Raw genomic sequence first — 116,790 nt, forward strand, 5'->3', positions numbered from 1 at the left:
ATGTCCAAGGGTTGTAACAGACCACATGGAAATGTATGAGGTTGTTTAGTCTTGGCACAAGTCTCACAAGCTGCGACGAACTCCTCAATATCCTTTCGTAGTGAAGGCCACCAGAAATCCTTGGATATCAGAGAGTATGTCTTGCGAATGCCAGGATGGCCAGCTACTTTACTTTCGTGAAAACATTGGAAGAGCTCCAGTTGGAGTTCAGGAGGAACAAAGTTTCTTCCCTCAGGAGTGTGTCTGGGTGCCAGATGTTGTGACTTCAAGATCTGGTCAAGTAGCGGTGAATGGATTTTGAGACTGGTATTAGCAATAATATTGCATTTGGGTACAATGGAGGACAGAAGTGGTTCAACTGAAGCAGAAGGCTCATATTGGCGAGATAGCGCATCGGCTTTAGAATTTTTCGACCCAGGTCTGTAAGTGAGAACGTAATTGAAATGGGTAAGAAATAATGACCAACGAGCCTGCCTGGAGGACAATCGCTTGGCCTCTCCAATATAAGATAAATTTTTGTGGTCTGTTAAAATGGTAACAGGATGTAATGTACCTTCCAATAAATGTCTCCATTCTTTTAAAGCCTTGATAACCGCTAGTAATTCTCTGTCACCAATGTCATATCTGCTCTCAGCACCAGACAATTTTTTAGAGAAAAATCCACATGGATGTAATGGTTTATCAACACCTAACCTTTGAGATAGGACAGCACCTAAACCAGTCTCTGATGCGTCTACCTCAAGTAGGAAAGGCAGAGAGGTGTCAGGGTGTACTAAAATTGGAGCGGAAGCGAAAAGCTCCTTGAGGGTTTTGAAAGCAAGGAGAGCTTCAGTAGTCCAATTCTTAGTATCAGCCCCTTGTTTGGTCATATTGGTGATAGGCGCGATAATTGAAGAATAACCCTTAATAAAGCGCCTATAGTAATTAGAAAAACCAATAAATCTCTGGACAGCCTTAAGACCCTTAGGTAAAGGCCACTCTAGAATGGACTGGAGCTTATCCGGATCCATCTTAAATCCCTCCCCAGAAATCACATAGCCGAGAAAGGTTACTTGGGTTTGATCAAAGCTACATTTCTCCAACTTGCAGTACAAGCCATGTTGGAGAAGTTTGTGCAAAACCTTCCTGACTTGTTTGTGGTGAATCTCGATCTCACTAGAATGTATGAGTATATCATCTAGGTATACAATGACGCAATCTTGCTGAAATTCCCTAAGAACCTCGTTTATTAAATCCTGGAATACAGCTGGTGCATTGCATAACCCAAAAGGCATTACCGTATATTCATAGTGGCCATATCGAGTATTAAACGCCGTCATCCACTCGTGTCCCTGCTGTATTCTCACCAAGTTATATGCCCCTCTAAGATCTAACTTGGTGAAAATCTTAGAACCCTTCAAACGATCAAAGAGTTCGGTAATCAAGGGGATCGGGTAGGCGTTTCTAATGGTTATCTTATTCAGACCTCGATAATCAATACAAGGTCTTAAAGAACCATCCTTCTTTTTAACAAAAAAAAATCCAGCCCCGGCAGGGGAGGAGGATCTCCTAATGAACCCCTTCTCTAAATTTTCGTGAATATACTCCTCTAGCACAGCGTTCTCTTTAGTAGATAACGGGTATACATGTCCCCTGGGTGGCATGGTACCCGGGAGTAGGTTAATTTTGCAATCGAAGGACCTGTGTGGAGGTAAGGTATCGGCTTTCTTTTTATCAAATACTGCCTTTAAATCCAGGAACTGAGGTGGTATTTGAGTCTCTGTAGGGTTGACAGAATTAGCCGACATGTTAGCTAAGCAAAGGGGCGAGACCTTCCGCAAACATTTCTCTTGACAGTTCTGTCCCCATGAGACTATCTCCCCTGTCTCCCAATTAATGATAGGGTTATGTCTCTTCAACCAGGAGTACCCCAGGACTATGGGAATAGATGGGGAAGAAATGAGCAGTAAAGAAATCTCCTCACTATGTAAGATGCCAACAGTTAAGTTAACCGGTATGGTTTCACGGAAAATGACAGGCTCAAGTAAGGGTCTACCATCGATGGCTTCAACGGCCAGTGGTGTCTCCCTTAACTGAAATGGAATAGCATGCTTGGTAACAAAAACCTTATCAATAAAGCTCTCAGCAGCTCCAGAATCGATTAGTGCCATAGTCTCTACTACCCCTCTCTCCCAAGTTAAAGAAATGGGTAACAGAAGCCTGTGCTCTTTGTAATTGTGAATAGAGGACAAAATAGAAACACCCAAGGCCTGTCCTCTAGAGAAACTTAGGTGCGGGCGTTTCCCGAACGATTAGGACAATTTAGGCGTAAATGACCTCTGACTCCAGAATACATACATAAACCCTCTCTTCTGCTGTACTGTCTTTCCTCCTCTGTGAGCTGAGTATTGCCTATCTGCATAGGTTCTGGAAAACGTAAGGTCTCGAACTCAGAATTTACAAAGTTAGGAGCTAGTTTAAAGGAGGGTCTACGGGTCCTATCTCGAGTGTTCTGCCTCTCTCTTAGGCGTTCATCAATGCGAGATATAAAAGAAATTAAATCCTCCAAATTCTCAGGGAGTTCTCTAGTAGCGACCTCGTCGAGAATTATATCTGATAATCCATTCAGAAACACCTCCATATAAGCCTGTTCGTTCCACTTAACCTCTGCTGCCAAGGATCTGAACTCTAGTGCATAATCCACAAGGGTTCGACTCTCCTGTCTAAGGCGTAATAGTGATCTAGCTGTATTGACCTTCCTGCCAGGAGGGTCAAAAGTTCTTCTAAAAGCAGCTACAAAGGCATTATAGTTGTATACTAATGGATTATCATTCTCCCATAGAGGATTGGCCCATCTCAAAGCTTTCTCGATGAGTAAAGTAATAATAAATCCAACCTTCGCTCTATCTGTAGGATAAGAGCGGGGTTGTAATTCGAAATGAATGCTAATCTGGTTCAGAAAGCCACGACACTTCTCCGGTGACCCGCCATAACGTACTGGTGGGGTAATATGGGAAGAAGCACCTACAGTGGCTACCTCTAGACCTGAGACTGCAGGAGAAATAGAAGGAGTATGTGTCTCCTCAGGTGGGTTACTAGCACGAGACAAAAGTGCCTGTAGTGCTAGGGCCATCTGATCCATCCTATGCTCCATGGCGTCAAACCTGGGATCAGAAGAACCAAGCTGACTGTTTGTACCTGCAGGATCCATTGGCCCTGTCGTAATGTCAGGATCGGGACAGGGATCCAACACGCAGAGTACAAAGAGTGGAAAGGTACGTATACCGGACCTTAGAATGGCCGGACTAACGTACCGAGAATAATATAGAATGGTCAGAGACAAGCCGAGGTCAAGGGATAACAGAAGACAGATAAGCGAGAGACAAGCCGGGGTCAAGGGATAACAGAGATAAGCAGGGTAGTACAACAAGCCGAGTCAAAACCAAAGCGAAAACTAGAATACCAGAGCACTGAGTGACTAGACAGGCTAGAACCACGACAGGGCAATGAGCTGAAGGTAGAAGTAAGCTTAAATACCCTGGCTCTGGATAGCAGACACGCCTCCAACCAGTACCGATAGGATATCGGACACTTGAGTGACAGGTCGCTCGTGATTAGCGTCATGACGTCACGTGCCGAGCGTCCCGTTAGAAAAGGACGTGGATTCCTCGCGGCCGGTGTTTAAGTGACTGGATGGACCGCGAGGAACGGAGGAAACTGTTCGTCTGGACGGATAAACTTCTAAGTCTCTACCTCTTTTAGAGGTAGAGACCTCAGGTACCCTGACAGGAGCTCTGCTTGCACACGTCTGCTCGTTATGGCTGCTGGCTCCGCCCCCCCATTATTATTGTGTTTTAATCACTGCAACCCAACAATCCATCTGTTATTATTATTATAGTGTTGTTATCACTGGAACCCAACACACCATCCCTTATTATTATTAGTATTATTATAGTGTTCTAGCCACTGGAACCTAATACACCAACCCTTATTATTATTATTATTATTATTATTATTGTGTTCTAATCACTGGAACCAAACACACCATCCATTATTATTATTATTATCATTATTATTATTATTATTATAGTGTTGTTATCATTGGAACCCAACACACCATCCCTTATTATTATTATTATTATTATTATTATTATTATTAATATAGTGTTCTAATCACTGGAACCCAACACACCATCCCTTAATAATAATAATAATAATAATAATAATAATAATAATAAGGGATGGTGTGTTGGGTTCCAGTTATTAGAACACAATAACAATAATAATAATAATATAATATTATAGTGTCCTAATCACCGGAATCCAACACACCATCCCTTATGGTGTGGGGCTATGTAATACATATGGGCTGTGGAAATGAGACACATAGGGGGTGAGACACATGGAGGGGCTTTGGGGGACACAAGGTGACATAGAGGGCTTGAGAGTGAAAGACACACACAAATGGGGCTGTGGAAAGAAAGAGACACATAAAGGGTTTGGTGTAGAAAGACACACACAAAGGGGCAAAATGCATCTTCGACTGTGTAGCCAAAAATCATTGCACTGGTTCTGCTCACAGGCTGTGACTTAACTTCGTGAGTTTGAAAACATACAACACGATATTTGAAAACCTCTAGCTGCCGCTGGTTGTGATATTCTCACTGCAATGAAATAATGCATAAGCATTGAAGACTGGATAATTCTACCTAGGAAGAACCCTGCCAGCAATTTCATTGAGTTCAAAATTACCCAAGCAACTTTGAACTCAATGAAATCTGCAGTGTACAGCAAGATGAAGTTCTAAAAAACAACAGTCCTCCACTCTCTCAAGTTTGTGGACAGTGATCCTCTAGCCCTTGCAGTGACACAAAGTGGAGTCAGAAATAGCAATCTTTCTGTCCGTTCAGGAGGGTGAGCCTGTCTAGGATCAGAATTTTGGACAGCAAGAGGGAGACATTCCAGCCAACCACTCCTGAGAGCAATCCAACGTCAGGTGTCTCAAACACTCCAAGCCGATGTGTCATGGCAGTTGAGATACACAAGTAGCAATGTAAATATTGCTGTTTTTTTGTGACTGGATTAAATGAAAAACATCCACACTTCAAAAATGTCAAAAAACAAGCCAACTGGACCAACAAGATGACCTTGGATGATGGCATGGGGAATGGAACATTTGTGGCAGATATCATTGCCAGCATGAGAGAGTGCCTAAGATTTGTCATAGACTCTAACTTTCACGTCTACACGATTTTCACTAATAATCATGTTTCCTACAAATCCTGGTTTTTGAATGCCTTTAAAAGAACACTATAGGGTCAGCAACACAAACATGTATCCCTGACCCTATAGTGTTAAAACCACCATTTTGGTGGCATGCCCCTCTTCAGTCCCCTTAGAAGGGGTTAAGACATACCTTAATTCCAGCTCCGCACGGGTCTGCCAGCGCTGGCCCATCCCCAATCCGCATTGGGCCACAGGAGGTATCCCTAGGGGGCAATGTAAACACTGCCTTTTCTTTAAAAAGACAGTGTTTGCATGAAAATGCCTAAAAGTAACGCTTATACTCACCAGAACAACTACAATAAGAGGTAGTTGTTCTGGTGACTATAGTGTTCCTTTAATTATGTCATCCTGAAGCAGATTGATGTGTTAAATCTTAGCATTGGGGGACCAGACATTAGTGATCATCATTTTGTTGATAAGGTTTGGGAGCAGACCGCTAGCAGTGTGATAATGGTGTCTGCCATAGGGATTGATGAACCACTTTATTGGACCCTCAGTAATCCAGGTCACCAGATGGATGTCATCAGAGTTGGTGGCATTGAATTTGAGGATAACATAGCTCAACTCACAGCTCAACTCTCTTCACAAGGGATGACAATTTGGGAGCTCCCTGGTTGATATGCGAGTATAAAATTTGACATTGTCACCTGGAAAAAGAGGATCTGGCATGAAAGAAGGACATTGTCACCTGTTCTGGAAATAGAGGATCTGGCATGAACGAGGGATGTCGCTCCTTGTCGGGCACCACCCATAATTATATCGATACACACAAATTGATTTAATCATTTATTTATTTTCACACTGAGGTCCACCAAGCCTTCCTTTTCATATGGGCGTATCTCCCAACTAACAGTAATGAACCACAGATCCTTGTATATTCCAATTCGGATGCACTTAAAGGATCACTCTAGGCACCCAGACCACTTCAGCTTAATGAAGTGGTCTGGGTGCCAGGTCCAGCTAGGGTTAACCCAATTTTTTATAAACACAGCAGTTTCAGAGAAACTGCTATGTTTATAAATTGGTTACGTCTTCCCCCTAATCCTCTAGTGGCTGTCTCATTGACAGCCGCTAGAGGCGCTTGCGTGATTCTCACTGTGAAAATCACAGTGAGAGCACGCAAGCGTCCATAGGAAAGCATTGTAAATGCTTTCCTATGCGACCGGCTGAATGCGCGCGCAGCTCTTGCCGCGCGTGCGCATTCAGCCGACGGGGCGGAGAGGAGGCGGAGAGGAGGAGGAGAGCTCCCCGCCCAGCGCTGGAAAAAGGTACGTTTTACCCCTTTTCCCCTTTCCAGAGCCGGGCGGGAGGGGGACCCTGAGGGTGGGGGCACCCTCAGGGCACTCTAGTGCCAGGAAAACGAGTATGTTTTCCTGACACTAGAGTGGTCCTTTAAATATGGAGAGAGAAACTCAACATACTAAAACATAATATATTTAGTCATAATTGCACCTTATAAAAATTTATACTTTCAAGTAGCATATCTCCATATAAAATAGGGACCTAGGAACAGGAGTTAATTCCTGGAATCAGGACAAACTTGATATAAAATCTAAAATGAAACATAAGAATATGAACAATAACACCATAAACAGCACTGTATCTATATGTACTTATAAACAGGACTATATCTAATGTTAATTGGGCGATATGGTAGCATCTGCTTCAGACCAACCTCAATAAAATGACCTTAGCACTCACCACCTCTTCATATCAGTCAGCCTTGCAAAGACTCTCTATCTCCCTATTTTAGTTTTCCTCCTTAAATGCTTTTACCCTTCCTTTTTATTAATACCATCTTCTACCTCACACATTTCCATCCTGGACCCCCTTCTCTCACACTGCTTCTTCTCCAAATATAATAATCAAGTTGAGGCACCCCCTTCTTCCAAGCATTCCCTTCATCTTAAGATCTCCTCTTTCCTGTCACCCACCATTTTCTTATTTTTTGTTTGGGGTGATGAGCTCACAGCAGCCCAGTTTACAATGTTGTCAAATTAATTTTCTAATAACATTTTTAAAAGTTGAATATTTAGAAATCACTAGTGCATTATTATATTATTTACCCACACATTCGGCAATAATGACACTGACGAAAAGGAAGTGAGATAAGATTGAAAATAGGTCATGTTGTCTGGGCATTATCTTGGTAAATTTTGTGGTTTGAGGTTTGAGATATATAGATTACCAGAGTTAACTATTTCTTGTGTATTAGATGAATGCAACATTTCCTCTAGAGAGAACTAAAATTATACTTGTAACATCACCAAATTCTTACCTTCCAGGTGTAAACCATCTTGACCTGGTTTGTATTATTGTTTTCCCAAATAAATATATTGTACACCGTTGGTGAAAGTGGATATATTGTTGCACCTTTGGAATGAGTAGAAGTGAACCAGAAGAATAACTAGAGGCACTATTAATTAACCTGGTTAAATTTTACTTTTGGGGTGAGAGAATACATAGTACCCCGTACCGTTTTGGGTTGGCACTGTTACGGTGCGGTAGATATCCTTATGATATATTTTACTAGATAATAAGTAAATAATGCATTAATTGAAAAAAAAAAATCACATTCTAGTAATTCAATCATATGGAGAAACTGATCATGGTACTGAATATATTTGCAAGGAAAATAAATATATATATCTCTAGTACATAAATGAGAATCTTGTTTTATGGGGCCTCAACAACCCTCTGATATCATTATTTATCTAAAATAAAAAAAAGATATCAAGGGGTTGTTGAGGCCTCATAATAAACTACACGACTGAAGGCCTTGAGATGGCATCATTTTCCCCATATGTTGTCTTCAATGTTGCGTATGTCTTATATTACATGAATTGTGAAAATTAGGTTTATAGCTAGGGTCCTTTTGCATGCAGACTAGCCAAAATGTGTGCTCTATCGGATTCATCTTGCTTGCGATGTGGACATCCCAAAGCAAATTATTTACATATATGGTTTAGTTGTCCTGTGATAAAGAAGTTTTGGGATATAAAGTTAATAGACAATTCTGACTTTTTTTTCCCAGATGCCTTTTTGTTACTTATCACATGGCCATTGATGCCTAGAGAGGATAGAGTTTGGGCTACTCATATCTTATCTGCTTCCAAATTGAAAAAATACCTATAACACCAGATTGGAAGGATGTTGAGTCCTAACTTCGTTATCAGTGGAAGATGGAATTTAATATAAGCAGAGGGTCCCAAAATACAGTTTATAACTATAATATTTGGAGAGATATTTTAAAGAAGGTTGATCCATATTTTCCTAATGCTTTGATTTAGAGTTGACACCTTTGATTTAAAGGTAAATTTGAAAGAGTTACCCTGCTCCCATGCAGGGCCGGTGCTAGGATTTTTAGTTACACAGGCGAAGATGCATTTTGGCGCCCCCAACCCTCATTAAAAAAAAAAAATGCATCTTCACCTGTGTGTCTTTCCTCCCAAGCCACAGGCACACAGGCATCATTTTTCAGTCACACAGTCAAAGTCATACAGGTACACTGTCATACAAAGACAGAAATAATCATACAGAGACATACAGACACATACAGTCAGAGACATACAAGCAGAGATAGACATGCAGGCATATAAAGACATACATGCATACAGAGGCATACCGTCATACAGACACATACATACAGACAGGCATACAGAAACATACATACAAAGACATTCAGGCACATACATACAGACATACAGGCATAAAGAAACATACATACAGAGACATACAGGCATGCAGACACATACATACATACATACATACATACAGAGGCATACCGTCATACCGACACATACAGAGGCATACCGTCATACAGACACATACATACATACAGAAACATGCATACAAAGACATACAGGCATACAGAGACACACACATACGTACATACAGAGACATAAAGGCATACAGTTACATACATGCATACAGAGACATATATACAGACATTCAGAGACAAACATACATCCAGTTACATACATACATGCATACAGAGACATACAGAAACATACGTACAAGACATACAGACACATACATACATACAGAGGCATACCGTCATACAGATACATACATACAGACAGGCTTACAGAAAAATACATACTCACACACACACACAAACTCACAGACACATACTCGAACACACACACACACTGACAGACACACATACACACACACACACTGACAGACACACACACACACACACTGACAGACACACACACACACTCACTGACAGACAGACATACAGACACACACACACACTGACAGACAGACACACACACACACTGACAGACACACACACACACACACTGACAGACACACACACTCACTGACAGACACACACACTCACTGACAGACACACACACACACACTCACTGACAGACACACACAATCACTCACACACACTGACAGACACACTCACACTCACATGCACACACACATACACACACAGTAATTAATTATCTAAATTAAAATAAAAAATTCCCACCCAGCCTCCCTACCTGGAGTGCTGGCGTGGGTCTTTCATTGGTGGTCCAGTGGGGCTGCTGGGAGGCGTGCGGCTGCAGTTGATTAGGAGGAGGCGGCGAGGGAGCTCTCTGATCTCTCTGACCGGCTCCCTCGCAGGCTGTTTTCTGATGCCGCGGGAGCCGGAATATGACGTCATATTCCGGCTCCCGCGGCATCAGCAAAAGGCGCGCGAGGGAGCCGGTCAGAGAGATCAGAGAGCTCCCTCGCCGCCTCCTCCTAATCAACTGCAGCCGCACGCCTCCCAGCAGCTCCAGGGATCCAGGAGGTGACCAGGCAGGAGGGAGCACTTCCCTCCTGCCGGTCACTGGAATTTTGCGCCCCCAGAGCCGGTGCGCCCTAAGGCGGCCGCCTGTGCCGCCTTATGGACGCGCCGGCCCTGCTCCCATGACTCATTTACATGTATGTCTGTTTATTTCTATGGCCTAGATCCATGGGCGTAGGAACCCCAAAAAATCTGGGGGGGGGATAGGCTTTTTTACTCGCCGGGTATATTCTTATTCCGTAAACTAGGAGTTGTTTATCCCATTGTACAGCGCTACGGAATTTGCAGTCGCTATATAAATGATTAAATAATAACATTAAAGGGTCACTACAGGGAAGGGGTTTTACTTACCCGGATACAGCGTTGGGATCCTCCTGATGCCGCGCCCCCTATTTCGTAAAAATGACGAAATAAGAGGGTGCGAGCAGGGAGCAATAAAACACTTCTATTCCGAAGCGTCATTGCTCCCTGGTGCGCATGCGCAGCTTTGCCGCACATGCGCAGATACTTCATAGGGCGGCATTCATGTCTCGACTAGGAAGCACCTCTAGTGGCCATCTGAGTGTCCACTAGAGGTATTCCTCAGCAGTAATGTAAATACTGTCTTTTCACGAAATGGCAGTGCTTACATTAAAAAGCCTGCAAAGACATGCTATAGACACCAGAACTACTACGTTTAGCTGTTGTGGTTCTGGTGACTATAGTGTCCCTTGAATATACAGGGAGTGCAGAATTATTAGGCAAATTAGTATTTTGACCACATCATCCTCTTTATGCATGTTGTCTTACTCCAAGCTGTATAGGCTCGAAAGCCTACTACCAATTAAGCATATTAGGTGATGTGCATCTCTGTAATGAGAAGGGGTGTGGTCTAATGACATCAACACCCTATATCAGGTGTGCATAATTATTAGGCAACTTCCTTTCCTTTGGCAAAATGGGTCAAAAGAAGGACTTGACAGGCTCAGAAAAGTCAAAAAATAGTGAGAAATCTTGCAGAGGGATGCAGCACTCTTAAAATGGCAAAGCTTCTGAAGCGTGATCATCGAACAATCAAGCGTTTCATTCAAAATAGTCAACAGGGTCGCAAGAAGCGTGTGGAAAAACCAAGGCGCAAAATAACTGCCCATGAACTGAGAAAAGTCAAGCGTGCAGCTGCCAAGATGCCACTTGCCACCAGTTTGGCCATATTTCAGAGCTGCAACATCACTGGAGTGCCCAAAAGCACAAGGTGTGCAATACTCAGAGACATGGCCAAGGTAAGAAAGGCTGAAAGACGACCACCACTGAACAAGACACACAAGCTGAAACGTCAAGACTGGGCCAAGAAATATCTCAAGACTGATTTTTCTAAGGTTTTATGGACTGATGAAATGAGAGTGAGTCTTGATGGGCCAGATGGATGGGCCCGTGGCTGGATTGGTAAAGGGCAGAGAGCTCCAGTCCGACTCAGACGCCAGCAAGGTGGAGGTGGAGTACGGGTTTGGGCTGGTATCATCAAAGAGGAGCTTGTGGGGCCTTTTCGGGTTGAGGATGGAGTCAAGCTCAACTCCCAGTCCTACTGCCAGTTTCTGGAAGACACCTTCTTCAAGCAGTGGTACAGGAAGAAGTCTGCATCCTTCAAGAAAAACATGATTTTCATGCAGGACAATGCTCCATCACACGCGTCCAAGTACTCCACAACGTGGCTGGCAAGAAAGGGTATAAAAGAAGAAAATCTAATGACATGGCCTCCTTGTTCACCTGATCTGAACCCCATTGAGAACCTGTGGTCCATCATCAAATGTGAGATTTACAAGGAGGGAAAACAGTACACCTCTCTGAACAGTGTCTGGGAGGCTGTGGTTGCTGCTGCACGCAATGTTGATGGTGAACAGATCAAAACACTGACAGAATCCATGGATGGCAGGCTTTTGAGTGTCCTTGCAAAGAAAGGTGGCTATATTGGTCACTGATTTGTTTTTGTTTTGTTTTTGAATGTCAGAAATGTATAATTGTGAATGTTGAGATGTTATATTGGTTTCACTGGTAAAAATAAATAATTGAAATGGGTATATATTTGTTTTTTGTTAAGTTGCCTAATAATTATGCACAGTAATAGTCACCTGCACACACAGATATCCCCCTAAAATAGCTATAACTAAAAACAAACTAAAAACTACTTCCAAAAATATTCAGCTTTGATATTAATGAGTTTTTTGGGTTCATTGAGAACATGGTTGTTGTTCAATAATAAAATTAATCCTCAAAAATACAACTTGCCTAATAATTCTGCACTCCCTGTAGAGAGGAAAAAAGAATCATCACAAATGTAAGAAATAAAATGTCTGTATCATTATTCTAAAAATTATTTTAAAAAAATAAAAAAAATATGCACATTCTTAGCTTAATTTTTAGCACGACATATGACACAAACATTTTGTAATTTGCAGATTACTTTTTATATTGTTTTATACATATACAGATTGTGTAATACTGCCCCTGACTTAGGGTGACCACATTTCCTAACTGCCATTCAGTGACACTGTCAGAAATGCATTCCATACATTTTACTACCCGTCTCTACCCCTTCCATTTATATTAGAACCCCACCTACCCCTTCCATTTATATTAGAACCCCACCTACCCCTTCCATGAGTATTAGAACCACCCCTACCCTTTCCATGCACAAAATAACCCCAACTACCCCTTCCACGCATATTAACCCCCCTAACCCCTTCCATTCATATTAGATCCCACCCTACCCCTTCCATTCATATTAGTACTCCCCTAACCCTTTCCAATTATTTTTCTACCTCCTCCCATCCATATTAGTAGCCCCCCTAAACCCTTCCAATTATTTATCTACCTTCCCCTCTCCCCCATCCTTATTAGTAGCCCCCCTAACCCTTTCCAATTATTTTTCTACCTACCCCTCCCCCATCCATATTAGTAGCCCCCCTAAACCCTTCCAATTATTTTTCTACCTTTGTCCTCCCTTTTACCTGACATAGCAGGAGGACCTCTGGTTGTCCGGCAGGCGCAGTGTCAGACTGAGCGCCGGGTAGTCACGTGACACCCGGCCAGGGCCGGTGCAAGGATTTTTGCCGACCCATATGATCTGCCATGTTAACTAACGCCAGTGCTTTACATTAAAAGGCCTGCAGGGACAGGCTATAGACACCAGAACCACTACATTAAGCTGCAGTGGTTCTGGGGACTATAGTGTTTCTTTAATGTGAGGTAAACTAGAGATTAGGGTCACTAGTAATATACTAGATTGCCTACTTACAACCAGATGAGGATGATGATGGGCTCTAGCTGCAGTCTGGCTCCACTGGTCTGGTGTAGAACAGGGTCTCTGGAGGCTGTTTGTAACTGTGGTCACAAAAATCAATGTTCTGGGAGAACGGGAAGCAGCTCCATTTTTTAGGGGCCCTTTACACAGCTCAAGGTCTGGGTTCCAGGGTCCACCTTCATGTTCCACCAATTGTTCACAGGGGGTGGAGTGTGTAGGGGATGTCCTGATATGTGTGTAAGGAATGCATTGTGTAAATCTGTGTTTGTATGTGTAAGGGCTGCAAGGTGTGTGTCACGATTCTGGGAACCAAACACGCTAACACACACACACAGAAAAGGTGCTGTACCGGACCTTAGAGTGGCCGGGCTAAGCACACAAAGAATAGTCAGGAGACAAGCCGAGTAAGGGGAACCAGAAGACAGAATAACGAGAAACAAGCCGAGGTCAAAGGATAGGAGAAAGACACAAAGTCAGATAAACAAGCCAGAGAGTACGTAACCAGAAGCACAAGTTTCAGTAGCAATACTAGCAAGCAAAGACCACAACAGGGCAGGGAGGAACAGGAAAGGTAAGTATTTAAATGATAAGGTTAATTCTGATTGGATAATTTCCAATCAGAATTAACAATCAGACGTGGGAGATATCTAGACCTCCCACTGTAATTGAGGCCTTTAACGCCAGGTCAGGTGGCTGACCCCGGCGTTTAAGAAATTGGGTCGGTCTCCCAGCGTGCAGCGTCATGCATGCTGCCGCTGGGGGACGTAGAGGAACACGCGGGCGGCATCCAAGGCTGGGAGGGTGCCGCTCGCCGAGCGCACGAGGAGAAGGGGACCGCGGACGGCTGGAGGGTGAGTGCCGCGAGCGGATTGCAGCCTCCCCTCGCAGCCGCCCGCGGGATCCTGACAGTGTGTTTCTGTGTATGTACGGGATGCAGTGTGTGCGTGTGTAAGGGGTGCATTGAGTGTGTGTAAGGGGTGCATTGAGTGTGTGTAAGGAATGCATTGTGTGTTTCTGTGTGTGTAAGGGATGCATTGTGTGTAAGGGTTGCATTGCTTGTGTGCGTGTGTCTAATTCATTGCGTGTGTAATGCATTGTGTGTTTTTCTGTGTGCAAGGGGTGCATTGTCTTTGTGTGTAAGGGGTGCATTGTGTGTGATTGTGTGTACCTCCCTTGTCACTCTCTTCTCCCCCCCTCCCTCCCTTGTCACATTCTTCTCCCCCCTCCCTTGTCACTCTCTTCTCCCCCTCCCTTGTCACTCTCTTCTCCCCCCTCCCTTGTCACTCTCTTCTACCCCCCCTTGTCACTCTCTTCTACCCCCCTCCCTTGTCACTCTCTTCTCCCCTCCCCACTCTCATTCCCCCTCCCTCCCCCGTCAATTCCCCTCCCTGTCAATTTCTTTCTCTCCCCCTGCATGTCAATTTCTTTCTCTCCCCCTGCATGTCAATTTCTTTCTCTCCCCCCGTCAATTTATTTCTCCCTCCCTCCCTGTCAATTTATTTCTCCCTCCCTCCCTGTCAATTTCTTCCTCCCCCCATCCCTTTCAATTTCTTCCTCCCCCCATCCCTTTCAATTTCTTCCTCCCCCCATCCCTTTCAATTTCTTCCTCCCTCCCTCCCTGTCAATTTCTTCCTCCCCCCATCCCTTTCCATTTCTTCCTCCCCGCATCCCTTTCAATTTCTTCCTCCCCCCATCCCTGTCAATTTCTTCCTCCCCCCATCCCTGTCAATTTCTTCCTCCCCCCCATCCCTGTCAATTTCTTCCTCCCCCCATCCCTGTCAATTTCTTCCTCCTCCCCCATCCCTGTCAATTTCTTCCTCCACCCCCATCCCTGTCAATTTCTTCCTCCACCCCCATCCCTGTCAATTTCTTCCTCCACCCCCATCCCTGTCAATTTCTTTCTCCCACCCCCATCCCTGTCAATTTCTTTCTCCCACCCCCTGTCAATTTCTTCCTCCCCGTCAATTTCTTCCTCCCCCTTCAATTTCTTCCTCCCCCTTCAATTTCTTCCTCCCCCTTCAATTTCTTTCTCCCCCCTTCAATTTCTTCCGCCCCTTCCCTCCCCCATCAATTTCTTCCTCCCCCCGTCAATTTCTTCCTCCCCCCGTCAATTTCTTACTCCCCCCGTCAATTTCTTCCTCCCCCCTTTAATTTCTTCCTCCCCCCTTCAATTTCTCCCCCCCTCCCCCCTGTCAATTTCTTCCTCCCTCCCGTCAATTTCTTCCTCCCCCCCTCCCCTACCTCTGTTGTAGCGTGGCCAAGCCCTGTATGGTCCGCGGGTACAGGGAGCTTTTGTTTCCTGTACCCGGCCGGACTGAAATGAAGTGCACACTGAGTGTGCACTTCCCGTCAGTCCGACCGGGTACAGGAGACAGATGCTCCCTGTACCCGCAGACCATACAGGGCTCGGCCACGCTACAGTGAGGGAGTGACAGGAGGGAGCGCTGAGCATTTCCCTCCCGTCAGCCCCTCTCCTCATGCTGCGCCCGGACGGTGCGCCATCATGGACACACCAGCCCGGGCAAAGCTGCAGCCGCCTGACTGAGGCTCTCTACAGAGCGCTCGGGCGGCTGCAGCATGAAGGGGGCCGGCGCTCCTGCGTGGAGGGGGAGGTGCTCCTCTTCCCAGTCTGCAATGCGTGCGGTTTCCTGATGGAGCCGCACGCAGCCGGAGGGCACCCGTGGCCGGCGGAGCTGGGGGGGGATTTCTCTATAACCTGTCCCCCCCGCATGATTTGCTGGGGGGATGCGTCCACTCCATCCCCCCCGGTTCCTACACCCATGCCTAGATCAGCGGTTCCCAAACTGTGTGCGCGGTGCCCTGGGGCGCCTCGACAGGCACACAGGGGAGCTGCAAGATATTTTCCCGGTGCTATGATCATAGCACTGGGAAATGTGCCTTCCTCTCCCCTGCCGGCTATGCAGGACCGGAGGGGAGATCTCAGATCTCCCTCTCCGGCCCGCTAGCAGGTTGATGCTGACAGCCAGCAGGGGAAGGAGGGAGAGAGGACCCGGGGGAGCTCTGACCTCCAGCTCTGTCGGGTTCTCATCTCCTCTTGCGAGTTTGGAGCATTGCTGTGGTTACCACGGCAACGCTCCGAATTTTGCAAGTGTGAACTCTAGCAGCTCCTGAGGCTGCTAGAGTTCACTCTCACCACTGGGACCACTGGGGACTGCAGGAAATGTCCTCCCCTCCCAGGCAAAGGTAAGCAGGGAGGCGGGATATTAAAATAATAAAAAAATGTTTTTATTAAAATGTAAAAACTTTGTATTAATTAAAATAAAAAATAAATAAAAGTATATATTTATCTGCCCTTCCTATAGAAGCAGTAAGGTTGTACTTAGTATGTCACATATGGCTTCTCCATTTTGCCTTTAATTTTATTAAATAAATAATTGTGTAATATGTCATGTGTTGTTGTTCATGTGAGGTTGTATTTAAGACCTGCTAAGGAACAGATGATTGTTATTAAGTCCTGATATGTAAAGCCATAGAGTTCAAAGAGGGTTTACTTTCTTTTTCCCATGACTGTATAATATATATGGGTGCACTTAAACAGAAAGGGTTAAATTGTGGTAGAATGATCGCATGGCAAAAAATGCCAAAAAGGCCTTGGTCACAAATGCTTTGCATCTCAAATGCCTTGAATTATTGCTGTTATACACACAGACACACAAACAATATGGAGCTCATAGAAAAGAGGGACATAAAGATTTGGGCCCAAAATAGGGACTGCCCCCCCCTAACTACAGTTGGGAGGTATGCCATTACAATCTCTGACCAGCAGGATAGATTCCTTGTGTTCCATGCCCTATAGTGCATGCAGTTACCACTTGTCCCATTTTCTCTCCCAGTGGGTTAAGATTTATATTTTATCCTTGAAATTTCAGTTTATAAAAGTACATGGACAGGCCCGGACTGACCATCGGGCATACCGGGCAAATGCCCGGTGGGCCGCGATGGCCGTGGGGCCGAGGCCGGCAGGGAGATCACAGGACCTCCCCGGCCGGCTCCTGCTGTGTGCCTCCATGGGCCGGTGGGGAGATCAAAGATCTCCCTCACCGGCCCAGAGACAATTCTAAGCGGCCGCCGGCTGAGGAGTGTGGGAGGGAGGAGAGGACCGGTGGAGCTCTAGCCTCTCGCGAGGTCTGAGCGTTGCCGCGTTTACCACACAGTTCACTCTCACCACTGGACCACCAGGGAAGGAAGCATGGCAGCACGACACCCCCCATGGCAGCACGGCACCCCCCCTCCCAGGCTAAAGGTAAGAAGGGAGGGGATATAACTTTTTTTTTAAATAATAAAAAAATATATTTAAATTTAAATAAATACATTCACACTCACACACACAGCACCCCCAGACACACACAGCACCCAGACACACACAGCACCCCCAGACACACACAGCACCCAGACACACACAGCACCCCCAGACACACAGCACCCAGACACACACAGCACCCAGACACACACAGCACCCCCAGACAAACACAGCACCCACACACACAGCACCCCCAGACACACACACAGCACCCTCAGACACACACAGCACCCCTAGACACACACAGCATCCAGACACACACAGCACCCCAGACACACACAGCACCCAGACACACACAGCACCCAGACACACACAGCACCCCCAGACACACACAGCACCCAGACACACACAGCACCCAGACACACACAGCACCCCCAGACACACAGCACCTAGACACACACAGCACCCCCAGACAAACACAGCACCCTCAGACACAGTACCCTCAGACACACACAGCACCCTCAGACACAGCACCCTCAGACACACACAGCACCCTCAGACAAACACAGCACCCCCAGACAAACACAGCACCCAGACACACACAGCACCTTCACACACAGCACCCCCAGACACACACAGCATCCTCAGACACACACAGCACCCCCAGACAAACACAGCACCCTCAGACACAACACCCCCAGACACACACAGCACCCTCACACACAGCACCCTCAGACACACACAGCACCCTCAGACACACACAGCACCACCAGACAAGCACAGCACCCCCAGACACACACAGCACCCCAGACACACACAGCACCCTCAGACACACACAGCACCCTCAGACACACACAGTCCCCCCAGACACACACACAGCACCCAGACACGCACAGCACCCCCAAACACGCACACAGCACCCAGACACGCACAGCACCAAGACACGCACAGCACCCTCAGACACACACAGCACCCCCAGACACGCACAGCACCCTCATACACACACAGCACCCCCAGACACGCACAGCACCCAGACACACACTGCACCCCCAGACACACACAGCACTCCCAGACACACACAGCACCCCCAGACACACACAGCACCCTCACACACAGCACCCAGACACACACAGCACCCTCAGACACACAGCGCACCCTCACTCACACACAGAGCAACCTCACTCACACACAGCACCCTCAGACAGACAGCACCCTCGCTCACACACACAGCACCCCTCACACAGCACCACTACACACATTACACTCCAGATACACGCTAGATCCCTTACCCTATATGCACTCTTAATCCTCTACACACACACACACACACAATCTCCTAGACACACTCTGGGTACTTTACACACTAGATCTCCTACACACACACACTGCACCACCCACACACACACTACATTCCTTGTCAGCAAACACATACAACATTCTCTAAACACACCCTCTCTACAACCCCTACACACACTACGTCACCTATACACACACACTACAGCCCGTATGCACACACTCGCTACATCCCCTATAACACTATGCCCCATATACACACACTCTGTACAGCCCCTAGCCACACATATTACACCACAAACACAAATGAAATTGACCTATTTACACAATACCACACCACACTCTACACACACGCAATCCCACAAGCAGGCTCCAAACACATGCATCATACACTTTCCTGACCCTTTTGTCCTCTGGTATCCCACTTGTGGAGACACCAGAGACAATTTAAAAGCAAACACAGTGCAAGCATGTTATTAAATTTGCTTGCGCTGCGCAGAACAAATTCAGGGTCTTTTTCTAATGCTAGAGCTCTTCAGCGGGGCTCTGAGCATTGAACGAACATGCTCACTTTGAGAGGGGGCGTGCTTGTCATTTGTTATGTATTGGGGTTTATGCAGTCCACCTTCCAGTAGATGGCAGCATAGTGAAGTTTTGCACTTGTTCTGTTGTGTTTAGTCTCTTTTGTGTTATGTCATTATGTGTGTGTACTGAAGTAAAGAGAAGTTCTATTTTACTACAATGTCTGAGAGCCATCTGTGAATATATAACATACACTAAACTGGCGACGAGGATGGGATTGCAATAAATGGACACTGCAGAATATATATAAAGGAAATGAAATCAGCCTGAGTGAGGAAGTAAAACTTTTTTTTGGAATTCTTTTATCTACAAATATTTCCAGCATGGCTTCTCTGGGACACATGGAGGAATTTGATCTGGCTAATCCAGCCTCATGGGACTCATATGCTGACAGGTTAGTGTTTTTCCTGGAAGCTAATAAGGTGGTGGATGCTATTCAGAAGAGAGCTGTGTTACTGAGTGTTATTGGATCCAAGACATTTGATATTGTCCGCTCACTGATATCTCCTGCTAAACCACAAGACTACTCATTTGAAGAAATACTGGCACTGTTAAAACATCATTTAGCACTTGTACCCATAACACACTCAAAGTGGTGTACACCCATAGTTCCGGTCATGAAACCAAATGGGGATGTCAGAATCTGTGCTGACTACAAATGTACAATAAATAAAGCGTTGCAAGAGCATCCCTATCAAATTCCAGCTGTTAATCAAATTCTTACTACTTTGGCAAAAGGAAAATTATTTGCCAAGTTGGATATGGCTCAAGCCTACCAGCAGTTACCTGTGGATGATGAGGCTGCTGATGCACAAACGATAATAACACACAAAGGAGCTTTCCGAGCAAGATGTTTGCAGTTTGGAGTTTCCATTGCTCCTGGCATATTCCAGAATTTAATGGAGGACCTCTTATCTGGACTTCCAGGTGTAGTGCCTTATTTTGATGACGTTCTTATTGGAGCAGATTCTATACAGTCATTGGCTGCACAGCTACAACTTGTTTTACAACATTTTCTTGATGCTGGTCTAAAACTTAAAAAAGAAAAGTGTGTTTTTGGTGTAAGCAGCGTGGATTTCCTTGGTTACCGAGTTGACGCACAGGGCATTCATCCAACTGATTCTAAGGTTGAAGCTATCCATAGAGCTCCGGTTCCAACAAACAAACAAGAAGTGCAAGCTTTCCTAGGGTTGCTTAATTTGTACCATTCTTTTCTGCCTGATAAAGCCACTGTTGCTGAACCTCTGCATCGTCTACTAGATAAAAATTCTCCATGGAAGTGGACTGACGTTCATACTACCGCTTTCAGCGCTGCTAAAAAACTGTTGTCTTCTGACAGTTTGCTTGTACACTATGATTTGGAGAAACCGCTCAACCTCCCTGCGATGCTTCTCCATATGGCATAGGGGCTGTATTGAGCCACAGTTTGAGAAATGGGTTGAGGCTCCTATTGCGTTTTATTCACAGACTTTATCTACTACAGAGAGGAATTACGCCCAAATTGACAAGGAGGCTTTAGCTATTGTGTCCGGTGTAAAAAAGTTTCATGACTATTTGTATGGGCGGAGGTTTACTATTATAACAGATCATAAACCTTTACTGGGTCTGTTCACCAGCAATACTCCCACTCCTCAAATAATTTCACCACGCATGCTCAGGTGGTCCCTTCTGCTGAATGCCTATGATTGTGAGTTCAAGTATCATCCTGGCAAGGATATCACACATGCTGATGGATTAAGCCGATTACCTTTGCCTTCTCCTGACTTCCTTGTTCCTCCTATGTCTGAGGTCCTCATGTTGGAATCCATTCCAAACTCTCCGTTACATGCAAGTAACATTGCTTGTATGTCTGCCAAGGATACTTTGCTGTCCCGTGTGCTCAACTGGGTTTGGAGGGGGTCGCCAAAATCAAAAGTGGAAGACAAGTTCAAACCATTTGTAGTGCGCCAACATGAACTATCTGCCTATAAAGGGTGCCTTTATGGGGAAACAGAGTGGTAATTCCAAATGCAGGACAAGCTCAAGTATTGCATGCTCTTCATGAAGGACATCCTGGAATAGTTCGCATGAAAGCTTTAGCCAGAAGTTATGTGTGGTGGCCTAAAATGGATGAAGTTATTGAAAAGTGGGCGAAGAACTGTGTACCATGCCAATCTACTCGTCATGCTCCACCTAAAGCCTCAGTACATCCTTGGGAAGTGACTAGGTCACCTTGGTCCCGTTTACATATAGATTTTGCTGGCCCTTTTCACGGACAGATGTTTTTTTTTAGTTGTTGACTCCTTTTCAAAATAGTTAGAAGTTGTTCCAGTTACATCTGCTACCTCAGTCACAGTCATAAAGATTCTAAGGAGGCTGTTTGCTACACATGGGTTGCCAGATACAATTGTGTCTGATAATGGAACACAATTTACCTCATCAGAATTCAAAATGTTCATGGCAAGTAATCTTATTCAACATGTTACTGTTGCACCATTTCACCCATCATCAAATGGTCAAGCTGAGCGTATGGTTCAGACTACCAAAGACTCATTAAAGAGAATTATTGAAGGAGATTGGAATCGTAGACTTGCAAATTTCCTTCTGCAACAACATGTGACACCTTGCTGAAGCACCGGTAGTAGTCCAGCAGAGCTCCTTATGAACCGGCGTCTTAAAACTTGTTTGGATCGTTTACATCCTGATTTGACAACTGAGTTACAAGAGAAGCAAGTATTGCAATTCAATAAGAACTATAATGCTTCTACTGTCAGAGTATTTGCACCTGACAGTGATGTCTATGTCAGGAACTATGTTTCTGGGCCTAAATGGATACCTGCAAAAGTACTTATGGCCACAGGACCTTTGTCATACAAGGCATGTCGATCAGATTCGGGAACGGAGTGATGAGATTGTGCCTGCTGCCGGTCCCAGTCATACTGGGTTTTCTGTGATACCAGATGATGTGGAACCACTGGATGATACAGGTCTCAGTTCTCCAGGAGTTGTTATGGAAGAACCAGTTCTGTGTGGTCCATCTGACAGAGCACAGGAAGAAGGGATGGACACAACTGAAGGTCCAGGTGAAGCAGTTCCAAACATGGTTTTGGGGCGCCCAAGACGAAATATTAAACCTCCCAGTTATCTCAAAGACTTTGAGGTCTAGGGGGAGGAGTGTTATGTATTGAGGTTTATGCAGTCCACCTTCCAGTAGATGGCAGCATAGTGAAGTTTTGCACTTGTTCTGTTGTGTTTAGTCTCTTTTGTGTTATGTCATTATGTGTGTGTACTGAAGTAAAGAGAAGTTCTATTTTACTACAATGTCTGAGAGCCATTTGTGAATATATACCATGCTAATACACTAAACATTAGTGATGACAAAACACACCCTCTCTGCCCCCCCCCCCCCTTCTTAGGGCGCCGCTCTGATTGAAAAATGCCCGGGCCTAATTTTTTTCCCAGTCCGGCCCTGTACATGGAGAAGGTTTTATGTATGGATGCAAAGCCTAGTCGCAGATAAAGGTAAGACATGCTTTTCTAACCTCTAGAAACAAATAAATTCAAATTTAAATTTCCTAATTAGGCCCCGCATTATTTTCAGTTCCACGTTCCCCTTAATCCAGAATTGCCAGCAGTGCTATACATGTGTATGACACTGCAAGAGTTAACTAATTTACATCCCAGCAGAGCATGTAAATCAAAATAAAAGAACATGCAGAGATTTTTCTAAGTAGCACAACCAATAGCTAACTTGTAAAGAAAGTGAAAGTTCCTCTATTTTGTTCTGTTGCAGTAACAGTGTTACAGTCAGGGCCGGCCTTAGGTGATCAGACGCCCTGTGCGAGCCCAACATATGGCGCCCCCCCCCTTCAGCAAAACCCCTGCCCCTTCTACAATAGCCCTGTTCCGCCTACTACAAAACCCTTCCACAAAACCCCCGCCTCCCTTTCTACAAAAACTCTGCCCTCCTTTTTACAAAACACCTGCCCCGTCTACAAAACCCCTGCTCTCCCTTTAATACAACCCCTGCCCACCCTTCTACAAAGTTTTTTCTCCCCCTTTAACAAAACACATGCTATCATTATATATATCAACTATATAGCAATGTACACATAATATCACTAAAACCTTCCCCCTCCACCAAAACCACTGCCACCCTCTACAAAAGCCCTGTACTCATTCTACATAAACCTCTGCTCCCATTCTACATAAACCTCTGCTCCCATTCTACATAAACCTCTGCTCCCATTCTACATAAACCTCTGCTCCCATTCTACATAAACCTCTGCTCCCATTCTACATAAACCTCTGCTCCCATTCTACATAAACCTCTGCTCCCATTCTACATAAACCTCTGCTCCCATTCTACATAAACCTCTGCTCCCATTCTACATAAACCCCTGCTCCCCTTATACTAAACCCCTGCTCCCCTTATACTAAACCCCTGCTCCCCTTATACTAAACCCCTGCTCCCCTTATACTAAACCCCTGCTCCCCTTATACTAAACCCCTGCTCCCCTTATACTAAACCCCTGCTCCCCTTATACTAAACCCCTGCCCCCTTATACTAAACCCCTGCCCCCTTATACTAAGCCCCTGCCCCCTTATACTAAGCCCCTGCCACCCTTATACTAAACCCCTGCCACCTTATACTAAACTCATGTCCCCTTATACTAAGCCCCTGCCACCCTTATACTAAACCCCTTCCCCCTTATACTAAACTCCTGCCCCCTTATACTAAACTCCTGCCCCCTTATACTAAGCCCCTGCCACCCTTATACTAAACCCCTGCCCCCTTATACTAAACTCATGTCCCCTTATACTAAGCCCCTGCCACCCTTATACTAAACCCCTTCCCCCTTATACTAAACTCCTGCCCCCTTATACTAAGCCCCTGCCCCCTTATACTAAGCCCCTGCCACCCTTATACTAAACCCCTTCCCCCTTATACTAAGCCCCTGCCCCCCTTATACTAAGCCCCTGCCCCCCTTATACTAAGCCCCTGCCCCCCTTATACTAAGCCCCTGCCACTTCACCAGAAATGCCACCCCCCTCTTCTACAAAACCTTTTTCCTACACCAAAACCCTAACCTCTTGTATAAAACCTTTGCTCCTCCCTAAACCAAAACCTCTCCCCTTCTACAAAACCCCTTCCCCAACAATCTATTTAATAAAAGAAAAACACTAGTTATAACAAGATTAAACAGACTCACATTAAATCTTGCTGCTCCCTGGACCCTCCTGACAGTGTCCCAGTCTGCCGACCTTGATACCAGCACTGACCTCCTCCCTCACACTCACTGTGCGGATCCTTCCGCGAATGACTGTGGAGGCGGAGCATGCTCTTCCTCTGTGCTCCAGGACCTCCTCTCTCACCCGGCCGCTGCTCTCTTCATAATGTGCAAGTCAAGTGCACAGCACAATGCACTTGACTTGCTCTGCACATAACTCGGACCGGCCTGTGAGTGACTGAGTGCGAGCTGTGTCGGCCGCCCGGCGCCCCTGTTGCCATGGCGCCCTGTGCGGCCGCACAGGTCGCACACCCCTAAGGCCGGCCCTGGTTACAGTCAACGCTTCATTCAATCTAAAATCTAAAGAGCTCTATGGCAATATACCTCAATACAGAATGCCCCTGCCATGGCTGACTATCTTTATCACCTATTATGTGTTAAATATATATGTGTGTGTGTATATTATATATATATTATAATATTATATTGTATTATTATTTAATATTATATTGTACCCTATTGTAAAATGCAGTGTTTGTGGGCCCAGGACATACTTTGAAACAAGAGAAATCTCAATGTATCTTTCCTGTAAAATATTTTAAAAAAATAAATACACTTCGATCTGAAGTGATTGTGACATCCTGTCCCCAATGTGCTTATCAATCACGTAATCGTACCAATTAAAAAGTATTGATATTTCTACCACTCTCTCAGAATGCTAACATAATGCAGGTAAAAACACAATGTGACATAAAGCAAGTTAGTACTTGGTGTAAATTGGAGACATTTTTGTCACTCTATTGTCCTCCATCAAAGGGGATATTAGGTTATATTTAGAGGAGAGTGTGGATACTCAGGCACTCAGGGGGTTAAAGGGAAACTCACTTCTCAATATTTAAAAAATAATCTGTGTGTATATCCCCTATATTTAGCAAATATCTTGTTTGAAGGTTTGAAAAATAAATGTAAATGTAGAAAACCACAAATTCAGCCTGGAACTTAGTGCCTCCATCTTGAACCCTGTTAATCATCTTCATAATGTTTGCTCTTTTCTGTAACAGAACATTGAGGAAGAATAGAAACCAAAACAATAAAAGTTATTCACTGAAGTAGAATTGTTAGAAATTCAATGTGAATTAAAAGTGAAATTCAAACCGTGGCTAATCTCAAAGCACAGTTTGCCTGGAATTTTTTTTACATCTTGAGTATTTTTACCTTTTATTTTAATTTTAATTTAGTGGGATAACCCTGATTTATCTCCTCATTTGCATTGTGTGCCATGGCTGTGCCTCTACTGAAGTTGATTGTGATGTCAAATTCCAACTTTCAAGTTATAGAAGATTTTCAATATTTTATTCTATGGTGTAATTTCAAGAAAAGAGATAATTCCACTTTAAGACATTGCAGGCAATATGAGATTTCAATAGACATTGACTCCTCAGTCGCAGTCAGTTACATAACTTTGACCTAATGAAATATAATATTTTAAATAACAGGAATATCCAGTAAGTTGCCATTCTTTGTGAGATGTTCTGTGTGCAAATATTTAAATTTTGCCTAAGGGCAGTTTACTCTTTTGCTGTGTAGGTAGAAAAAATATTTACTTTATTGTTCCCTTAATATAGACATGCAGTCGCTTGCTCACATTCCCACCAAGCAGTTGTCGTTGTGGATTTTTAAAAATTCCATTTGAATTGTTCTAGGCTTACCTTATTGTTTCAGTTTTAGGGGTTGAAGCAGATCTGTCACTTTCAGGGGTCTTTACGGTTAACCGTGGGGTGGCCATGGGGTGCAGACAAAATTTAGTTCACCGTCCCTTGCTGCTGACGCCATCTTCTTCCCGTAGAGTGGAGACCTTCCTTATCTGCCAGGAGCTTTGTTAGTGCTATACTCTTGCACATGCACGATAGTATAACACTGAGGCCTACAGGGCATCCCACAAGATTATGGAACCTTCATTGATCATGTCTCACCATGAGTAAGTCAATGTCGGAATCCCAGCTCCTTCCTTTGTTAGGGCTGGTGGGATTGGACACAAGTCGATAGCAAAGCTTAGCTTTTTGTCAACCTTAGGATTGATTGCCTATGATATTTTTAAATTGTGTTGGAATATCAATGTCAGCATGTATATTTCATAAAGTTTATATCTTTATGAAATACTCAGAAGCATTTAGTCACTAAATCCTCATAAAGGGACAGTATATAGTAATGAAACAAATAGCAGTAGTTCAGCTCTTGAATTATTACATGCCAGATAGAATTAATTAATGCAAGAAGTGTTATAGCAAGAGGAAAGGAAGGCTATGGAAACATTTGAAAGGCAACTTTCTTTATTTTTTTTGGCATCTATGTCTCTATAGAGATGAACAGCTACTATCTTAACCCCTTAAGGACACATGACATGTCTGACACGTCATGATTCCCTTTTATTCCAGAAGTTTGGTCCTTAAGGGGTTAATCAGGCATGTAACCGTTCTAATCAACTTGTGGATAAATACAGTTTTATGCCCGTCACCTGAAATCTTAATTTCATTGGAGGGATTTCAAATAACATCCAACTGTCCGTAATGAAAGAAGACTGTAATAAAGAATACTCTACTGTCAGAACGTGAAAATAGAATTGAGTTAGGAACACCCAACTGTCAGAACTAGAAGAAGAATGTAGTATGGACACACTAACTGGCAGAACAAGAAGAAGAATCTAGTAAGGCTGAACCAACTGGTAGAAGAGGAAGAAGACTGTTGGATTGACAGGCTAGTTGAGAGCTTGTATGGCCTTCACAATCTGAAAATGAGGGAATGACTGGTGCTCCTGTATGCTGTGCCTGGAGTATGTCATGATGCCCACAGAACAGCAAAGCTAGATGGAATGGGCCTTGACATAGCTAGGAGGCAGGCATATGGAAATTGTAATCTTGTCAGTTAGTTAGTCTAAGGAAGCGGGCTTAGGGGATATATATATATATATTTCAGACATTTTAGGTGATAAGCCATTTTAATTGAAAATTTTCACCTACTTGCTTCTGGCCCACCCCTATATAGCCCACCCAAGTCGGCTCAGCAGGTGGGATATATTTTAAGTTCAGGATCAATATAATTTTTTTGATTGGTTTTGGTAGGTTCCAGCCTGTCGGTGTGTAGGAGTATCTCAGTATAACCCTACATGTAAAAAAAGGATGCCCTTGGGGGCTGTATTAACTGTTTTTATTATATTGATGTTATATGGTTAGAATGATGTATTGATGTTATTTATGGTGGGGTCATTGTCTGTGGATAAAGTTAGATGTAAAAGTTATGGTGCTGTGATGTCATTAAGTGTTGTTGACAATGACCTTGACCTTTATTTAATTATTAAATAAAATTTTCAAAAGAATTCTAATAAAGCTGTTATAATTTTAACTCAACTTTAAGTGTGTCTGTGTTTTATGGGAATAGGGTTTTTTAATGCTATTTATATGCTGAGGGAACCAGGGGACGACTATGCGAATGTCAAGTACCTTGTACGGATCCCAGGAATTAGGAATTATTCAGCTGCTTCCTGTATCAGGTCATCTAATAAACATACCTTTTAGATCACAGGTGGTCCTCACTCCCATGCACGTATCATCTTATAGCCCACTAGACACACCTCATCTCTCAATCTATACTAAATCTTCATGAACTTTACTGCAAGAAATGCCTTTGTCTTTAAAACCTGTGTGACTTGGACACTAGAATTATCTTGGAGCTTGGAAAGTACTCTTACACGTGATACCTAATATGGGGTATCTGAGCAATGCTGTGAGGATGAACCAGAAAACACAGCACAGCTCCCTATCATACATTTCATTGTACAGGCGTATTATATTTCTAATTGCAAGAGAAGTGGGGGTCTGAATGAGTAATAACACTTTCTTGATGATTTCCAAATGCTTAATAGTGTCTAGAACGTGTATCATTGAAAACATTTTTTTTTAGCTAAACAAAAATTTTATCAAAATTCTTTCTTTTGAAGAATAAGCTTAGTGACATATAGTGAGTTTTCTTTTACAAGGAAATGTATTATGCTACCCTGCCCCCCCCCCCCAAAAAAAAAAAGAACCAAACAAACAACAAAACCCCAACAAGCGACAACAGAACAATCTGATGTAAAAGCCTGATGCGTATGCTCAGATTACACATAGAATTACTGTAAAATGCTATTAATAACATAATTGTATTATGCCTGTTCCGGATGACCGTCCCTTGCATGATGCTTTGGGTATACAGAAGAGCACTTGAGAATTATTTCAGTATATGTGAACATGTGATGTGCATACAGCATTGCACGGGTTAATTAACATGCAATGACAGTCAGGTACTGGCATAAACATTACAAAATGTAATTAGAATTTAAAAAAAAAATCACAACCCAATAAATAGCTCTTGCATGATTACTGGAGACAGTTCTGCTGTAAAATGCAACTATATTACAAACCTTTTTTCTACTTAGAATCCTTGAATCATGTTAGAATTGAGACTTTACCAAGATTAAAAGGTTCTCCAAGGGTGGGAAGGTCGGTCTGTGGTTTTAACCATTAGGAGCCATGCAGTCTGGAAAATCTTTGTAGAAGGCCGCACTTTGATAACGGTTAATGGAAGCGATGATTTAAATATGATCGGTCACTACCTAGTAAATTATGTTTACTAAGCCTCAATGTCTAGGAAATATGTTTTTGTGAGGAATGAAAAATAAAATTAAATGTAGAAATACACACTTCTATCCTGGAGCTGGGCGTCTGTGGTGTCTCCACTACCTAACATTTTTATTTATTAAGTGAATGCCGTGGATTGAGTGACTGAGGTGAGCAGGAGAACCCTTCTACAGATGGTTCTCCTGCTCTCTGTCATAATGGTATTTCCCCAATAGGCCACATTTGCATTTGCTGAGGTAACATAGGAGGCAGGAGCAGAGCGACTGATGTAACTCCATTCTGACGTCAATTTGCTGACAGTAAAGCCAGGGTGTCAGTGTCATTAGCGAGGATTGTCCTGCATACAAAGTGTCTCCAATCACAATACATTAGCAGTAACTGTAGAAATACTGTATAGTGTATCTTCCATTATACCAAATGCCTATTTAAACTGTAAAATAAGTTTTAACATGTTTGACGTTTTGGACAAAATGTTTTAATCATGGAGACAAAAACTTAAGCTCATTTAACAGGGTTATTTACAAAAGTGAGAATTCCAAGGAAATTTCAAATTTAAAGGAACATGATAGGGTCAGAAACACGATAGGGTCAGGAACACAAACATGTATTCCTGACCCTATAGTGTAAAAACTACCATTTAGGTGGCTTGGCTTGCCCCCCCCCTCGCCCTTAACTTCCTTAAAAGGTAAAAAAAAAAAAAACATACCTTGTTTCCAGCGCCACGCAGGTCTGCTGGCGCAGGCCACGCACCTGACCCACATCCTTGCTGGCATCATCAGAATTTATGATTTTTAGCCAATCCAATGCTTTCCCATATGGAAAGCATTGGATTATAGACTGTAAGCCCGTTTGAGCAGGGTCCTCTTCAACCTATTGTTCCTGTACGTTTTCTCGTAATTGTCCTATTTATAGTTAAATCAACCCTCTCATAATATTGTAAAGCACTACTCAGATCAGATCAGCTACGCTGGCCTTCAATTTGATATTCATTTTGATTTCACTTAGAATCTTTACTTTAGTGAATAAACCGTAAGTTGTGAAGGGGGACAACAGTGTCTAAACACCTTGTTACCCCACCCAAGGGTTAAACCATTCCCCTCTGCGATGCAGTTTATGAAGGGTTAGCAGGTAAGTTGTTGATAGGCAGAGGACATCAGTGGCCACCCGCTCAACACAGCAAACAGCAATTTTCATAACAATGCACTCATTAAAATAAAAATAAAAAACATTTAATTTATGCATGTTTTCTGCATAGTGGTATTTTTGTTTATTTGTACTGCATCACTTTAAATGCATCCAATCATACATCGAAAATTGCAGGATCTACTTAAAATATATATATATATATATATATATATATATATATATATATATATATATAAAGACTAAATTTTAACAGAGCCTTATGTTTCAGTTACCTTTTTATGTAGAAAATACTCTGTGTAACTCCAAATTATGTGGGTGAATGTATTCTGAATTAAGAACCATAAAGCTTTTTATGCAACGTTTAGTAAAAAGCCAGTCACATGTTGTTGACCACAATGTTCTTTATTAGAAATTCAAGCAAAAAACACACTTTTTTAAAATGTAATTTGTTAAGCAATTTTCTTGTTATGGCACTAGTTATCCACAAACAAAATGCACTTCATGTTCTGCTAAAAAATAAACCGTGTGGGCACTGGTGATGTAAGGACTGCGGTGGTAGGGTAAAAGAGGAAGCAGCATGCATTTTTTTTAAAGGGATACTGTACGCATCATAAGTATTATAGGTCATTGTAGATCACCGGTAGATCACTACAGTACTTTGTAGTGTTTCTAGTGTTAAAGGGACACCTTAGTCACCAGGCTGGTGTCTATAGCCTATTCCTATAGGCTGAGCACTGTAAATGCTACATTTTCACATATCAGGCTGTATTTACATTGTTGTTTAGTAACACCTCTAGTGGCAGTCACTTGACGGCCACTAGAGGTGCTTCCTATCTCAGTACTGCGCAGGGCAGGGCAGGTCAAGGTTGCAGCATCCATGCGCTGCTGCCCCCGCTCTGTTCTACATATAGGAGTAGGAAACCCTCCTGAGACACAGAGGAGCTACCACACTGATTGAAACTGGCTGATTATAGTGCACCCAGCCCCCACCTGAGTGTGTAAGGGATGAGGGAAGGCTGCTGTCAGGGTGGCGGTCCGGAGACCAGGACCCCTGAGTCTGTCCAGGCAGCAAAGCGAGGACCGAGACCCAGTATGCCTGATGTTCAGAGGAGGAGTCACAGTGTGGAGGTGGTCCAGCAGGGTCTGGTGCAGGGTAACCACATGCCCCCTGGTGTTGAGCACCAGCGTTTGTGCAGCTACAGCCAGAACCCTGATTCAGCTTCTGCGGATCCCAGGAACTAGGAGCTAGGAAATAAGCAGACCTCCCAGGAGCTGAATAGGGAGGCTCTGCAGCAAGATTGTATCCAGTACTAGAAATAAGACAAGGATAGAACAGGCACCAAACATGAAAACAAGACATAACTAGCAGAACCCAGAACTGGAGCAGGACAGAAAGCAGAACTGGAACAGGACAGAAAGCAGAACCCAGAACTGGAGCAGGACAGAAAGCAGAACCTAGAACATGTACACAAGACATAAGGGAAACATGAACATAACATGGGCATGACTGGACAGGACTGTACATGGACTGGGTATACAAACTAAAACAAGACAAGATATAATAAGCAAAACAAGAGGAGACATAACTAAGTACTATATATGTAAATAATGGGGATTTAGTCACATTATATGATCATACATTGCATAAGCCTGCCAACAACGCCAATGTACCCCATAGCTGGCAGGTCCTACACTGCCTAAAAAGCCTTAAGCAACTGCCTGCAGGAACTCTGAAACTAAATGAAGGATGAAAAACAAACGGGTGTGGCAACATAAAACAAACATTTAAATGAATCCAAGAGACTGGGAAATCCAGGGGTAGATTACAGGAGTGAACCCAGAAAAACCCAGCATAAAGAAAACCAGACATAGAATAGAAAACCAAAAACCAAGAAAAACTAAACAAGAATAGTAAAAGGAGTACTGGATACCAGAAGCCATTACCAGAATGATCCGCAGCTAGGAACAGAGCGTGACAGCTGCTTGCTGTGTATGTGTGTATGTATTTAGAAGTGTGTGTATGTATTTATCATTGTGCGTCTATGCATTAAGCAGTCTGTCACAGGTTCAAATCCCAGCAGGGTTGACTCAGTCCTTCATCCTTCCGAGGTAGATAAAATGAGTACCATTAAATTGGGTAATAGTAACAACCCCTGGATGTTGGGCGATGGTAACATCCCCAGGAAGTACTTGAAAACCAGAGTAATCTGAATGTGCCTTTCCTGGTTAAATACTTTATTATTATTGGCAGTATTTATGTGTGTGTGCATTAGATATTTTGTGTATGTGTTAGGCAGTGTGTGTTTGTGCATTAGATATTTTGTGTATGTGTTAGGCAGTGTGTGTGTGTGTGTATTAGATGGCTTGTGTATGTTTTAGGCAGTGTGTGTGTATTAGATGGTTTGTGTATGTGTTAGGCAGTGTGTGTGTGTATTAGATGGTTTGTGTATGTGTTAGGCAGTGTGTGTGTATGCATTAGATTGTTTGTGTATGTGTTAGGCAGTGTGTGTGCATGCATTAGATGGTTTATGTATGTGTTAGGCAGTGTGTGTGTGTATGCATTAGATGGTTTGTGTATGTGTTAGGCAGTGTGTGTGGGTATTAGATGGTTTTTGTATGTGTTAGGCAGTGTGTGTGTGTATTAGATGGTTTGTGTATGTGTTAGGCAGTGTGTGTGTATGCATTAGATGGTTTGTGTATGTGTTAGGCAGTGTGTGCATTAGATGGTTTGTGTATGTGTTAGGCAGTGTGTGTGTGTATGCATTAGATGGTTTGTGTATGTGTTAGGCAGTGTGTGTGTATGCATTAGATGGTTTGTGTATGTGTTAGGCAGTGTGTGTGTCTTAGATGGTTTGTGTATGTGTTAGGCAGTGTGTGTATAATATGGCTTGTGTATGTGTTAGGCAGTGTGTGTGTATGCATTAGATGGTTTGTGTATGTGTTAGGCAGTGTGTGTGTATTAGATGGCTTGTGTATGTGTTAGGCAGTGTGTGTATGCATCAGATGGTTTGTGTATGTGTTAGGCAGTGTGTGTGTATGCATTAGATGGTTTGTGTATGTGTTAGGCAGTGTGTGTGTCTTAGATGGTTTGTGTATGTGTTAGGCAGTGTGTGTATAATATGGCTTGTGTATGTGTTAGGCAGTGTGTGTGTATGCATTAGATGGTTTGTGTATGTGTTAGGCAGTGTGTGTGTATTAGATGGCTTGTGTATGTGTTAGGCAGTGTGTGTGTATGCATCAGATGGTTTGTGTATGTGTTAGGCAGTGTGTGTGTATTAGATGGTTTGTGTATGTGTTAGGCAATGTGTGTGTATGTATTAGATGGTTTGTGTATGTGTTAGGCAATGTGTGTGTATGTATGAGATGTTTTGTGTATGTGTTAAGCAGTGTTTGTGTATGCATTAGATGGTTTGTGTATGTGTTAGGCAATGTGTGTGCATGCATTAGATGGTTTGTGTATGTTAGGCAATGTGTGTGTATTAGATGGTTTGTTTATGTGTCAGGCAGTGTGTGTGTGTATTAGATGGTTTGTGTATGTGTTAGGCAGTGTGTGTGTGTGTGTGTGTGTATTAGATGGTTTGTGTATGTGTTAGGCAGTGTGTGTGTGTATGCATTAGATGGTTTGTGTATGAGTTAGGCAATGTGTGTGTATGCATTAGATGGTTTGTGTATGTTAGGCAATGTGTGTGTATTAGATGGTTTGTGTATGTGTCAGGCAGTGTGTGTGTGTGTATTAGATGGTTTGTGTATGTGTTAGGCAATGTGTGTGTATGTATTAGATGTTTTGTGTATGTGTTAAGCAGTGTTTGTTTATGTGTTAGGCAGTGTGTGTGTGTGTGTGTATTAGATGGTATGTGTATGTGTTAGGCAGTGTGTATGTGTGTGTGTGTATTAGATGGTTTGTGTATGTGTTAGGCAGTGTGTGTATGCATTAGATGGTTTGTGCATGTGTTAGGCAATGTGTGTGTATGTATTAGATGTTTTTTGTATGTGTTAGGCAGTGTGTGTGTATGCATAAGATATTTGTGTATGTGTTAGGCAGTGTGTGTGTGTGTATTAGATGGTTTGTGTATGTGTTAGGCAGTGTGTGTGTATGCATTAGATGGTTTGTGTATGTGTTAGGCAATGTGTGTGTATGCATTAGATGGTTTGTGTATGTTAGGCAATGTGTGTGTATTAGATGGTTTGTGTATGTGTCAGGCAGTGTGTGTGTATTAGATGGTTTGTGTATGTGTTAGGCAATGTGTGTGCATGCATTAGATGGTTTGTGTATGTGTTAGGCAATGTGTGTGCATGCATTAGATGGTTTGTGTATGTGTTAGGCAATGTGTGTGTATGTATTAGATGGTTTGTGTATGTGTTAGGCAGTGTGTGTGTGTGTGTGTATTAGATGGTTTGTGTATGTGTTAGGCAATGTGTGTGTATGCATTAGATGGTTTGTGTATGTTAGGCAATGTGTGTGTATTAGATGGTTTGTGTATGTGTCAGGCAGTGTGTGTGTGTGTATTAGATGGTTTGTGTATGTGTTAGGCAATGTCTGTGTATGTATTAGATGGTTTGTGTATGTGTTAGGCAATGTGTGTGTATGTATTAGATGTTTTGTGTATGTGTTAAGCAGTGTTTGTTTATGTGTTAGGCAGTGTGTGTGTGTGTGTATTAGATGGTATGTGTATGTGTTAGGCAGTGTGTATGTGTGTGTGTGTATTAGATGGTTTGTGTATGTGTTAGGCAGTGTGTGTATGCATTAGATGGTTTGTGCATGTGTTAGGCAATGTGTGTGTATGCATAAGATATTTGTTTATGTGTTAGGCAGTGTGTGTGTGTGTGTGTATTAGATGGTATGTGTATGTGTTAGGCAGTGTGTATGTGTGTGTGTGTATTAGATGGTTTGTGTATGTGTTAGGCAGTGTGTGTATGTATTAGATGTTTTTTGTATGTGTTAGGCAGTGTGTGTGTATGCATAAGATATTTGTGTATGTGTTAGGCAGTGTGTGTGTGTGTATTAGATGGTTTGTGTATGTGTTAGGCAGTGTGTGTGTATGCATTAGATGGTTTGTGTATGTGTTAGGCAATGTGTGTGTATGCATTAGATGGTTTGTGTATGTTAGGCAATGTGTGTGTATTAGATGGTTTGTGTATGTGTCAGGCAGTGTGTGTGTATTAGATGGTTTGTGTATGTGTTAGGCAGTGTGTGTGCATGCATTAGATGGTTTGTGTATGTGTTAGGCAATGTGTGTGGATGTATTAGATGGTTTGTGTATGTGTTAGGCAGTGTGTGTGTATGCATAAGATGTTTGTGTATGTGTTAGGCAGTGTGTGTGTGTGTGTGTATTAGATGGTTTGTGTATGTGTTAGGCAATGTGTGTGTATGCATTAGATGGTTTGTGTATGTTAGGCAATGTGTGTGTATTAGATGGTTTGTGTATGTGTCAGGCAGTGTGTGTGTATTAGATGGTTTGTGTATGTGTTAGGCAGTGTGTGTGTATGTATTAGATGGTTTGTGTATGTGTTAGGCAGTGTGTGTGTATGCATAAGATGTTTGTTTATGTGTTAGGCAGTGTGTGTGTGTGTGTATTAGATGGTTTGTGTATGTGTTAGGCAGTGTGTGTGTATGCATTAGATGGTTTGTGTATGTGTTAGGCAATGTGTGTGTATGCATTAGATGGTTTGTGTATGTTAGGCAATGTGTGTGTATTAGATGGTTTGTGTATGTGTTAGGCAGTGTGTGTGTATGCATTAGATGGTTTGTGTATGTGTTAGGCAGTGTGTGTGTATGCATAAGATGTTTGTGTATGTGTTAGGCAGTGTGTGTGTGTATGTATTGGGCAGTACAGTTGAAATCAAAATTATTTAAACCCCATTCAAAATCAGGGTTATTGTCAAACTTTTAGCTGTTTGCAGTGAACAAATAAAACAAAAGCAACTGAAATAGCTCAACATAATGAATGCTTCAAAAATGTATCAGTACTACCTCCTTGTGGCAAGTATCTGCTCTGCCAATATGTTTTGGAGAAATTCCTTATGCACTGTGTACTGATACCAGGAGGTGGGATGTTTGGGATGTGATATCACCCCAGCATCTGCACAGAGATGCAGGAAGCTGTGCATTTAGTGCCCAAGAAAATTACAGCTATTAGAGCGCATAACGAACCCCTACAAATGGGTTATACTGGGTGCAATGGCAACAAACTTTCATTAAAGGGTGTCCCTGGGCAAGACACCTAATGATATATATCTGCCTACCTCAAACCTTCATAGAATGTAAGCTTGTTTGAGCAGGACCCTTTTTGCCGCTAAATATACCCTCTAAATAATCCCTGCAAAATTGCTCTGCAATGTGATAGTGCTCTGCAATGTGATAGTGCTATGTAAAGTGGTAATAACAAATAGTATTCATTAGTCAACAGCTGGCAGTGGTTATGGTGCCTAAGGTGTCCTTTTATGTCAACTAACTCAATTTTCAAGATATTTCTTCGCATCATATAATGCTTTAAAATTACATATGACTTTTTTTTTTTTTAAAACCCAAACATATTCCTCGTGGAATTTAATTAGTGTAACCTAGAGCAAAGAGTTTCCTATAAAAAAGGAAGACTTAGTACTGACTGATCCTTGTGAGTGGCTAGTATTAACATATAATAGTATAGCAAACAAACAGAAATCCAGGATAGACTCCGGTCAAGAATAAAGAGAAAGCAAACAGAACCAAAGTCAAAGATTTCAGAGGCCAGGTAGTCAGAAGCACAGCAGAATTAAAACCAGAATGCACACACCACAATTCCAAACGCACTTTCGGGTAACATAGACCATGACAGGGCAGAGAGGAGTGCATGGTGTGTCCTTAAATAAAGCCAGAAGTGTTACAAATGGCTGCGTGTTGCTGAATAATCTTGGACCTGCCTGGTGTAAAAAAATGATGCGATCATCATAAGGGAGGCAGGTTGGAGCAGTCTGTGCCAAAAATCACGCCAGAATGAACAATGGCAGTATGGGATGGCAGAATACAAGGGGGTGCAGAGGCCAAAACAGAAACAAAGGTGGGATGGCGAGACAGGACCCTGAGTGCTGTCTATCCATTTTGGAGTGTTTTGACAAAATACAGGACTGTTCTCAGCACCCTTCTAATAGATCATGTAAGACTGGAAACATTGGGGTTGGGAATGCTCATCAGCTCAGGGTTAGCAGAATTTAGATACAATAAATACTTTCTGTGAATTTTTTTTTATTGGGCCGGTGAAAGAGGGATCTTCAGAGTCATATTTTAAACATAAAAAGGCCTTTACTGAATAGTTCAGTGATCTCAAATGTAAGCATATGTTTGCACCATTTTTTAATGATATATAAAGAACAGTGCAATGTGATAAAACAGCACCTTAACAAGTACAAGTGAATATTTGAAAATAAGAGTACAATACAGTATATGGGGTGTTGTAGGATATGAGCTGTAAATGACTATACAACATCACATTTTCCCCATAACATAACATGAATGAAACCTATCGCTCAGATTATTTACCTATTCAGATGCCATGTTTGTTAACATGTTCACTACCAAGTAGGATGCAAAAAATAACAGAAAATATAAATGTATAAGTAAAAAGGGTGTTCTGAGACAACACATGAAACAAAACAAACAATTAACGTAGAATGCGGTTCAAGGACAAAAAAACAAACCAATACAGTACATTTACAAGACTATTTATTTTCAGTTCTTAGTACACTGGATCCTATGACTACAGTGTCATTAAAACTGTACAAAAAGACAGTACAATTTAGAGGAATATGGGGTGTTGGAGATTTGAAGCTATTTTATGTTTAAAGGGACTTTGGGCTACAAGTAACTGACTTCAATCTGCTTTAGACTGTAACGCCTATCATTCTCAGCCCCCTAACGTTAAGTCCATTAAAGCATTGTAACCCATTGTAAACATCCCTAACCCTAATTCTTTAATGCAAACTCAATCCTAAACTCCTTGAACCCTCAGTGGAGACCCCTTATTTTTTTGCCAGTGACCTACTTTTAATGACCCTGCAATCATATGACCACAATGCCTTAAATGTGTCACACTATTTACTGGTGACATTTTGCATGTAAACAGAGTAATACCAGCAAATGTGCAATTCTGCAGATATGCATACAATCCTAAAAATACAATATATGTGGGATTCATGCGCATTAGGTCACCGGGGAGGAGCGTTGGCGAAGCTGAGCCAGTGCCGAGGGACATCGGCACTGGATTCAGGTAAGTGACTGAAGGAGTTATTAACCCCTTCAGCGCCACGGGAGAGGACCTTGACAGAGAGAGAAGCTATAGTGCCAAGAAAAGGAGTTTGTTTTCCTGGCACTATAGTTTCCCTTTAAATAGTTTGTGCAGAACCAGATATAGTTAGGACATATGGTTGATTAGACAGTGTAAAAACTGTGAAAATTACCAAAAACTTTAAGATGCACTGGTTTGCTGGGAATAAAGATTCTAAAGATGACATTAAAGTAAAGGTGCATTGTTTTTGTTTTACAATTGTTTTGAGAAACCAACCCTATGTATACACAGGGTTGGGGATGAAAGGAAGATATTTCTAATAGCACATTACATCAGAAACATGGTGCTGTGAGCGTCAACAGGGCTTCCAATACTCTACTTATTTTGGATTGGTGGCACATATCTTCCACTTCCAATGGCCAGTCTAAGCACTACAACCACAGCACACTGTAGTGGTTACGGCGCTAACAGGCTATTGGCACTTTCCACAGGCTCTCTGTTAAACCATTTCTGAGAGGTTTGAATAAAACTGGTGGTCCCACAGACACAAGGAGACAGTGCTCTCCATTGCCAAATAGTTAATGCAGAATTTACAGTTCTGCATTAGCAATATCAATTTAATTTCATGGCAATTTCAGACACTATGAGTGCCTGTTTAGTCTTCTGATGTCTGGGAAAAAAGCCATAAGTTTATAGCTGCAGCGATAACTGCAGCAATTATCAGCAACTACGAGGAGGGTAAGCCAAGGTTCACTGAGAAAGACAATCCACAGGAGTTACAGGCAAGGGAAATCCACCTTTAAATGTAAGGTGCCTGGGTGCAATGCATGCTGGGTAATCCTGACTGTATGCTCCTTACAGTATAATTATCGCAAGGAACATACATTGTCATTGTGCTTGGCCATTTATTATACTTTAGTTCCTAAAACACAACGCAATATAATAACATGTTCTGTCAAACACTGACCAGTGGAGAATATTTTTAATTATCTTAAACAGCAGTGAATCAAATATTAATGATTTAACAACCAGGCTAATCCAAAGGATAGTTTGAGGTAGAAAACCCACATTTATTTATGTAACTTGTAAAAAATAGCCGTCATAAAAAAAACCTAAATTTAAACAAAAAACACAGTTTCTTACATTTTCTGAAATTCTACAGTATTTGAATGAAATTTTATGAAATAAAATATCCAGTGGATTTGTGCTGAGAGCGTAAACACGGGCAAATAAAGTGCATCATCATGGAATTAAATCAGAGTCATATTAGAACAGTGATGGCTATATACTCTTGGCACTGCATATGTTTGCGCAATACGTGTCCCATAATGCTCAGGAAGACTTGAGGGCCAAAGTTAGCCATCAGTGTACTGGGTTATAGGCTGTGCGACCAAACGATGCATTCACAGATTATTAAAAGGAAGAACTCCGTTGTGGATCGTGCTGTACTGAGCCCTCTTTGTCGTACAGATAAAAAGTGTGAACGCTATTATCAGCAAAACTAAAAGCAAAAGACCAATCGCTAGAAGAGAGATCAATGCTATGTGTGCTTTCGAAGCCGATATGACTTGGCCAAAAAAGGGAACTCCACTTGGTTCAGAATCTGCAAAAAAGAAAACGAAAAAAAATGATACATGGCTGCCTATAGAGATGTCAGAACACAAGTCGCACAAAATGATGAATAATACGTACCATTGCTTTCTGTGGGGAAGGCTCTTTCACCTGTGTTTGAAATAAACCACAATTTGTTTCCATTTAGTATTTTGTATATTTTTAACAATAAACACTCTGCATATTTTAAGAACTCATATATTCTTGAATTGTGAGATTTCTACATTCTCATGTAGTGCCAAAATACCAGAGTTTTGCTGTATGCAATGATACCTTTTTTATTGGACTAACATAATATTTCAAAGACAAGCTTGCGAGAGATTCCTCTGTTCCTCAGGTCTGAAGCAATACTGATCAATCTTGTATTTTCTCTTTTTTTTTTTTCTTTTTAACTTGCATATTGACTCTCCTCTGTTTATTTACTTTTTCTGGCTATTCTCAGCCAACTTGCACCTTTCACTTTTAGGCACATCTTCTGCTATTTATGACACCACACTCACCACCCTCCCTCCCCTTTTCTAACATCAGTTGTTTTAAGTGTTAAACTCTTTCAGATTTATCAGTATTGTTTCAGACCCGAGGAAGAGAGGAAACTCTCAAAAGCTTGTCTTTGAAATATTAAGTTAGTCCAATAAAAAAGGTATCATTGCATACAGCAAAACTCTGGTATTTTGGCATCATATATATATGTGTGGTCGGAACCCTCTGGTATACGTAACAGTAGAAGGAGTGGTAAGTTGGTACTGTTGTGCCGATACCAACATACGGGTAGGCCTGAATAAAGAGGGCCCGCCAAGGAAGAGGGGTGTAATAGTTGAGTTAAAAAAATTCAGGCCTTTGACCTTCTACCTATATATACACACGCATGTATATATTTTTTATATATGCTAAGAGTATAAGTCAGAGTTACAAAATCTGTATATAACAACTGAATTGTAAGGAAAAATATTAGCGTATTTATTAGACACTTTGGATGCATGTAATGACACTGGATTTAAATTTCCTGATTCTTTCAGGGCAATTTGGTGTCTGGTAATAAATTATGTTCAGTGCTGTTCTGTATATAGGAATTCTCCCCCCCTCCCCCCAAACAATGAATTAAATGTGAACTTTTCTCAGATTTGTCAGTTTTAGGAAGGATTCAGTGATTTTAGGTTACAAACTCTAAGACCTTGAAATAAATAAATGTTAAACTGACAGCAAAAAAAAATAAAATAGTTCTTAACAGACAAATGGCCTTCAGCTCTGAGGACAAATGTGATTGGCTGGGCTGATCTCAGGGTCTACTTACCTGCTCTCTTTACAGTAAAAGTAGTTTCCATGCCAGCGTGAATGTGGTCTGTCACATGGCAATGTAATAACCATGTGCCAGGGTTGCCAGCTACCAGTTCTATAGTCTGAAATGTCCCCGGAAAAAGGTCAAACACATCAGCTCGATGCTCCTTGTCTTTCTGTAACACACAAAATTACTACTTATATATATTCAATATTATTATTATTATTATTATTTATATAGCTCCAGCAAATTCCGCAGCGCTGTACAATGGGTGGACTAACAGACAAGTAACCAGACAAGTTGGACACACAGGAACAGAGGGGTTGAGGCCCCTGCTCAATGAGCTAACATGCTAGAGGGAGTGGGATATAGTGACACAAAAGGTAAGGGTAGGGTAGAAAAGTATGTTAGGATAGTGTTCATTGAGGACTCAGTGTTTGGTTTTGATAACAGTTGCAGGAGAGGAATCAGGGTGCGGGGAGGGAAAGCTGTTGACAGTTTAATTGATATGGAGTGGAGACTAGGTGAGCGTCTAACGTAGAAGGAAAGGGAGTTCCACAGGAACGGTGCAGCCATAAAGAAGTCTTGAAGGCGAGCATCAGCGGTGGGAGTACGGACAGAGGTTACAGAGGATAGACGTAGGTCTCCGGCAGAGCATAGGGGGTTAGACGAGACATACTTGTGTATTAGGGAGGATAGGTAGGTTGGAGCGGCATTATGTAGGGACTTGTAAGCAAGCACCAGAATCTTAAATTGAGCCCTATATCTAACTGGGAGCCAACGTAGGGACTGACAGAGGGGGGAGGCGTGGGAGGGGCGGGCAGACAGGAATATCTCAGTAATTATCTAAAATGAGAACATGTAATAGTTTATATATGTTATTGGATCAACATCACACTAGAACAAACCTAGAACTGATCACACCAGTGCAGCAGAGGATACACAGATCAGCAAGCTGTTACCCCACATATTAGTGGTAGACTAGCGTATACCATACCAGGATTTTGTATTGCTCAACCCTCTGCAATCACAAGCGTTCTCTGGTAGTTTATGCCTGCTTAAAATTAGAAATACATGTAGAAAAGGTGAAGTTATTGTATTGTAAGCTGGGTTGCTTGCATGACCCTAAACATGCCACTGAAGTACCTATCCTGAAAAAAACATATCTTGACCCGTCCTCCCCCACTAACTATTGTCTTATATCCCTGCTCCCTTTTTCCTCAAAGCTTCTGGAAAGACTTGTCTTTACCCATATGTCTCATTTCCTCAATTCCAACTCTCTCCTTGACCCTCTTCAATCTGGCTTCCGCCCTCTCCACTCTACTGAAACTGTGCTTATCAAAGTTACTAATGACCTAATCGCAGCTAAATCCAAAGGCCACTATTCCATACTAATACTTCTTGACCTCTCTGCTGCCTTTGACACCGTTGATCATGCTCTCCTTCTTCAAACTCTTCAATCGCTTGGTCTCTGTGACTCTGTCCTCTCATGGTTTTTCTCTTATCCCTCCCAACGCTCATTCAGTGTCTCCTTTTCTAATGATATCTCCTCACCTCGTCCTGTCTCGGTTGAAGTCCCCCAAAGCTTTGTCCTTGGTCCCCTTTAATTTTCTCTTGATACTGCCTCTCTTGGCAAACCTATTACCTCATTTGGATTCCACTACCACCTGACATCCAGATATATCTCTCCTCCCTGGACCTCTCGCCTGCCGTCCTGCAACGTGTCACTGCTTGCCTTTCTTCCATCTCTGACTGGTTGTCCTCCCACTTTCTGAAACTCAATCTCTCCTAGTCTTTCCTCCTCCCAATACTGATCCTCCTCTTTTGCTCTCCATCAGACTCTCCCCTAGTCTTCAATCGTTTAAAAAGTGCCTTAAAACCCATCTCTTTAGGAAAGTTTATGGCCTCCCAGAGTAACCTCTACATCACATACCTGTCTCTTGCTCTCTCCTAAAGGACAGCACTCTACTCTCTCCTCCAGCTCTGCTTCATTCCCACATTTGATTGCTATTTCCTGTCCAGATGTGTTTTATACACCACCTCCTATAGACTGTAAGCTTGTTTGAGCCGGGTCCTCTTCAACCGATCTTTCTTGTAGGTTTTCTTGTAATTGTGCTATTTACAGTTAAATCAGTTAAATCCCCCCTCTCATAATATTGTAAAGCACAACGGAATCTGTTGGTGCCATATAAATGGCAATAATAATAATAATATTAATAATAATTCACTCAAGTCTGGTTGCAGTGTCCCTTTAAGTTTGGAACACGCAATGTCCCTTCAAATTTTACTGAGCAGCTTGTGTAACCTGACTAATCGTTTAAGATTGGTAGAGGTTTAAAGACAGCAAAAACTGATTGAATGGTAGCTTTTTTGTCCTTCCAAAGTTGTGGTCATGCACTACAATGTGTAGATTATAACTGAACAAGTGTGGAGCTCAAAGCCATCCAGAATATTGTCAACCTTATGTTTCATTTTCAATTTGCCAACTTCTGCTTTTTCTTCAAATATTAGAATTAGGTAATTTGTTTGACAGATCTCCAAGATCACGATGTATTGTCTGCTTGGCTGTTTATCATTTGAAACCTTGAATTGCTCTCTTTCGACAAAAGACACGTCATAAACTGGTGAAACAGGTTTTAACATTCTGCTAGCTCTGTGTTACCTCTACTCCTGCATATATTGGTTTCAATATTCACATGTGCTGTCCTGCAGTGCAAGAAGGCTCCCCTTCTCCCAGACGTTCCTTTATTTAGTCTTCCTGGATCTGGGAGTTCTCATCTAGTTTTTTTTTTATTTAGTAGGTTATTTACTAACTTGGGATTTATTGGGAGTTCTAGGAGTTCTTCAAAATTAATTTAAAATTTTATAAACAAAATAGCGAAACTGGAGGCACATGTGATTATATTTTCAGTTCAGACAGTTGGCCATAACTTTTAAACTCTCTTTGAATTCCCAGCAGTTCTCACCTTAGTAAATGCATTCCAAATAAATTCAGTAAAATTCCAAATTCAGCCCATTATTTGTGATTTTAGAATGGGATATTTTTCATTATTGATTAGTGATCCCAACACAGTAGATGTCTGTGTACAATGCTGCAGCTCTCTCTCTCTCTCTCTCTCTCTTTCATGCCTTCTCTCTGTTCTCCATTACACAACCTCATCTTCAGTAGTGCTCTTGCTAGGGTAATGTTAGCTTCCTATTAAATATTGTTAGTTACTGAATATTGCTATTGAAATCAGCTACTCCATTAGCTCTTAACACACAATGTGCACATGGTTAACGCATCAATATACTGACAGACTCCAACCATGTGAGCTACTCCTAACTCACCATCAGCTCCTAGCACATAGTGTACACAGGGTTAGAGCAGTAGGATAATGATAGACTCCCTATTGCCTTTGCAGCTGTCAATCTAATTATTCTGCAGTGGTCATATGGAGCCAAGAAGTAACTTTCATGGTTAACAGACTCAACAATCATTACAGAGTAAAACAGATTAAAATCAGATCAGTCCTCAGAGTCACAGCCCAAGTCCTGCAGTTTGAAGCTTCACATTTTTTTCTACTAGCCACAGCATGAGTGTCTCATGTCCCAGCTGTAGAGTGACTGAGCACTTTAAAGAAGTGGTGGGTAAATGCAGCAGGAGATATTAAAACAATTAGTGACATGCAGCACAGTGCTCTGTGTCAGATATGATGTGGTAGCTCATGGGCAGCAGGCTCTGTGTTAAGGCTCCTGCTGGTTCCACTCCTGTCAGAGAGTGGTCTCAGACCCAGCAGGTGCATCTCGTTATGGCGGCATTCCCACGGGGGAATGGGGACACTGCCAGTTTACACTTACCTAACTCCTGCAGTCTCACTACGAACACGGTTACACTCCCCGTGCTCCTCCCTTCACACAGTGGTCGGCTCTGAAATCATTAGTCAGAGCCATTTAAGGCTCCAAGTTAACCCCTAAGTCCCTGACTACAGTGAGCGTGCGTGTGACATCACAAGTGCATGTCCCAATGTCACATGCTCCCATGCAGCCAATCCTAGAGCACCTTGGGTTATTTAAACTTTTTTGATAATTTCTCAGTGCCCTATCATGGTTTTCGTTGTCGTTATCCAAGAGCGCGGTTATGGTATTGTTTCTTGTGTATTTTGACTTTGGCTTGTTATTTGGCTATTTTGACTTCTTTATTCCTTGATCATTGGCTTGCCTACCGTTTACGCACACTCTATTCCTGACCTCAGCCTGTACTTTACTTTTCTTTTAAACGGCAATACTCCTTTAGGGTTTTCTTTATTTTTACTTAAGTTCTACATGTTGGGCATATTAGTGTATCCTGACAAATTGCAAACACTAGTTGAAACAGGACAGATTTCAAACCAGACCCATTTTTTGACATGCCTTGTTGCTTTAAGTAAGCTTCTCTAAACAGCTACCAACGAGAGGGGAGGTGCTCTGCAGAACGGAAACGTGTTATACAATTAAAGAGACGCCATTTTTTCCCCATATTTTTTTTTTGTCTTACCACCCTCCCCTCCAGAAAACAAATCTTAGTGTTTCTATCCTACTACTAATAATATTTATTACCATATAGAAATTTGAGGGGGTGCTGCCTAAAGTGCACCTATGGGTGAGACTCCACTGCCTCTGTCCAATATTCGTGCTCTGTGCCCTTCTGAGGCATTCTTTTGACTGATGAACTGTGGGTAAATCTGATTGGCAATGGAAACAGAAACTAGCCGAAGCTCTGCCCATTGTCAAGTTTTGTCAACTTGACTGCTATAAATATGGAAAACTAATTTGCCTATGTACTTTATGAGCACTTGAGCACTCGCATCTGGAGGGCAGGGGGGCGATTCAGACATAGATAGATATATAGAAGCAGATTAGATCATTTTTAATTTTGTGGCAAAACACCAGAAGAGACACGTAAGATATATACTAGGAATGGAGCTAGACAAAAGGAAAGAGTTGTGGGGTGACTGTATAAAAGCAGTTCATAGACAGGGAAAGGGATTTAGAAAAGAAGGAACAGAGCTGAAGTTTAGTTGAGTCAGTAGGAGGGAAGACATGCGCTGTCATTCTTAATTTGGTTATTTTTGGCAGTAAGGTGACATGCAAAATATCTGGCCATAAGGTTAAAATGCAACGTGGTTGCAATAAGGTGGAGTAGATAGGTAAAGGTGTTAAAAAAGGAGTTTGGAGTCATTAAAATAAATGCTGATAAGGGAAATAAAATACTATTTTTTTGGCAAGGGAGAAAGCTGAGCTATAAGAACATAGCATGAATAAAAAGTGGAAGAACTATGGTGACACTTTTACGTTTAAATTGAGGCAAATTGTTTTGCGCAATTTATTAAATCTGTTTGATTTGTTTTTTATCTACTTTTTATTTTTTTGCACCCGTACCACCAAGTTTTAATATACACTATTTTTCGGTGACACAATAGATTTAGCTATTTTTCAGACAGAAAGGCATTCTGTTTCACTTCTCTTTTTTTCCACCACTGTAACTTTGTTGTCTTCTGAGTAGGAAATATCCGAGAAAACTGGCAGACTTTACTAATAAAGAAACCCTTCATTTTAGAGATCACTTTGAAAACACTTTAAGAAATACAATCAAAATTGTGATGGAATCTAATTGTCAATTGTCAGAGCACGTATATTAATATCCTCCTATGGGTGAGCTTATTGCGGCAGGATTGTATGACAGGTTGAGCTGACGGCTTTGATTAATGCTGCATTATCCAGAGCAGTAGAGAGGACAACATTAGCACAGGTGACTTTAAAGGAACACTACTGTGACAGGAATGCAAACATGTATTCTCGTCACTAAAGATATGAAAACACATTTTAGGTGACCGGCCCCTTGTCAGCTAAGTGAAAGGTGATTTTACGCACCTTTATGCCAGTGCTGAGCCGGTCTCCTTGCAGCTCGTCCTGTCCCTGTCCCGCCTCTTGATGATCTCAGCCAATCTAATGCTTTCCCATAGGAAATCATTGGGAGGCTATTGCACACATGTGGCAAAGCCGTGCACTGAGCCAGTTTGCATCTCCTCATAGAGGTGCATTGAATCAATGCATCTCCATGAAGAACGTTCACCACCTCCATGCAGAGTGTGGAGATGCTGAACAACACTGCTGCATGTTGTGCAGCACTGACCCAAAAGGCACCTCCAGTGGCTGTCTGAGTGACTGCCACTAAAGGTGTTCCTAGGCACTAATGTAAACACTGCCTTTTCTCTGAAACGGCAGTGCTTACATTAAAAAGCCTGCAGGGACATACTATATACACCAGAACAACTACATTAAGCTGCAGTTGCTCTGGTGACTATACTGTCCCTTTAAGCACAAGTTTAAAACTTACTTTTTTTAATGCTTCTTTTTCTTAACTTACCCTATAAAGAAAGCTCTGAGCATGGAAATGCACCGTATGCATGTCAACCTCATTTCCTAGACCAATTAGATACCAGTTAGTCTTTTCTCCTTCGACCATAGTTAACCCATGGAGATTGCCATAGATCTTCCCATTAATTGCTGCAAGACATAAACAACACTTAGATACAAGATTGTTACCTCCATCAAGGCAGGGAGACAAAAACAACACCAAGGGGAATACTGCACAGGACTGACATGCATTCAAGTGGTTTACATTCGATTAGGAAAATATTGTAACCCACTTCTTACAATAAAAATAGACTCAAAACAATACAACTAGGAGACAGACCATCACACCTACAAGAGATTTTTAATTTAGGATAGGTATGGATTCAGCAAATGCCGCTAGAAATTATCATAAAAGAACAGTTTAATTAGCAGGGAACAAGATTTTATTAACAATCATATTTAAAAAAATCCATACAAAAATTACTACAATAACAGACCAAGAAGGAAATAGAGAGAGGAAAGAAATCTCAAATCAAATTTGCAATTCAGTGCTACATACAAAAGCATGTTGGTGTTTGTTGAAGACATTCACAAACATTTCCATCCATAGAAACCTATGGCACTGAATTATAAAGCAAAACAAATATTTACTGCACAGTGTTTAGCACAAGTTCAAAGGAATACAAAGTGTGGATACATTTGTTGTCTACCAACCATTCTGGGACAGTTGTATGGCACATATCTCACAGTCCTGGGTTTGTTCACCAGGGAAATGCCACCAGAAGGTCCAACAGATGTGCACACACTTCAACAAATACCCTTAGGACATTGATGCCATGCCAGAGTACGTTAGAAGCTCCCTGTGCATGGTCTGCCCAGAGAGGGGCAGAGAGGCTGTCTTTACATGCAACACACCCTCTTTCAGAATGAATATACCCTTAACTGCGGCTAACTTATGGCCTGTTCAACTCTTTTCCTGTGACATATGCACTAGGCATAGGTATAGAACCCACATTACAAATTAAGCCTAGTGCTTAAACACCCACTACCCCTGGGTGGCAGCAATGACCATAATACACATCAGCCCTAATACATACCATAAAAGCCAAAGAAAATATTTACTGCACGCTATTCCAAATCCTTGCGTGCATTAAAGAACCAAAGGTTCCTTTAAGTATCACTTCAATTGCCATTTAAGTTTAAGCTCACCTGCCATGTCAAGGCATAACCTCAAAGGTGGGTCCTACGCTAACAATTCACCTTGCTTGCTTCTGCCTATAATTAAAAAATCTCTAATGAGACAGAGAGTGTCATTTTTCTAAACCCCTACATATTTATTTACCCAAAATAGGGAACACACTGTGGGGTGGCAGCACTGTAATATGGCTGTGTGATACAAAAGCAAATACAAACATACAAAATGAAGCCCTGCGCTCAAACTCCCATCACTCCTGGGCAGCAGCAATGACTACAGTACACATCAGCCCTAACACATACAATAGAACCAAAGAAAAATAGTTACTTGCACACTATCCCAAATTCCTACATCATTCCAATGGCCATTTATGTGTAAGCTAACCTGCTACGTCAAGGCAAAACCCCTTAGCACAGATCGCCTGCCACGGATACCAGAAATAAAAACATATAGCACTTGGCATTCAAAGTAGCTATTTCTGCATTTATTTTTAAGAAACACACAGATAATGACAATCCAGAACTCGTCTTACAACTATCTTTACAGCATCTGCACAGACCACGCAACCGATATTAAACGTGTTTGCTTCGTTAATAGCCCAAATCTTACGCTGTCCAAATTCATCTGCAGATCTTGTTATAGCAGCTCCTTACCATGAATTTTATTGCTTTCTTCAAATTCTTCTGTTCTGTTTACATCACTGGGATTTTTCTGAACATATTCTTCAATATTACTGTCCAAGTACCAAGACATGTTTTCGTCAAACACCAGAAATAATAGTGCAAATTCGCGGGCTACATCTCTTCTTAATCCCTGACTGTTTAGCACACCTTTCCTGCAAGTTAAAAGTGGCCCCACCAAGCCACTGTTAATATCCTGAAAACAAAAAAAGGCAAAAAGAACAGGTAGCAGTTAATGAGATTTTCTTTTCCCCTAAACAAATGATAATTTACAAAATAAAACTTAGACATAAATATGCGCTCATTGAATAGCTCACATAAGGGTATTATAATTATCTGGCATGTGGGGGAGACTCAAAAATAAACATCAACAAACCTGCAGGACATGGTTACAGAAACAGATAGTTTATTACAGCACAAAATGTATTCGAAAAATCACAGAAGGGTATATCAATTAAGTAACGTACAGTGATTATCTCAATTAAACACACTGTCAACTTGGAATTTAGGTCCTAATTTTACAACTTGTCTTTTTGTTCACTGCAGTTTGATGTTTAGTCAATAAAGACCTTCGTGCCACTACATAGATTGTATTTATTTATTTATTCTGTAAACCAAATTGCTATCAATAGTATATCATACATTTATGTTTTAATTAAAGGAACACTGTAATGTTAGGTATAAAAAGTAATCCCAACTAAGTGTCCCTGTCCCCCCCTCCCCCGTGGCAATTAATGGGTTAAAAACCATTTAAAACATGTAAAGAATGAGGACGTCCAGCGTCGTTTCACAGAGTAAAACAGCAGAAAGCGCCTCTTGTGGCCACTAGAGGCAGTCTTAACCCTGCAATATAAACATTGCAATGAAATTAACTGGTCTGGGTTCCTATATTGTCCATGTAATAGCAAATTTCACCTACCACCAGTCAACAAAGCATTATAAGATTATAACATTTGTCTTAAGACTCGAGAGAATAACATTTGTCATTTCTAACGGTCTTATTTTAAAATAAGAACAATCAAAAATTATTTGCACTGTACAGTGTTCTTTTAAATTCTGTTCCTGTCTTTCAAATACATTTTGAGTTATGTCATTGTAACGTGAGAAATTGTACCTTTACAAAAAGTGAACGTTGAGTTTTCAATTACAAAAAAACTTACATGGTTATACCGATTACATTTAAGTTAAGATAATGCAGACTTAAAGGGACACTGTAGGCACCCAGACCACTTCAGCTCATTGAAGTGGTCTGTGTGCAGTGTCCCTTTTGCACCTAGTGCTGCAATGTTAAACATTGTAGTTCCAGAGAAGTGGCAATATTTACATTGCAGCACTAAGTCTGGCCTCAGTGGCTGTCTACCAGACAGCCACTAGAGGGCTTCCGGAATTGTAACAGACTTTTGGTCCGTTATCTGATGCTGGGCATCCTTACGCTCTGCATGAGGACCTCCAGCGTCAGATTTACTCCATAGGAAAGCATTGATTTAATGCTTTTATATGGGGGGTCTAATGTGCCTGCAGCATTTGCCACGCATGCGCATTAGACCCCGCTCGTCGCGGGTCTGAGGAGGCGGAGCTTCGAACCAGTGGCGAGGGGGGAGTGAGGGGGGTGAGACAGAGGGATCAGTAGTGCCAGGAATGCAACTTTGTATTCCTGGCACTACAGTATCCCTTTAAGTACAATTCAGGTGTCTTTGATATAAAATACATTTTGTTTTATCTCTCAGAATGATACATTGTAATCTACAATCATATGACATTTAACAGCTGTCAGTGTGTTGTTAACCATTGTGATACTTTTTAACCATTGGATGTTTGGCCAAAAATGACTTGCTCACTAAAAGCAACTACAGGTTAGTGAAGTGTATATCATCTCATCATGCTCCTACAGTCTAACTGTTTACTTCTCTGCGTGAAATCAAAGCAGGATTGCTCTGGTGAACTAGACAGCTGCCTAGGACCCTGGTTCAAATACCAATATAGGCACTGAACTGATACAGTAGTGAAGTAAGGGGGTAGCATTTATTAATTCACGCTTTAAAGATGCCATTTTGAAATTTGCTGTTATGGGATAATATTCTTAAAAGGATGACCAGAGACCAACCTTTTTTTTTCTTCAAATTTTAATATAGAACCCATCACTGACTGAAAACGTGATAACTCTGATCAGGGTGGACCCTGGAAGTTTTCAAGTTCAATGTCATAGTCATGTCTATAATAGAACAGTAGAGAAAGGACCACGTCCTGTTCCCCTGATTTGATGTACAAAGGAGCTTACTTTCTATCTCTCCATGGAAGATCTCTCTCTCTCTCTGTAACATTGTTAATCTTTACTATCTGTTAAGTTTTTACATATGCATTGTGAGCAGAATAAATTTATATTTTTTATAAAGAATGTCAGCTTGCATATCAATATTTTGTGTGTGATGCAGGAAGATATTAATATGAACCATTTAAAGAAGAATGTATATACACCCACAAACACATATTTATTACAAACACAAATCTGAAATCATCCAAAGTACCATTTAAATAAGTACATAATTTAAATAATTAAAATTGGCGATATTAACTGTCTCTGCCTACCTGCTTAGTTGTGATTGTTTTAAAATATGTGGCTGAATTTAGTTTTCCAAAAAGTGCTTATGCTTTTTTCATATTGTATTTTATTTATTATAATTATTTATCAGATTTGCTGAGTTTGCCAAACTCTGTTTCACAATTGTTCTCCAATGTTTACCTTGACAAAATCTTCTTTGGAGTAATAGGCCCATGTCAAACAGTCAGGATCGTTGTTTCCTGGACCAGACCTTTCTGGAACATTCCATTGGTATGTGCGTGTTCCTCCTAGAAATAAAAATAAATGGAAACACCTCATATAGAATCAAAGGTTCTCATAAAAACATAGTATCTGCTGACAGATCCACGAGAGAAGATATTGATACAGCAAGAAATTCATGATCTATGGCCCATTCCTTAACTTGCTCCCTCACTCACCACTTCCTCTGACAAAGTGAACACAGTACTCTGTCTTATATTCTGGATATATTGCACTTAAAAGGAAAAGAAAAAGATAGACAATAAGCTCATTTGAGCACAGCCATCCTAGATTAGCCAGAATGACATTATCAACGTATGGAACCTGTGGAAAAGTCGTGTCTTGAAAGGTCACACCCCAACTATTGTAAGAAATATCCTGATATCCTTGATATGCAGATTAAACACAGTATCGAGTTAATACAATATCACACTTAAAGGACCACTAAAGTTACCCAGACCACTTAATCTCAATGAAGTGATCTGGGTACAGAGCTCTGTAGGTATAATCCTGAAATTTGAAATACCGTGGAACCTCGGAACTCAAACTTAATCCGTTCCAGAAGGCTGTTTGAGAACCGATTTGTTGGAAAACTGAATCAAAATGTTTCATAAGATTTAATGTAAATTAGATTTATCCGTTCCAGACCTCAAAATTACAGCATTTTAACACAAATTTTACAGTTTAATAATACCTTTCATGCATAAAATCATACAGAAAAACAATAAATATAATGTAAATGAAAAGAAAATGTAATTTCATTTTACCTGTCAGCTCGGTTTGCTGACAGAATGGAGCTCTGTTCGCTGACAGAATGGAGCACTTTTCGCTTTGTCTAGTGCTTGGAGGCCGATGCGCCATACCAACGAGGTTAATGCCATGTGATTTTGTTCTAATACCGAGTTTTGGTACCAAGACATTTTTTTCTCAAATTTTATGTTTAAATACCAAATTGTTTGAGTAAGGGAACGTTCCAGTTCCGAGGTTCCACTGTATTGTAGTTTTGTAGAAACTGCAATGCTTACATTGCAGAGTTAAATACGCCTTTAGAGCCACTAGATGCACTTTCTCGTTCAGAACTGAATTAAATCAGTCCAAGGCTCATAGCAGTATTTTTTTATAAGAAGCACTGAATTGGTAGAGGTCATGGATTGCTTAATGAATAGTCTCTGGTAAATCATATAATAATTACCGTACATATATTGTATAAAGTTTTTTATTCACTAATGACTACATATTTATAGATTCTTACTTTATTGTTATAACGCGTGTGAAGCACTTTTCTACAAATTTTACAGTATTACAGAATACACTAGTCACTTTGTAATATTTTTGACACTTTATATACTCTAACTTACACACTTGCACTTTAATATGTGCTATTAAGTCATTCGTTTTCATAGTTCACCCCAGTGAGCTTATTAAGAGCCTTATCTGTACTTTTCCCCCAAGTTGGGGACAGTAACTTTGCTGTCGTAAACTCGCTTGTTTTAGTTGGTACCAGGGCAATGCATTACAGTAGAAAGCTCCGTGGGCTCCGTACATAGTGTGTTTATCTCTCTGATCGAGCATTCCCAATTCACGTCACTTCTGTTTTTCGGATCCACAAGACTTCAGCAATAACTCTGCTTTGAAAGACCTGCTTTTTAGGTATTCATGGTCACTTTATTTAGTCATTTATTGTTTATCTCTGTAAAAATTAAATCATGCTTTATTGCTCATTTGTATTAGAGTGATAAATCGCGACTACTGCGCCATTATGACATCACTTTGCTGTTTGCAATGAGGCTGTTAGTCTGATACAACATGTGTAAGTAATTATTTTATTAATGGTTTGTATGCCTTTTTATCCTATATATGTGTTACTTTGTGAGGGATTCTAGCTTGAGAAAGACTCTTGTATAGAGTCAAAATGTTGCCAAGTTATATGTCCAAATAGAGCCTACTTTGGAGTACTTCTCTATGTGTGCTCGGACATCTGTTATAGATAAGAGAAGACATCAAGCCAGCACTGAATTTCAAATTTAGGGTTAAAATAGTCGAACCGATAATAGTCTCTAATTGAGCTATACTTCCAATTCAGCTACTTTACCCTAAAATGTTTACCTCACGTTGATTTCTCACTTAGCGAATAATCCTAAACCTTTTCATAACCAGAGAAGGGACAAGTGCAGCACACTCATCTGGCAAAGTATTGGGTCATTAAAACAATGAAGAAAACGATGCAATAAAGTAACATTTATATCAAAAAATATAAAATATGATAGCCCATGACTCAAGGTGACATGGAAGAAAGTGACAATACATGAAGACGTTTGAAGATGAAAATGTTAGAGAAATGGTTTGATAAGGTTCCCAGTAAAAAAAAATATATATACTTTTTTTATGAGTTACATACCAGGTGGTGTTGCCTCAATACTATTTCCTTTACCATGATTCACAGCCACCACTCCATGAGCGTAAATGGAATACGGGCGAAATGCTTTATTCTTAAACACAATCAGAATGCTGTCTCCAACCTCTGCTCGAATAAATGGGCCTTAAAAATAAAAATCAATGAGGGTTCAGCATTACAGATCATTCTTACACTTACAGGAATTATAAGTATAAATTGTAATATCACATTCTACAGAGGCGGCTCTAGACTTTATGAGGCCTTAGGCGAAACGCAAACATGAGGCCCCACTAACAAAAAAGTGTCACATATACACATTGACGCACTGTCTACCTGTGTATGTGCCTGAGAGTGTGTCTGACAGAGAGTATCCTTGTGTGTGCGAATGTATGTCTCTGTGAGCATGTTTGTGTTTTTGTCTGAGACCCTATGTGTATGGGGTAGCTGATGGTGAGAGGGAGCGGGGGGTGTGATGGTGAGAGGGAGTGGACGGTGATGGTGAAAGGGAGCGGAGGGTTGATGGTAATGTGAGAGGGAGCAGGGGGTGATAGTAATGTGAGAGTGAGAGGGGGTAATGTGAGAGTGAGAGGGGGTAATGTGAGAGTGAGGGGGTTAATGTGAGAGTGAGGGGGTTAATGTGAGAGTGAGAGGGGGGTAATGTAAGAGTGAGGGGGGTTAATGTGAGAGTGAGAGGGGGTAATGTGAGAGTGAGAGGGGGTAATGTGAGAGTGAGAGGGGGGTAATGTGAGAGTGAGAGGGGGGTAATGTGAGAGGGGGGTAATGTGAGAGGGGGGTAATGTGAGAGTGAGAGGGGGGTAATGTGAGAGTGAGAGGGGGGTAATGTGAGAGTGAGAGGGGGTAATGTGAGAGTGAGAGGGGGGTAATGTAATGTGAGAGGGGGGTAATGTAATGTGAGGGGTTAATGTGAGAGTGAGAGGGGTTAATGTGAGAGTGAGAGGGGTTAATGTGAGAGTGAGAGGGGGTAATGTGAGAGTGGGGGGGTAATGTGAGTGGGGGGGTAATGTGAGAGTGGGGGTAATGTGAGAGTGGGGGGGTAATGTGAGAGTGGGGGGGGGGCTAATGTGAGAGTGAGAGGGGGTAATGTGAGAGTGAGAGGGGGTAATGTGAGAGTGAGAAGGGGGTAATGTGAGAGTGAGAAGGGGGTAATGTGAGAGTGAGAAGGGGGTAATGTGAGAGTGAGAAGGGGGTGATGTGAGAGTGAGAAGGGGGTGATGTGAGAGTGAGAAGGGGGTGATGTGAGAGTGAGAAGGGGGTGATGGTGAGTGGGGGGAAGCTGAGGGTGGTGACGGAGGGTTATGCTGAGGGTGGTGATGCTGAGGGTGGTGGGGGGTAATGCTGAGGGTGGTGGGTGGTGATGCTGAGGGTGGTGGGGGGTGATGCTGAGGGTGGTGGGGGGTGATGCTGAGGGGGGTGATGCTGAAGGTGGTGGGGGGAGTGATGCTGAGGGGTGGTGAAGCTGAGGGTGGGGTGAGGCTGAGGGTGGTGCGGGGTTATGGGGGATGGTGAGGCTGAAGGGGTAATGGTGAGGGTGGTGGGGGTGAGGCTGAGCGTGGGCAGGGGTGAAGCTGAGGGTGGTGGGGGTGAAGCTGAGGGTGGTGGGGGGTGATGGTGGTGGGGGGTGATGGTGGTGGTGGGTGTAGCTGAGGGTGGTGGGGGTGAGGCTGAGGGTGGTGGGGGTGATGGTGGTGAGGGGTGAAGGTGAGGGTGGTGAGGGGTTGATGGTGGTGGGGGTGATGGTGGTGGGGGTTAAGCTGAGGGTGGTGGGGGGTGAGGCTGAGGGTGGTGATGGTGGGTGATGGTGGTGGGGAATGAGGCTGAGGTTGGTGGGGGTGATGGTGACGGTGGTGGGGGGGTGAAGCTGATGGTGGTGGTGGGTGTAGCTGAGGGTGGTGGGGGTGAGGCTGAGGGTGGTGGGGTTGATGGTGGGGAGGGGTGATGGTGAGGGTGGTGGGGGTGATGGTGGTGGGTGGTGAGGCTGAGGGTGGGGAGATGGTGGTGGGGGTGAGGCTGAGGGTGGGGTGAGGCTGAGGGTGGTGGGGGTGATGGTGGTGGGGGTTAAGCTGAGGGTGGTGGGGGGTGAGGCTGAGGGTGGTGATGGTGGTGGGGAATGAGGGTGGTGGGGGTGATGGTGGGGAGGGGTGATGGTGAGGGTGGTGGGGGTGATGGTGGTGATGGTGATGGGGGTGAGGCTGAGGGTGGTGGGGGGGAGGGGTGAGGCTGAGGGTGGTGGGGGTGAGGCTGAGGGTGGTGGGGGTGATGGTGGGGAGGGGTGATGGTGAGGGTGTTGGGGGTGATGGTGGTGGGGGGTGAAGCTAAGGGTGGTGGGGGTGATGGTGGTGGGTGAGGCAAAGGGTGGTGGGGGGGGTGATGGTGGTCGGGGGTGAGCCTGAGTGTGGTGGGGGGTGATGGGGAGGGAGAGCCTACCTTTTCCTGGTGGTCCAGTGGGCTCCCTGGTGGTCCGGTGGCCCCTGCTCCTGGTCTGCAGCTCCACAGAGCTGCAGACCGTGTAATCTCGCGAGATTCAGAGCGTTGCCGTGGTAACCCGCGGCAACGCTCTGATTGGCCAATTCTCGCGAGTCACATGGTCTGCAGCTCTGCACACTGCGGAGCTGCAGACCAGTGTCTGCGGTGGCCGGCCTGGCAGCAAGGAGGGGCCTCGCACCCGGCGGCATACCGGGCAAGCCGCCGGGCCCCCTCCTGGTGTCAGGTCCTCGGTCAATGACCGAGGACCTGACACACTCTGTCAACAGGCGGTTTAGGCGGCCGCGAGGCCCCAGCCAGCGCGAGGCCTTAGGCGGCCGCCTAAACCGCCTAATTAGAGAGCCGCCTCTGACATTCTATGTTTAATAAACATACCGTACGTCTATACAGAGAACGGGATTACACATCTGCTACTATTAACTCTACGTCACAGGAGTAAAACATCAACTACTATCAGTTTTAGATCACTGAAGTAAGACATCTACTGGAATTAACTTTCTGGCACCAAAGTAAAATATCTACTACAACCAATTTTCTGTTGCCAGAGTAAAACAATTACTGCTATTAAAGAGACACTGTAGTCACCAGAAAAACTACAGCATATTTTATTTCTTCTGGTGAGTATAATCAGTCCCTTTAGGATTTTTGCAGTAAACACATTTTTTTTTCAGAGAAAAGACAGTGTTTACATTACAGCCTAGGGATACCTCCAGTGGTATACCTCAGATGGCTACTAGAGATGGCTACTCCTCAGTTGGCTACACACTGTGCAGTACTGCCATACAGTGTCTCCACCATCTGCATGGAGACACTAAAATTTGCATTGTTTCAATTGATTGCTGATTGGTCAGGGCAGTGTTGGCTTGTGCTGGCTCTGCCCGTGATCTGCCTCCTTGACAATCTCAGCCAATCCAATGCTTTCTGGAAAGCATTGTGATTGGCTTTGATCACCCCTTATGATGGTTTCAGCCAAGAAAGCAGATCAAGGGCAGAGACAGCAGCAGCAGACTGGAATAAAGGTACAATTTTACTATTTTAGGGTGGCAATGGGGACCCGGGCAAGGGGTAGGGGCAAGCTTGATGGTGTTTTTAACACTATAGTGTCCTTTACCTTATTTCTTACTACTTATTAGTAAAACATCTTTAGTAAACATCTTTAGTATTCTGCCTGATTCATTCCAGCATAGTTAAAGATAAGCTTTAACTATTGGGCCTTTACCTAATATTTCTAGATGTTTCTCTTCTGGAGTTCGTTTCTTCTGCACTGAAAACTGCCCGTCTGTGTATTCTCGATAAACCACTTTTCGGTAAACAGAGCCAATGCGGTCGTCCTCTTTATTAATGAATATATTGCCTGGGCTAGAGAAGAAGGCAGAAGCTATGATTAAATAATTATGACATAAGTATTTAGGAAACAACGGACTTCGATTTAATACGATTTTTGAAATGAGTCAATACTGTTGGGAAAACGTTCCAATTAGTTTATCAACAGAGATGGCCTTTAAAGTGTATGGACATTTTTGTAGATAAATAAGTTGGAAAGATTTTCCAACAGTATTGAATTGTTTGGAAAGCTCTTTTCATTAAGTCACGTAAAATTACCTTCACTACTTCTTATACTATTCTGGCAATTTGAAGCATGTTAATAAACAATATCTTAAACTAGCATTATGATTCACCAGAGATTAGTAGTAATCAAAATAAAAACCTGACACACACACACTGCATCCACTATACACACACACACACACACACACTGAATCCACTATATACACACACACACACTGAATCCACTACACACACACACACACACTGAATCCACTATACACACACACACACACACTGAATCCACTATATACACACACACACACTGAATCCACTACACACACACACACACACACACACACACACACTGAATCCACTACACACACACACACACACACACACACTGAATCCACTATACACACACACACACACACACTGAATCCACTATACACACACACACACACTGCATCCACTACACACACACACACACACACACACACACTGAATCCACTATACACACACACACACACACACTGAATCCACTATACACACACACACACACACACTGAATCCACTATACACACACACACACTGAATCCACTATACACACACACACACACACACTGAATCCACTATACACACACACTGCATCCACTATACACACACACACACACACACATTGAATCCACTATACACACATAGACACACCCTGCATCCCTTACATACACACACACCGCCACCACTATACACACACAGAGACACACAGTTTATGCTAATTATTTTATTTCCATTATTTCACCTAGATCTGGTGGAAACTCTGCCATAAACCCAGCATGCTAACATTTAAATGGCAATTCTAACATGCAATATGGCGCACAATAAAACCTATTAATTGAGACGTGCATTGCAGGTTCTCATAGATATTAAGCTCATTGAGCAAGGTCTTCTTCACCTTACCACTCTACAATTGTAAAAGTGCTGCGGAATATGTTAGCGGTGTATAAATGCTAATAATATGCATAGTGCACATTCCATACCTGTTGTGTTCCTCTCCATGCGCCATATGCTTCTCGAGCTCCCACGTTCTGTCTGGGGAATAGTCCCACTCCACTTCCTCAGCCGCAATAAAGTAAGTCCTTACAGTTCCATACTGTTTCTCAGTCTCACTGTTACATGGCGACACCGTGTACGTATGTTTCATGCCGGTAATATAGTGATCCATAGTTTGACAAGATACTCCAAAAACACCTAATAGAGCAAAAAAAAACAGAGTTACCTGTCAAGATTGTGACAATAATAAGGGCGTTATCTAATATTGGTGATAGTATTTTTTTAAACAAGAATTATGAGATTTACCAGGGTTGGTAATATTTTTATTTGATATAGAACGTTACGTCCACTAAATGGACAATTCATAATAATGTATAGTGTATTCATGAGACATGTCAGACTGTTTTTTTTTTTGTGTGTGTAAATCCTCTTACAATGTTTATTTTGATATTAGCACCTCTCTGGAAGGGATTAAAAGCTACCATTCAGCATGTTCTGTCTCCCTGAAGGGAATACATGCTACCTAAGGAGACTGTCTTAAATAATGTGGCTGTTAATGAGTTGTTTTTTTCTGTGGTTAAGCAGCCTGAATCTCTTCCACTTTTATGCTCCCTATGACACTCAACTCACATCAGTTCAGAGAAGACTATCGATGAGAATTATCAAAATGCATTGTTCCAAAAAGTGGTTTAAAGTACTAAAAGTTAGACAATCACCACAGAAATTAGTGAAACCCTCAAAAACATGCCATTTGTGACCACCTACCCTTTTACATTTTTGAAAAAACTGTTTAGAACAGATCTATATAATATATATGCAGATTATATATCTATAATCGATATAGGCCTTTATTCTTGATTGCTTGGTCCTTATTGTCACTCTAAAATAAGAACAAATAGTTATGGCATGTTCGTGAATTATAATAATTGAGAAACCTCCATTGAACCTCAGTTCTATTGGAGACTCTTTCTATTTCATAAGGCACATATGTAGGTATATATAAGCTATCTAGCCTTTATTATATCTTGCATAAATGTTTGTAGGTTGCCATGCAGTCTGTGACTATAAAAGAGGTGAAGATATTATTATAAAAGGTCTTTACTGAAAAAAAAAACCTCTCGCAATAGTTGAGGCATACATTAATAACATAAAAAGATTACTTGATGGCCTGCAAGTTGATGTAGTAATATAAAAGTGATCACAAAAAGAGAGGGGGAGAAGAGGTAATTTGTGAGTATCATACAATCGTATTTACGAACAATTATGTCATCCGATTATCACCAAGATAAGGACGGTCACATACAATGTTAAATAATGTACCAATTGAGAAGATAATATGCAAGGTAATGTCGCTATTTATTATTAGAAATCACGAATTACAAAAATAATTTGTATATCTTAAAGGGAAACTCCAGTGCCAGGAAAATTATCTATTTTCCTGGCACTGGAGGGTCCCTCTCCCTCCCACCCACCAATCCCCGGTTACTGAAGGGGTGAAAACCCCTTCAGTCACTTACCTGAGGCAGCGGCGATGTCCCTCGTTGCTGTCTCCGCCTCCGCGACGCTCCTCCTCTTCATTGCGTTGGCCGGTGGGCGAGACTGATCCCGCCCACCGGCCGAGGAGACCTAATGCGCATTACGTCTCCCCATAGGAAAGCATTGAAAAATAATTTCAATGCTTTCCTATGGGGAAATGAGCGACACTGGAGGTCCTCACACAGCGTGAGGACGTCCAGCGACGCTCTAGCACAGGTTTCCTGTGCTATGAAGGAGGAAGTGACCTCTAGTGGCTGTCTAATAGACAGCCACTAGAGGTGGAGTTAACCCTGCAAGGTAAATATTGCAGTTTATAAAAAACTGCAATAATTACACTTGCAGGGTTAGGAGTAGTGGGAGTTGGCACCCAGACCACTCCAATAGGCAGAAGTGGTCTGGGTGCCTGGAGTGTCCCTTTAATTTATACTAAAATATTGGGGTTTGGGGGTAGCACTGTAAACTTAAATTTCTTAATGGAGGTGCTACTGAAAGTACCTCAAACTATTTAAAATATAGAAACAGGTACACACACACATATAAACAATCTTTCAAGGCTACAGAAAATCAGCAAAATATACAAACCAACCAATATTGGGAGATTTGATGTAGCGATGAGCTTGACACATAATAGACATAGTGTGACCAAATCTCTCTAATTTTGCTTGAGACATTATGTTCTTTTTTGCAGCCTAGAAAGATTTAAATTGCTAGTTGCCAGGGCTGATTCTCCTTTGCCAATGGCTAGTGGGCGAGTGAAAATAAGCCTAGGCCTTATGTTCCTTGTAGAATCTAGATGTTGGGGTAGATTTATCAAGGCCAAAAAAAAATGATATTGTGGGTGCAAAGTGCTAAATGTTGATGGACACTTTATTGGTTTTCGTGGTGATTGCTTCGTATTTACCACATTGCCCCAGTATAGCACCTGCTTTTACCCTGAAACATCTCCACCTTCGTGTGAATTTACAAACCTACCTGCCTCATCTGGCACCATGTATGCTGTTAATGCGGTGTGAGGAAAGAGACTAACTGTATCTCTGGTCATCCCTCCAATATCAAGATTGTTGCCTTCAAAATAAATTCCGTGTATATCAATCTCTGTGCCAAGTCCAATCAGATGCCAGGATATGTTTGCCATCCTACACATTTCTAGGCCAGGCAGGTTTCCGTACATGTAGCCATTTACAGCTAAAGACAATAAACAACATTTTGATTATTATTGGGAAAAAAATAGATGATGATATATTGAAAGAGTTAGTTAAGTAATTTAAAGGGACACTCTACTACCAAAATTTAAACAGATTAAAAATCACTGTTTAGTAAAAATACCACCAATGAAAATATGCATACATGTAATTATTTTTCAATTTCGGTATTTATAAAACCAGCTTTAAAAAAGCAGTAGATCTCTTGTCTGAAGCCTTTGCAAGCCCTCCCATTCTCCCTTGGCAGCATTCGGCTTCTGAATTTTCAGATTCAGGAAGCACAGAGTGCCGCCAGACAGGAGCGCTGTTGATTGGTCTGCTAATGCTGTCACCCAATCTGTGACTCCCAATTCACTAACTGGCTTGTTTAGTGAATGGGGAGTCACTGACTGGCTGAGAGCGTCACCTGACCGCTTCCGAAAATTCAGAAGCCGGATGACGCCAGGGGGTGAGTGGATATCACTGCTGGAGGCAACTTTAGGGTTAAACTGTTTGAGAACGGTTTAACCCTTTGAGTTAAGAGTGCCTCCTGGCACCATAACAACATTGTTTAGATTAAGTTGTTCTGATATAAGAGCCTATTTAAATCTTCACTTTGTAAGATGAGAAAAAAAGGACATACTTCATACATAAGCACTTCAGAAAGTTTCTCAACTTTTAAGTAACAATTGGATTTTTTTTTAAAATAAACACAGAGTATACTTGAATCCCTGTATTATTTTAATATATATCTCCATTCTATGATATCATATCTGTCTTTGTGAAAAAGGCAAAACCCAGGAATTTAATGCAAATCTGTATATATTTCTCATGATCGAAATTGAGCAAAACCCAGCATGAAGTATCAAATGGAGGCAATGTGGTTCATCTGAAAAAAATCTCCCAAGCAAATTGACATATCAAGAATCTCCAGATATAATGAAAAACAATGTGCTTCTGAATATGGGGTGCGATATACAGTTCAACATTGTGTATAGGTGAGGTCAGTATTTACTATACCAGGCTTCCTCAAACTCCGGCCCTCAAGATATTGCTGAACTACAACTCCCATTATTCTATGAATGAAATAGATAGGCTGAGAATCATGGGAGTTGTAGTTCAGCAACATCGGGAGGGCCGGAGTTTGGGGAAGCCTGTACTATACTATCACCGTGTTTTTATGCTGTTTCAGGTTGTAATGACAATACTATACAGCAGGGGGCCCCATGATTCAGAAAGGTCCTCTACAGAAACTCTGTTCATTCCACATCATGGAAATACAACACACATCAAGGGAATGCATAAATAATAGTGAAAACAACCAGATCTACTCATGGGAGTAACATTCCACTGGGCTAAAATATTACTCTACAGAAACCTTTTTTTTTTCAATGGAACTTAAAATGGATACTATATGTAATGACAAAAAGAACCTTAATGGTCATTAAAGACATGTCCGTCGATTCTAGGTGGACATTGGTGCGGCCTTTATACTGTATTTATGTCAATTACGGTAAAATAATGCTGAATTTCTCAACTTATTGCTTGCCAATTTTCTTGGAAAGTTAATGGTTACATTGATAAAATATAAACAACTAACCTGCAAGGCTAGCTTAGTGATATATTTGCAATGAAAGACATTAACCTGTCGCAAATTCCTGCACCAGCAGTGGAACATATCGCAAATATTTAAAAAGATAAAACCTTTGCATGAACTCACGAAGGGAATGGCGGGGGAGAGGTACATTATGTATTAAATTGTCATTCATTTAAATGGTTTACAAAATGTGAAGCAATCATTTTTTTCCCCTTAGCAGGAGTAGTCAACCTTTTAATACCTACCGCCCACTTTTCTATCTTTGTTGATGGTAAAATTTCCTTACCAACCACCAGTGCTGCAGCAACTAATTTTACAGCGCAAGTGCGATTTGTTTTTTTCGTTGCCATTATATTCGCTTTGGTAGTGTTAGATGGATTTAATTTATTTTGATTATTTAAACCATCCAATTCTATATATAATTTATTTTATTTTAATAAACAGAACGTGCAGTAAGAATTGAGGAACTTGTATAACTCCCACTAAGGAATATTTTTTTCCCTGTCAGACTGTGATTCCATAAGTAGCAAGGTCGTTGTCTGAATATAATCTATCAATGGAACTCTGGAATGGGAGAGATTCTCCTGAATGAAACATGTTGTGGTTGCATGTTACACAGAAATGAAAACAATGTGATATAAATGCTAATTTAGAAAGTAAAATTCAATTGATTAAAAAGAAACCCAGGTATTCATACCATGCATTTTATTGGACTCGTGAAAATCCTCATCCTCGATGTTAATATTTGATCCATTCATGTTTGCATTGAGGTACCAGCTCAAATTCTCATCAAATACACTGAACAGCAAATAAAATTCTTTATCTATTTGTACCTAAATTAAAACAAAATCCTTGAATTAGAGTTATAACTACAATGTAAGCAAACTTGAGGGGACAAAAAAAGTGAATCAATATACTATGAATACATTATTGCAAATTGTGGAATTCCATTTTTATGGTGACATGATAACCAACACCTTTAAAATAAATAGTGGTCACTGTCTATGTGTATGGGTCAGTCTGTGGGTTTGTATGGGTCAGTCTCTGTAAGTGCTTGAGCTCCAAGAGAGATACCTCTCATCTCGTGACCTCCCCTGTACCCGATGGATAAGCCTCAACCACCTCAATCTCAACCACCATTAATCTGATTGTGCCACCCCCTCCTTGATGAGGGAAATGTGAATGTTCTTTTTTTTTTTTTTTGCAAACAATTATTAAAGTAAAAATTGTAAAGCTCTTTCCTATGCCACTCTCTGCATCCCCTGAACATAGTACACCCTCACAGACAGTGAGCCCCCCACATACAGTACACTCCCATCAACACAGAGTACACATTTGCATACACACACAGTGCACCCCTCACACACATCATCTCTTCACCCACATACACACTTCGTCCCCGCAAACCTTCACCCCATTACACAAAATCACACATATATATATATAATTACAGCTCCTTGATAAGCACACAATGCAACTCCACTACATATACACTCACAATGCAGCCCCTAGATGCGCACACACACACACACACACACATTTTCTCACACAGTCACAAATTGCTATTTTTATTTTTATTTATATCCACCCAGCCTTTGGGAGAGCTGAGTGGATCTTTCCCTGGTGTCCAGTGTGTCTCCTCTCAGTCTTCCTGCAGTTTCTCTCTGCTCCTCTGATGCCGGGGCTGGAGTGACGTCATGTCACTAAACATCGCGAAAGGGAGCAGAGAGGAACTGCAGGAAGGTTACTGCTCCGTCACGCGCCTTCTCCATGCTCTCAGCGGCGGCTGGCTTAAATGTTTCCTGTACGGCTTAGCAAAGAATTTGTCAAGCCCTGTGTATGTATATATACACACACACATATATACACACACACACACACGCACATATATATATATATATATATATATATATATACACACACACACACACACGCATATATATATATATATATATATACACACACATTCACAGACACGCATATATATATATATATATATACACACACATTCACACACACACACACACATATATATATACACACACACATTCACACACACACACACACATATATATATACACACATACACATATATATATATATATACACACACATACACATATATATATATACACACACACATACACACATATATATACAAACACATATATATATATATATATATATATATATATATATATATATATACACACACACACACATACATATATATATATATAAATCCAGAAAGGTGGCAGCACTCACGGAATTAAAAATTCTAATCTTTATTTAGTCATATTAAAAATCAACGTTTCAGTCCTCTGTATGGGACTTTCTTCAGGGGACTTCTTCAGAGGACTGAAACGTTGATTTTTAATATGACTAAATAAAGATTAGAATTTTTAATTCCGTGAGTGCTGCCACCTTTCTGGACAACTAAGCCCTGGCTTAGCACCCGCCAAACAACCCGGGACCACTGTAGCGTGAGTGCAAGAGATTTTTCTTTCTCTGTGAGGTGCTTCTTGTGTAAGTGCGGATTGGCTGAGATCATCAAGCTTGATGATCTCAGCCATTGAGGCAGGGCCAGTCGAGGGAAGACCAGCATGACATGGGGGGAAAAAAAGGTGAGTAGAAACACTATTTTAAAAAACACAGACAGACACACACATACACCATGACACACACACACCATGACAGACACACACCATGACACAGACAGACACACACCATGACACAGACAGACACACACACACACACACACACACCTTGACAGACACACACACCTTGACACACACACCATGACACAGACAGACTGACACAGACACTCACACCGTGACACAGACAGACACACATTACATGACAGACATATACACACACACACACCATGACACAGACACACATTACATGACACGGACAGACACATTACATGACACAGACAGACACAAACACACACCATGACACAGAGACATACACACACACAACATGACAGACAGACACACACCATGACACAGAGAGACACACACACACCATGACACAGACAGACACACACCATGACACAGACAGACACACACCATGACAGACACACACTCACACTGACACACATAATTGCTACCTGTGTGCAGACAGCTGTCTGTGCTGGCGGCCGCAGGGGGAGCTCTGATGGCGGCTGCAGGGGGAGCTGGCTGCGCTGTCTCTGCTCCCCAGCGCACAGCTTAATGATACCGGGGACGGAATATGACATCATATTCCAGCCCCGGTCTCATTAAGTAGTGTGCGAGGGCGGCGGGGGAGCAGAGCCAGCACAGCCAGCTCCCCCTGCGGCCGCCATCAGAGCTCCCCCTGCGGCCGCCAGCACAGACAGCTATTTGACTGGCCCCAGGTGCTGACGGCCCACCGGGAAATTTCCCAGTATCCCGGTGGGCCAGTCTGGCCATGAAAAGCACTGATTTTAAACCGGACACCAAATGCATCCAGGTGATTGCTGCAGATACACACAGGCTGACAGTATTTTCTTTAGTAAATATGAGAATTGCCTTTGCAGTCATTTTCCCTGGATTTTGACCATCCGCACAACATCCGGTGCTTAGTGAATAACCCTGTAAATCTTTTTCAGGCCACTTCACAGGGCCCTTAATTTACACTTTTCACATCTGATTTATAATGTACCTGTTTGTTATCTGCAGTGAGAGAGTCTTTTCTGCAGACTAGAAGAGGACCCACGAGTCCAGAATAAGTGTCCTTGACTGGGTCCACTGCTGAATAGTAAAGGTAAGTGAGGCAATTTGGGTCACTGGGTGTGGGCCCATCGTTTTCAAGGACTTCCCATGTGTATGTGAATGTGTCACCAGGTTCCACAAGAGCTCCGTTTTTCACAGAACCTTTATAAAAATGAAAAATGTGAAGCACTGAATTTGTGGATGTAGGCACAATTGGAAGACAGATTTTGCATGGATCTATTTATTCAGCAGTCTACTTAATTAGATAAGTACAACAAATATATAGATATATGATGACACGTATGGGATAAAGAGGACATAATTTTACATATTAATGTGTGTCTTTATTAAAGGGACACTACAGTCAACCAAAGAACTTTAGCTTTCTGAAGCTCTTTAGGAGTCCATTGCATGTTCCTGCAGGCTTATTTTATAAAAGTGACAATTTCAAGGCACATCAGTATTATAATAAAACACTTTAGTAATGACTCTCAGCCGTCTGCTTGGTTTCCTGTCTCACTGGCTTTGTATTGTAGTTCAAAGTGGAAGGTAATAATAATATATACATATTTCATTTTTATGTATGTCTGCATTTATTTATTTACTGAGTGTTTCTTTAGGCGTGCAATGCTCATTCATCATTTACAAACATTTCCAAATGTTGTATAGTTAATATGGCTGTACTTTGCACTTACTAATCAGTTTTCTGTTTTTATTGTTTTTCTTTAAAACAAATATAAAAGTCATTTTTGAGGTAATCTGACATCACTATGCACACAAACAGTAAATTGCTTTTCTAAACAGTAATAGCGATATCCCATGTTGCAAGATCGGGTGAAATTGAAAGAGCAGTGGAACTCTGCAGACAGGCTGTGTCAGTCCTGGTACCTACCATCGGCATATCCCGCACCTTCTGATTCTTTGCTGAATGACACTCCATGTGCCATGATGCTGTATGCTCGGTCTGCTTTGTTTGCAAAAACAACTAGTATAGTATCGCCAACTTCAGTCTTAATCACTGGACCTGAAAACCAATACATGTCAACTGAGAAAATGCAGCAATTTAAAAAAAATCTACTGCAAGAATAGACCTCAAGAATGCTAACCATAATATATACACACAACATCCAAGATCCAGCGCACTCACTCATTCACTAAACAGCAATTCCAAGTCTCACATAATGCAATAATTTTATTTAAAAACACCTCACCTAGGCAAAAATAATGGAGGTTTAGTTACAGTATAGGATCATACATTGCATAAGCCTACCACAATGTCAATGTACCCCATTTTTGGCAGGTCCTACTCTAATGCCTGCTCTTATGAGATTAATTCACTTACATACTTACAGGGAGAGGTGCAAAACCAGGAAGTTAGCCTGGACTACCAAATATAAAATAATTAAACAAAGAGGGAGCACTCACCTGAACATGCATACATTATAGGGTGCTAGTGGGGGCAATCCATACAACATACAAGATCCAGCGCACTCACTCATTCACTAACCAGACAATTTGACATTGTGGCAGACTTATACTATTACATTCTGTGAGACTTGAAATTTAGTGAATGAGTGAGTGCGCTGGATCTTGTATGTATGAATCTTGAATTTATGCATGTTCAGGTGAGTGCAGCCTCTTGGTTTCATATATATACAAAGATAAATATGTTGCATAAAGGACACAAACCTGAGATGTGTACACTCATTGAATTAGTTAGAGTGCTTGGAGTCACCGGGCAATGGTTTAATACTAAATGAAAGTCCCTAGCAGCCCATGTCCTCTGTGCTGCTTGGGATAATGAGGAGACATTCGCTTGAGCTGTAATCGGCTGCTGTGATTGGCTGAGAGTGTAAGCTGACCACTTTACTGTAGACCTGTCACAGCAGGTTGCTGGTAGGAATTGGTATGGCTAGAAAAAAGTCTTTCATATCTGCCTTAGCCCATATGGGCCAGGCTGTGGGCCAGGGACCCTCATTCATTGTGACACTGGTCAAAAATATGACCTTCGTTAAGTGTTACACTGCTCAAAAATATGAGCAGTATGGAATCCTCAGACACTGAATGGGGGCACCATTCCTGCGGGTTCCATAAACTATAAGCAATTCTATGAGATGAAATGGTTATAGTGCCTATTGTTCCCATTTAAAGGATCATGGTGCTTAAATGATATATGTGGGACTGTGACTTCTGCCACTTAGAGCTTATTTCTGATTGGCTGACAAAGTTCTATCTGTAGTGGATACGGGATAATGTGTGACTTGTCCCCTGATCCCAACTCTCATTGGTTTACAGTTAGGCCTGGTTCAACTTCAAAGTGCATGCTGGGAAATGTAGTCCAAAGATAGCTGGGGTGTAAAAATTAGCCCATATTTTATGGCAAGCTTCCCCTATTAATTACATAGGGAATACATACCAAGTATTCCAAGGTGCTCTTCACTGTCTGAACGGTTCTTCCTAACAGTGAATAACTCATCAGCATACTCTATGTACTGAACTTTCCAGTATTTTCCTCCAATCAGTACATCATTTTTTGAAAAATATAACTCTGAATCACTGGAAAAAAAAAATAAACGTATACCTTCTTAATCTTTATTTTAAACATTGTAAATCTGCAAATATTGCTTTTACAACAGAACAGTGGTTCTTAAATGGACAGTTTAGTTACCTTTTGGAACCCTAACAACTTCATCTAAATGAAAAATAAAAGTGCTTTTTTTACCTTTAGGGATTAAACCATTAATTTCCTGTGTGTCTCTACGGATTGGATCGGGTCCCAGGTAACTGCCTCAAATTAATGTTTACACTGTAGCTGTTTTGTAATAGAGCTCTTTTAATGAATGAATTTGGCCAGAATTTGTTTAATTAGATTTTTCTATTAAAGCAGCTGTCGATTTGGAAGTTTTGTTTTTTAAATCAATAGTTGTCCCTCTATTCCTCCTTGTTTTCAAGTTTTTGACATTTCACCTTTTTAATATACATTATCAAAATTATGGACAACCTTTTCTCATGGACACAATGTTCCTTTTAAGCCGCTGCTAAATTACCCACAACCCATCAGTCAAAGGAATCCCATAGAAGTGCAAACTACAGACATCATGGACAGAGGTGAACAAAATTGAGGCACCCAAATATTAAAATTAAAGAAGAAAATAATAAATACAAATTAAAGCAAGTGGCAAGTGGGTAGTATAATCATTAAGATACAAGAGATTAAAAAAAAAAATTAAAAAGACTTCTGCATTAAAGGCAAATAATTGCTCACTGAGCTTATTTTACAGCTACGAATATTAAATGGACCTCATTTAAGGATGCAGGACTATCTTTTGGGACACTTACTATTTATTGTCCTTATTGGTGGTTTTATTATTTGGTTTTACTCAGACTGTTCTGTTATATCATGACTTAGGCTACTAACTGAGGTCTGACAGGAGTGACAGCTAAAGTACTTACTCAATGTGTTTATTACATATTTTTTTAATAAACATAAAAAACAAACAGATATTACAAAGTAAAAAGGTGAACAGCGCTAACAATAAATGAGGTACAAACTTATAAAACCAGTCAGGGTAACAGAGTCCAAAATCTTCCTCACTTTTGGACTCTGTTACCCTGACTGGTTTTATAAGTTTGTATTTTCACTTTTAATATTTTAAATATTTGTTACAATAAAGTATATATACATTTTCTATACACCCAGTCACCTTTTTTTGTCCTACTTCCTATTCATCATTTTGCTGCTGCTACTTTTGGGTCCATTATATCCCTAGGTGGGGATTATTCCACCTGAAGGTGGGGATTATTCCACCTGAAGCAGGTCCTTGCTCTAGTAGATGTAAGTAGGATAATTTATTTTTGTGCTAAGTTTATACCTACATACTATACCATATGGTGTATTTTATTTTGTTTTTCATACCACGAATGCTTATATATATAAGCCTACCAGGAACATCACGCATCAAGAAATCCACAGACGGGGATTATTGCACCCAGGCCCTTGTAATAGAGCTTATATAGCTCTTTAAAGTGTGAGTGTGGATCTTATATTCCTTCACCGTTCACTTTATTTTTAAAGACATATTGCACTATTATTGTATTTTGTTTTTGTTTCTTTAAGCTTCACCACTGGCCAGCATTCCTTATTACGTATGTACCTCATTTATTGTTAGCGCTGTTCACCTTTTTACTTTGTAATATCTGTCTTGTTTCACAAGGTTGGGGGAACACATTGTTGGTGAACTGCAGCTCATTTACAGAAAGAGAGCGCTTATTTTTTGTTTTTTACATAAAAAACAAACACTTTGGAGTTTAGAACTTGTGGTTTAATTCGACTGTTAGTGACTCATCAAAAGTTTAAGGGATTCAAATAAGTTTAGAACATATGTATCTTGTATTTTATTGTGTATTGGGGGAATTTTAACTCTTAAAAAATAAATATGGCTAAATATATGATAAAACAGATCATTTCCCCACAGTTTAGAATTTTAAACATATGTATCAAAATTGTTTAAAAATATATTTTTCTGGTAGTAAAATACAAAGGCAAAAGGTCACTAAGGCATCAATAAGCAATTATAAAAGATAACGTATGATGAAACTAGTTACACCGTATTTTATTAAACAGCAAGATATAATGTCTTTAGTAAATATTAGTTCACCATAAACAATTCAGCTGTACCTGTCGGTTTCATTAAGCAAGTCACCGGTGAACGTGTTATAGTTCGTTGGGCCATAATTCCATAGTACGAGTTCAGCAGCAACATAGTATTTCTTCACGGTTCCAGTGGATGGAGATACAATATCCTTTCCACACGTTGACACATTGTAGAGACCCAACATTCCAGCTGCAGATGGAAAAAGAGTCATAACTTATGGGTTAAACTAACACTTTTGGTGGGGGGGGGGGGGGGGGGGGTGAACATTTCAGGTGTATAATGCCCTATTGGGCAATACGGAGGTGGTTCCTACTCCAAATGTACTATAACCTGTAAAATAAAAGGTTTTAATTTAGCTGGAATCCAGCACCGGGCATAACTCCCAGCATTGACTTCCGTGCTTCTCAGAGAGAAGCCTGTAATTGGTCCTGTTCACAGGCTCAGAGAGCGTGCACGCGCACTGGGACAGTGAAGGCGAAAGGGGAGGAAGGGAGGTTAAAAAAAAAAAAAAAATACTGAGGGAAATGAAGGGAGGTGGGAGGGAGCTCACAATGGGTTGGAAGGGGAATCATTTTTCCCCTTGCAGGCAGAATGCATATCTGTTGTCAGAGTGCAGTGCGTACTGATGACTGACGCAAAATATGCAAAGAATTGAGATTGCATTACCCGGAACAGATTTTAAGTGTGCTGGGGGTGCAACCACCCCCCCAGCACACTATTAAAAATATCTCTGAATGTGCAGTGCTTCAAGCAAAAACACTGCACATACATATTCCTACTACCATAACCACTTCAAAACACTGAAGTCATCATGGTGGTTGGAGTGACCCTTCAAACATTTAATATTATACATCTCCCTGCCTTCAACCTTGAAACAAGATGGCAGGATTTATTGGCCATGGTAGATCCTCAGTAGTTTTCCTGGGCGTGTATTTTTTATGACATTTTTAGCACAGGTACTATTTACTTGCTAAATGTACTGAGTGACTGAACAAACATATACCGGAAAATGTGACATGCAATCGTCTAGGCATCCAGGCGTGGTAACAGGTCTTTCTATATCACCATTAGGCATTTTCTGCACTCTTCCTTACATAATACTTCCAGTTTAGAAATATCTGTCTGTCATGCTCTGTATTTTTGAGATTGATTTTGAGGTGTGATTTTGAGGTTGGAATATCCAGACCCTTCTCATCTTCAGTTTCTTAACTTACTATGGGACAATTGGATTGTTAGGTATTTAGCAGAATCCATTCTTTCCGCCATGTTTACAATATATCCTGTGCCATCGGCAGGGACACAACTCCAAAACATGAATTGAATGACTTTTTAAAGATACTGTTTTTAAAATGAATTCTGTTTTGTAGTGCTGTATTGTATGTACACACATAGCTGTCAAACTTATAAAGTATTTAATTCAATACACTTAGTGATACACTTACTGTGCTGGGATGTCATGCCCCTTGGCACAGAGAATCCTACAAAGATGGGCGCAGGAGAATGATGCATGCATTTGCACACAAGACACCCGCCCAAATGAATCACCTACAGTCAGCTTCAGTAATCTGCCTGCCAGGTAGGTTGTGGAGTTGGTACACAAACGCTTTGCTTCCGACTCCACAAACAAACCTTTTCTTTGCCTTAGATGAAATCTCCTTTCTTCCAGCCTAAATGCGTGACCTCGTGTCCTATGTATAACCCTGTTTATGAATAGATTTCCAGATAATGGTTTGTACTGGCCACGAATATATTTGTATAGTGTGATCATATCCCCTCTGAGGCGCCGTTTTTCCAAACTAAAGAGATTTAAATTTTTAAGGTGATTCAGTTCACTAGTTTTGGTTTGTCCACAGGTCAGCGTTGTGTCATTTCACGGTTTATGTCTTTATGATGCCTGTAAATCTCAGTACAGTCACACCTCTGTATGTAAATCTTTCTACGAAGTTATTGATCAAGCACAATATAAAAATCTCATTATACAGACCATAATATCAGAGCTTCCTGTGACCATTGTCCTGATGTCTGGTAGCCGTTCCACGTAGACTCACTTTCCACAATAAATTGTACTTTCAACCCTGCTTACTCTCAGTATCTTTTAAGCAAAGACAATCAACAATGCAATTTACAATCTCTGTACCTGTTCAATATTAAATTAAATGGAACACTAAGCAGGATATAATAGAATCTAAAAACAAGTCGAGCAAATATATCTATTAACTAAGCTATATATAATTGCATAATAAGCTATATACAGTACAAGCACTTTTTCAACCTTCTAGAATGATCCCTAGTACCGTTATAACTTATCTTTGCACTCTTAATATCTGTGAACTAAAAGGCCTATAATGCTCAGCCAATTTCTGGTTTTAAGTGGATGAACTGAAGAAAGATCAGCGTGTAGGGAATTGCTTCAGAAGACAACATTTAGGGTTTGGTGTGCTGTTTATTTGCATGCCTTCTGTAGTTACCTTTAAAACCACAAAACTATGTTCTACAAAAAGGTAATAGATATATAGACTAGCTTTTAAATGGATTTAGTAAAAGTGAACGAAATAAAGGAATTGAACAATGTACAGGATTGGCTAAAGCAGTGCAACCATTACATGCTATTGTTTGCAAACCCAGTCACTTCACACAAGAAGTTCCCTGTACTGTGTGTCAGTTGCAGCAGCTTCCCTCCTCCTGAGAACCTTGACTCCCATAAAGTCTGAAAGATTGGCAATTACGTCTAAATATAACTATATCTTCATTTTGCTGTAAATGTAATTACCTTGAATGTGGTCATTAACTTGACAGCTCAACATCCACTTCCCAGGAGTTGACGGCCTCATCTCAACAGTTACAAATGTAGCAGGAAAAAGGTTGATGACATCAGTTCTGTGTCCCTGGTTGGTGACAGTGTGGCCATAGAAATAAGCAGAGTGAATATCAACTTCATTGCCAATCCCAAATAGGTGCCAGGACACAGAGTCACCGAGGCACATGTCCACGCCAGGTAGGTTTCCAAAAAGGTAGCCATTAATTGCTGTAAAAAAAAACACATTTTGACAATTTTGATAATATCACATCACCCACCTTTCTTATTCACTCAGCTGAGTGAAAAACATTCTAAATGAAAACATAAACATCCTGTTAATGACGTATGCAAAGAAACAGAAAACAAGAGAAAAATTGGTGAAAATGGAGAAAGAAAATACGATAGAAGGGAAAGGAGAAAGAGCTGGGCAGATTGAAATAGTAAAACATGTTTATTGGATTCATTACTTAGAAGAATAAAAAGAAAGTCCAAGATTAAAATTATGGTCAAAATAAAAAAAGAAGGAAGGGCTCTGGGAGAATGTGAGAAGAGAATATTGTATTGTAGATAAACACAAAGGCCCAACATATAATTAATCATTTGCATTTATCTTTTGCCCTTTATGCCTATCTAAACAATAACGACTAATATTATTTGTAGAAAACATGGCTGTAGCATCAAAGGCTTTTTCCAATCCTTAGTCTTAAAAAAGTAAACAAATAAGCCCCCTGTAAACCAATAAAAAAATTCAACAAAGGTATATTTCACCAGAGAATGGAGAAGAATGGATTGTCCAGTTCCACTTCGATGGAATAAACCAATACTTAGTTTTACTTTGTTGCAGTATCATTTCTTTAATTGTTGTCTGTCTGTCTGCCTCGGAACCCACTGACACAAAGACAGGACAACTCTTGTATCTATACCTTTAAAAATAAAAATAATGACCCATACCTACCATGGTAGAAACCTGATACAGTGGATATACCAATACTGCTAAATGCCGGGCGTGAAGGGCTTTGGCGCAAAGTCACTGGCTACGTTGGCGACCAATCATGACCCTCTCCCACAACCCATTCCTACAGCAAAACCCCTCCAACTGGCTTCAGCGACTTTGAATATATAATCAATCCCTTGACTTCTTCCCTTACTTCCACCATACTGAACCTATCATACCACTATCCTACTATCTGCTGCACAACTGTCTCAGGACACAGATCACCATACTCGGCATATAATGCAAAACATGGTATGCAAAGACCTATAGGGAGGGGATAACTACATGCCTTCATAATACGGCACAACTGCAACCTGACCACCAGAATATTTGATTCTCAGAACTGCATTAACCTAGTCACCCTGGCATCTATATTATAACTATGACTGCCTCACCAAATAGGGGGACAAACACAGGAGACGATCTCTCTTGCAATGCGGGACAGCTGTTAGCGCAGATGTGAGGACTTCCCTTAGACACCCAGAGTATCCAAGCTAACGGTACAAGCTTTCATAGCAATAACTGTCATATACAAACTGTCCTGACGGGGGGAAGTGGGAAACATTTTTTTTTTTAAATGTAGGAAACAGTCTCCATAAAAGGGACCCTAGCACTAATAAGCCAACCTGGACCGAGACCCCTCCACCAAATTTGATCTGCTAACCTGCATGTATACATGTACACCTGCATTGTGTAGAGAGTTTATGTATAACCGTGCACTAACCCGTTCGTTTTTCTGTAAAATTTTATCGTATACACAAACACTAAAAAATAAAGAATTTAAGAAAATAAAAAAGTATAAAAAGAATATGCAGAGAGTGGATAAGAACCAAGGGATTTTTTTCGTGTGATAGTCTGGAGACAGGGTTCTAGAAGAGACATATACCTAGTATCTGCAATATGTTGGGTCCCTTTATCCTTGTACTACGTCCTATTCCAAGGGAGGTAAAGTTGTGACGGTATAATACCCAATGCAGCATTGTTAGCCATATTCCTTAATTCAACAGGTATGTTGGCAAATATACATTTCCTACACCAAGAGATGATTCTATATATAATTTACATTGTCTGTAACCATAAAAATGGGTAATCTAACAAGTTTATGTACAGGACATTTACCTCAATTTAACTTACTTGAATAAGAATCAGAAACTATTCCAATCTGTTAGAAATGTTTTTTTTGTTTTTTTTTTTTACAAATGAGCTATCTAAAGAAGTCACCATGGAATTTTTGTAAATTACTCATCTGAAAAGTTTTCTAATAAAATAAAGCCATTTCTGATTCAAATTAAAACCATCTAAATCAAGGCCATTGTTTGAAGTGCAAGTGGGATATTGACAGCAATGTGATGACTGTTTCCAGTTAAAACATTTTGTCTAGGGTTTTAGGTGTACTATTATACATAGAAAATTATGTTTTGCCTTTTTGTAGGCCCCTCAATTTGGAGTTTTAGTAATGGCTCGCTGTGCATAACTATTAACTACTCACAAGTTTACATGGGTTACTAAATTCTAACTGGTACTGTTTATTACCTTCAGTTCCTATAACGTTAGCATACCCCACCATCGTGCCGTTTCCTCACCACCCTGCTTGCGTTGAATGCCCTTACCTTGTGCCCTGAATTCCTAACCTCTGCTACTTTCTGATGCTCAGATTTACGGCTACAGGGTTGATCCTCGTGTCCCCAAGAATCACCCAAAACTGTGCATCAACTACTAGAAAGGGATCGCCTGTTTTTAGTACCGCATGTTTTATTCTAAGATAGTATATCCTTCTCAAATAGCAGTTAATTGATATTTTTTTACATCCGATACAAACATTATAGAATTAGTAAACCCCGAACATGATAAATAAAAATAAATTAGACAGGACTATTGCTATGTTAGTACCACAAGGTTTCGGGTTGAAGCCTATACTAATTCAAATGTTCACATATTTAAAGCTTCTTCAGTGAATCATGAAGGACTATAAACAAGGGCCTTTTAAAATTTAACTCACCATGCATTTTATTGCTTTCTTGAAAATCTTCGTTATCCACATCTACAGTCTCAGGCTCGGTGCAAAATGTTTGAATGTTGTCTTCCAGATACCAGCTTATATTTTCATCCACCACACTGAACATCAGGATGAAATCTTTATTCACATCCAAGCGATTTGAAGATCTATCTAGTGTCCCTACACAATTCAAGTGGAGAAAAAAAAGTCATATTGTTTACTAGATTTTTGGGGCACTCAAAGGTTACTACATCCAATAATTGAATATTAAAGACTACACTCACCCCCAAACAGTATACATGGCTTTTTACTTGGTAATCCATTTTTCATTTATAAAATTACCTAATTTACTTATTAGTTATTTATAAAAAAAATTAGCCGTTCTTCAGTTACAATGTAATATGTAGAAACATAGAATGTGATAGCAGATAAGAACCATTCGGCCCATCTAGTCTGCACATTTTTTGAACCAGTTTAGTAGCCCTTCTCTGAACTCTCTCTAAGGTATCAATATCCTTCTGAAGATACGGTCTCCAGTACTGCGTACAGTACTCCAAGTGAGGTCTCACCAGTGTTCTGTACAATGGCATGAGCACTTCCCTCTTTCTACTGCTAATACCTCTCCCTATACAACCAAACATTCTGCTAGCATTTCCTGCTGCTCTATTACATTGTCTGCCTACCTTTAAGTCCTCAGAAATAATCACTCCTAAATCTCTTTCCTCAGATGTTGAGGTTAGGACTCTATCAAATATTCTGTACGGCCAAGATGCTTTATCTTGCATATTTCCTCTACACTTTGTAATATTTTGTAGAACTTAAGATATACTAAAATAAATTCTGCCTAGCCCCTTTATTATACCTCTCACAGTGTCATAGTGTCGCCATTAGACTTGGAAAAGCAGTACTGATACATTGTAATTCCACTCAATGGGAACTTCTGAATAAGCAAAATATTATATTGTAAATGCCAATCAAAGTGATTGAGAGACTTATATCACACCCTTACATCACACCAATTCAGTTGGTGGACCAGGTTAATATTACCATATACCAGAGCTGTCCTGGTAGATCCCCAGATCTGTAAAATTACAGCTTCCATGATGTTTTGTCATTCTAAAGGCATGATGCAAAGGATCAATGGAGTTGTTGTCCTACAATATCTGGGGATCTACCTTTTTGGCACCCGTGCCATAGACGACCCTTGCTTACTTAGTGTAGAATGAGTATAAATGATGGAAGAAGGAGATGCCCAATCTGATACCTTCTCTAAATCTCAATCAAATCATAATTTCACAGTGCAAATAAATCAGAGTATGACAACAGCAGACTTTGAATCTTTTTTTTTTTTTTTTTTAATCTTCAGCTGAGTTTTCAATCTCCCTGATTAGAAGCAGGATCTGTCAAGATTTAACCTCTTAAGGACCAAACTTCTGGAATAAAAGGGAATCAGGACATGTCAGACATGTCATGTGTCCTTAAGGGGTTACAGAGACACTATGAGCAACAAAAAGCTTTGTGAAATGGTTTTGGTGTATAGATCATGCTCCAGCGATCTCACTGCTTAATTCTCTGTCATTTAGGCGTTAAATCCTAAATTCTAACAACACCTCCCCTTGCTATGACTTGCACAGCCTTCATGAAAAATAAATTTAATTTCCAATCAGATATAACAGTTAACCCCTTAAGGACACATGACATGTGTGACATGTCATGATTCCCTTTTATTCCAGAAGTGTGGTCCTTAAGGGGACACTATAGTCACCTGAACAACTTTAGCTTAATGAAGCAGTTTTGGTGTATAGAACATGCCCCAGCAGCCTCACTGCTCAATCCGCTGCCATTTAGGAGTTAAATCCCTTTGTTTATGAACCCTAGTCACACCTCCCTGCATGTGACTTGCACAGCCTTCCATAAACACTTCCTGTAAAGAGAGCCCTATTTAGGCTTTCTTTATTGCAAGTTCTGTTTATTTTAGATTTTCTTATCCCCTGCTATGTTAATAGCTTGCTAGACCCTGCAAGAGCCTCCTGTATGCGATTAAAGTTCAATTTAGAGATTGAGATACAATTATTTAAGGTAAATTACATCTGTTTGAAAGTGAAACCAGTTGTTTTTTTCATGCAGGCTCTGTCAATCATAGCCAGGGGAGGTGTGGCTAGGGCTGCATAAACAGAAACAACGTGATTTAACTCCTAATTGACAGTGAATTGAGCAGTGAAATTGCAGGGGAATGATCTATACACTAAAACTGCTTTATTTAGCTAAAGTAATTTAGGTGACTATAGTGTTCCTTTAATATCTCCTGCTCAGTTAACGGAATTTGAATTATACACATGAGGTCGCTGTAGCCTCTATGAGACAAAAAAAGCAGACAATTACAAATTATAATTATGAATTAAACACACTGTGCAATAAGAGAAATGAAAAAAATAAAAAATAATAATAATTTCAAAAAATCAGGAGATGTGTAGGGAGGTTAGGTCTGCCTAAACAAATGGATTTAACTTCAAAATAGCAAAGATTAAATGTGAGACTGCAGGGGCATGATCTATACACCAAAACCACTTCACAAAGATAAAGTTGGTTTGGTGCTTAGAGGATCCCTTTAAGTGAAGAGTTTGTTTTAGATTAAATCATTTCCTTTGTGTGTTTATTTTCCCATGGATACATAATATGTCAGTAATACCATGCCAAAGGCAGGTGCGGCAGAGCTGAAAGAGGATTATTAGAGATTTATTTACGGTAACTACAAATTCTGATATTGTGAAAATAGTGTGTTTCCACACAGTATCATGAAATAGCACGCAGATTAAAATGACTAAACGGCTATTTTGCAAATAACTAAATTGCAGTTAGTGGTGGATGGTATTCACATCTGTACTGTACGCATAGTCATGATTTACACAAAATTGGCAGATGAACATAATGATGCTACGACACCCCAAACATTATCACGACTCCTTTATATATATTTAATTTGGCTGCTATCATTATTATATTTGGAGTCTTAGCCTAAAATTTGCAATTTTTTGGTGACTCCCTTATGATCCTGATTCTAGCGAATGACCCTACTTGGCGAATAACCCGATATAAAGTGAATTGTGTCAATTAACACCCATATGTAAAAATGAGGCCAAAGGTTCCATTGAGCTCCTTTTCCAATCTGGCTATTTATCGTAGTGTGTGCATGTTGATTTTCAATTCACTAATTCCACTGGTTACCACTCACTTTTTGTTTGTCATGAAAGGTTCACTTTAACTTTACCACAACAAGGATATATATTGTTTATCACAAATGGTATTTGCTATTCTTAATTCAGATATAAATGAATGACTTACCTTCTATACAGCACAACCATTATTCATGTTTCATGTGATGAATTAATGTAACAACCACCCGTTGCTAGTGGATTGACCCTTCCCAAACCTGGGCAATTCTCTCTAAGATGCTGACAGGCTGGCTCCATTACAACACCATCAAACTCTGGACAGAGTTACATCTGTCACTGTTCCTCTACTCCTCTAGTAAATGCGAGACCTGCTTGCCAGAGAAATAATCACAGCAACCAACCATATATGAGCTGTAGTTGCTGTGATGCACAGCAGAAGGTCAGCTTAGGAGGGTTCTCATCCTATCTCTATATTGTCATCCAGTTTGAAAATACCATCGGCAAAGACCTATATTTCAGCAGTTGCTTGACAGGTGGGCGATTACTCCAAGCACAATGACAAATTCACTGTTTTGAATTGGTCATGGTTCTTGGAGTCTCAATGTACAGTTTCAGTAAGAAATGCTGTACCTACAGAGACATTTTGTGTTGCTACCAGAGGTGCAAGTCCAACTCTGGGAGCACCATTAGCCAACCAGGAACAAGCGTTGATAAGGTTGAAAACGCAAATACTCTGCATAGATTGCATAGCATGCTGGTAACGGCATCCACTGGCGACACTCCACCCCAATAAGTCCTCCCTTAGTCCTGCTTTTCTTACATCCCTGCCCTGCAACAAGGGGGGTATAGTAATGACATCATGGAAGGAGAACTGGGTTGCAGTGAGAAGTTGGCCTCATCACGCCACCTAACGTGTGTTAATTGTTTTCTTTCTCTTTTTTTTTTCCAAGTGGGAGGACCACTCCACCAAGTTTACTCCAGCCTAAAAAAAGAGTGTTTTATGAAAACATTGTTTTTGACTGGAGTAACCCTTTAACATCTAACCATTTGCTACCATTTTTACGACCATAATGTATAAGAATTGATTCTTTTAGCCTCTTTTAATGGAGGAAAAAAGTCCGTGTACCCATGACCATTAACATTTAAAAGGTAAGTTGGCCGTTCCATCTCTGTGGCACTAGTTTAGTCACAGGGGTTGTTATCAACACAGGTATATGTTATCGCTGTATGATTGAATAATGTAATAACGTGATAATTATTATTGCGTAAGCTTATTCTACCTTTTTTGCAAGTCAGCAAGGCTCCTATTAATCCACTTGCTATATCCCTCGGTGCGTCGGTGTGTGAATGGTAGATCCAAGTCAGACAGTTAGGGTCTTCTGCAGTGGGGGCGTATTCCTGTTTGACTATCCAAGTGTAAGTATGCTGCCCTCCTGGAGGGACAAAATCATCACGTTTATCAGCTTTCTTGGTTCCATCTGGATAAAAGGCCCCTGGAAAATAAAAAAAAAATATTACATTATAACTGTTCTACCAATATATAAAAAAAACTAAATAGATAAATCATTGGTTTTACACATATTATATTATCTGCCTATTATTTTATCGGGAAGATGCGGTTTTGCAACACTCATAATTCGCAGAAGGCATCATCATATCAAATAAATAAGTCAGTTGTGGGATTCCTAAAACTTGCGTCACATCTCTGGCTGCCTCAGATTGATGGGAGTTACACACATGCACACTCCCCTCCTAGACTGCAGCTGTGGGTCACAGGACGCTACAGTTTTATAGCAGCTCCTGTCTCTGTGCCCCTTCTGCCATCATTCTTCTCACTGCCTCTCTCCCATTACAAGAATGGAGCGCCACTAGGGAGGAGTTAGGCAACCTTCAGCACTCCAGATTTTGTAAACTACATCATTCCTTATGCTTTATCAGCATAATGGCTTTTAGAGCATTATGGGAGATGTAGTCCACAACACCTGGAAAGTCGAAGGTTGATGACCCTGAGCTAGAAAATGAAGACATTCATCAAAGTGTCCTTTTCTAAAAAGTGCTTCAAGGCTTGTAAAAAGGAGAGGAGTCGCCAATAGAATGTGTCTGCTGTTTCCACTGGTTTCCATGGTGATTATCCAACTTCTAGTATTTTGCACCATTTCTCAGAACACGACACTTTGATAAATCTCTCCCACTGTTACTCACTGTCTTCAGCAGCTCCAGTAATGCCTGACTTACATAAAGGTAATGATGATATTAACCTGATATGAAAGGGAAGCTATGGGGGAAATGACTCCCGATTTTAAATTTATTGTATAGCTAAAAAATTAATTGTTTAATATTGTTGTTTATTCTTATCCCCTAAACCTCTATTCAGTGGCAGGTTTATTTGATAGTTTTTCCCCCAATTTAAACTGCAGTCAGTTTTCACGTAGTCAGTTTTCATTGTGCAGCACTGATGTTCAGGGTCTCCACCCTCTGCATGGAGAAGCTGAACTTTCCCCATAGAGATGCATTGATTCAATGCATCTCTATGAGCAGATGCTGATTTGACGCACATGCGTAATGGGCTCCCAATGCTTTTCCAGGGCCGGTGCAAGCATTTTTGACGCCCTAAGCAAAAAAATATTTTGCCGCCCTCACTCATACAGACTAACACACACGCTGACTCAAGTATGACTCTAAGCTGACTCCATGTAGAGACACACATATAGACACACATAATGAACAATGCAGACACACAATGAACCATGCAGACACAAACACTGACCCACACACTGATCCATGCAAACACATACACTACCCATACAGACACACAATGACCCACACAAACACACAATGACCCACACAGACACAAAATGACCCATACAGACACACACTGACCCATACAGACACACAATGACCCATGAAGACACACACTGACCCATGCAGACACACAATGACCCATACAGACACACACTGAGCCATACAGACACACAATGACCCATATATACACTCAATGACCCATGCAGACACTCAATGACCCATGCAGACACACAATGACCCATACAGACACACACTGATCCATACAGACACACACTGATCCATACAGACACACAATTATCCATGCAGACACACAGACTCAGTCATGAGATACCGTAATCTCAGTCATGGATGCAGAGCCAGCCCCAGTGAGACCAGTGGGAGAAAAAAATAGTTTAAATGCCTTTTCAGAGAGATCTAAGGAGGGCCGGGGACCTAAGTAGTTAGTTTAACACTATAGTATCAGGAATGCATGTTTGTATTTCTGATACTATAGTGTTCCTATATTACACATTCTTCATGTTTATATATCCTCTCTGATAAAAATATGTCACCAAAATAAAAAAACATACATTATTTTGCCTTAACTCACAGACATGCCTGGAAACTGGCTGTCCTAGCACATGCTAACCCAGTGCTGCTCTATCGAAGATCAAGGGATCCAAATATGTCACAGTGTGAGTTATGTTTTTTACTGGATAGCAGAACGTCTTACTCTGCAATACTTATAATGAACACTTGATCAGCCCACTATAGTAACAAGCACATATACAGGCTCTTTCACTTAAATGATCACCGTCGTGAATTCAAAGTGAATTTACATTTTGAAATCAAAACAGCTGAACTGGAACCATAGCTGACTTAGAGCATTTGTCAATATAGTTATTTATGCCTTAAATGTGGAATTTACTTTGAATTCACTTTGTATCTGACAATTCTCACTCTAGTAAAAAAACAAAAAAACTTCATACCTCCCAAGTGGCCCTATTTAGGTGGGACAGTCCCTATGTTGAGCCCAAATCCCTATTTTCTCTTCTAATGTTCCTCTTTTCTAGGTGTTCCATATTGTTGGTGTGCCTGAGGGTATAACAGAGCTCCACAGCAATAATACTCCCAGTAATGTGTCTGAGTGTATAACAGAGCTCCACAGCAATAATACTCCCAGTAATGTGTCTGAGTGTATAACAGAGCTCCACAGCAGTAATACCATACCTGTCAACATTTCAAATGGACATATTAACTTTAGGGGTGTGAGTGTGTGTGATCAGGGGAAGGGCTGTTTGGAGAAATGTTAGGTGATCAATTAATAACAATTTATGGGACTAAAATATATTTCACAACAAAAACAATGTATCTTATTTACACAGAATAGTTTCTAAACTCTTTATTTTAGTTTAAAGACACATTACTGGGAGTATTATTGCTGTGGAGCTCTGTTATACACTCAGACACATTACTGGGAGTATTATTGCTGTGGGGCTCTGTTATACACTCAGACACATTACTGGGAGTATTATTGCTGTGGAGCTCTGTTATACACTCAGACACATTACTGGGGGTATTATTGCTGTGGGGCTCTGTTATACACTCAGACACATTACTGGGAGTATTATTGCTGTGGAGCTCTGTTATACACTCAGACACATTACTGGGAGTATTATTGCAGTGGAGCTCTGTTATACACTCAGACACATTACTGGGAGTATTATTGCTGTGGAGCTCTGTTATACACTCAGACACATTACTGGGAGTATTATTGCTGTGGAGCTCTGTTAAACACTCAGACACATTACTGGGAGTATTATTGCTGTGGAGCATTGTTATACACTCAGACACATTACTGGGAGTATTATTGCTGTGGAGCTCTGTTATACACTCAGACACATTACTGGGAGTATTATTGCTGTGGAGCTCTGTTATACACTCAGACACATTACTGGGAGTATTATTGCTGTGGAGCTTTGTTATACACTCAGACACATTACTGGGAGTATTATTGCTGTGGAGCTCTATTATACACTCAGACACATTATTGGGAGTATTATTGCTGTGGAGCTCTGTTAAACACTCAGACACATTACTGGGAGTATTATTGCTGCGGAGCTCTGTTATACACTCAGACACATTACTGGGAGTATTATTGCTGTGGAGCTCTGTTATACACTCAGACACACCAACAATATGGAGCTCCTAGAAAAGAGGGATATTAGTACAGAAAAAAGGGATAAAATGATTTGGGTTCAAAATAGGCACCGTCCCTCCTAAATTGAGACACTTGGGAGGAATGTAATGCTCACAGTAATGTCTTTAAATCACAATAGATGTAATTTAAAGACACATTCCTGTGAGTTATTAAGTCTGTGTAAATAGGATACAGTGTTCTTGTTTTAAATTATATTTTAGCAGCATAAATTTTCATAACATTTCTCAGAAAAACACTGTACGTGGTCACTACCCTACTCACACCTCTTTGTCCATTTGACATGTTGGGAGGCGTGTACTATAGAAGGATGACAAAATTTCTAGGAACAAAATGGCCACATGTCCATAATTACTTAGTTGTAAATATTATCAAACGTATCCTTCTACACGCCAATGCAGACGTCATTTTAAAAGTGTAAAAATTAAATAGGAGAATCCTGTTTTTTTCAGTATGACATCAGTTATACATCCAACATTGTGAGACAATTTTGTTTGTGTTTTATGTTCAGTAGAATAACTGTACCTTCTGAATCCTTCTTGTAGAACACCCCGTGTGGATGAAGCGTGTACGCACGGGAAGCCATATTTTTTAGATGAACAATTATTGTGTCTTCCACCTCAGCCTTGATAATTGGCCCCAGGAACCCGAGCCAGATTGGCTTCATTATTTCCTTGGTGTAGGCCGAATTAGTGAATTGTTTGTAAATAGCTTTTTTGTAAATGCGTCCAATTTTGTCCCCTCCATTTTCCAAGAATACTGACGCATCACTGGTGAAAACGTAAAAATGTTGCAGATTAATGAAAGTATTTACATCTTGCAATGTGTGTAGGTCTAAGATCTGAAAATCTAGCAGGAATATTCACTTAAGTGTTAGTCGTTGGTAAATAAAAGTGAATTTAAAATTTTGGCATAAATTAATGAAATGTAGCTGACTTAAGCAGTAATTCAGTTCAGCTATTTCAGTCTAAATCGTTTTCATTCACTTTTAATTGTTAAATGTTCTTATTTCAGTGAATGACTTTGAGTACTGCACAAGAAACTATTTCAAACTAAAACTGCTATGTTTAATGAACATGTTGTTAATTGTAGTTAATCTATTCAAATATACTAAATGAGAAATTATAGAGACAAATGTCAAAGAAATTGCACAATATAGACAAAAAAAACTTAGTTAAATTTACTGAGATGCAGAATTTCTCCAAAGTGATTGTTTTGTCTACATTTTATATTTTGTTTGCCCTTGAACCAGACCTTACTGTATTGTGAACAAAATGATATTAGTGCTATATATTTCAGCGTAGAAAAACATCAGCCTTCTTGCACATACGGTAATTATTATACATATTACTTGGAAAAGTGCTCTTGGATAAGTGTTTTGAGACAAAGGTCTACAGGTTGATTGTACTTCATCTTATGTAATATGTAAATGACCACTCATCAAGAACACCTATATGCACTCTCGAAGACATACCTCTATGTATGGTGGTGAGGTGGGGTGAGTTAGCTTGTGGCCTTGAGTTCTAGTACAGTAGTGGTGACAATTTTAAGAGGCGAGTGGCTTATATTTTCCATTATATAAGATGAATAATATGTGCTATTTACTATTCCATAGGAAATTTGATCCAGCACTAAACATGCACCGAAGCAAACTATGCTTTCATTTCTAAATTATGTTCACATGGACATGACAGAAGACAAGTATAACTTGTTTGGCGCTTCAACCTCTTTTGCAACATGTGGCTACATGTGTGTAGGTAGCGGTTACGTGTGGTGCGACACAATACATCACCCCCATTCAACCCTTAACCCAATCAAAACCAGGAAACATATATGTGTGGTATAAAAAGGCCACAGCTTTTATTTATATTTCGTTTATAATTTATCAAACATATTTATAAAACCAACCATAAATAAAACAAGGTATAAACATTATTTAACTTGAACTAGTCCTTGCCAACCGTACCACCAACCCTCTAGGGTACACGCCCTACCGAGGCATCAGCCCTCCCCCCTCGTCCATGATACCTGGCCTTCACCTTGGCCTTCCAATACCACATGCCAACCCCTGGCCACCATTCCTGGCACAGAGGGCACGCGCAAATACCCAAACCTTTCCCGAGGTTAGGGGAGGGGACCCGACCCAGCATCCTTCTTTTTCTTGTACTCCTCTTCCCAATTGGTTCGGCAAGGACCATACCCGCCAGCTGTGACAAGATATTGAACACCTACAGAGGAAGGAAACAAAAACAGCAAAAAGGGGAGGGAGGGAGGGAGATTGTCACCTTGCCGTTATTTTAAGATGGCTGAGGTGAAGGGGACAAAATGTCCGTTATTTATACAACCCCACCCAAACCCTTAACCTAAATGCCACACCCATTTTACACCCACACCCACCACACCCACACATGCCTCCTATCCGGCTAGCTTTCAGCCCGCCTCCTCTGGGCCTGCATGCCCTCAAGATGTGTTTTGCCTCTCGAGAGTTCAAATGGATAGAAGGTCATCTATAGCTGGGCTATGCTGGGCTCCGTAGCTCAAATAACAAGGATCACAGGAAAAAGCTGATTCACAGAAACTGCATATGTATAAACCAAGCACGGCGGCAGAGAAAATCCAAAACATCGAAGAACATTATAGTCACTCACACAGCATGCATGAAAAAATTGTTTCACTTTCAGTCACATGTAACTTACTTTAAAAGTTTGTATGTCCTGTGCTCTAAATTTAAAACTTTAATCACACACAGAAGGTTCCTGCAGGGTCCTGCAAACTATTAACAGTGCAAGAGATAAGAAATTCTAAATTATACAGGATTTGCAATAAAGGAGGAAGTATAAACATTAGATGACTCTTTACAGGAAGTGTTTAGGAAGGCTGTGCAAGTCACATGCGGGGAGGTTTGACTAGGGTGCATAAAGAAAATTATTTAACTCCTAAATGGCAGAGAATTGAATAGTGAGACTGCGGGGCATGATCTATACACAAAAATGGTTGCATTAAGCTAAATTTGTTGACTATAGTGTCCATTTAAACAATACAGAACAAAAATGGTACAGCACACAAATAACATATAACTAAGTAGTCATAAAATACATGACAATCAATGTATGTAGCAACTGACATATAACGGTTCTTCTAAATGTATGAATTTCATTGATGTCTGAATAAATGCAAACATTCTTAAAGGACTTCATGAAAAACAAATAATACCAGAATTAATCAGAGAATATAAGTACAGAAAAAAATAGAAATATACACAAGTTGCCATACTCAAGGGATTCTTTTTCTTTTTTAGGCTGTTTCAGTAAATATATTTTCTCGCATTAATTCTGGTAATATTACTTTTTTGCTTTGTAGCAAGGATTAGGGGCTTTCTTGCATACATTGCTATCTGACCAACTGCAGCTCAACCTAACTTGTCTGCTGCAGTTTCATACAGAGTAAGCTGCAGTTTCATACATTCAGGCAAGTTAGGTTGAGCAGTAGTTGGTCAGAAAACAGTACGATCTGATCCAACATGGCTGCTCAGATGGATAAAAAAAAAAAAATCTATCAAAATGGAAAAAAAAAATCAATATACATCAATTAAAAAAAGAGATTGTTAAAGAAATATGCATTATTTCGAGACAGCTGGCTCTTTTAACCCCTTAAGGACACATGACATGTATGACATGTCATGATTCCCTTTTATTCCAGAAATTTGGTCCTTAAGGGGTTAAAAGTTTTGCCTTTGGATGAGACAGTTGTCTCATTCTGCAGGTGGAAAAAGCAGGTTTTTTTTATATTACCTGTTTGTTCTTCTCTGCGTTTTCCAAGCTCACCTTAGGTGTCCTATCCATAAAAATTGTGGAATATCACATTTGAGATATTGCAATGTTTCTGAATTTGAGGACAGGCGACGGTCGTGGATGTGCAGTGGGCAAATCCCTTAGACAATGAACGTTGCTGAGATGCCTGCTTTCCACCTCAGCACTATAGATGACCCTGTCCTTTTAATTAAGGTAGAGCTCCTCCAAATAGTGTGCTTCCTATTCAAGCTCTTTGAGTTTGACCTTGGTGTTGGCTACAAGCTCGAGAGCTGAATCTGGAGAGCTGAACGAGTCCTTGCAGAACGTTGGTAATGTGAATTAGATGTCTATTATTTGAGGTACACCACGAAACCAAGCAGTAATAGGTTTAAAGTAACCATTTCCGGGGGCGTGGCTTGGACGCCGGACAAGATGGCGGCGTAACCCGCGAGCTCCCGCCAGGCTCTCCGCAAAAACTCGCCGAACCGGCACCTACACCCGGCAACATGGGGAAAACACATCGGGCCACACAGGCCGCCCACGCAGCTAACACCCCGCGGGGATCCCAACCGGCGGGTATGCGCCAATTTCTCACGGCGCCGGCGGAACACGCCGCACAGGCCTCAAGAGACACAGAGGCCTCCGACCTCTCCACGCCAGCATCCCCGCTGGAGAGGCAGCCGGAAGAACCCACACGGGATCCTACATGCTCCCCGCAACCAGATTGGGTGGCCCTGATCAATAATCTGCCCACAAAGGCAGACTTAAAGGAGGCAAATGCTGCACTACAGCAAAGTATCACGGGTGAACTGCACGCTCTCCGAGAAGACATGCAAGGTATGCAGACTAAGTTAGCACAACTGGAGGCGGATTGCGACCACATGACAACGGCTCAGGCTGCAAATACAGGTGTAATAAGGCGCCAAGAGACACAACTCCGGCAAATGGCGCTGCACCTTGAAGACCTAGATAATAGGGGACGTAGACATAACCTAAGAATAAGGGGCCTGCCTGAAGAAAAGGATCAGGTCACTTCCATAAGAGACATTCTTACAGAGCTGTTCAACGACCTCTTAAACAGGCCGAAAACCACGCACATTGAATTTGTTAGGGCGCACAGGGCCCTTCGACCGCGTGGCCCGCCAGACTCCCCGCCTAGAGATGTAATATGCTGTCTCGCCCACTTTCAAACGAAAGAAGATATACTCCGTAAGGCGAGAGACACTAAACAAATCCTACTCAACGGGGTGGAAATCCAACTATACCCGGACCTGTCACCGGCAACGCTGGCGTACCGCAGGGCACTACGCCCGCTCACTAGGACATTACAAGCCAACAAGTTCAGATACCGCTGGAACTTTCCAACAGGCCTACAGGTCACCACAGCTAACGGACCATTCAACGTGAAAAACGGAGAGGATCTTGCCGACCTACAAAAGGAACTACAACTACCACCAATTCCAATGTCATGGCCGGACCCGATGACATTCTATGCCTTCCAGACAGATCCGCAGCAACAACCAGTACAAGCCCCTAGAACGAGGAGAACCCGACAACAGGCTACTCGCCCATCGGGCGCTAACGTCTAAGGCCCAGCACACAGAACGCCCTCCCGGCGCATCACGGGCTCTCACCTATGGACTACACCACCTCCCGCACAGACACCCCACGAGATACCGCACGCAAGACTCTATGGACCAATTAAAGAGACACTGAGCACCCAGCAAACCGCAAGTATTCCGCCAAGTCGGCGGTCCCACTAGACACTTGCCTGGACTTGCCTGGACATCATACCCACCGTCTACGACGGGGAACAGGACACGCATAGGGGGAACCCGCACACTGGCCGAGCCTCGTGGCAAATGCACATGACGAGCACATAGGAAGGGTGGGGGGATGACCGCCTGGCTGGGCCCGGCCGCCGAGGCTACCCGACCTGTGACGAACCTAGGGGAGCAGGCGGGGGGGCAGCGCCGGGGGGGCCCACCCGGGTGGGGTCCAGCACCCACGAGGGAGTGGAGAGGATGGAGCCAGAGACACACGAGGCCTGAGTCTCTTCATGGGAAGTAAGCGTGTAGTAGGGGGAATGAGACACTCGGGATGGGGGAGGGCGGTAACTGTCACTTGCTTTATTGTTTAATACTAGTTATGCTGTCATACGTTGATAGAATGTTATTGCATGTTGATGCTTATGTTATGTTATGATCTGCTACCAAACAGAGACACACCCATAACCCGATTTACGCACACCCATGCCGGCCTTCGGGCCAACGTACACCAAGGCGAGGAAACACAATGCATCAAATCATACACCATTCCACAGAGCCGAGTAGGGACAAAACGGGACACAGTCCGACACACCCCGAGGACAATAGGAATCCCTGACGGTATTGGACCAGAACTATCCCATACTGACAGGTACATCTGGACGTCCTTCCGACGCACCCACAGGCAGAGGCGTCACCATACAGGTGAGCGAACCACGCAAACCACCGGTGGTAGCGTGAGACACCGCTCCCCGACGCCTGTGCCTCCACCGACGCAGACTAGCGACGGACATTGGGGTAGGTTACCACAACCCCCCACTTCGCACTATCTAGACCTTCTTCTCACGACCTGTCTACTCCTGACCCCCGAGACAGACGACGGACACTCTCCCCCGACCGGTATAACCTGCCCACCCTCAGAAGAGACCGCCACCGGACAGAGACGATTAAGGTAACCCCAGTTACAATACCCAGACGACATGGCGCTAACACCCAAACCCCTTACTATTCTAACGATTAACGCCAAAGGACTGAATAAACCAGAAAAACAATCAGGTGCACTGAGAGACTTCCACCGACGCAAAGCCTCCATAATAATGATCCAAGAGACGCACCTCAGGGAGGGAGCTAGACCCAAAATGACCAATCACCATTACCCACACGGATACTACAGCGACTATAATGGTGGTAAATCCAGGGGGACAGCCATTCTCCTCCACAAAACGGTGCCGTTCCAGGAGGGGGGATGCAGGTTGGACAGAGAGGGCAGGTATATATTCCTCAAAGGGAAAATTGCGAACCAATCGTACACATTTGCGAATGTATATGCCCCGAACAAACACCACTACCGCTTTCTTAACCACACGCTACGCAAACTCCAGGACTTCACAGAAGGGATACTCATTCTGGGAGGGGACTTTAACATAGCACTTGACCCCACATGGGACTGCTCCTCAGGCACCTCACAGGCCCCCTCATACCAACTTCAAAATATAAAATTCTTACTCCGCAAACACCGACTCATAGACAGCTGGAGAGCCCACCATCCGGACGTTAGGGACTACACATTTTACTCCTACCCCCACAACTCCTACTCCCGAATTGATCACCTCTATGTAACACACCATAACCTACCCTTGGTAACCGACGTGAACATAGGCGAGGCGACGTGGTCGGATCACGCCCCGGTCACACTGACACTAAAATCTAACCTCTTTCGCCCCACCATCACCAAATGGCGCCTCAATGAATATCTACTCTCTAAAATAGACACCAAAGCCTCCATAGGAGAGGCGATCAAAGAATACTTTGAACTTAACACCTCAGACCAGACATCGCCAATGATTAGATGGGAGGCACACAAGAGCGTGTTAAGAGGCCATGGCATCCAACAGGGGGCGATCTTGAAGAGACAATCCGAAGCCCGCCTATTGGAGATTCTGGCTGACATACACAAACTAGAGGAGTTAAACAAACATACACAGACAAACACACGACAGACCCAACTACTACAACTGAGACGGGACCTTACCACGCTATTGCACTCCAAACATTACAGGGACGCAACCAGACATAAAGCCTTCTTTGCCCTTCATGGGAATAAGAGTGGCAAATTACTAGCCAGGATGCTGAACAAGCGGAGACAACAAACATACATTGAAAAAATCAGAGACAAACACGGGACACTGCACCGACTCCCGACAGATATAATGACGACGATACGAACATACTACTCAGACCTATACACCATACCGCAACCGCAGACCGAAGCAGCGAAATCGCGACTGCAAGACTCTATACGGACTTACCTCGCTAAATTTCCAATGCCAACCCCAGATAGGGAGACGGCTGCATTGATAGACGAACCTATCACAATAGAGGAAATAGCGCTCGCTGTCAAACGCACGAAACAGGGTAAAAGCCCGGGCCCGGACGGACTCCCGACAGTATACTACAAAACCTACTCAGAACATCTATATCCCCCAATGGTAGAGGCGTTCAACGCAATTAGGGAAGGGCAACGAATACCCAAACAAGCCTTAACGGCTCATATCAATGTTATCCCTAAGGAGGGTAAGGATGGGAAATATTGCGGGAACTACAGGCCCATCTCGCTCATAAATTGCGATATTAAACTCATGGCCAAAATCCTAGCAACGCGGCTCACACAACACATCCCCTCACTGGTCCACCCAGACCAGGTGGGATTTGTGGGGGGTAGGGAGGCGAGGGACAACACAATTCGGACACTGACCCTCATGCATGGAAAAAGAGGACAAGAGAGGGGCCTTCTCCTGCTGTCTACAGACGCGGAGAAGGCGTTCGACAGGGTCCGATGGACGTTCCTATTCGAAACCTTATCACACCTGGGGATTGGACCATATATCCGGAGATGGGTAGAGGCACTTTATTCGGAGCCAACAGCCCAGGTCCTAGTCAATGGAGCACTTACAGACCCATTCCCCATATGTAACGGCACCCGGCAGGGTTGCCCCCTATCACCGCTGCTATTCATACTGGCCCGGAACCTTTCCTAACCCACATCAGACAAAACAGGGACATAACCGGGCGTGAAATAGATAAAACACACCATAAGGTAGCCGCGTTCGCAGATGACCTCCTGTTCATAGTCTCCAACCCGGAAATCACACTCCCTAATATCATAAAAGAACTCCAAGTGTTCGGAGAGGTCTCCAACCTGAAAATTAACAACTCCAAATCCTTCATCCTTAATATTAGCATACCGACCAAATGAGCCGAATCGTTACGCCATAGCTTCCCATTCCACTGGGCGGACAGTAAGATAAGATACCTAGGCATCTGGCTAACGAGGAAGAGCAGTGATTTATTTAGGGAGAACTTCGCAGACATGCTTAAAACATTCCAAACTGACATGAGAGACTGGTCGTACCCACACATATCGTGGTTGGGACGTATCCAGGTCATTAAAATGAATTTCCTCCAGCGACTCCTCTATCTCCTACAGGCTATCCCAATAACTATACCTAAAACGTTTTTCACCACACTTAACTCCGCGATGACTAGATATATATGGAACGGGGGGAGGCCCAGACTCAAACTCGCTACCCTGATGCAACCCAAAAACAAGGGAGGGCTGGCCCTACCGGACTTTCATCTTTATTATGTCACCACACACTTACAAAGGGTAATGGAATGGTCGAAAGAGGGAGTCTCTAAACTATGGAAGACAGCGGAGGAGGCGGAGGCAGGTAAGCCGATATCCGGGATTCCCTGGAGGAAGGAGAGCACCGATAGCCAGGAAATGTCAATATACACGAGACACACCCTGGAGGTGTGGCGACGGACCGCGAAGCAAAGGGGACTAGCGCCGTACCCATCTCCCTTAACCCCGTTAACCCATAACGAGGCCTGCCCACCTGGCCTAGACCCACGAGCATTTCGACACATCCTCCCAATCCCCACGCCGCGCCTACACCACATAATGCGAGACGGGAAATGCAAACCGTTACAGGACATGATAGGAGACACTACCCCCTCATTCATGCACCAATTCAAATATACCCAACTCAAGAACTTTGTCCTCACTCTGCCCCAGGGGTCAGCGCTCACCAGGAGCCCTACCACATTTGAAAAGATTTGCATGCAACCAACCCCAACCCCACACGGCATATCCCTACTATACTCCATGCTCCAAGCTGAGACACCACAGGAGACGCCCCAATTCATGGGCAGATGGGAGACGGCACTGACCACCACATTCTCAGACACGGAGTGGGACACCATATGCTACCTCACTCACCACTGCTCAGTACATAGCAAGACACAGGAGACGGCCTATAAGATATTGACAAACTGGTACAGGACGCCACACATCCTCCATGCCATAGACCCGACCCACCCGACCTCTGCTGGAGGTGCGAAAAAGACGTAGGTACAGCAAGACACATCTGGTGGGACTGCGAATTAATCAGACCGTACTGGGAGGGGATCCACAAAGTTCTGGAGATGTTCTCCGATGCACCCCCCCCTCCTGGAACCGGCGGCAATGTTACTCCACCATACCACTATATCCAGATCGCGGTACAAAAAATCTATGACCATTAGAATATTAAACATAGCAAAACAGGTCCTTCCCCAATTATGGAAGCAGAAGAAAACCCCCTCACTACTAACCTGGTTCAACCAAATGGAGGGACTCAGAGCTATAGAAGAGCTGACCCTGACGACCACGACAAACCCAACAATTTACACTGACATATGGACACGATGGATCCTAGAGACAGGAAGGGAAGACTTCCAACGTAAGCTCCGACAAGACTACCAACCTGACACCGACCACTAGACTTCTAGTCGACTGAACAACTCCCAGTCGTCTATAGACAACTTACCATTCAAGACGCCTTCCACCATCCCTATGTCAGGGTACCTGAAGTCTCTACCTCTGAGAGAGGTAGAGACTTAGAAGTTTATCCGTCCGGACGGCATGTCTCCTCGGCCTCCCGCGGTTCACTCGGTCTTGCTAACGCCGGCCGCGAGGGAGTCACTTCCTTTTATAACAGGAGGACCGGAGGTAGACGTCATGACGCCAACCCGGAACGTCCTGTCACTCAAATCTCGGGAGACGAATCAGGACTCGCCGGAGGCGTGTCTTCTCTCCCTAGCCAGGATACTTAACAGTGGCTCTCTCATTCACTCATTGCCCTGTCGTGGTTCTAGTCCGCCTAGTCACACAGTGCTTTGTTATTCACTTGTCTTTTGGTTCTGACCCGGCTTTGTTGTTTACTCTCCTGCCTTTCTGTTATCCTTGACTCGGCTTGTCTCTCGCTTACCTGTCCTCTCGTTCCCTCGACCTCGGCTTGTCTCTGACCATTCTATTGTAGTTATACGTTAAGTCCGGCCATTCTAAGGACCGGTATACGTATCTGCTACTCTTTGTACTCTGCGTGTTGGATCCCTGACCCGATCCTGACATTACGACAGGACCATGGATCCTGCAGGTACAAATTGTCAGCTTGGTTCTCCTGATCCTAGGTTTGACGCCATGGATCATAGGATGGATCAGATGGCTCTAGCACTACAGGCGCTGCTGTCTCGCCCTATTAATCCACCTGAGGAGATGCGTAATACGTCTGCTTCTTCTGTGGGTTCGGGGTTAGAGGTAGCTACTGTAGGTGCTTCTTCCCGAGTTACCCCACCTGTACGTTATGCTGGTTCTCCTGAGAGGTGTCGTGGCTTTTTGAATCAGATCAGTATTCATTTCGAGCTACAGCCCCGTTCATACCCTACTGATAGGGCAAAAGTGGGATTTATTATTACCTTACTCATTGAGAAAGCTCTGAGATGGGCTAATCCGTTGTGGGAGAATGATAATCCATTAGTCTATAACTATAATTCCTTTGTAGCTGCTTTTAAAATAACTTTTGACCCTCCTGGCAGGAAGGCCAATGCAGCCAGATTACTGTTGCGCCTTAGACAAGACAACCAAACACTTGTGGATTATGCACTAGAGTTCAGGTCTTTGGCGGCAGAGGTAAAATGGAATGAACAGGCCTATATAGACGTATTCTTAAATGGATTATCTGATGTAATACTTGATGAGGTAGCGACAAGAGAGCTTCCCGAGAACCTGGAGGACTTAATTTCCTTTATCTCTCGTATTGACGAACGTCTAAGGGAGAGACAGAATACTCGAGATAGAACCGCTAAATCTTCCTCTAGACTAGCACCATCATTTCAAATTTCTGAAACCAAAAATCCACAGGTTTCAGAACCTATGCAGTTAGGCCTTACTCGTCTCTCAGAGGAGGAGAGACAGTACAGGAGAAGAGAGGGACTGTGTATGTACTGTGGGGCCAGAGGTCATGTACGTTTGAGCTGTCCCAGCCGTCCGGGAAACGCTCGCACCTAAGTTTCTCTAGAGGACAGGCCTTGGGTGTTTCGATTTTGTCCTCTACTCATAACTACAAAGAACATAGACTCCTATTACCGGTCTCTTTAACTTGGGAGAAGGGAACTTTAGAGACTATGGCATTGATAGACTCCGGCGCTGCTGAGAGTTTTATCGACCAAAAGTTTCTCACCAAACACACTATCCCATCCCAGTTAAGGAAGACACCCTTGGCTGTTGAAGCCATTGATGGTAGACCTTTAGTTGAGCCTGTGATTTTCCGGGAGACCACACCTCTTTACTTAACTACTGGTATTCTACACAAGGAGGAAATATCCCTACTACTCATTTCATCCCCTTCTGTTCCCATAGTCCTGGGATACTCCTGGCTTAAGAGACATAACCCCGTTATAGATTGGAGATCAGGGGAAATAGTTTCGTGGGGTCAGAATTGTCAAGAGAATTGTTTAAAGAAAGTGTCCCCTCTTTGTAGTGTCAACTCACTTAATAACGCTACTGACTCTACCAAAGTACAGATACCGTCCTTGTATCAAGATTTAAAGGCAGTATTTGACAAAAGAAAGGCTGATACCTTACCACCACATAGGCCTTTTGATTGCAAAATTAATTTACTTTCTGGTACCATGCCCCCCAGGGGTCATGTATACCCTTTGTCTACGAATGAAAACTTAGTTCTAGAAGAGTATATTCGTGAAAACCTAGACAAGGGGTTCATTAGAAGATCCTCCTCTCCTGCTGGGGCTGGATTCTTTTTTGTTAAAAAGAAGGATGGTTCTTTAAGACCTTGCATTGACTACCGAGGCCTTAACAAGATAACCATCAGAAATGTATATCCGATTCCCTTGATCACCGAGCTTTTTGATCGATTAAAAAGTTCTAAAATTTTCACTAAGTTAGACCTTAGAGGTGCTTATAATTTGGTGAGAATCCACGACGGTGACGAGTGGAAAACTGCATTCAATACTCGATATGGGCACTATGAGTATACTGTAATGCCTTTTGGTCTCTGCAATGCTCCGGCGGTATTTCAGGACCTTATTAATGAGGTTCTTAGGGAGTTTCAAGATGACTGTGTGATTGTATACCTTGATGATATACTTATACATTCCAGGGATATTGAGACTCACCACAGACAAGTCAGAAGGGTTTTACACAAACTTCTTCAGCATGGCTTATACTGCAAACTAGAGAAATGCAGCTTTGACCAATCCCAAACTACCTTTCTTGGTTATGTGATTTCTGGGGAAGGGTTTGAAATGGACCCGGAGAAGCTCCAATCCATATTAGAGTGGCCTTTACCTAAGGGTCTCAAGGCTATCCAGAGATTCATTGGTTTCTCTAATTACTACAGACGTTTCATTAAGGGATACTCCTCTATCATTGCTCCCATCACCAATATGACCAAACAAGGGGCTGAGACTAAGAATTGGTCTACTGAAGCACTTCTGGCTTTTAAGACACTCAAGGAGCTGTTTGCTTCCGCACCAATTTTAGTTCACCCTGATACTACTCTACCTTTCCTACTCGAAGTTGACGCTTCTGAGACAGGTATAGGTGCTGTTCTGTCCCAAAGGTTGGGTGTAGATAAACCATTACATCCTTGTGGATACTTTTCCAAAAAATTGTCAGGTACTGAAAGCAGATATGACATTGGTGACAGGGAACTACTAGCGGTTATAATGGCCTTGAAGGAGTGGAGACATTTATTGGAGGGTACTTTGCATCCTGTTACTATTTTGACAGATCATAAAAACTTATCCTATATTGGAGAGGCTAAACGACTATCATCTAGACAGGTTCGTTGGTCCATATTTCTCACTCACTTCAACTACGTACTCACATATAGGCCAGGTTCTAAGAATTCTAAAGCCGACGCCTTATCTCGCCAATATGAACCTGCTGCCGTATCTGAGCCGGTTTTGTCCTCTATAGTACCCAAGTGTAACATTATCGCTAACACTACTCTCAAAGTTCATTCTCCGCTACTTGATCAGATAAGGAACTTGCATCATCTGGCACCTAGACTGACTCCGGCTTCCAGACTTTTCGTTCCTCCTGAACTCCAATTGGAGCTCTTACAGTGTCTTCACGAGAGTAAGGTGGCTGGTCATCCGGGTGTTCGCAAGACGTATTCTTTGATTTCCAAGGATTTCTGGTGGCCGTCGTTACGGAAGGATATTAAGGATTTTATCGGGGTTTGTGTGGTCTGTACTAAAACTAAACTACCGCATTCGCTTCCTTGTGGCCTTCTACAACCTCTGGAAATTCCTGACAAACCTTGGTCCTGTGTGGCAATGGACTTTATTGTGGATCTGCCTGTTTCTAAAAAGCACACTGTTATCCTCACCGTAGTCGATAGGTTTACCAAGATGGCACATTTCGTACCTTTGCCTAAACTCCCGACTTCCCCTGAATTGGCGGAAGTCTTTGCTAAAGAGATTTTTCGCTTGCATGGGATTCCTTCGGAGATCACTTCTGATAGAGGCTCCCAATTTGTTTCACGTTTTTGGAGGTCGTTCTGTTCTCAATTAGGCATCAAATTGAATTTTTCGTCCGCCTATCATCCTCAGTCTAACGGAGCTGCTGAACGAACCAACCAGAAGATTGAGCAATACTTACGTTGTTTTGTTTCCGAACACCAGGACGATTGGGTCGGTTTGATTCCTTGGGCGGAGTTTGCGCACAACAATCTCGTTTGTGACTCTACGCATTCAAGTCCCTTCTTCATGAACTATGGCTTTCATCCATCTATTCTTCCCCCGGTTTCTCCTTCCCAAGGAGTGCCGTCGGTTGATGTACATGTGGCCAATTTGAGGAAGTTGTGGGATCAGACTCGACAGATTCTTCTACACAATTCTGTACTGGTTAAGAAACATGCTGACAAACGTAGAAGGGCGGCTCCGAATTTTGTTCCAGGCGATAGAGTGTGGTTGAGCACTAGGAATATTCGTCTTAAAGTTCCTTCCATGAAATTCGCTCCTCGTTATATTGGTCCCTACAGGATCTTGACTCGAATTAACCCAGTGGCATATCGTCTAGCTCTCCCAGCTACTTTACGCATCCCGAACTCCTTTCACGTGTCATTGCTGAAACCTCAAATCTGTAACAGATTTTCCTCCACAATCGCCCCTCCGCGCCCTGTTCAGGTGGAGGGTCAGGAGGAATATGAGGTTAACTCCATTATTGATTCTCGTGTCTCCCGGGGGCGAGTACAATATTTAGTTGACTGGAAGGGATATGGTCCTGAGGAGAGGAGTTGGGTACCACAAGAGGATGTTCATGCTCCTCGTCTTCGCAGGGCATTTCACTCCCGCTTTCCATCTCGCCCCGGCTCCTTCCGCCCGGTGGGCGTATCTGAGAGGGGGGGTACTGTCAGGGTACCTGAAGTCTCTACCTCTGAGAGAGGTAGAGACTTAGAAGTTTATCCGTCCGGACGGCATGTCTCCTCGGCCTCCCGCGGTTCACTCGGTCTTGCTAACGCCGGCCACGAGGGAGTCACTTCCTTTTATAACAGGAGGACCGGAGGTAGACGTCATGACGCCAACCCGGAACGTCCTGTCACTCAAATCTCGGGAGACGAATCAGGACTCGCCGGAGGCGTGTCTTCTCTCCCTAGCCAGGATACTTAACAGTGGCTCTCTCATTCACTCATTGCCCTGTCGTGGTTCTAGTCCGCCTAGTCACACAGTGCTTTGTTATTCACTTGTCTTTTGGTTCTGACCCGGCTTTGTTGTTTACTCTCCTGCCTTTCTGTTATCCTTGACTCGGCTTGTCTCTCGCTTACCTGTCCTCTCGTTCCCTCGACCTCGGCTTGTCTCTGACCATTCTATTGTAGTTATACGTTAAGTCCGGCCATTCTAAGGACCGGTATACGTATCTGCTACTCTTTGTACTCTGCGTGTTGGATCCCTGACCCGATCCTGACACCCTACCCCCCTTCCCCAAACCCTCCACGTCATCGGACTGGACACCCCAACCCCACCGCACAGGACAAATCGACCGACAGGGAGAGACGGGGGAAAGAGCGCCCCCGACCACTTGAAGGGCCAAAGGTACAGGAGGGAGACGGGTCTAAATGGGAATGAGGAAAGCATGACTGTTCCATAAGCACGACATATCGGGCAGGGGATTCACAAAAGGGCGACAGGCAACATACCCAACAACACCGGAGGGGTAGAACGATCCGATCCCGGATGCAGGGAGCTGCATGAGCTCCCACCCTCCCCAACCACCAGATACCCGCAGAGTTGACACAGACACAATAAAAGGTAGCTACCTAACCCACGAACAACACACAACACGCAGGAATTACCCCTTGAAACGTATATTGTAATTGAGGCCTGCGAGCCAAAAAGCGAAGCACCTAATCATGGACCTGCGAGTCCAATACATGCTGAACAGCAAGGTACCCCTATACAGCCCACTGTATATATTAGGTAGTTACAGTAAGCTGCATTTCCCAACCCAACACAATACAGTCAATGGAATTCTCAAACTTACTGATGTTAATATAAATGGAAAATCTCACTCAAAATGAAACCTACTAAAAAACGGGAGACCTGCGCGTCTCAAAAGTATGTTGTACGCAGAAGTGACGAAACCTGCGAGTTTCGGAATTTATAAGTGTAAAGTTAACACTAAAGGTTAAAAAGCGAGACCTGCGAGTCTCAATGTTTACTTTTCCTATACGAAAATAAATAAAAACATATTTACAAAAAAAGTAACCATTTCCTACTCAGTTGGAGAGCTCTAAGTAATGACAGACGTGTTCTTCTGGTGGCCTGTTTCCTTGCTCGTCTACACTCACACAAACGTAATCCTATACCAGCAAAAACAAACAAAACAACACTTTCATGCACCCTGTGATAATGTATATCTTTGGCCTCGACTTAATATTGTTGGATAAGCTTTTCAAATAATTTAATATTTTCTGATAACCATTAAACTGTTTTTTTTTCTTTTTCTAAATATTAAAATATCAAAAGATATATCCTATATAAAATATATATCAATATATCCAAATATATAAAAATATTACAAAACTAAAATATTTTTCATAATATGAAATTAATTTAAAATCTTATCTAGAAATATTAAATAATTTAAAACGCTTATCCAATAATATTATATTGAGGACTTTGTTAGGTATCTGCTGTTGTGGTACTGCTTTATTTAGCACCCGTGGGGACATGTGGAAAATGCATTTAATTGCCTTTTGGATAATTAAAGTAAACTCATTAGAATGATATAGCATTCCATTGATATAGTTCTGGAATTTCCACATCGTTTTCTCCAGATATTTGAATGTGGCTTGCACTGCATTGTGTACTGAATAGTCCCTTGGGAAAACTCTGACCAAGAGCAGACTACGCAATCCAGATTCCTGGAATATTTTAAGGTGAGCTGACTAGGACATCCTGCTGGTAGTGAACTTCAATCCTCCTGATTCTCAGCCACTCATACACTCCTGTGAGTTATTATTATCTCTATAATCAGAGCCTGCCTAACGTCAGGTTTAGTGACCAGTGGGGCCAAGATCTCTGAGATCTGAATAGTGTTTGTAATATATTGTTTTACTATGAGTGGAGTGTATCTTGCATATAATAGATTATAATTGCAGGACTCCTTTTTAAAAAATTTTTAGTAAAATGTATGATTTTAAATTGCATTATGTTGCATGTATGTGTATGAGTGTAATGTTGGCATTTGAATGCAGGGGTGTGTTTGGCTGTAGTGTTGGCATTTGAATGCACGGCTGTGTTTGGCTGTAGTGTTGGCATTTGAATTCAGGAGGGTACTTGGGTGTAGTGCTAGAGGTTTAAATGCAGTGGTGTATTCGTGTGTAGAAATGCATTCGGAGGCGGAGGTGTACATGTGTGCAGTGCTGGTATTTGAAATTTGGAGTGTGGCTGGGGCTGGCTGTGGTTGCAAGGAGATGCTGCAATATTTGGATACGATAGGAGTTGGTTAGGGCTGTTCTTCCTCTCTGCCTCCCCTCTCTGCTGGCTGTGCAGAAGAAAAGCCAAGAGGGGCACAGTCCGCTGATCTGATAAAGGGCCTCAGCGCCTGACCATACAGACAGACACTTTTACACATACAGTATGTATACAGTATACATTTAGCATGGCTTGTGCAAATTCATGTGAAACTAAAATGGGTGGATTAGTGTGTGAGTGAGAGGAGGGGTACACGGCTGGAGGGGGGGATCGTAACTGAGAGACACGCCAGAGAGAGTTTTAAAATGTTAATTACATACTTTTCAAACTACTCTTTATTTTAGTTTGTATATTTATGTAAAATTGTTTGTTTAAGATTATTTGCTTGCTTGTTTAAAGCAATAATTGTCAAATGATGCATGTCCCCTTAAAGGAACACTATAGGCACCCAGACCACCTAAGCTCATTGAAGTGGTATGGACGCAGTGCCCCAGTCCCCTTAACCATGCAGTGGTAATTATTGCAGTTATTGAGAAATTGCAATAAATATCTTGCCGTCTCTAGTGGCTGTCTACCAGACAGTCAGTAGAAGCGCTTCCGGGTCTGCATGAGGACATCCACCGTCTAAAATCCCATAAGGAAACATTGATTCAATGCAAAAGCAGCACTCGCCACGCATGCACCTCATGTCCCCCCTGTCTTTGCGGAGGAGAAGCGGAGCCTGACCCAGCGTAGAGGGACATCAACTCTGGAATCAGGTGACAAAAGGGTTTTTACTGTTTTAGAACAACTTTGTGTTTCTAGCACTCTAGTTTCCCTTTTAGTTCCAATAAATGTGATACACTTTAAAAAAAAAAATTAAAAGTGATAATTTTACGACAGTTGTACTTTAAAAGGGAACAGTCACTTGGTCACTTTTTATGGAATGCTCTGTATTCTGTTATCTGTTCTCCATTTGTTCCTTTCACCTCGATCTTACCACTATTAAAAAATGTATATCAGGTATGAACAAAACACTGCAAATTTATATTAAAAATGCTTGATTTTATTTCTTCCAAAGTACCAAAAAATATTGGAAATTCAAGTGAATTTCACCTTATAGTCCATAATAGGTGAACTGGAAAAAGTCAGCTATGTTTTCTAAGCTCTCTCTCTCTATATATATATAAATATATACACACACATTGACAAACAACATACTGAAATATATATATATATATATACATTAATTATGATGCCTGATGCAGCCCTGCCCTTCAGAGACATTACACAATATAGGCAGATTTTCTGTTCTGCATTACAAAGAAAGAAAGAACAAAGGTCAATTTAAGGATTTAACGGTCATCACTTCTCGTTTACTTAAAGTTTATTACATTTAATTAAACTTTTTCACCATGTTGGGTAAGATTCTATCTGACCAACAGCTGTACAATCTAACTGGACATTTTTCGATTGCATAGCAATGACCCCACACATACGGCCAAAGTCATTATGAAGTAGAACTACCTTCAAAATAAAGAAGAACAGTAAATCCTGGAGGAGATGGTCTAGTCCCCCACCGGGCTCTGACCTCAACATCGTCGAGTCTGTCCGAGATTACACGAAGAGATAAAAGCAACAGCGGCTGCCTAAATCCACAGAAGATCTGTATTTATTTCTGCAAGATGTTTGGAATAACCTAACTGCAGAGTTCTTTACAAAACCGTGCGCAAGTGTACCTAAACGAATCAATGCTGTTTTGAAGGCAAAAGCTGGTCACACCAAATACTGATTTGATTTGATTTTTCTGCTGTTCATTCATTTTGTTAATTGATAAAAATAAATTATTACCAATTCTATTTTTGAAAGCGAGAAAACATGCGCAGTAATATATATTGTTGTTGTGTCTGAGTGTATCACAGAGCTCTACAGCAAAAATACTCCCGGTAATGTGTCTGAGTGTATCACAGAGCTCCACGGCAATAATACTCCCAGTAATGTGACTTTAAACTACGAGGAATGTGTTTATAAAACAGTTTGTGTGAATACGATATATTATTCTAGAATTTCCTAGAATTTCTCAGAACAGCGCCACCCCTGGCCACACTCCTAAAATGAAAGTGTCCCTCTTTGTCCAATTGAAATGTTGGAAGGTGTGTGTATATATATATATATATATATATATATATATATATATATATAAACACATACACACACTAGAGTTCTATGTACTTCTGATTTGCTGTTTCTGGAACTGCACTCTTCTGAACAGCAATCTCAGATGTACCATCTGAAATCTGCTGAGGCCACTCTCTCAACGTGGGTGTTTTGATCTTCTGATAGTCACTGAATAGTGCAGTCCTCCGTTCCTTATCTACTACTACAATGTTGAGTTGGTTGGCCACTACTTGCTTGTCCAATAAACTTGCCTTTTTGCAGCAATCCTGAGTGCCTGGACCTGATTTATTTTAACTACTTGCTTGTCTGTCAATATCTTAGCTCTGTCATCCTCAAGTACCATTAGTGGCACCTCCCAACTGGACTTAAGTAGGTCCAGCCAAAATTCTGTGCAAATATTTCAGTATACAATCACAGCAACTTGTTCGTGTCTCTCACTCTTTGCAGATCCTGCTAAAATCTTAGCTACTATGTGCTGGATTGCCTCAGAGACCTCTTTGCACAGTCTGCACCTTGGGTCCTGTCTGGTGTGGTGGGCCATGTTTCTATGGATAGGGTGCTGAAAGTCTGATTTTTTTGCTGCTAGGATTAGTGCCTCTGTGCCGCCTTTCAGCGCTATTTTTTCCAATCACTGGTAATATTTTGTCATCTTAAGCCACATGTACTATCTGCCGAGGGTACATTTCATACTATCCCGGATCTGCCACTTGGAGAATTCCCATTTGAACAACATCACAGATTACATAGACCAAAGAATTTGTCGGCAGATATACCTAGGGACATCATTGTCTGTTTTTCCAACAACTATATTAAGAACTTAAAGGGAATCTCCAGTGCCAGGAAAACAATCAGTTTTCCTGGAACTGCAGGATTCCTCTCCCTCTCAACCCCCAATCCCCAGTTGCTGAAGGGGTGAAAACCCCTTCAGTGACTTACCTGAGGCAGCGACATGTCCCACGTCGCTGCCTGCTCCTCCCCCGCCGCTCCACCTTCTGCCTACGTCGGGCGGTGGGCAAGACTGATCCCGCCCACCGGCCGAGGAGACCTAATGCGCATGCGCGGCAATGCCGCACATGCGCATTAGCGCACCCCATAGGAAAGCATTGAAAGCGATATTCAATGCTTTCCTATGGGGAATTGAGCGACGCTGGAGGTCCTCACACAGCGTGAGGACGTCCAGCGACGCTCTAGCACAGAAAACCTGTGCTATAGAGCAGGAAGTTCCCTCTAGTGGCTGTCTAATAGACAGCCACTAGGGGAGGACTTAACCCTGCAAGGTAATTATTGCAGTTTAAAAAAAACTGCAATAATTACACTTGCAGGGTTAAGGGTAGTGGGAGTTGGCACCCAGACCACTCCAATGGGCAGAAGTGGTCTGGGTGCCTACAGTGTCCCTTTAATCATACAATCGGCAAAAAAAAAGTCATAACAGATCCCCAATATAAAGATATTAAGTTATATTCAGATCTTTCTTTGGCGACTCGACTGGCAAGGAAAAAATGTGCCGGCATTTTGAGGAAACATGGAATTAAATATAGATGGAGTTTTCCTACAGCACTATCGGTACTTTTTCAAAATCAACAATTTCTCTTTAAAGAAGCTTCAGCGGCTCAAGAAAAAATTCAATCTTAGAATCTACAATAGCTATCTTTTTAAATCAATCAATTAATGACCACCTACCTGGAATAAAATATTGACTTTCTACTAAGTTGTTCAAACTACTGACCACCTACCTGGAACAATTCTATGACTATTTACTAAGCTGTTCAAATAACGATCACCTATCTGGAACAAGTTAAAGACTCCTTTTTTTTTTTCTCTTCTCTCTATCCTTGCCTCTGAAGCCTACAATAATCAATTGTGAAGATAGTGAGAAGAGTTATGTTTAAAGATAAGAATGCAATATATATGGATAAGGGTATCTGGTAATGTTTGTAACTTAAATAATCTGGATGGCATAAAGCTGGTAGTTATGTAAATACGCCACAATATACAGCCATTTATATTATGTTAGGATGCCTTTTTTCTCCCCTATTCTTCTCTGTTCCTGATATATTTAATTATATATGAGATCGGTAAATTCCATACCATATCTATGTTGGGTATTTGAAAGTGGTATACTGACTATATATAAGAATGGCATTAAGCACAAGTGCAATTTAATGGATTTACATATATTCACTATATTCATAACACTGTTTTGATCACAATAAGTATAATGGGATATTATTAGTACACTTCTCCAATTATGGAGTTTGCCACGGAGTAATTTCTCAAGAGATTTTTTTAATTGGATCTTGTGGTAACACAAGTTTTGATTATAATAGTTTGATATTATTAGTATTAATAAGAAGGTAATAAGTCATTTATACACGAGTGACAATAAGCACAGTTCTATAGTAAGGGTTTACTTATTTATGACAAACCATGATTGGTACATGGATATGAAGGGGATGAACAAGGCTAGAGAATATGGTTACTACGTGGGCACCAATGGGGTGGATGAGGTTAGAGATTTAGGCAATAGTAAGATAACACACAAGAGGTAAAACTGAATTAGTAGCTCAGTAAAGTGTGAGTTGGCCCTCTATACACCTTATAGAAACATTTTAACTATTGCTACATATTGCACTATTTGTTGTCCCTCTTTTTTTCTTTTAAGGTTATTAAAAGCTACCAAATACCAGTGTACACCGGTTTGATAGAAGTATGTGTAAATATATGTATTCATATTAACATAAGATTGTGGTACACTTTCACACCCTTTTGGGCGCGGTTTGTCACTCTGTTTGCCATTATCTGTATTGCCTGTGAGGTTTTGGGAATCCTCACATATTTACTGCTGCCCGTCTTTGTATTTTTGTAGTGAGCGCTTATTTTCTGTTTTTCTACACAAGATAACAAATTGGCTGCCTATGGGCGACTTTGTGAGGTGCCATTAGCATCTACTGCTCACTGTCTGCATTAGAATTTAGTAAAAAAAAAAGTATTTCATAATAATTCTATAGTTATGAAACTTCAAAAGTATCAGTGGCTTTTTAAGAAAACTCAGAGCTTGTGGCCTCTTTGAAGGGGAACCTCTGTTAAGCTGCTGAGGATAATGGACATTCCATTGTAATAATACCTTGCAGGATCAACAATACGAAACTGCTCCTTCTACAAGTGTGTCTCCCAACGGTGGTTTAGGAGGCACTGAAAAGATTTCCAGCAGCTATCAGCTCGAGTTAATATGAAGACATTCTTCTGCATAAATTTTGGGCACCTGGGAGAATGATTGCATCCGATTTTTCATGCTATATTCCGCAATACAGCTTTGAAAAACTTTATTTTTGGTGACTTTTGGCACTTTTATGTAGAACATACTAGTGGCAGTGTAATGCATTGTAGTAAGAAAAATAATCACAGCTTACTGCTCAATAGTATTAGAAATCCTATCTCATTCAATGGATACTCCAGACACCTGGGCTATGTGATTGCCTACACGACTGGTGATATATGAAGTGCTTTGCTGTCTATGAGTGCATTAGTGGAGATAGCCAAATCTCTTCATAGGCAGTCGTGAAAACAAGTCTGTGCAGTGCTTAACTGACAGCAGGAGCATGGAAATGCACAGATTGGCTCCCTCGACAACTGTAGAACCCAGCTGTCATGGGCAGACTGGTAACCATGTGTAGGGGCTGAATGATAGATTTTATATACACAAAGTATCACCGAACAGTCCTATCTATCTATCCATTAGTAACAATATGTGTGGGTGCACTACAGGGGGAAAAAAAAATAAAGCTTACTGAGGTTCATTAACAGCAAATTAAATATTTTGAATCCTAATAAAACCTGCTATAGACTGCCCAGTCACTTTCGAAAGAAAGAGCCCAGTATCTAATGAATGATTGCCCTCCACCCCAAATGTACAATAGGCTAGAAAAATGAGGGGCAATTCATCTGGTGTCACTATTTAATAGGTGCCTGATTTTTTTTTCCAATGGTTATTTGGGGGTTCTGCCAACCCCCAACAATTTATTTTTATGTTTAATTTATACTCTAAAAGTGCTTAATTTAATAGCTGGATTTATAAGGAGGAAGCCATACTGGGTTTTATTTAGCACTTCGCATATAACTGTAGAAATATTACGAAAGAAAAAGCAGGCAAGCAAAAGGGGAATTTACCAGAATTCTGTCATTCGGATGGAAATTTAGAATTTAGCAATACTACTCAGTGACATGATGTTTCCTTTTGACAAACTAATTACAATCTGTATTTTCCATTAGCACAAATGACTTTTCGTGGAATTCTTAGATATCTCCCAGTGTACACTACAGTCACATTGTTGGAGAGTTACACTTTAATCACCGTGCTCTCTGTGCCCTCCCTCTGGGAGAATTCCAAATCTGGAAATCATTTGGTTAGCGATACAGACAGGGAGAATGAAAACAGCACTCATTCAATTTGAAGGGGCAGATTCCAAAAAATGTCAACGTGAAGAAAACTCTAAGCCTGACAGCTGTCTCCCATTCCCAGACACCCTCCTAACATTTCCTACACTGGTATTCTGGGCAATTTCTCTTACAATCTAAAAAAAATTTTTTTTTCTCTATTTAAAGGGTTCCCCGTGTAAAATGTCTCTGTCACCATATTTTGCAAAGACCTCCGATGGTGACATTGCTGCTTGGTGTAAGATGGCGTAGAGGTGGAACATACTTACCTAATGCTTCATTCACCAGAAGCCCACATCACTGCTGTACTCCTGCTCCTGCATGAGAGTACAACACTAATGTCTACGGAGGATCCTGCGATATCAAAGGAGCCTGAATTTTAAGGAAGCAAGGTGATAAGTCAGTGCAGGAGCCTCCTAGGAGGTTGGCCTTGACGTGGCAGGTGGGCTTCCATCTAATGGTCATTGGAGTTACTAAATAACCTCCATTTATTTAAATATGCATAGGGATTTGGGAAAGAGCGCAGGTAACTTTTTTCTTTGGTTTTTATTGTATGTATTGGGGCTGTTGTGTACTATGGTCTTTGCTGCGGCCCAAGAGTAGTAGGAGTTTGAGCGCAGGACTTGTTTTTGTATTCACGTTTGTATCACACAGCTATGTTACAATGCTGCCGCCCATCCCATGTGTTCCTTATTAAGGGTTAATAAGTATGTAGGGGTTTAGTAAAATAGCCCTCTCTGTCTCATTAAAGATATCTTTGCCCGAAGCTCAAGGAAGCAAGGTGAATAGTCAGTGTGGGCTTCCATCTAATGGCCATTGCAGTAACTAAATAACCTCCATTTGTTGAAATATGCATAGGGATTTGGGAAGAACGCAATTAACTTTTTTTCTTTGGAAGATCAAAGGCGTCTCCATATATATTGTCTCAAAATCAATACATCTTTATATGTGTCAAATGCACATGGCATTCAAATGATCAATTCACGTGTTAGAAATTCCCCTCACGATAGAAACACGTAAAATAAACAAGTAGTTAAGAATTTCGAAGATATACCCCAAAGAGAATGTATATATATGTAATTTGCTTTGTATTTTTTCTTTTAAACCTTTTCTTGCAATAGCTGCAGACCCAGTATCTGCAGATACTGCAACCCCTTCCCTTTCTCCCAGTACAGACGTTCTGTGTCTGCCCCATCTGATTTCTCACTGAGTTGTAGTACAGTAAGTGTATAGAAGGCAGGTGCTCTGGGCAATTTCTGTCTCTTGAGTTTAGCACCACTGAGCTAAACAAACCAGAATGTAACCAGCTGTCTGATTGCACATGACATCTGGGTATCATGAAGTTCATTGATAAAAGTGATTTCTAAATGATATCTGCACTTATTAAAATAAAAATCACATCATATCACATATCACATACAGGGAGCGCACACACATAACATACAGTTAACACACACACACGTAACATACAGCCAACACACACACATAACATACAGTTAATGCACACACAACATACAGCCAGCACAAGCACATACATCACATACAGCCTGGACATACCAGACATGACATACACACCAAGCACACACCATAAGTAAGCGGTACGGAATCTGATGGCGCTATATAAATGGCAATAATAATAATACAGTCAGTACTCTCTGCACACACAGCCAACAAACACATGACGAACAGCTAGCACTCACTGCACATACATGACACACATAGACGCAGGTTTTCAGCAGAACCTAGGTCCCTGGAAGGGACATACTTGTGTATTAGTGAGGATAGGTAGCCTGCAGGCACTTTTAACCCCTTAAGGACACATGACATGTCTGACATGTCATGATTCCCTTTTATTCCAGAAGTTTGGTCCTTAAGGGGTTAAACTATTAGCCCCCCAGCTGCTAGTGTAAATCGTCATTGCCCATTTCGGTTGCTTCGTGATTAGGACATGTGGCAATATTGGCGATCTCCCCAAATTCGGATAAGATATTGATTCTGCCGAAAACAATTTTCCAAGTCGATTGTATATCCAGCTGCATCATGACTGTTAACATGGGGAAATACGTAAGTACAATAACTACGTATATAAAGCTGATGTGGGATACGCAAGAGGGGTGTAAAGATATAAATCCAGATGTTTCAAGAGAAATGTACAGTTTTTCCATAGGCATAAATTGAAATAAATGAAAAAACAGATGGGATAAAATCACTTAGTACTGATACTGAGAGAAACCACTTTAATTGGGAAATAATACTTACGTAACTTATTCACTACCACGTTGCCTAGGGTCAAAACACAAATTTCATGTATGTCCTGCAGTACAGTAATACTTTGAAAGAACTCTCTAAGTTATATCATTCTATTTATTTTTTTAGTGCCCAAAGTGGGCCCCAATATTTGGCTGAACTCTTTATCTGCATGTAGCCCAGAATGGCATCCAGGCTGCTCTTGCAACATGCACAAATAACATGTAGTATACATATAGAGCATAGTGGCAGAAAAATGTGTTTCTCTGGAGAATGAAGACTGGAGCAGGGAGATACTTTACATCACTTTGCAACATAGTGCTAATCACACTAATGTGTTAACTACGTTGTCACACTGCATGAGACCATGCCATCATCATCATGTGAGAAGCTCTATTAAGAGTGGGCGATAGATATTTTATTACATTCCTATATTATTATTATTTTATTATTTATATAGCACCATCAGATTCCGTAGCGCTGTACAATGGGATAGCCCATTCTATCCTTGTCATTATTTTACACTCAAGATGCCCTTACTTAGAGTACCGTACATAGTGTGGACAGTAACTACAAAAACTCTCAGCCAAGCCCTGCATGCAATGATTGCAATCTTAATCCCTAAATAAAATAAAATAAAATAAAATAAAAACAGAAATGTGATCATTCTAGTGACAGCAGTGTGAAATGCCTCTCACAGAGCAGTGAAATGCTTAACTGATACAAAATTAACATCCTTATGCAAATAATTAAAAATGCCAACGTTCCATGTGACCCCCTGCTGTGCTGTGAATATTGTGCATTACTTAGTCAGCCTTTATAGCACCCAGGTAACCACTTACCTGTCCTCGCCTATGTCCTGTCCTGTGATGAGATTTTTTCCTGATGGGGCATAGTCCCAAGTCTCCTCCACTATCCCAATATAATAGGTCCTTGTCTCTGATTCAACAGAATGAAATCTGGCCCAGAGGACGTGGAGAGTGAGCAGACTCACACAGTACAAGGAAGGCATTTTAGTGGCAGCTGACAGGCTGGGCTGCACTGTGTGAAACTGTCCCAGACATTGCAGAAATGTTAGAGAAAGCTAACTAATGAACAAAGCACAGCCCCTCCCAGCCCTGGCTTAGGGCTGGACACTGGGGGAATTGTGAAAGCTGGGAACAGCTTGTCAAAAGGGGTGTTACTATGGGAATAGAACTGGTCCCACTCTCCTGAAAAAAACAACAAAAAAACACTGTGGCATTCTGTCCACTAGACTTGTTGATGTTTACTTGCCCAAAGCAGACAAACAGAGCTGGGAAGTGTTTGCAACATATGACTTAGTAATGATTAATATGAACTGCCAACAAAAGCTGTCAGGGTTTGCTATCACTGATCCAAACCTGACAGAGACAAGAGGATATGTAGCAATTTTTTTTTACTAATAATCAGAATCATGTTTTGGGGCACAATTCCCTTGTGGGTTTTATATATCCTGGTACATTGTACAGCGCTACGGAATGTGATGGCGCTATATAAATAATAAAAAAAATATGTGCTCACCCTCATTTCATACATAGTTAAAGTGACACTATCACACTTGAATATAAAGAATAATAGGTATTCTGGAATAAAAAAAATATGCGGTGGGGTAACCCCAATGGAAAGTCTATACACACCAAGAGGGTTTGCAGGAGAGATAATATAGAGACAACTTGATTTTTTATTAGTAAGCAGAAAATATTAAATACCGTACACCATAAGTGAAAACAAATAAAACAACGAAAAGTTCGGATTAAACAAAAAAGTGTATTACTAATCCCTCAAGCATACAGTGCTGCTCAAGAAAAGAAAAGAGAAAACATAGATTTAAAATTAAATATACATCCAATTTAAAAGGAACTAATATATTGGACATTAAGTTATATAAGGTCCTACCTAGCAATGATTTTACCTTCTAGAAAAATAAATAAATGTACATGTGTGTATATATAGAAGATATAGCTAAAGGTGTATACCACACAAATAGCATGAGATTCAGTCAGAAAGCCCCCCCCTCCCTCCTATGATGAGAGACAAGCTACTTGTATCTTGCTCACTGCTAAATTTAGGACTGTATTGGCCTGAGCTGAATATGTTTATATAGCAAAAGGGACACAGTCTGTGCACCAACATCATTTTCTTATGCTGAAATTGTCCTACTTTGAATGATCACTAATCTAAATGTATCATACAGGCAGCTGAAATGCATGACAATGTGTACTAAGCACATTGCTTACATACCATTAAATCAAGCATGTCAAACTCAAAGGCGAGCAAGGGCAAAATAAACAAGGTTTAAGTGGGCCGCAAAAAAGCAAAAATGTTAATTTTCATAGAAACGTAGGTTTATTTTGAAAAGTACAGTATATAAAAAAACAACGACCCCCTCTACTAAACCCCATTCCCCCCTCGTCTACTAAATCCCAGTGCCCCCCTCGCCTACTAAATTCCAGTCCCCCCTTGTCTGCTAAATCCCAGTCCCCCCGTCTACTAACCCTTGCCCCTGTTCTCACACTCACTGAGACACACACACTGACTAGTGATGTCTCGAACATAAAATTTTCGGTTCGCGAACGGCGAAAGCGAATTTCCGCAAATGTTCGCGAACCGGCAAACCGCCATAGACTTCAATGGGCAGGCGAATTTTAAAACCCACAGGGACTCTTTCTGGCCACAATAGTGATGGAAACGTTGTTTCAAGGGGACTAACACCTGGACTGTGGCATGCTGGAGGGGGATCCATGGCAAAACTCCCATGGAAAATTACACAGTTGATGCAGAGTCTGGTTTTAATCCATAAAGGGCACAAATCACCTAACATTCCTAAATCACAATGGATATGGATTGACACCTGACATATGACATATTGACACCTTGACATATGGATTGACACCTGTCCTCAGAGACCCGGATACACACTGACACAGAGCAGAATAGGGACTGTTCCCCCTATATAGGGTCACTTGGCAGATATGGATTGACACCTGTCCTCAGGGACCCTGATACACACTGACACAGAGCAGAATAGGGACTGTTCCTCCTACATAGGGTCACTTGGCAGATATGGATTGACACCTATCCTCAGGGACCCTGATACACACTGACACAGAGCAGAATAGGGACTGTTCCCCCTACATAGGGTCACTTGGCAGATATGGATTGATACCTATCATAAGGATCCCTGATACACGCTGAC

General features: G+C 41.7%; 1 protein-coding gene and 1 pseudogene across 1 annotated transcript; one reads left to right on the plus strand and one right to left on the minus strand.

The window, feature by feature from the left end:
• The first annotated feature begins 21,452 nt into the window (after positions 1-21,452).
• Positions 21,453-21,969, plus strand: LOC134599223 (uncharacterized protein K02A2.6-like; annotated as a pseudogene).
• A 17,914-nt stretch (positions 21,970-39,883) lies between these two features.
• HEPHL1 (hephaestin like 1) lies at positions 39,884-114,651 on the minus strand. The gene is made up of 20 exons (XM_063430695.1): positions 114,416-114,651; positions 87,377-87,621; positions 83,133-83,345; positions 78,683-78,859; positions 75,663-75,917; positions 72,916-73,081; positions 70,654-70,793; positions 69,130-69,261; positions 68,188-68,399; positions 65,219-65,354; positions 62,716-62,928; positions 60,195-60,405; positions 58,832-58,971; positions 55,114-55,254; positions 52,638-52,744; positions 49,871-50,093; positions 48,033-48,172; positions 41,660-41,819; positions 40,450-40,479; positions 39,884-40,360 (listed from the first exon to the last, which is right to left on the minus strand). Exons 1-20 carry the CDS (start codon positions 114,583-114,585, stop codon positions 40,161-40,163), a joined length of 3,411 nt encoding a protein of 1,136 aa, XP_063286765.1. The 5' UTR covers positions 114,586-114,651; the 3' UTR covers positions 39,884-40,160.
• Between the last annotated feature and the right edge of the window lie 2,139 nt (positions 114,652-116,790).

The sequence above is a fragment of the Pelobates fuscus genome, chromosome 1 (assembly GCF_036172605.1).
Source record: "Pelobates fuscus isolate aPelFus1 chromosome 1, aPelFus1.pri, whole genome shotgun sequence".
Taxonomy (NCBI): domain Eukaryota; kingdom Metazoa; phylum Chordata; class Amphibia; order Anura; family Pelobatidae; genus Pelobates; species Pelobates fuscus.

Excerpts from the sequence above, each read along its gene's own strand:
- HEPHL1 (XM_063430695.1), bottom strand. The coding sequence starts at position 114,585 with ATGCCTTCCTTGTACTGTGTGAGTCTGCTCACTCTCCACGTCCTCTGG. Across the intron at positions 75,918-78,682 it reads AGAAAGCAATAAAATGCATG|CAATTAATGGCTACCTTTTT; the intron begins GTGAGTTAAATT and ends TTTTTTTTACAG. Across the intron at positions 40,361-40,449 it reads CTTCCCCACAGAAAGCAATG|ATTCTGAACCAAGTGGAGTT; the intron begins GTACGTATTATT and ends TCTTTTTTGCAG.